Below are 144,179 nucleotides of genomic sequence, written 5' to 3'. Positions count from 1 at the left end.
AACTCCCAAACCGCTGCGCAGAAGTGAACCAAACTTCACCCAATAGTGTATTGTATCACAATCTAGTAGTTACATTTGGAAATTTGGTTCTAGGACATTTGGTTTGAGCGCAATCCTCAAACTGAGTTCAAAAAAGCTGTTCTCCCCTTTTGACAGTGAGCTCTACTCACTTCGGCCGAGAAATGTAATTTGGATGTTAACTCCCAAACCGCTGCGCAGAAGTCAACCAAACTTCACCCAATAGTGTATTGTATCACAATCTAGTAGTTACATTTGGAAATTTGGATCGAGGACATTTGGTTTGAGCGCAGTCCTCAAACCGAGTTCAAAAAAGCCATTTACGCCTTTTGACAGTGAAATCTACTCATTTCGGCCTAGAAATTCAATTTTGATGATAACTCCCAAACCGCTGCGCAGAAGTGAACCAAACCACCCAGTAGTGTATTGTATCATAATCTAGTAGTTACATTTGGAAATTTGGTTCTAGGACATTTAGTCTGAACGCAATCCTTAAACTGAGTTCAAAAAAGCCGTTCTCACCTTTTGACAGTGAGATTTACTCACATCGGCACAGAAATGTAATTTTGATGTTAACTCCCAAACCGCTGCGCAGAAGTTCACCAAACTTCACCCAATAGTGTATTGTATCACAATCTAGTAGTTACATTTGGAAATTTGTTTCTAGGACATTTGGTTTGAGCGCAATCCTCAAACTGAGTTAAAAAAAATCCGTTCTCACCTTTTGACAGTTAGATCTATTCACTTCGGCCGAGAAATGTAATTTTTATGTTAACTCCCAAACCGCTTCGCAGAAGTGAACCAAATTTCACCCAATAGTGTATTGTATCACAATCTAGTAGTTACATTTGGAAATTTGGTTCTAGGACATTTGGTTTGAGCTCAATCTTTTAACTGAGTTCAAAAAAGCCATTCTCACCTTTTGACAGTGAGATCTATTCACTTCGGCCGAGAAAAGTAATCTTGATGTTAACTCCCAAACCGCTGCGCGGAAGTGAACCAAACTTCACCCAATAGTGTATTGTATCACAATCTAGTAGTTACATTTGGAAATTTGGTTCTAGGACATTCGGTTTGAGCGCAATCCTCAAACTGAGTTAAAAAAAAGCCGTTCTCACCTTTTGACAGTGAGATCTATTCACTTCGGCCGAGAAATGTAATTTTGATTATAACTCCCAAACAGCTGTGCAGAAGTGAACCAAACTTCACCCAATGGTGTATTGTATCACAATCTAGTAGTTACATTTGGAAATTTGTTTCTAGGACATTTGGTTTGAGCGCAAACCTCAAACTGAGTTCAAAAAAGCCGTTCTCACCTTTTGACAGTGAGATCTATTCACTTCGGCCGAGAAATATAATTTTTATGTTAACTCCCAAATCGCTGCGCAGAAGTGAACCAAACTTCACCCAATAGCGTATTGTATCACAATCTAGTAGTTACATTTGGAAATTTGGATCGAGGACATTTGGTTTGAGCGCAGTCCTCAAACCGAGTTCAAAAAAGCCATTTACGCCTTTTGACAGTGAAATCTACTCATTTCGGCCTAGAAATTCAATTTTGATGATATCTCCCAAACCGCTTCGCAGAAGTGAACCAAATTTCACCCAATTGTGTATTGTATCACAATCTAGTAGTTACATTTGGAAATTTGGTTCTAGGACATTTGGTTTGAGCGCAATCCTCAAACTGAGTTCAAAAAAGCCGTTCTCACCTTATGACAGTGAGATATATTCACTTCGGCAGAGAAATGTAATTTTGATGATAACTCCCAAGCCGCTGCGCAGAAGTGAACCAAACTTCACACAATAGTGTATTGTATCACAATCTAGTAGCTACATTTGGAAATTTGGTTCTAGGACATTTAGTCTGAGCGCAATCCTTAAACTGAGTTCAAAAAAGCCGTTCTCACCTTTTGACAGTGAGATTTACTCACATCGTTAGAGAAATGTAATTTGGATGTTAACTCCCAAACCGCTGCGCAGAAATTAACCAAACTTCACCCAATAGTGTATTGTATCACAATCTAGTAGTTACATTTGGAAATTTGTTTCTAGGACATTTGGTTTGAGCGCAATCCTCAAACTGAGTTAAAAAAAAGCCGTTCTCACCTTTTGACAGTGAGATCTATTCACTTCGGCCGAGAAATGTAATTTTGATTATAACTCCCAAACAGCTGTGCAGAAGTGAACCAAACTTCACCCAATGGTGTATTGTATCACAATCTAGTAGTTACATTTGGAAATTTGTTTCTAGGACATTTGGTTTGAGCGCAAACCTCAAACTGAGTTCAAAAAAGCCGTTCTCACCTTTTGACAGTGAGATCTATTCACTTCGGCCGAGAAATATAATTTTTATGTTAACTCCCAAATCGCTGCGCAGAAGTGAACCAAACTTCACCCAATAGCGTATTGTATCACAATCTAGTAGTTACATTTGGAAATTTGGTTCTAGGACATTTGGTTTGAGCGCAATCCTCAAACTGAGTTCAAAAAAGCCATTTAAGCCTTTTGACAGTGAGATCTACGCGATTCGGCCGAGAAATGTAATTTTGATGTTAACTCCCAAACCGCTGCGCAGAAGTCAACCAAACTTCACCCAATAGTGTATTGTATCACAATCTAGTAGTTACATTTGGAAATTTGGTTCTAGGACATTTGGTTTGAGCGCAATCCTCAAACTTAGTTAAAAAAAGCCATTTAAGCCTTTTGACAGTGAGATCTACGCGATTCGGCTGAGAAATGTAATTTTGATGTTAACTCCCAAACCGCTGCGCAGAAGTCAACCAAACTTCACCAAAAAGTGTATTGTATCACAATCTAGTAGTTACATTTGGAAATTTGGTTCTAGGACATTTGGTTTGAGCGCTATAATCGAACTTAGTTAAAAAAAGCCATTTAAGCCTTTTGACAGTGAGATCTACGCGACTCGGCTGAGAAATATAATTTTGATGTTAACTCCCAAACCGCTGCGAAGAAGTCAACCAAACTTCACCCAATAGTGTATTGTATCACAATCTAGTAGTTACATTTGGAAATTTGATTCTAGGACATTTGGTTTGAGCGCAATCCTCAAACTTAGTTAAAAAAAGCCATTTAAGCCTTTTGACAGTGAGATCTACGCGATTCGGCCGAGAAATGTAATTTTGATGATAACTCCCAAACCGCTGCGCAGAAGTCAACCAAACTTCACCCAATAGTGTATTGTATCACAATCTAGTAGTTACATTTGGAAATTTGGTTCTAGGACATTTAGTTTGAGCGCAATCCTTAAACTGAGTTCAAAAAAGCCGTTATCACCTTTTGACAGTGAAATCTACTCACATCGGCCGAGAAATGTAATTTTGATGTTAACTCCCAAACCGCTGCGCAGAAGTGAACCAAACTTCACCCAATAGTGTATTGTATAACAATCTAGTAGTTACATTTGGAAATTTTGTTCTAGGACATTTGGTTTGAGCGCAATCCTCAAACTGAGTTCAAAAAGCTGTTCTCCTCTTTTGACAGTGAGCTCTACTCACTTCGGCCGAGAAATGTAATTTGGATGTTAACTCCCAAACCGCTGCGCAGAAGTCAACCAAACTTCACCCAATAGTGTATTGTATCACAATCTAGTAGTTACATTTGGAAATTTGGTTCTAGGACATTTGGTTTGAGCGCAATCCTCAAACTGAGTTCAAAAAAGCTGTTCTCCCCTTTTGACAGTGAGCTCTATTCACTTCGGCCGAGAAATGTAATTTGGATGTTAACTCCCAAACCGCTGCGCAGAAGTCAACCAAACTTCACCCAATAGTGTATTGTATCACAATCTAGTAGTTACATTTGGAAATTTGGATCGAGGACATTTGGTTTGAGCGCAGTCCTCAAACCGAGTTCAAAAAAGCCATTTACGCCTTTTGACAGTGAAATCTACTCATTTCGGCCTAGAAATTCAATTTTGATGATATCTCCCAAACCGCTGCGCAGAAGTGAACCAAACCACCCAGTAGTGTATTGTATCATAATCTAGTAGTTACATTTGGAAATTTGGTTCTAGGACATTTAGTCTGAGCGCAATCCTTAAACTGAGTTCAAAAAAGCCGTTCTCACCTTTTGACAGTGAGATTTACTCACATCGACCGAGAAATGTAATTTTGATGTTAACTCCCAAACCGCTGCGCAGAAGTGAACCAAACTTCACCCAATAGTGTATTGTATAACAATCTAGTAGTTACATTTGGAAATTTTGTTCTAGGACATTTGGTTTGAGCGCAATCCTCAAACTGAGTTCAAAAAGCTGTTCTCCTCTTTTGACAGTGAGCTCTACTCACTTCGGCCGAGAAATGTAATTTGGATGTTAACTCCCAAACCGCTGCGCAGAAGTCAACCAAACTTCACCCAATAGTGTATTGTATCACAATCTAGTAGTTACATTTGGAAATTTGGTTCTAGGACATTTGGTTTGAGCGCAATCCTCAAACTGAGTTCAAAAAAGCTGTTCTCCCCTTTTGACAGTGAGCTCTATTCACTTCGGCCGAGAAATGTAATTTGGATGTTAACTCCCAAACCGCTGCGCAGAAGTCAACCAAACTTCACCCAATAGTGTATTGTATCACAATCTAGTAGTTACATTTGGAAATTTGGATCGAGGACATTTGGTTTGAGCGCAGTCCTCAAACCGAGTTCAAAAAAGCCATTTACGCCTTTTGACAGTGAAATCTACTCATTTCGGCCTAGAAATTCAATTTTGATGATATCTCCCAAACCGCTGCGCAGAAGTGAACCAAACCACCCAGTAGTGTATTGTATCATAATCTAGTAGTTACATTTGGAAATTTGGTTCTAGGACATTTAGTCTGAGCGCAATCCTTAAACTGAGTTCAAAAAAGCCGTTCTCACCTTTTGACAGTGAGATTTACTCACATCGGCCGAGAAATGTAATTTTGATGTTAACTCCCAAACCGCTGCGCAGAAGTGAACCAAACTTCACCCAATAGTGTATTGTATAACAATCTAGTAGTTACATTTGGAAATTTTGTTCTAGGACATTTGGTTTGAGCGCAATCCTCAAACTGAGTTCAAAAAGCTGTTCTCCTCTTTTGACAGTGAGCTCTACTCTCTTCGGCCGAGAAATGTAATTTGGATGTTAACTCCCAAACCGCTGCGCAGAAGTCAACCAAACTTCACCCAATAGTGTATTGTATCACAATCTAGTAGTTACATTTGGAAATTTGGTTCTAGGACATTTGGTTTGAGCGCAATCCTCAAACTGAGTTCAAAAAAGCTGTTCTCCCCTTTTGACAGTGAGCTCTATTCACTTCGGCCGAGAAATGTAATTTGGATGTTAACTCCCAAACCGCTGCGCAGAAGTCAACCAAACTTCACCCAATAGTGTATTGTATCACAATCTAGTAGTTACATTTGGAAATTTGGATCGAGGACATTTGGTTTGAGCGCAGTCCTCAAACCGAGTTCAAAAAAGCCATTTACGCCTTTTGACAGTGAAATCTACTCATTTCGGCCTAGAAATTCAATTTTGATGATATCTCCCAAACCGCTGCGCAGAAGTGAACCAAACCACCCAGTAGTGTATTGTATCATAATCTAGTAGTTACATTTGGAAATTTGGTTCTAGGACATTTAGTCTGAGCGCAATCCTTAAACTGAGTTCAAAAAAGCCGTTCTCACCTTTTGACAGTGAGATTTACTCACATCGGCACAGAAATGTAATTTTGATGTTAACTCCCAAACCGCTGCGCAGAAGTTCACCAAACTTCACCCAATAGTGTATTGTATCACAATCTAGTAGTTACATTTGGAAATTTGGATCGAGGACATTTGGTTTGAGCGCAGTCCTCAAACCGAGTTCAAAAAAGCCATTTACGCCTTTTGACAGTGAAATCTACTCATTTCGGCCTAGAAATTCAATTTTGATGATATCTCCCAAACCGCTTCGCAGAAGTGAACCAAATTTCACCCAATTGTGTATTGTATCACAATCTAGTAGTTACATTTGGAAATTTGGTTCTAGGACATTTGGTTTGAGCTCAATCTTTTAACTGAGTTCAAAAAAGCCATTCTCACCTTTTGACAGTGAGATCTATTCACTTCGGCCGAGAAAAGTAATCTTGATGTTAACTCCCAAACCGCTGCGCGGAAGTGAACCAAACTTCACCCAATAGTGTATTGTATCACAATCTAGTAGTTACATTTGGAAATTTGGTTCTAGGACATTTGGTTTGAGCGCAATCCTCAAACTGAGTTCAAAAAAGCCGTTCTCACCTTATGACAGTGAGATATATTCACTTCGGCCGAGAAATGTAATTTTGATGATAACTCCCAAGCCGCTGCGCAGAAGTGAACCAAACTTCACACAATAGTGTATTGTATCACAATCTAGTAGCTACATTTGGAAATTTGGTTCTAGGACATTTAGTCTGAGCGCAATCCTTAAACTGAGTTCAAAAAAGCCGTTCTCACCTTTTGACAGTGAGATTTACTCACATCGTTAGAGAAATGTAATTTGGATGTTAACTCCCAAACCGCTGCGCAGAAATTAACCAAACTTCACCCAATAGTGTATTGTATCACAATCTAGTAGTTACATTTGGAAATTTGTTTCTAGGACATTTGGTTTGAGCGCAATCCTCAAACTGAGTTAAAAAAAAGCCGTTCTCACCTTTTGACAGTGAGATCTATTCACTTCGGCCGAGAAATGTAATTTTGATTATAACTCCCAAACAGCTGTGCAGAAGTGAACCAAACTTCACCCAATGGTGTATTGTATCACAATCTAGTAGTTACATTTGGAAATTTGTTTCTAGGACATTTGGTTTGAGCGCAAACCTCAAACTGAGTTCAAAAAAGCCGTTCTCACCTTTTGACAGTGAGATCTATTCACTTCGGCCGAGAAATATAATTTTTATGTTAACTCCCAAATCGCTGCGCAGAAGTGAACCAAACTTCACCCAATAGCGTATTGTATCACAATCTAGTAGTTACATTTGGAAATTTGGTTCTAGGACATTTGGTTTGAGCGCAATCCTCAAACTGAGTTCAAAAAAGCCGTTCTCACCTTTTGACAGTGAGCTCTACTCACTTCGGCCGAGAAATGTAATTTGGATGTTAACTCCCAAACCGCTGCGCAGAAGTGAACCAAACTTCACCCAATAGTGTATTGTATCACAATCTAGTAGTTACATTTGGAAATTTGGTTCTAGGACATTTGGTTTGAGCGCAATCCTCAAACTGAGTTCAAAAAAGCCGTTCTCACCTTATGACAGTGAGATATATTCACTTCGGCCGAGAAATGTAATTTTGATGATAACTCCCAAGCCGCTGCGCAGAAGTGAACCAAACTTCACACAATAGTGTATTGTATCACAATCTAGTAGCTACATTTGGAAATTTGGTTCTAGGACATTTAGTCTGAGCGCAATCCTTAAACTGAGTTCAAAAAAGCCGTTCTCACCTTTTGACAGTGAGATTTACTCACATCGTTAGAGAAATGTAATTTGGATGTTAACTCCCAAACCGCTGCGCAGAAATTAACCAAACTTCACCCAATAGTGTATTGTATCACAATCTAGTAGTTACATTTGGAAATTTGTTTCTAGGACATTTGGTTTGAGCGCAATCCTCAAACTGAGTTAAAAAAAAATCCGTTCTCACCTTTTGACAGTGAGATCTATTCACTTCGGCCGAGAAATGTAATTTTTATGTTAACTCCCAAACCGCTTCGCAGAAGTGAACCAAATTTCACCCAATAGTGTATTGTATCACAATCTAGTAGTTACATTTGGAAATTTGGTTCTAGGACATTTGGTTTGAGCGCAATCCTCAAACTGAGTTCAAAAAAGCCGTTCTCACCTTTTGACAGTGAGCTCTACTCACTTCGGCCGAGAAATGTAATTTGGATGTTAACTCCCAAACCGCTGCGCAGAAGTGAACCAAACTTCACCCAATAGTGTATTGTATCACAATCTAGTAGTTACATTTGGAAATTTGGATCTAGGACATTTGGTTTGAGCGCAGTCCTCAAACCGAGTTCAAAAAAGCCTTTTACGCCTTTTGACAGTGAAATCTACTCATTTCGGCCTAGAAATTCAATTTTGATGTTAACTCCCAAACCGCTGCGCGGAAGTGAACCAAACTTCACCCAATAGTGTATTGTATCACAATCTAGTAGTTACATTTGGAAATTTGGTTCTAGGACATTTGGTTTGAGCGCAATCCTCAAACTGAGTTCAAAAAAGCCGTTCTCACCTTATGACAGTGAGATATATTCACTTCGGCCGAGAAATGTAATTTTGATGATAACTCCCAAGCCGCTGCGCAGAAGTGAACCAAACTTCACACAATAGTGTATTGTATCACAATCTAGTAGATACATTTGGAAATTTGGTTCTAGGACATTTAGTCTGAGCGCAATCCTTAAACTGAGTTCAAAAAATCCGTTCTCACCTTTTGACAGTGAGATTTACTCACATCGTTAGAGAAATGTAATTTGGATGTTAACTCCCAAACCGCTGCGCAGAAATTAACCAAACTTCACCCAATAGTGTATTGTATCACAATCTAGTAGTTACATTTGGAAATTTGTTTCTAGGACATTTGGTTTGAGCGCAATCCTCAAACTGAGTTAAAAAAAAGCCGTTCTCACCTTTTGACAGTGAGATCTATTCACTTCGGCCGAGAAATGTAATTTTGATTATAACTCCCAAACAGCTGTGCAGAAGTGAACCAAACTTCACCCAATGGTGTATTGTATCACAATCTAGTAGTTACATTTGAAAATTTGTTTCTAGGACATTTGGTTTGAGCGCAAACCTCAAACTGAGTTCAAAAAAGCCGTTCTCACCTTTTGACAGTGAGATCTATTCACTTCGGCCGAGAAATATAATTTTTATGTTAACTCCCAAATCGCTGCGCAGAAGTGAACCAAACTTCACCCAATAGCGTATTGTATCACAATCTAGTAGTTACATTTGGAAATTTGGTTCTAGGACATTTGGTTTGAGCGCAATCCTCAAACTGAGTTCAAAAAAGCCGTTCTCACCTTTTGACAGTGAGCTCTACTCACTTCGGCCGAGAAATGTAATTTGGATGTTAACTCCCAAACCGCTGCGCAGAAGTCAACCAAACTTCACCCAATAGTGTATTGTATCACAATCTAGTAGTTACATTTGGAAATTTGGTTCTAGGACATTTGGTTTGAGCGCAATCCTCAAACTGAGTTCAAAAAAGCCGTTCTCACCTTATGACAGTGAGATATATTCACTTCGGCCGAGAAATGTAATTTTGATGATAACTCCCAAGCCGCTGCGCAGAAGTGAACCAAACTTCACGCAATAGTGTATTGTATCACAATCTAGTAGCTACATTTGGAAATTTGGTTCTAGGACATTTAGTCTGAGCGCAATCCTTAAACTGAGTTCAAAAAAGCCGTTCTCACCTTTTGACAGTGAGATTTACTCACATCGTTAGAGAAATGTAATTTTTATGTTAACTCCCAAACCGCTTCGCAGAAGTGAACCAAACTTCACCCAATAGTGTATTGTATCACAATCTAGTAGTTACATTTGGAAATTTGTTTCTAGGACTTTTGGTTTGAGCGCAATCCTCAAACTGAGTTAAAAAAAAATCCGTTCTCACCTTTTGACAGTGAGATCTATTCACTTCGGCCGAGAAATGTAATTTTTATGTTAACTCCCAAACCGCTTCGCAGAAGTGAACCAAATTTCACCCAATAGTGTATTGTATCACAATCTAGTAGTTACATTTGGAAATTTGGTTCTAGGACATTTGGTTTGAGCGCAATCCTCAAACTGAGTTCAAAAAAGCCGTTCTCACCTTTTGACAGTGAGCTCTACTCACTTCGGCCGAGAAATGTAATTTGGATGTTAACTCCCAAACCGCTGCGCAGAAGTGAACCAAACTTCACCCAATAGTGTATTGTATCACAATCTAGTAGTTACATTTGGAAATTTGGATCTAGGACATTTGGTTTGAGCGCAGTCCTCAAACCGAGTTCAAAAAAGCCATTTACGCCTTTTGACAGTGAAATCTACTCATTTCGGCCTAGAAATTCAATTTTGATGATAACTCCCAAACCGCTGCGCAGAAGTGAACCAAACCACCCAGTAGTGTATTGTATCATAATCTAGTAGTTACATTTGGAAATTTGGTTCTAGGACATTTAGTCTGAGCGCAATCCTTAAACTGAGTTCAAAAAAGCCGTTCTCACCTTTTGACAGTGAGATTTACTCACATCGGCACAGAAATGTAATTTTGATGTTAACTCCGAAACCGCTGCGCAGAAGTTCACCAAACTTCACCCAATAGTGTATTGTATCACTATCTAGTAGTTACATTTGGAAATTTGTTTCTAGGACATTTGGTTTGAGCGCAATCCTCAAACTGAGTTAAAAAAAATCCGTTCTCACCTTTTGACAGTGAGATCTATTCACTTCGGCCGAGAAATGTAATTTTGATGTTAATTCCCAAACCGCTTCGCAGAAGTGAACCAAATTTCACCCAATAGTGTATTGTATCACAATCTAGTAGTTTCATTTGAAAATTTGGTACTAGGACATTTGGTTTGAGCGCAATCCTCAAACTGAGTTCAAAAAAGCCGTTCTCACCTTTTGACAGTGAGATCTATTCACTTCGGCCGAGAAATGTAATTTTGATTATAACTCCCAAACAGCTGTGCAGAAGTGAACCAAACTTCACCCAATGGTGTATTGTATCACAATCTAGTAGTTACATTTGGAAATTTGTTTCTAGGACATTTGGTTTGAGCGCAAACCTCAAACTGAGTTCAAAAAATCCGTTCTCACCTTTTGACAGTGAGATCTATTCACTTCGGCCGAGAAATGTAATTTTTATGTTAACTCCCAAATCGCTGCGCAGAAGTGAACCAAACTTCACCCAATAGCGTATTGTATCACAATCTAGTAGTTACATTTGGAAATTTGGTTCTAGGACATTTGGTTTGAGCTCAATCTTTTAACTGAGTTCAAAAAAGCCATTCTCACCTTTTGACAGTGAGATCTATTCACTTCGGCCGAGAAATGTAATTTTGATGTTAACTCCCAAACCGCTGCGCAGAAGTCAACCAAACTTCACTCAATAGTGTATTGTATCACAATCTAGTAGTTACATTTGGAAATTTTGTTTTAGGACATTTGGTTTGAGCGCAATCCTCAAACTTAGTTCAAAAATCCATTTAAGCGTTTTGACAGTGAGATCTACTCAATTCGGCCGAGAAATGTAATTTTGATGTTAACTCCCAAACCGCTGCGCAGAAGTTAACCAAACTTCACCCAATAGTGTATTGTATCACAATCTAGTAGGTACATTTAGAATTTTGCTTCTAGGACATTTGGTTTGAGCGCAATCGTCAAACTTAGTTAAAAAAAAGTCATTTAAGCCTTTTGACAGTGAGATCTATTCACTTCGGCCGAGAAATGTAATTTTTATGTTAACTCACAAACTGCTTCGCAGAAGTGAACCAAATTTTACCCAATAGTGTATTGTATCACAATCTAGTAGTTACATTTGGAAATTTGGTTCTAGGACATTTGGTTTGAGCGCAATCCTCAAACTGAGTTCAAAAAAGCCGTTCTCACCTTTTGACAGTGAGCTCTACTCACTTCGGCCGAGAAATGTAATTTGGATGTTAACTCCCAAACCGCTGCGCAGAAGTGAACCAAACTTCACCCAATAGTGTATTGTATCACAATCTAGTAGTTACATTTGGAAATTTGGATCTAGGACATTTGGTTTGAGCGCAGTCCTCAAACCGAGTTCAAAAAAGCCTTTTACGCCTTTTGACAGTGAAATCTACTCATTTCGGCCTAGAAATTCAATTTTGATGATAACTCCCAAACCGCTGCGCAGAAGTGAACCAAACCACCCAGTAGTGTATTGTATCATAATCTAGTACTTACATTTGGAAATTTGGTTCTAGGACATTTAGTCTGAGCGCAATCCTTAAACTGAGTTCAAAAAAGCCGTTCTCACCTTTTGACAGTGAGATTTACTCACATCGGCACAGAAATGTAATTTTGATGTTAACTCCCAAACCGCTGCGCAGAAGTTCACCAAACTTCACCCAATAGTGTATTGTATCACAATCTAGTAGTTACATTTGGAAATTTGTTTCTAGGACATTTGGTTTGAGCGCAATCCTCAAACTGAGTTAAAAAAAATCCGTTCTCACCTTTTGACAGTGAGATCTATTCACTTCGGCCGAGAAATGTAATTTTGATGTTAACTCCCAAACCGCTTCGCAGAAGTGAACCAAATTTCACCCAATAGTGTATTGTATCACAATCTAGTAGTTTCATTTGAAAATTTGGTACTAGGACATTTGGTTTGAGCGCAATCCTCAAACTGAGTTCAAAAAAGCCGTTCTCACCTTTTGACAGTGAGATCTATTCACTTCGGCCGAGAAATGTAATTTTGATTATAACTCCCAAACAGCTGCGGAGAAGTGAACCAAACTTCACCTAATGGTTTATTGTATCACAATCTAGTAGTTACATTTGGAAATTTGTTTCTAGGACATTTGGTTTGAGCGCAAACCTCAAACTGAGTTCAAAAAAGCCGTTCTCACCTTTTGACAGTGAGATCTATTCACTTCGGCCGAGAAATGTAATTTTTATGTTAACTCCCAAATCGCTGCGCAGAAGTGAACCAAACTTCACCCAATAGCGTATTGTATCACAATCTAGTAGTTACATTTGGAAATTTGGTTCTAGGACATTTGGTTTGAGCTCAATCTTTTAACTGAGTTCAAAAAAGCCATTCTCACCTTTTGACAGTGAGATCTATTCACTTCGGCCGAGAAATGTAATTTTGATGTTAACTCCCAAACCGCTGCGCAGAAGTCAACCAAACTTCACTCAATAGTGTATTGTATCACAATCTAGTAGTTACATTTGGAAATTTTGTTTTAGGACATTTGGTTTGAGCGCAATCCTCAAACTTAGTTCAAAAATCCATTTAAGCGTTTTGACAGTGAGATCTACTCAATTCGGCCGAGAAATGTAATTTTGATGTTAACTCCCAAACCGCTGCGCAGAAGTTAACCAAACTTCACCCAATAGTGTATTGTATCACAATCTAGTAGGTACATTTAGAATTTTGCTTCTAGGACATTTGGTTTGAGCGCAATCGTCAAACTTAGTTAAAAAAAGTCATTTAAGCCTTTTGACAGTGAGATCTACGCGATTCGGCTGAGAAATTTAATTTTGATGTTAACTCCCAAACCGCTGCGCAGAAGTCAACCAAACTTCACCAAATAGTGTATTGTATCACAATCTAGTAGTTACATTTGGAAATTTGGTTCTAGGACATTTGGTTTGAGCACTATAATCGAACTTAGTTAAAAAAAGCCATTTAAGCCTTTTGACAGTGAGATCTACGCGACTCGGCTGAGAAAAGTAATTTTGATGTTAACTCCCAAACCGCTGCGAAGAAGTCAACCAAACTTCACCCAATAGTGTATTGTATCACAATCTAGTAGTTACATTTGGAAATTTGGTTCTAGGACATTTGGTTTGAGCGCTATAATCGAACTTAGTTAAAAAAAGCCATTTAAGCCTTTTGACAGTGAGATCTACGCGATTCGGCCGAGAAATGTAATTTTGATGTTAACTCCCAAACCGCTGCGCAGAAGTCAACCAAACTTCACCCAATAGTGTATTGTATCACAATCTAGTAGTTACATTTGGAAATTTGGTTCTAGGACATTTGGTTTGAGCGCAATCCTCAAACTCAGTTAAAAAAAGCCATTTAAGCCTTTTGACAGTGAGATCTACGCGATTCGGCCGAGAAATGTAATTTTGATGTTAACTCCCAAACCGCTGCGCAGAAGTCAACCAAACTTCACCCAATAGTGTATTGTATCACAATCTAGTAGTTACATTTGGAAATTTGGTTCTAGGACATTTGGTTTGAGCGCTATAATCAAACTTAGTTAAAAAAAGCCATTTAAGCCTTTTGACAGTGAGATCTACGCGATTCGGCAGAGAAATGTAATTTTGATGATAACTCCCAAACCGCTGCGCAGAAGTCAACCAAACTTCACCCAATAGTGTATTGTATCACAATCTAGTAGTTACATTTGGAAATTTGGTTCTAGGACATTTAGTTTGAGCGCAATCCTTAAACTGAGTTCAAAAAAGCCGTTATCACCTTTTGACAGTGAAATCTACTCACATCGGCCGAGAAATGTAATTTGGATGTTAACTCCCAAACCGCTGCGCAGAAGTGAACCAAACTTCACCCAATAGTGTATTGTATCACAATCTAGTAGTTACATTTGGAAATTTGGTTCTAGGACATTTGGTTTGAGCGCAATCCTCAAACTGAGTTCAAAAAGCTGTTCTCCCCTTTTGACAGTGAGCTCTACTCAATTCGGCCGAGAAATGTAATTTGGATGTTAACTCCCAAACCGCTGCGCAGAAGTCAACCAAACTTCACCCAATAGTGTATTGTATCACAATCTAGTAGTTACATTTGGAAATTTGGATCTAGGACATTTGGTTTGAGCGCAGTCCTCAAACCGAGTTCAAAAAAGCCATTTACGCCTTTTGACAGTGAAATCTACTCATTTCGGCCTAGAAATTCAATTTTGATGATAACTCCCAAACGCTGCGCAGAAGTGAACCAAACCACCCAGTAGTGTATTGTATCATAATCTAGTAGTTACATTTGGAAATTTGGTTCTAGGACATTTAGTCTGAGCGCAATCCTTAAACTGAGTTCAAAAAAGCCGTTCTCACCTTTTGACAGTGAGATTTACTCACATCGGCACAGAAATGTAATTTTGATGTTAACTCCCAAACCGCTGCGCAGAAGTTCACCAAACTTCACCCAATAGTGTATTGTATCACAATCTAGTAGTTACATTTGGAAATTTGTTTCTAGGACATTTGGTTTGAGCGCAATCCTCAAACTGAGTTAAAAAAAATCCGTTCTCACCTTTTGACAGTGAGATCTATTCACTTCGGCCGAGAAATGTAATTTTGATGTTAACTCCCAAACCGCTTCGCAGAAGTGAACCAAATTTCACCCAATAGTGTATTGTATCACAATCTAGTAGTTTCATTTGAAAATTTGGTACTAGGACATTTGGTTTGAGCGCAATCCTCAAACTGAGTTCAAAAAAGCCGTTCTCACCTTTTGACAGTGAGATCTATTCACTTCGGCCGAGAAATGTAATTTTGATTATAACTCCCAAACAGCTGTGCAGAAGTGAACCAAACTTCACCCAATGGTGTATTGTATCACAATCTAGTAGTTACATTTGGAAATTTGTTTCTAGGACATTTGGTTTGAGCGCAAACCTCAAACTGAGTTCAAAAAATCCGTTCTCACCTTTTGACAGTGAGATCTATTCACTTCGGCCGAGAAATGTAATTTTTATGTTAACTCCCAAATCGCTGCGCAGAAGTGAACCAAACTTCACCCAATAGCGTATTGTATCACAATCTAGTAGTTACATTTGGAAATTTGGTTCTAGGACATTTGGTTTGAGCTCAATCTTTTAACTGAGTTCAAAAAAGCCATTCTCACCTTTTGACAGTGAGATCTATTCACTTCGGCCGAGAAATGTAATTTTGATGTTAACTCCCAAACCGCTGCGCAGAAGTCAACCAAACTTCACTCAATAGTGTATTGTATCACAATCTAGTAGTTACATTTGGAAATTTTGTTTTAGGACATTTGGTTTGAGCGCAATCCTCAAACTTAGTTCAAAAATCCATTTAAGCGTTTTGACAGTGAGATCTACTCAATTCGGCCGAGAAATGTAATTTTGATGTTAACTCCCAAACCGCTGCGCAGAAGTTAACCAAACTTCACCCAATAGTGTATTGTATCACAATCTAGTAGGTACATTTAGAATTTTGCTTCTAGGACATTTGGTTTGAGCGCAATCGTCAAACTTAGTTAAAAAAAGTCATTTAAGCCTTTTGACAGTGAGATCTACGCGATTCGGCTGAGAAATTTAATTTTGATGTTAACTCCCAAACCGCTGCGCAGAAGTCAACCAAACTTCACCAAATAGTGTATTGTATCACAATCTAGTAGTTACATTTGGAAATTTGGTTCTAGGACATTTGGTTTGAGAACTATAATCGAACTTAGTTAAAAAAAGCCATTTAAGCCTTTTGACAGTGAGATCTACGCGACTCGGCTGAGAAAAGTAATTTTGATGTTAACTCCCAAACCGCTGCGAAGAAGTCAACCAAACTTCACCCAATAGTGTATTGTATCACAATCTAGTAGTTACATTTGGAAATTTGGTTCTAGGACATTTGGTTTGAGCGCTATAATCGAACTTAGTTAAAAAAAGCCATTTAAGCCTTTTGACAGTGAGATCTACGCGATTCGGCCGAGAAATGTAATTTTGATGTTAACTCCCAAACCGCTGCGCAGAAGTCAACCAAACTTCACCCAATAGTGTATTGTATCACAATCTAGTAGTTACATTTGGAAATTTGGTTCTAGGACATTTGGTTTGAGCGCAATCCTCAAACTCAGTTAAAAAAAGCCATTTAAGCCTTTTGACAGTGAGATCTACGCGATTCGGCCGAGAAATGTAATTTTGATGTTAACTCCCAAACCGCTGCGCAGAAGTCAACCAAACTTCACCCAATAGTGTATTGTATCACAATCTAGTAGTTACATTTGGAAATTTGGTTCTAGGACATTTGGTTTGAGCGCTATAATCAAACTTAGTTAAAAAAAGCCATTTAAGCCTTTTGACAGTGAGATCTACGCGATTCGGCAGAGAAATGTAATTTTGATGATAACTCCCAAACCGCTGCGCAGAAGTCAACCAAACTTCACCCAATAGTGTATTGTATCACAATCTAGTAGTTACATTTGGAAATTTGGTTCTAGGACATTTAGTTTGAGCGCAATCCTTAAACTGAGTTCAAAAAAGCCGTTATCACCTTTTGACAGTGAAATCTACTCACATCGGCCGAGAAATGTAATTTGGATGTTAACTCCCAAACCGCTGCGCAGAAGTGAACCAAACTTCACCCAATAGTGTATTGTATCACAATCTAGTAGTTACATTTGGAAATTTGGTTCTAGGACATTTGGTTTGAGCGCAATCCTCAAACTGAGTTCAAAAAGCTGTTCTCCCCTTTTGACAGTGAGCTCTACTCAATTCGGCCGAGAAATGTAATTTGGATGTTAACTCCCAAACCGCTGCGCAGAAGTCAACCAAACTTCACCCAATAGTGTATTGTATCACAATCTAGTAGTTACATTTGGAAATTTGGATCTAGGACATTTGGTTTGAGCGCAGTCCTCAAACCGAGTTCAAAAAAGCCATTTACGCCTTTTGACAGTGAAATCTACTCATTTCGGCCTAGAAATTCAATTTTGATGATAACTCCCAAACGCTGCGCAGAAGTGAACCAAACCACCCAGTAGTGTATTGTATCATAATCTAGTAGTTACATTTGGAAATTTGGTTCTAGGACATTTAGTCTGAGCGCAATCCTTAAACTGAGTTAAAAAAAGCCGTTCTCACCTTTTGACAGTGAGATTTACTCACATCGGCACAGAAATGTAATTTTGATGTTAACTCCCAAACCGCTGCGCAGAAGTTCACCAAACTTCACCCAATAGTGTATTGTATCACAATCTAGTAGTTACATTTGGAAATTTGTTTCTAGGACATTTGGTTTGAGCGCAATCCTCAAACTGAGTTGGTACTCCCCAAGGTTTCTCATTTTTCTCCCAATTGACTCTGGAGTTTTTGGAGTTTTTCCTTGCCGGCATGGAGGGTCTTAGGATAGTGGATACCCAGGACTTGAACTGTATCTATTCATCTTTGTTGCTTCATTTCTAATTGTGTATCATATTGCCTCTGTAAAGCCCTTTGAGACCTCTGTTGTGATTGTGGGCTATACAAATAAAATTGAATTGAATTGAATTGAATTGAAAAAAATCCGTTCTCACCTTTTGACAGTGAGATCTATTCACTTCGGCCGAGAAATGTAATTTTTATGTTAACTCCCAAACCGCTTCGCAGAAGTGAACCAAATTTCACCCAATAGTGTATTGTATCACAATCTAGTAGTTACATTTGGAAATTTGGTTCTAGGACATTTGGTTTGAGCTCAATCTTTTAACTGAGTTCAAAAAAGCCATTCTCACCTTTTGACAGTGAGATCTATTCACTTCGGCCGAGAAATGTAATCTTGATGTTAACTCCCAAACCGCTGCGCGGAAGTGAACCAAACTTAACCCAATAGTGTATTGTATCACAATCTAGTAGTTACATTTGGAAATTTGGTTCTAGGACATTTGGTTTGAGCGCAATCCTCAAACTGAGTTCAAAAAAGCCGTTCTCACCTTATGACAGTGAGATATATTCACTTCGGCCGAGAAATGTAATTTTGATGATAACTCCCAAGCCGCTGCGCAGAAGTGAACCAAACTTCACACAATAGTGTATTGTATCACAATCTAGTAGCTACATTTGGAAATTTGGTTCTAGGACATTTAGTCTGAGCGCAATCCTTAAACTGAGTTCAAAAAAGCCGTTCTCACCTTTTGACAGTGAGATTTACTCACATCGTTAGAGAAATGTAATTTGGATGTTAACTCCCAAACCGCTGCGCAGAAATTAACCAAACTTCACCCAATAGTGTATTGTATCACAATCTAGTAGTTACATTTGGAAATTTGGTTCTAGGACATTTGGTTTGAGCGCAATCCTCAAACTGAGTTAAAAAAAAGCCGTTCTCACCTTTTGACAGTGAGATCTATTCACTTCGGCCGAGAAATGTAATTTTGATTATAACTCCCAAACAGCTGTGCAGAAGTGAACCAAACTTCACCCAATGGTGTATTGTATCACAATCTAGTAGTTACATTTGGAAATTTGTTTCTAGGACATTTGGTTTGAGCGCAATCCTCAAACTGAGTTCAAAAAAGCCATTTAAGCCTTTTGACAGTGAGATCTACGCGATTCGGCCGAGAAATGTAATTTTGATGTTAACTCCCAAACCGCTGCGCAGAAGTCAACCAAACTTCACCCAATAGTGTATTGTATCACATTCTAGTAGTTACATTTGGAAATTTGGTTCTAGGACATTTGGTTTGAGCGCAATCCTTAAACTTAGTTAAAAAAAGCCATTTAAGCCTTTTGACAGTGAGATCTATGCGATTCGGCTGAGAAATTTAATTTTGATGTTAACTCCCAAACCGCTGCGCAGAAGTCAACCAAACTTCACCCAATAGTGTATTGTATCACAATCTAGTAGTTACATTTGGAAATTTGGTTCTAGGACATTTGGTTTGAGCGCAATCCTCAAACTTAGTTAAAAAAAGCCATTTAAGCCTTTTGACAGTGAGATCTACGCGATTCGGCTGAGAAATGTAATTTGGATGTTAACTCCCAAACCGCTGTGCAGAAGTCAACCAAACTTCACCCAATAGTGTATTGTATCACAATCTAGTAGTTACATTTAGAATTTTGCTTCTAGGACATTTGGTTTGAGCGCAATCGTCAAACTTAGTTAAAAAAAAGTTATTTAAGCCTTTTGACAGTGAGATCTATGCGATTCGGCTGAGAAATTTAATTTTGATGTTAACTCCCAAACCGCTGCGCAGAAGTCAACCAAACTTCACCAAATAGTGTATTGTATCACAATCTAGTAGTTACATTTGGAAATTTGGTTCTAGGACATTTGGTTTGAGCGCTATAATCGAACTTAGTTAAAAAAAGCCATTTAAGCCTTTTGACAGTGAGATCTACGCGACTCGGCTGAGAAATGTAATTTTGATGTTAACTCCCAAACCGCTGCGAAGAAGTCAACCAAACTTCACCCAATAGTGTATTGTATCACAATCTAGTAGTTACATTTGGAAATTTGATTCTAGGATATTTGGTTTGAGCGCAATCCTCAAACTTAGTTAAAAAAAGCCATTTAAGCCTTTTGACAGTGAGATCTACGCGATTCGGCCGAGAAATGTAATTTTGATGATAACTCCCAAACCGCTGCGCAGAAGTCAACCAAACTTCACCCAATAGTGTATTGTATCACAATCTAGTAGTTACATTTGGAAATTTGGTTCTAGGACATTTGGTTTGAGCGCAATCCTCAAACTGAGTTCAAAAAAGCCGTTCTCACCTTATGACAGTGAGATATATTCACTTCGGCCGAGAAATGTAATTTTGATGATAACTCCCAAGCCGCTGCGCAGAAGTCAACCAAACTTCACCCAATAGTGTATTGTATCACAATCTAGTAGTTACATTTGGAAATTTGGTTCTAGGACATTTGGTTTGAGCGCAATCCTCAAACTTAGTTAAAAAAAGCCATTTAAGCCTTTTGACAGTGAGATCTACGCGATTCGGCCGAGAAATGTAATTTTGATGTTAACTCCCAAACCGCTGCGCAGAAGTCAACCAAACTTCACCCAATAGTGTATTGTATCACAATCTAGTAGTTACATTTGGAAATTTGATTCTAGGACATTTGGTTTGAGCGCAATCCTCAAACTTAGTTAAAAAAAGCCATTTAAGCCTTTTGACAGTGAGATCTACGCGATTCGGCAGAGAAATGTAATTTTGATGATAACTCCCAAACCGCTGCGCAGAAGTCAACCAAACTTCACCCAATAGTGTATTGTATCACAATCTAGTAGTTACATTTGGAAATTTGGTTCTAGGACATTTAGTTTGAGCGCAATCCTTAAACTGAGTTCAAAAAAGCCGTTATCACCTTTTGACAGTGAAATCTACTCACATCGGCCGAGAAATGTAATTTGGATGTTAACTCCCAAACCGCTGCGCAGAAGTGAACCAAACTTCACCCAATAGTGTATTGTATCACAATCTAGTAGTTACATTTGGAAATTTGGTTCTAGGACATTTGGTTTGAGCGCAATCCTCAAACTGAGTTCAAAAAGCTGTTCTCCCCTTTTGACAGTGAGCTCTACTCAATTCGGCCGAGAAATGTAATTTGGATGTTAACTCCCAAACCGCTGCGCAGAAGTCAACCAAACTTCACCCAATAGTGTATTGTATCACAATCTAGTAGTTACATTTGGAAATTTGTTTCTAGGACATTTGGTTTGAGCGCAAACCTCAAACTGAGTTCAAAAAAGCCGTTCTCACCTTTTGACAGTGAGATCTATTCACTTCGGCCGAGAAATATAATTTTTATGTTAACTCCCAAATCGCTGCGCAGAAGTGAACCAAACTTCACCCAATAGCGTATTGTATCACAATCTAGTAGTTACATTTGGAAATTTGGTTCTAGGACATTTGGTTTGAGCGCAATCCTCAAACTGAGTTCAAAAAAGCCATTTAAGCCTTTTGACAGTGAGATCTACGCGATTCGGCCGAGAAATGTAATTTTGATGTTAACTCCCAAACCGCTGCGCAGAAGTCAACCAAACTTCACCCAATAGTGTATTGTATCACATTCTAGTAGTTACATTTGGAAATTTGGTTCTAGGACATTTGGTTTGAGCGCAATCCTCAAACTTAGTTAAAAAAAGCCATTTAAGCCTTTTGACAGTGAGATCTATGCGATTCGGCTGAGAAATTTAATTTTGATGTTAACTCCCAAACCGCTGCGCAGAAGTCAACCAAACTTCACCCAATAGTGTATTGTATCACAATCTAGTAGTTACATTTGGAAATTTGGTTCTAGGACATTTGGTTTGAGCGCAATCCTCAAACTTAGTTAAAAAAAGCCATTTAAGCTTTTTGACAGTGAGATCTACGCGATTCGGCTGAGAAATGTAATTTGGATGTTAACTCCCAAACCGCTGCGCAGAAGTCAACCAAACTTCACCCAATAGTGTATTGTATCACAATCTAGTAGTTACATTTAGAATTTTGCTTCTAGGACATTTGGTTTGAGCGCAATCGTCAAACTTAGTTAAAAAAAGTCATTTAAGCCTTTTGACAGTGAGATCTATGCGATTCGGCTGAGAAATTTAATTTTGATGTTAACTCCCAAACCGCTGCGCAGAAGTCAACCAAACTTCACCAAATAGTGTATTGTATCACAATCTAGTAGTTACATTTGGAAATTTGGTTCTAGGACATTTGGTTTGAGCGCTATAATCGAACTTAGTTAAAAAAAGCCATTTAAGCCTTTTGACAGTGAGATCTACGCGACTCGGCTGAGAAATGTAATTTTGATGTTAACTCCCAAACCGCTGCGAAGAAGTCAACCAAACTTCACCCAATAGTGTATTGTATCACAATCTAGTAGTTACATTTGGAAATTTGATTCTAGGATATTTGGTTTGAGCGCAATCCTCAAACTTAGTTAAAAAAAGCCATTTAAGCCTTTTGACAGTGAGATCTACGCGATTCGGCCGAGAAATGTAATTTTGATGATAACTCCCAAACCGCTGCGCAGAAGTCAACCAAACTTCACCCAATAGTGTATTGTATCACAATCTAGTAGTTACATTTGGAAATTTGGTTCTAGGACATTTGGTTTGAGCGCAATCCTCAAACTGAGTTCAAAAAAGCCGTTCTCACCTTATGACAGTGAGATATATTCACTTCGGCCGAGAAATGTAATTTTGATGATAACTCCCAAGCCGCTGCGCAGAAGTGAACCAAACTTCACACAATAGTGTATTGTATCACAATCTAGTAGCTACATTTGGAAATTTGGTTCTAGGACATTTAGTCTGAGCGCAATCCTTAAACTGAGTTCAAAAAAGCCGTTCTCACCTTTTGACAGTGAGATCTATTCACTTCGGCCGAGAAATATAATTTTTATGTTAACTCCCAAATCGCTGCGCAGAAGTGAACCAAACTTCACCCAATAGCGTATTGTATCACAATCTAGTAGTTACATTTGGAAATTTGGTTCTAGGACATTTGGTTTGAGCGCAATCCTCAAACTGAGTTAAAAAAAGCCATTTAAGCCTTTTGACAGTGAGATCTACGCGATTAGGCCGAGAAATGTAATTATGATGTTAACTCCCAAACCGCTGCGCAGAAGTCAACCAAACATCACCCAATAGTGTATTGTATCACAATCTAGTAGTTACATTTGGAAATTTGATTCTAGGACATTTGGTTTGAACGCAATCATCAAACTTAGTTAAAAAAAGCCATTTAAGCCTTTTTGACAGTGAGATCTACGCGATTCGGCTGAGAAATGTAATTTTGATGTTAACTCCCAAACCGCTGCGCAGAAGTCAACCAAACATCACCCAATAGTGTATTGTATCACAATCTAGTAGTTACATTTGGAAATTTGATTCTAGGACATTTGGTTTGAGCGCAATCCTCAAACTTATTTAAAAAAAAGCCATTTAAGCCTTTTTACACTGAGATCTACGCGATTCGGCCGAGAAATGTAATTTTGATGTTAACTCCCAAACCGCTGCGCAGAAGTAAACCAAACTTCACTCAATAGTGTATTGTATCACAATCTAGTAGTTACTTTTGGAAATTTGGTTTTAGGACATTTGGTTTGAGCGCAATCCTCCAACTTAGTTCAAAAATCCATTTAAGCGTTTTGACAGTGAGATCTACTCAATTCGGCCGTGAAATGTAATTTTGATGTTAACTCCCAAACCGCTGCGCAGAAGTTAACCAAACTTCACCCAATAGTGTATTGTATCACAATCTAGTAGGTACATTTAGAATTTTGCTTCTAGGACATTTGGTTTGAGCGCAATCGTCAAACTTAGTTAAAAAAAGTCATTTAAACCTTTTCACAGTGAGATCTACGCGATTCGGCTGAGAAATTTAATTTTGATGTTAACTCCCAAACCGCTGCGCAGAAGTCAACCAAACTTCACCAAATAGTGTATTGTATCACAATCTAGTAGTTACATTTGGAAATTTGGTTCTATGACATTTGGTTTGAGCCCTATAATCGAACTTAGTTAAAAAAAGCCATTTAAGCCTTTTGACAGTGAGATCTACGCGATTCGGCCGAGAAATGTAATTTTGATGTTAACTCCCAAACCGCTGCGAAGAAGTCAACCAAACTTCACCCAATAGTGTATTGTATCACAATCTAGTAGTTACATTTGGAAATTTGGTTCTAGGACATTTGGTTTGAGCGCTATAATCAAACTTAGTTAAAAAAAAAGTCATTTAAGCCTTTTGACAGTGAGATCTACGCGATTCGGCTGAGAAATGTAATTTTGATGTTAACTCCCAAACCGCTGCGCAGAAGTCAACCAAACTTCACCCAATAGTGTATTGTATCACAATCTAGTAGTTACATTTGGAAATTTGGTTCTAGGACATTTGGTTTGAGCGCAATCCTCAAACTTAGTTGAAAAAAGCCATTTAAGCCTTTTGACAGTGAGATCTACGCGATTCGGCCGAGAAATGTAATTTTGATGTTAACTCCCAAACCGCTGCGCAGAAGTCAACCAAACTTCACCCAATAATTTATTGTATCACATTCTAGTAGTTACATTTGGAAATTTGGTTCTAGGACATTTGGTTTGAGCGCAATCCTCAAACTTAGTTAAAAAAAGCCATTTAAGCTTTTTGACAGTGAGATCTACGCGATTCGGCTGAGAAATGTAATTTGGATGTTAACTCCCAAACCGCTGCGCAGAAGTCAACCAAACTTCACCCAATAGTGTATTGTATCACAATCTAGTAGTTACATTTAGAATTTTGCTTCTAGGACATTTGGTTTGAGCGCAATCGTCAAACTTAGTTAAAAAAAGTCATTTAAGCCTTTTGACAGTGAGATCTATGCTATTCGGCTGAGAAATTTAATTTTTATGTTAACTCCCAAACCGCTGCGCAGAAGTCAACCAAACTTCACCAAATAGTGTATTGTATCACAATCTAGTAGTTACATTTGGAAATTTGGTTCTAGGACATTTGGTTTGAGCGCTATAATCGAACTTAGTTAAAAAAAGCCATTTAAGCCTTTTGACAGTGAGATCTACGCGACTCGGCTGAGAAATGTAATTTTGATGTTAACTCCCAAACCGCTGCGAAGAAGTCAACCAAACTTCACCCAATAGTGTATTGTATCACAATCTAGTAGTTACATTTGGAAATTTGGTTCTAGGACATTTAGTTTGAGCGCAATCCTTAAACTGAGTTCAAAAAAGCCGTTCTCACCTTTTGACAGTGAGGTTTACTCACATCGGCACAGAAATGTAATTTTGATGTTAACTCCCAAACCGCTGCGCAGAAGTCAACCAAACTTCACCCAATGGTGTATTGTATCACAATCTAGTAGTTACATTTGGAAATTTGTTTCTAGGACATTTGGTTTGAGCGCAATCCTCAAACTGAGTTAAAAAAAATCCGTTCTCACCTTTTGACAGTGAGATCTATTCACTTCGGCCGAGAAATGTAATTTTTATGTTAACTCCCAAACCGCTTCGCAGAAGTGAACCAAATTTCACCCAATAGTGTATTGTATCACAATCTAGTAGTTACATTTGGAAATTTGGTTCGAGGACATTTGGTTTGAGCTCAATCTTTTAACTGAGTTCAAAAAAGCCATTCTCACCTTTTGACAGTGAGATCTATTCACTTCGGCCGAGAAATGTAATCTTGATGTTAACTCCCAAACCGCTGCGAAGAAGTCAACCAAACTTCACCCAATAGTGTATTGTATCACAATCTAGTAGTTACATTTGGAAATTTGGTTCTAGGACATTTGGTTTGACCGCTATAATCAAACTTAGTTAAAAAAAGTCATTTAAGCCTTTTGACAGTGAGATCTACGCGATTCGGCTGAGAAATGTAATTTTGATGTTAACTCCCAAACCGCTGCGCAGAAGTCAACCAAACTTCACCCAATAGTGTATTGTATCACAATCTAGTAGTTACATTTGGAAATTTGGTTCTAGGACATTTGGTTTGAGCGCAATCCTCAAACTTAGTTAAAAAAAGCCATTTAAGCCTTTTGACAGTGAGATCTACGCGATTCGGCCGAGAAATGTAATTTTGATGTTAACTCCCAAACCGCTGCGCAGAAGTCAACCAAACTTCACCCAATAGTTTATTGTATCACATTCTAGTAGTTACATTTGGAAATTTGGTTCTAGGACATTTGGTTTGAGCGCAATCCTCAAACTTAGTTAAAAAAAGCCATTTAAGCTTTTTGACAGTGAGATCTACGCGATTCAGCTGAGAAATGTAATTTGGATGTTAACTCCCAAACCGCTGCGCAGAAGTCAACCAAACTTCACCCAATAGTGTATTGTATCACAATCTAGTAGTTACATTTAGAATTTTGCTTCTAGGACATTTGGTTTGAGCGCAATCGTCAAACTTAGTTAAAAAAAGTCATTTAAGCCTTTTGACAGTGAGATCTATGCTATTCGGCTGAGAAATTTAATTTTTATGTTAACTCCCAAACCGCTGCGCAGAAGTCAACCAAACTTCACCAAATAGTGTATTGTATCACAATCTAGTAGTTACATTTGGAAATTTGGTTCTAGGACATTTGGTTTGAGCGCTATAATCGAACTTAGTTAAAAAAAGCCATTTAAGCCTTTTGACAGTGAGATCTACGCGACTCGGCTGAGAAATGTAATTTTGATGTTAACTCCCAAACCGCTGCGAAGAAGTCAACCAAACTTCACCCAATAGTGTATTGTATCACAATCTAGTAGTTACATTTGGAAATTTGGTTCTAGGACATTTAGTTTGAGCGCAATCCTTAAACTGAGTTCAAAAAAGCCGTTCTCACCTTTTGACAGTGAGGTTTACTCACATCGGCACAGAAATGTAATTTTGATGTTAACTCCCAAACCGCTGCGCAGAAGTTCACCAAACTTCACCCAATAGTGTATTGTTTCACAATCTAGTAGTTACATTTGGAAATTTGTTTCTAGGACATTTGGTTTGAGCGCAATCCTCAAACTGAGTTAAAAAAAATCCGTTCTCACCTTTTGACAGTGAGATCTATTGACTTCGGCCGAGAAATGTAATTTTTATGTTAACTCCCAAACCGCTTCGCAGAAGTGAACCAAATTTCACCCAATAGTGTATTGTATCACAATCTAGTAGTTACATTTGGAAATTTGGTTCGAGGACATTTGGTTTGAGCTCAATCTTTTAACTGAGTTCAAAAAAGCCATTCTCACCTTTTGACAGTGAGATCTATTCACTTCGGCCGAGAAATGTAATCTTGATGTTAACTCCCAAACCGCTGCGAAGAAGTCAACCAAACTTCACCCAATAGTGTATTGTATCACAATCTAGTAGTTACATTTGGAAATTTGGTTCTAGGACATTTGGTTTGACCGCTATAATCAAACTTAGTTAAAAAAAAGTCATTTAAGCCTTTTGACAGTGAGATCTACGCGATTCGGCTGAGAAATGTAATTTTGATGTTAACTCCCAAACCGCTGCGCAGAAGTCAACCAAACTTCACCCAATAGTGTATTGTATCACAATCTAGTAGTTACATTTGGAAATTTGGTTCTAGGACATTTGGTTTGAGCGCAATCCTCAAACTTAGTTAAAAAAAGCCATTTAAGCCTTTTGACAGTGAGATCTACGCGATTCGGCCGAGAAATGTAATTTTGATGTTAACTCCCAAACCGCTGCGCAGAAGTCAACCAAACTTCACCCAATAGTTTATTGTATCACATTCTAGTAGTTACATTTGGAAATTTGGTTCTAGGACATTTGGTTTGAGCGCAATCCTCAAACTTAGTTAAAAAAAGCCATTTAAGCTTTTTGACAGTGAGATCTACGCGATTCGGCTGAGAAATGTAATTTGGATGTTAACTCCCAAACCGCTGCGCAGAAGTCAACCAAACTTCACCCAATAGTGTATTGTATCACAATCTAGTAGTTACATTTAGAATTTTGCTTCTAGGACATTTGGTTTGAGCGCAATCGTCAAACTTAGTTAAAAAAAGTCATTTAAGCCTTTTGACAGTGAGATCTATGCGATTCGGCTGAGAAATTTAATTTTGATGTTAACTCCCAAACCGCTGCGCAGAAGTCAACCAAACTTCACCAAATAGTGTATTGTATCACAATCTAGTAGTTACATTTGGAAATTTGGTTCTAGGACATTTGGTTTGAGCGCTATAATCGAACTTAGTTAAAAAAAGCCATTTAAGCCTTTTGACAGTGAGATCTACGCGACTCGGCTGAGAAATGTAATTTTGATGTTAACTCCCAAACCGCTGCGAAGAAGTCAACCAAACTTCACCCAATAGTGTATTGTATCACAATCTAGTAGTTACATTTGGAAATTTGATTCTAGGACATTTGGTTTGAGCGCAATCCTCAAACTTAGTTAAAAAAAGCCATTTAAGCCTTTTGACAGTGAGATCTACGCGATTCGGCCGAGAAATGTAATTTTGATGTTAACTCCCAAACCGCTGCGCAGAAGTCAACCAAACTTCACCCAATAGTGTATTGTATCACAATCTAGTAGTTACATTTGGATATTTGGTTCTAGGACATTTGGTTTGAGCGCTATAATCAAACTTAGTTAAAAAAAGTCATTTAAGCCTTTTGACAGTGAGATCTACGCGATTCGGCTGAGAAATGTAATTTTGATGTTAACTCCCAAACCGCTGCGCAGAAGTCAACCAAACTTCACCCAATAGTGTATTGTATCACAATCTAGTAGTTACATTTGGAAATTTGGTTCTAGGACATTTGGTTTGAGCGCAATCCTCAAACTTAGTTAAAAAAAGCCATTTAAGCCTTTTGACAGTGAGATCTACGCGATTCGGCCGAGAAATGTAATTTTGATGTTAACTCCCAAACCGCTGCGCAGAAGTCAACCAAACTTCACCCAATAGTTTATTGTATCACATTCTAGTAGTTACATTTGGAAATTTGGTTCTAGGACATTTGGTTTGAGCGCAATCCTCAAACTTAGTTAAAAAAAAGCCATTTAAGCTTTTTGACAGTGAGATCTACGCGATTCGGCTGAGAAATGTAATTTGGATGTTAACTCCCAAACCGCTGCGCAGAAGTCAACCAAACTTCACCCAATAGTGTATTGTATCACAATCTAGTAGTTACATTTAGAATTTTGCTTCTAGGACATTTGGTTTGAGCGCAATCGTCAAACTTAGTTAAAAAAAAGTCATTTAAGCCTTTTGACAGTGAGATCTATGCTATTCGGCTGAGAAATTTAATTTTTATGTTAACTCCCAAACCGCTGCGCAGAAGTCAACCAAACTTCACCAAATAGTGTATTGTATCACAATCTAGTAGTTACATTTGGAAATTTGGTTCTAGGACATTTGGTTTGAGCGCTATAATCGAACTTAGTTAAAAAAAGCCATTTAAGCCTTTTGACAGTGAGATCTACGCGACTCGGCTGAGAAATGTAATTTTGATGTTAACTCCCAAACCGCTGCGAAGAAGTCAACCAAACTTCACCCAATAGTGTATTGTATCACAATCTAGTAGTTACATTTGGAAATTTGGTTCTAGGACATTTAGTTTGAGCGCAATCCTTAAACTGAGTTCAAAAAAGCCGTTCTCACCTTTTGACAGTGAGGTTTACTCACATCGGCACAGAAATTTAATTTTGATGTTAACTCCCAAACCGCTGCGCAGAAGTTCACCAAACTTCACCCAATAGTGTATTGTATCACAATCTAGTAGTTACATTTGGAAATTTGTTTCTAGGACATTTGGTTTGAGCGCAATCCTCAAACTGAGTTAAAAAAAATCCGTTCTCACCTTTTGACAGTGAGATCTATTCACTTCGGCCGAGAAATGTAATTTTTATGTTAACTCCCAAACCGCTTCGCAGAAGTGAACCAAATTTCACCCAATAGTGTATTGTATCACAATCTAGTAGTTACATTTGGAAATTTGGTTCTAGGACATTTGGTTTGAGCTCAATCTTTTAACTGAGTTCAAAAAAGCCATTCTCACCTTTTGACAGTGAGATCTATTCACTTCGGCCGAGAAATGTAATCTTGATGTTAACTCCCAAACCGCTGCGCGGAAGTGAACCAAACTTAACCCAATATTGTATTGTATCACAATCTAGTAGTTACATTTGGAAATTTGGTTCTAGGACATTTGGTTTGAGCGCAATCCTCAAACTGAGTTCAAAAAACCCGTTCTCACCTTATGACAATGAGATATATTCACTTCGGCCGAGAAATGTAATTTTGATGATAACTCCCAAGCCGCTGCGCAGAAGTGAACCAAACTTCACACAATAGTGTATTGTATCACAATCTAGTAGCTACATTTGGAAATTTGGTTCTAGGACATTTAGTCTGAGCGCAATCCTTAAACTGAGTTCAAAAAAGCCGTTCTCACCTTTTGACAGTGAGATTTACTCACATCGTTAGAGAAATGTAATTTGGATGTTAACTCCCAAACCGCTGCGCAGAAATTAACCAAACTTCACCCAATAGTGTATTGTATCACAATCTAGTAGTTACATTTGGAAATTTGGTTCTAGGACATTTGGTTTGAGCGCAATCCTCAAACTTAGTTAAAAAAAGCCATTTAAGCCTTTTGACAGTGAGATCTACGCGATTCGGCCGAGAAATGTAATTTTGATGTTTTCTCCCAAACCGCTGCGCAGAAGTCAACCAAACTTCACCCAATAGTTTATTGTATCACATTCTAGTAGTTACATTTGGAAATTTGGTTCTAGGACATTTGGTTTGAGCGCAATCCTCAAACTTAGTTAAAAAAAGCCATTTAAGCTTTTTGACAGTGAGATCTACGCGATTCGGCTGAGAAATGTAATTTGGATGTTAACTCCCAAACCGCTGCGCAGAAGTCAACCAAACTTCACCCAATAGTGTATTGTATCACAATCTAGTAGTTACATTTAGAATTTTGCTTCTAGGACATTTGGTCTAAGCGCAATCGTCAAACTTAGTTAAAAAAAGTCATTTAAGCCTTTTGACAGTGAGATCTATGCTATTCGGCTGAGAAATTTAATTTTTATGTTAACTCCCAAACCGCTGCGCAGAAGTCAACCAAACTTCACCAAATAGTGTATTGTATCACAATCTAGTAGTTACATTTGGAAATTTGGTTCTAGGACATTTAGTTTGAGCGCAATCCTTAAACTGAGTTCAAAAAAGCCGTTCTCACCTTTTGACAGTGAGGTTTACTCACATCGGCACAGAAATGTAATTTTGATGTTAACTCCCAAACCGCTGCGCAGAAGTTCACCAAACTTCACCCAATAGTGTATTGTATCACAATCTAGTAGTTAGATTTGGAAATTTGTTTCTAGGACATTTGGTTTGAGCGCAATCCTCAAACTGAGTTTAAAAAAAATCCGTTCTCACCTTTTGACAGTGAGATCTATTCACTTCGGCCGAGAAATGTAATTTTTATGTTAACTCCCAAACCGCTTCGCAGAAGTGAACCAAATTTCACCCAATAGTGTATTGTATCACAATCTAGTAGTTACATTTGGAAATTTGGTTCTAGGACATTTGGTTTGAGCTCAATCTTTTAACTGAGTTCAAAAAAGCCATTCTCACCTTTTGACAGTGAGATCTATTCACTTCGGCCGAGAAATGTAATCTTGATGTTAACTCCCAAACCGCTGCGCGGAAGTGAACCAAACTTAACCCAATAGTGTATTGTATCACAATCTAGTAGTTACATTTGGAAATTTGGTTCTAGGACATTTGGTTTGAGCGCAATCCTCAAACTGAGTTCAAAAAAGCCGTTCTCACCTTATGACAATGAGATATATTCACTTCGGCCGAGAAATGTAATTTTGATGATAACTCCCAAGCCGCTGCGCAGAAGTGAACCAAACTTCACACAATAGTGCATTGTATCACAATCTAGTAGCTACATTTGGAAATTTGGTTCTAGGACATTTAGTCTGAGCGCAATCCTTAAACTGAGTTCAAAAAAGCCGTTCTCACCTTTTGACAGTGAGATTTACTCACATCGTTAGAGAAATGTAATTTGGATGTTAACTCCCAAACCGCTGCGCAGAAATTAACCAAACTTCACCCAATAGTGTATTGTATCACAATCTAGTAGTTACATTTGGAAATTTGGTTCTAGGACATTTGGTTTGAGCGCAATCCTCAAACTTAGTTAAAAAAAGCCATTTAAGCCTTTTGACAGTGAGATCTACGCGATTCGGCCGAGAAATGTAATTTTGATGTTAACTCCCAAACCGCTGCGCAGAAGTCAACCAAACTTCACCCAATAGTTTATTGTATCACATTCTAGTAGTTACATTTGGAAATTTGGTTCTAGGACATTTGGTTTGAGCGCAATCCTCAAACTTAGTTAAAAAAAGCCATTTAAGCTTTTTGACAGTGAGATCTACGCGATTCGGCTGAGAAATGTAATTTGGATGTTAACTCCCAAACCGCTGCGCAGAAATTAACCAAACTTCACCCAATAGTGTATTGTATCACAATCTAGTAGTTACATTTGGAAATTTGGTTCTAGGACATTTGGTTTGAGCGCAATCCTCAAACTTAGTTAAAAAAAGCCATTTAAGCCTTTTGACAGTGAGATCTACGCGATTCGGCCGAGAAATGTAATTTTGATGTTAACTCCCAAACCGCTGCGCAGAAGTCAACCAAACTTCACCAAATAGTGTATTGTATCACAATCTAGTAGTTACATTTGGAAATTTGGTTCTAGGACATTTGGTTTGAGCGCTATAATCGAACTTAGTTAAAAAAAGCCATTTAAGCCTTTTGACAGTGAGATCTACGCGACTCGGCTGAGAAATGTAATTTTGATGTTAACTCCCAAACCGCTGCGAAGAAGTCAACCAAACTTCACCCAATAGTGTATTGTATCACAATCTAGTAGTTACATTTGGAAATTTGGTTCTAGGACATTTAGTTTGAGCGCAATCCTTAAACTGAGTTCAAAAAAGCCGTTCTCACCTTTTGACAGTGAGGTTTACTCACATCGGCACAGAAATGTAATTTTGATGTTAACTCCCAAACCGCTGCGCAGAAGTTCACCAAACTTCACCCAATAGTGTATTGTATCACAATCTAGTAGTTACATTTGGAAATTTGTTTCTAGGACATTTGGTTTGAGCGCAATCCTCAAACTGAGTTAAAAAAAATCCGTTCTCACCTTTTGACAGTGAGATCTATTCACTTCGGCCGAGAAATGTAATTTTTATGTTAACTCCCAAACCGCTTCGCAGAAGTGAACCAAATTTCACCCAATAGTGTATTGTATCACAATCTAGTAGTTACATTTGGAAATTTGGTTCTAGGACATTTGGTTTGAGCTCAATCTTTTAACTGAGTTCAAAAAAGCCATTCTCACCTTTTGACAGTGAGATCTATTCACTTCGGCCGAGAAATGTAATCTTGATGTTAACTCCCAAACCGCTGCGCGGAAGTGAACCAAACTTAACCCAAAAGTGTATTGTATCACAATCTAGTAGTTACATTTGGAAATTTGGTTCTAGGACATTTGGTTTGAGCGCAATCCTCAAACTGAATTCAAAAAAGCCGTTCTCACCTTATGACAGTGAGATATATTCACTTCGGCCGAGAAATGTAATTTTGATGATAACTCCCAAGCCGCTGCGCAGAAGTGAACCAAACTTCACACAATAGTGTATTGTATCACAATCTAGTAGCTACATTTGGAAATTTGGTTCAAGGACATTTAGTCTGAGCGCAATCCTTAAACTGAGTTCAAAAAAGCCGTTCTCACCTTTTGACAGTGAGATTTACTCACATCGTTAGAGAAATGTAATTTGGATGTTAACTCCCAAACCGCTGCGCAGAAATTAACCAAACTTCACCCAATAGTGTATTGTATCACAATCTAGTAGTTACATTTGGAAATTTGGTTCTAGGACATTTGGTTTGAGCGCAATCCTCAAACTGAGTTAAAAAAAAGCCGTTCTCACCTTTTGACTGTGAGATCTATTCACTTCGGCCGAGAAATGTAATTTTGATTATAACTCCCAAACAGCTGTGCAGAAGTGAACCAAACTTCACCCAATGGTGTATTGTATCACAATCTAGTAGTTACATTTGGACATTTGTTTCTAGGACATTTGGTTTGAGCGCAAACCTCAAACTGAGTTCAAAAAAGCCGTTCTCACCTTTTGACAGTGAGATCTATTCACTTCGGCCGAGAAATATAATTTTTATGTTAACTCCCAAATCGCTGCGCAGAAGTGAACTAAACTTCACCCAATAGCGTATTGTATCACAATCTAGTAGTTACATTTGGAAATTTGGTTCTAGGACATTTGGTTTGAGCGCAATCCTCAAACTTAGTTAAAAAAAGCCATTTAAGCCTTTTGACAGTGAGATCTACGCGATTCGGCCGAGAAATGTAATTTTGATGTTAACTCCCAAACCGCTGCGCAGAAGTCAACCAAACTTCACCCAATAGTGTATTGTATCACAATCTAGTAGTTACATTTGGAAATTTGGTCCTAGGACATTTGGTTTGAGCGCTATAATCAAACTTAGTTAAAAAAAGTCATTTAAGCCTTTTGACAGTGAGATCTACGCGATTCGGCTGAGAAATGTAATTTTGATGTTAACTCCCAAACCGCTGCGCAGAAGTCAACCAAACTTCACCCAATAGTGTATTGTATCACAATCTAGTAGTTACATTTGGAAATTTGGTTCTAGGACATTTGGTTTGAGCGCAATCCTCAAACTTAGTTAAAAAAAAGCCATTTAAGCCTTTTGACAGTGAGATCTACGCGATTCGGCCGAGAAATGTAATTTTGATGTTAACTCCCAAACCGCTGCGCAGAAGTCAACCAAACTTCACCCAATAGTTTATTGTATCACAATCTAGTAGTTACATTTGGAAATTTGGTTCTAGGACATTTGGTTTGAGCGCAATTCTCAAACTTAGTTAAAAAAAGCCATTTAAGCTTTTTGACAGTGAGATCTACGCGATTCGGCTGAGAAATGTAATTTGGATGTTAACTCCCAAACCGCTGCGCAGAAGTCAACCAAACTTCACCCAATAGTGTATTGTATCACAATCTAGTAGTTACATTTAGAATTTTGCTTCTAGGACATTTGGTTTGAGCGCAATCCTCAAACTGAGTTCAAAAAAGCCGTTCTCACCTTATGACAGTGAGATATATTCACTTCGGCCGAGAAATGTAATTTTGATGATAACTCCCAAGCCGCTGCGCAGAAGTGAACCAAACTTCACACAATAGTGTATTGTATCACAATCTAGTAGCTACATTTGGAAATTTGGTTCTAGGACATTTAGTCTGAGCGCAATCCTTAAACTGAGTTCAAAAAAGCCGTTCTCACCTTTTGACAGTGAGATTTACTCACATCGTTAGAGAAATGTAATTTGGATGTTAACTCCCAAACCGCTGCGCAGAAATTAACCAAACTTCACCCAATAGTGTATTGTATCACAATCTAGTAGTTACATTTGGAAATTTGGTTCTAGGACATTTGGTTTGAGCGCAATCCTCAAACTGAGTTAAAAAAAAGCCGTTCTCACCTTTTGACAGTGAGATCTATTCACTTCGGCCGAGAAATGTAATTTTGATTATAACTCCCAAACAGCTGTGCAGAAGTGAACCAAACTTCACCCAATGGTGTATTGTATCACAATCTAGTAGTTACATTTGGAAATTTGTTTCTAGGACATTTGGTTTGAGCGCAAACCTCAAACTGAGTTCAAAAAAGCCGTTCTCACCTTTTGACAGTGAGATCTATTCACTTCGGCCGAGAAATATAATTTTTATGTTAACTCCCAAATCGCTGCGCAGAAGTGAACCAAACTTCACCCAATAGCGTATTGTATCACAATCTAGTAGTTACATTTGGAAATTTGGTTCTAGGACATTTGGTTTGAGCGCAATCCTCAAATTGAGTTCAAAAAAGCCATTTAAGCCTTTTGACAGTGAGATCTACGCGATTCGGCCGAGAAATGTAATTTTGATGTTAACTCCCAAACCGCTGCGCAGAAGTCAACCAAACTTCACCCAATAGTGTATTGTATCACAATCTAGTAGTTACATTTGGAAATTTGGTTCTAGGACATTTGGTTTGAGCGCAATCCTCAAACTTAGTTAAAAAAAAGCCATTTAAGCCTTTTGACAGTGAGATCTACGCGATTCGGCCGAGAAATGTAATTTTGATGTTAACTCCCAAACCGCTGCGCAGAAGTCAACCAAACTTCACCCAATAGTGTATTGTATCACAATCTAGTAGTTACATTTGGAAATTTGGTTCTAGGACATTTGGTTTGAGCGCTATAATCAAACTTAGTTAAAAAAAGTCATTTAAGCCTTTTGACAGTGAGATCTACGCGATTCGGCTGAGAAATGTAATTTTGATGTTAACTCCCAAACCGCTGCGCAGAAGTCAACCAAACTTCACCCAATAGTGTATTGTATCACAATCTAGTAGTTACATTTGGAAATTTGGTTCTAGGACATTTGGTTTGAGCGCAATCCTCAAACTTAGTTAAAAAAAAGCCATTTAAGCCTTTTGACAGTGAGATCTACGCGATTCGGCCGAGAAATGTAATTTTGATGTTAACTCCCAAACCGCTGCGCAGAAGTCAACCAAACTTCACCCAATAGTTTATTGTATCACAATCTAGTAGTTACATTTGGAAATTTGGTTCTAGGACATTTGGTTTGAGCGCAATTCTCAAACTTAGTTAAAAAAAGCCATTTAAGCTTTTTGACAGTGAGATCTACGCGATTCGGCTGAGAAATGTAATTTGGATGTTAACTCCCAAACCGCTGCGCAGAAGTCAACCAAACTTCACCCAATAGTGTATTGTATCACAATCTAGTAGTTACATTTAGAATTTTGCTTCTAGGACATTTGGTTTGAGCGCAATCCTCAAACTGAGTTCAAAAAAGCCGTTCTCACCTTATGACAGTGAGATATATTCACTTCGGCCGAGAAATGTAATTTTGATGATAACTCCCAAGCCGCTGCGCAGAAGTGAACCAAACTTCACACAATAGTGTATTGTATCACAATCTAGTAGCTACATTTGGAAATTTGGTTCTAGGACATTTAGTCTGAGCGCAATCCTTAAACTGAGTTCAAAAAAGCCGTTCTCACCTTTTGACAGTGAGATTTACTCACATCGTTAGAGAAATGTAATTTGGATGTTAACTCCCAAACCGCTGCGCAGAAATTAACCAAACTTCACCCAATAGTGTATTGTATCACAATCTAGTAGTTACATTTGGAAATTTGGTTCTAGGACATTTGGTTTGAGCGCAATCCTCAAACTGAGTTAAAAAAAAGCCGTTCTCACCTTTTGACAGTGAGATCTATTCACTTCGGCCGAGAAATGTAATTTTGATTATAACTCCCAAACAGCTGTGCAGAAGTGAACCAAACTTCACCCAATGGTGTATTGTATCACAATCTAGTAGTTACATTTGGAAATTTGTTTCTAGGACATTTGGTTTGAGCGCAAACCTCAAACTGAGTTCAAAAAAGCCGTTCTCACCTTTTGACAGTGAGATCTATTCACTTCGGCCGAGAAATATAATTTTTATGTTAACTCCCAAATCGCTGCGCAGAAGTGAACCAAACTTCACCCAATAGCGTATTGTATCACAATCTAGTAGTTACATTTGGAAATTTGGTTCTAGGACATTTGGTTTGAGCGCAATCCTCAAATTGAGTTCAAAAAAGCCATTTAAGCCTTTTGACAGTGAGATCTACGCGATTCGGCCGAGAAATGTAATTTTGATGTTAACTCCCAAACCGCTGCGCAGAAGTCAACCAAACTTCACCCAATAGTGTATTGTATCACAATCTAGTAGTTACATTTGGAAATTTGGTTCTAGGACATTTGGTTTGAGCGCAATCCTCAAACTTAGTTAAAAAAAAGCCATTTAAGCCTTTTGACAGTGAGATCTACGCGATTCGGCCGAGAAATGTAATTTTGATGTTAACTCCCAAACCGCTGCGCAGAAGTCAACCAAACTTCACCCAATAGTGTATTGTATCACAATCTAGTAGTTACATTTGGAAATTTGGTTCTAGGACATTTGGTTTGAGCGCTATAATCAAACTTAGTTAAAAAAAGTCATTTAAGCCTTTTGACAGTGAGATCTACGCGATTCGGCTGAGAAATGTAATTTTGATGTTAACTCCCAAACCGCTGCGCAGAAGTCAACCAAACTTCACCCAATAGTGTATTGTATCACAATCTAGTAGTTACATTTGGAAATTTGGTTCTAGGACATTTGGTTTGAGCGCAATCCTAAAACTTAGTTAAAAAAAAGCCATTTAAGCCTTTTGACAGTGAGATCTACGCGATTCGGCCGAGAAATGTAATTTTGATGTTAACTCCCAAACCGCTGCGCAGAAGTCAACCAAACTTCACCCAATAGTTTATTGTATCACAATCTAGTAGTTACATTTGGAAATTTGGTTCTAGGACATTTGGTTTGAGCGCAATTCTCAAACTTAGTTAAAAAAAGCCATTTAAGCTTTTTGACAGTGAGATCTACGCGATTCGGCTGAGAAATGTAATTTGGATGTTAACTCCCAAACCGCTGCGCAGAAGTCAACCAAACTTCACCCAATAGTGTATTGTATCACAATCTAGTAGTTACATTTAGAATTTTGCTTCTAGGACATTTGGTTTGAGCGCAATCCTCAAACTGAGGTCAAAAAAGCCGTTCTCACCTTATGACAGTGAGATATATTCACTTCGGCCGAGAAATGTAATTTTGATGATAACTCCCAAGCCGCTGCGCAGAAGTGAACCAAACTTCACACAATAGTGTATTGTATCACAATCTAGTAGCTACATTTGGAAATTTGGTTCTAGGACATTTAGTCTGAGCGCAATCCTTAAACTGAGTTCAAAAAAGCCGTTCTCACCTTTTGACAGTGAGATTTACTCACATCGTTAGAGAAATGTAATTTGGATGTTAACTCCCAAACCGCTGCGCAGAAATTAACCAAACTTCACCCAATAGTGTATTGTATCACAATCTAGTAGTTACATTTGGAAATTTGGTTCTAGGACATTTGGTTTGAGCGCTATAATCAAACTTAGTTAAAAAAAGTCATTTAAGCCTTTTGACAGTGAGATCTACGCGATTCGGCTGAGAAATGTAATTTTGATGTTAACTCCCAAACCGCTGCGCAGAAGTCAACCAAACTTCACCCAATAGTGTATTGTATCACAATCTAGTAGTTACATTTGGAAATTTGGTTCTAGGACATTTGGTTTGAGCGCAATCCTCAAACTTAGTTAAAAAAAAGCCATTTAAGCCTTTTGACAGTGAGATCTACGCGATTCGGCCGAGAAATGTAATTTTGATGTTAACTCCCAAACCGCTGCGCAGAAGTCAACCAAACTTCACCCAATAGTTTATTGTATCACAATCTAGTAGTTACATTTGGAAATTTGGTTCTAGGACATTTGGTTTGAGCGCAATTCTCAAACTTAGTTAAAAAAGCCATTTAAGCTTTTTGACAGTGAGATCTACGCGATTCGGCTGAGAAATGTAATTTGGATGTTAACTCCCAAACCGCTGCGCAGAAGTCAACCAAACTTCACCCAATAGTGTATTGTATCACAATCTAGTAGTTACATTTAGAATTTTGCTTCTAGGACATTTGGTTTGAGCGCAATCCTCAAACTGAGTTCAAAAAAGCCGTTCTCACCTTATGACAGTGAGATATATTCACTTCGGCCGAGAAATGTAATTTTGATGATAACTCCCAAGCCGCTGCGCAGAAGTGAACCAAACTTCACACAATAGTGTATTGTATCACAATCTAGTAGCTACATTTGGAAATTTGGTTCTAGGACATTTAGTCTGAGCGCAATCCTTAAACTGAGTTCAAAAAAGCCGTTCTCACCTTTTGACAGTGAGATTTACTCACATCGTTAGAGAAATGTAATTTGGATGTTAACTCCCAAACCGCTGCGCAGAAATTAACCAAACTTCACCCAATAGTGTATTGTATCACAATCTAGTAGTTACATTTGGAAATTTGGTTCTAGGACATTTGGTTTGAGCGCAATCCTCAAACTGAGTTAAAAAAAAGCCGTTCTCACCTTTTGACAGTGAGATCTATTCACTTCGGCCGAGAAATGTAATTTTGATTATAACTCCCAAACAGCTGTGCAGAAGTGAACCAAACTTCACCCAATGGTGTATTGTATCACAATCTAGTAGTTACATTTGGAAATTTGTTTCTAGGACATTTGGTTTGAGCGCAAACCTCAAACTGAGTTCAAAAAAGCCGTTCTCACCTTTTGACAGTGAGATCTATTCACTTCGGCCGAGAAATATAATTTTTATGTTAACTCCCAAATCGCTGCGCAGAAGTGAACCAAACTTCACCCAATAGCGTATTGTATCACAATCTAGTAGTTACATTTGGAAATTTGGTTCTAGGACATTTGGTTTGAGCGCAATCCTCAAATTGAGTTCAAAAAAGCCATTTAAGCCTTTTGACAGTGAGATCTACGCGATTCGGCCGAGAAATGTAATTTTGATGTTAACTCCCAAACCGCTGCGCAGAAGTCAACCAAACTTCACCCAATAGTGTATTGTATCACAATCTAGTAGTTACATTTGGAAATTTGGTTCTAGGACATTTGGTTTGAGCGCAATCCTCAAACTTAGTTAAAAAAAAGCCATTTAAGCCTTTTGACAGTGAGATCTACGCGATTCGGCCGAGAAATGTAATTTTGATGTTAACTCCCAAACCGCTGCGCAGAAGTCAACCAAACTTCACCCAATAGTGTATTGTATCACAATCTAGTAGTTACATTTGGAAATTTGGTTCTAGGACATTTGGTTTGAGCGCTATAATCAAACTTAGTTAAAAAAAGTCATTTAAGCCTTTTGACAGTGAGATCTACGCGATTCGGCTGAGAAATGTAATTTTGATGTTAACTCCCAAACCGCTGCGCAGAAGTCAACCAAACTTCACCCAATAGTGTATTGTATCACAATCTAGTAGTTACATTTGGAAATTTGGTTCTAGGACATTTGGTTTGAGCGCAATCCTAAAACTTAGTTAAAAAAAAGCCATTTAAGCCTTTTGACAGTGAGATCTACGCGATTCGGCCGAGAAATGTAATTTTGATGTTAACTCCCAAACCGCTGCGCAGAAGTCAACCAAACTTCACCCAATAGTTTATTGTATCACAATCTAGTAGTTACATTTGGAAATTTGGTTCTAGGACATTTGGTTTGAGCGCAATTCTCAAACTTAGTTAAAAAAAGCCATTTAAGCTTTTTGACAGTGAGATCTACGCGATTCGGCTGAGAAATGTAATTTGGATGTTAACTCCCAAACCGCTGCGCAGAAGTCAACCAAACTTCACCCAATAGTGTATTGTATCACAATCTAGTAGTTACATTTAGAATTTTGCTTCTAGGACATTTGGTTTGAGCGCAATCCTCAAACTGAGGTCAAAAAAGCCGTTCTCACCTTATGACAGTGAGATATATTCACTTCGGCCGAGAAATGTAATTTTGATGATAACTCCCAAGCCGCTGCGCAGAAGTGAACCAAACTTCACACAATAGTGTATTGTATCACAATCTAGTAGCTACATTTGGAAATTTGGTTCTAGGACATTTAGTCTGAGCGCAATCCTTAAACTGAGTTCAAAAAAGCCGTTCTCACCTTTTGACAGTGAGATTTACTCACATCGTTAGAGAAATGTAATTTGGATGTTAACTCCCAAACCGCTGCGCAGAAATTAACCAAACTTCACCCAATAGTGTATTGTATCACAATCTAGTAGTTACATTTGGAAATTTGGTTCTAGGACATTTGGTTTGAGCGCTATAATCAAACTTAGTTAAAAAAAGTCATTTAAGCCTTTTGACAGTGAGATCTACGCGATTCGGCTGAGAAATGTAATTTTGATGTTAACTCCCAAACCGCTGCGCAGAAGTCAACCAAACTTCACCCAATAGTGTATTGTATCACAATCTAGTAGTTACATTTGGAAATTTGGTTCTAGGACATTTGGTTTGAGCGCAATCCTCAAACTTAGTTAAAAAAAAGCCATTTAAGCCTTTTGACAGTGAGATCTACGCGATTCGGCCGAGAAATGTAATTTTGATGTTAACTCCCAAACCGCTGCGCAGAAGTCAACCAAACTTCACCCAATAGTTTATTGTATCACAATCTAGTAGTTACATTTGGAAATTTGGTTCTAGGACATTTGGTTTGAGCGCAATTCTCAAACTTAGTTAAAAAAAGCCATTTAAGCTTTTTGACAGTGAGATCTACGCGATTCGGCTGAGAAATGTAATTTGGATGTTAACTCCCAAACCGCTGCGCAGAAGTCAACCAAACTTCACCCAATAGTGTATTGTATCACAATCTAGTAGTTACATTTAGAATTTTGCTTCTAGGACATTTGGTTTGAGCGCAATCCTCAAACTGAGTTCAAAAAAGCCGTTCTCACCTTATGACAGTGAGATATATTCACTTCGGCCGAGAAATGTAATTTTGATGATAACTCCCAAGCCGCTGCGCAGAAGTGAACCAAACTTCACACAATAGTGTATTGTATCACAATCTAGTAGCTACATTTGGAAATTTGGTTCTAGGACATTTAGTCTGAGCGCAATCCTTAAACTGAGTTCAAAAAAGCCGTTCTCACCTTTTGACAGTGAGATTTACTCACATCGTTAGAGAAATGTAATTTGGATGTTAACTCCCAAACCGCTGCGCAGAAATTAACCAAACTTCACCCAATAGTGTATTGTATCACAATCTAGTAGTTACATTTGGAAATTTGGTTCTAGGACATTTGGTTTGAGCGCAATCCTCAAACTGAGTTAAAAAAAAGCCGTTCTCACCTTTTGACAGTGAGATCTATTCACTTCGGCCGAGAAATGTAATTTTGATTATAACTCCCAAACAGCTGTGCAGAAGTGAACCAAACTTCACCCAATGGTGTATTGTATCACAATCTAGTAGTTACATTTGGAAATTTGTTTCTAGGACATTTGGTTTGAGCGCAAACCTCAAACTGAGTTCAAAAAAGCCGTTCTCACCTTTTGACAGTGAGATCTATTCACTTCGGCCGAGAAATATAATTTTTATGTTAACTCCCAAATCGCTGCGCAGAAGTGAACCAAACTTCACCCAATAGCGTATTGTATCACAATCTAGTAGTTACATTTGGAAATTTGGTTCTAGGACATTTGGTTTGAGCGCAATCCTCAAATTGAGTTCAAAAAAGCCATTTAAGCCTTTTGACAGTGAGATCTACGCGATTCGGCCGAGAAATGTAATTTTGATGTTAACTCCCAAACCGCTGCGCAGAAGTCAACCAAACTTCACCCAATAGTGTATTGTATCACAATCTAGTAGTTACATTTGGAAATTTGGTTCTAGGACATTTGGTTTGAGCGCAATCCTCAAACTTAGTTAAAAAAAAGCCATTTAAGCCTTTTGACAGTGAGATCTACGCGATTCGGCCGAGAAATGTAATTTTGATGTTAACTCCCAAACCGCTGCGCAGAAGTCAACCAAACTTCACCCAATAGTTTATTGTATCACAATCTAGTAGTTACATTTGGAAATTTGGTTCTAGGACATTTGGTTTGAGCGCAATTCTCAAACTTAGTTAAAAAAAGCCATTTAAGCTTTTTGACAGTGAGATCTACGCGATTCGGCTGAGAAATGTAATTTGGATGTTAACTCCCAAACCGCTGCGCAGAAGTCAACCAAACTTCACCCAATAGTGTATTGTATCACAATCTAGTAGTTACATTTAGAATTTTGCTTCTAGGACATTTGGTTTGAGCGCAATCCTCAAACTGAGTTCAAAAAAGCCGTTCTCACCTTATGACAGTGAGATATATTCACTTCGGCCGAGAAATGTAATTTTGATGATAACTCCCAAGCCGCTGCGCAGAAGTGAACCAAACTTCACACAATAGTGTATTGTATCACAATCTAGTAGCTACATTTGGAAATTTGGTTCTAGGACATTTAGTCTGAGCGCAATCCTTAAACTGAGTTCAAAAAAGCCGTTCTCACCTTTTGACAGTGAGATTTACTCACATCGTTAGAGAAATGTAATTTGGATGTTAACTCCCAAACCGCTGCGCAGAAATTAACCAAACTTCACCCAATAGTGTATTGTATCACAATCTAGTAGTTACATTTGGAAATTTGGTTCTAGGACATTTGGTTTGAGCGCAATCCTCAAACTGAGTTAAAAAAAAGCCGTTCTCACCTTTTGACAGTGAGATCTATTCACTTCGGCCGAGAAATGTAATTTTGATTATAACTCCCAAACAGCTGTGCAGAAGTGAACCAAACTTCACCCAATGGTGTATTGTATCACAATCTAGTAGTTACATTTGGAAATTTGTTTCTAGGACATTTGGTTTGAGCGCAAACCTCAAACTGAGTTCAAAAAAGCCGTTCTCACCTTTTGACAGTGAGATCTATTCACTTCGGCCGAGAAATATAATTTTTATGTTAACTCCCAAATCGCTGCGCAGAAGTGAACCAAACTTCACCCAATAGCGTATTGTATCACAATCTAGTAGTTACATTTGGAAATTTGGTTCTAGGACATTTGGTTTGAGCGCAATCCTCAAATTGAGTTCAAAAAAGCCATTTAAGCCTTTTGACAGTGAGATCTACGCGATTCGGCCGAGAAATGTAATTTTGATGTTAACTCCCAAACCGCTGCGCAGAAGTCAACCAAACTTCACCCAATAGTGTATTGTATCACAATCTAGTAGTTACATTTGGAAATTTGGTTCTAGGACATTTGGTTTGAGCGCAATCCTCAAACTTAGTTAAAAAAAAGCCATTTAAGCCTTTTGACAGTGAGATCTACGCGATTCGGCCGAGAAATGTAATTTTGATGTTAACTCCCAAACCGCTGCGCAGAAGTCAACCAAACTTCACCCAATAGTGTATTGTATCACAATCTAGTAGTTACATTTGGAAATTTGGTTCTAGGACATTTGGTTTGAGCGCTATAATCAAACTTAGTTAAAAAAAGTCATTTAAGCCTTTTGACAGTGAGATCTACGCGATTCGGCTGAGAAATGCAATTTTGATGTTAACTCCCAAACCGCTGCGCAGAAGTCAACCAAACTTCACCCAATAGTGTATTGTATCACAATCTAGTAGTTACATTTGGAAATTTGGTTCTAGGACATTTGGTTTGAGCGCAATCCTAAAACTTAGTTAAAAAAAAGCCATTTAAGCCTTTTGACAGTGAGATCTACGCGATTCGGCCGAGAAATGTAATTTTGATGTTAACTCCCAAACCGCTGCGCAGAAGTCAACCAAACTTCACCCAATAGTTTATTGTATCACAATCTAGTAGTTACATTTGGAAATTTGGTTCTAGGACATTTGGTTTGAGCGCAATTCTCAAACTTAGTTAAAAAAAGCCATTTAAGCTTTTTGACAGTGAGATCTACGCGATTCGGCTGAGAAATGTAATTTGGATGTTAACTCCCAAACCGCTGCGCAGAAGTCAACCAAACTTCACCCAATAGTGTATTGTATCACAATCTAGTAGTTACATTTAGAATTTTGCTTCTAGGACATTTGGTTTGAGCGCAATCCTCAAACTGAGGTCAAAAAAGCCGTTCTCACCTTATGACAGTGAGATATATTCACTTCGGCCGAGAAATGTAATTTTGATGATAACTCCCAAGCCGCTGCGCAGAAGTGAACCAAACTTCACACAATAGTGTATTGTATCACAATCTAGTAGCTACATTTGGAAATTTGGTTCTAGGACATTTAGTCTGAGCGCAATCCTTAAACTGAGTTCAAAAAAGCCGTTCTCACCTTTTGACAGTGAGATTTACTCACATCGTTAGAGAAATGTAATTTGGATGTTAACTCCCAAACCGCTGCGCAGAAATTAACCAAACTTCACCCAATAGTGTATTGTATCACAATCTAGTAGTTACATTTGGAAATTTGGTTCTAGGACATTTGGTTTGAGCGCTATAATCAAACTTAGTTAAAAAAAGTCATTTAAGCCTTTTGACAGTGAGATCTACGCGATTCGGCTGAGAAATGTAATTTTGATGTTAACTCCCAAACCGCTGCGCAGAAGTCAACCAAACTTCACCCAATAGTGTATTGTATCACAATCTAGTAGTTACATTTGGAAATTTGGTTCTAGGACATTTGGTTTGAGCGCAATCCTAAAACTTAGTTAAAAAAAAGCCATTTAAGCCTTTTGACAGTGAGATCTACGCGATTCGGCCGAGAAATGTAATTTTGATGTTAACTCCCAAACCGCTGCGCAGAAGTCAACCAAACTTCACCCAATAGTTTATTGTATCACAATCTAGTAGTTACATTTGGAAATTTGGTTCTAGGACATTTGGTTTGAGCGCAATTCTCAAACTTAGTTAAAAAAAGCCATTTAAGCTTTTTGACAGTGAGATCTACGCGATTCGGCTGAGAAATGTAATTTGGATGTTAACTCCCAAACCGCTGCGCAGAAGTCAACCAAACTTCACCCAATAGTGTATTGTATCACAATCTAGTAGTTACATTTAGAATTTTGCTTCTAGGACATTTGGTTTGAGCGCAATCCTCAAACTGAGTTCAAAAAAGCCGTTCTCACCTTATGACAGTGAGATATATTCACTTCGGCCGAGAAATGTAATTTTGATGATAACTCCCAAGCCGCTGCGCAGAAGTGAACCAAACTTCACACAATAGTGTATTGTATCACAATCTAGTAGCTACATTTGGAAATTTGGTTCTAGGACATTTAGTCTGAGCGCAATCCTTAAACTGAGTTCAAAAAAGCCGTTCTCACCTTTTGACAGTGAGATTTACTCACATCGTTAGAGAAATGTAATTTGGATGTTAACTCCCAAACCGCTGCGCAGAAATTAACCAAACTTCACCCAATAGTGTATTGTATCACAATCTAGTAGTTACATTTGGAAATTTGGTTCTAGGACATTTGGTTTGAGCGCAATCCTCAAACTGAGTTAAAAAAAAGCCGTTCTCACCTTTTGACAGTGAGATCTATTCACTTCGGCCGAGAAATGTAATTTTGATTATAACTCCCAAACAGCTGTGCAGAAGTGAACCAAACTTCACCCAATGGTGTATTGTATCACAATCTAGTAGTTACATTTGGAAATTTGTTTCTAGGACATTTGGTTTGAGCGCAAACCTCAAACTGAGTTCAAAAAAGCCGTTCTCACCTTTTGACAGTGAGATCTATTCACTTCGGCCGAGAAATATAATTTTTATGTTAACTCCCAAATCGCTGCGCAGAAGTGAACCAAACTTCACACAATAGTGTATTGTATCACAATCTAGTAGCTACATTTGGAAATTTGGTTCTAGGACATTTAGTCTGAGCGCAATCCTTAAACTGAGTTCAAAAAAGCCGTTCTCACCTTTTGACAGTGAGATTTACTCACATCGTTAGAGAAATGTAATTTGGATGTTAACTCCCAAACCGCTGCGCAGAAATTAACCAAACTTCACCCAATAGTGTATTGTATCACAATCTAGTAGTTACATTTGGAAATTTGGTTCTAGGACATTTGGTTTGAGCGCAATCCTCAAACTGAGTTAAAAAAAAGCCGTTCTCACCTTTTGACAGTGAGATCTATTCACTTCGGCCGAGAAATGTAATTTTGATTATAACTCCCAAACAGCTGTGCAGAAGTGAACCAAACTTCACCCAATGGTGTATTGTATCACAATCTAGTAGTTACATTTGGAAATTTGTTTCTAGGACATTTGGTTTGAGCGCAAACCTCAAACTGAGTTCAAAAAAGCCGTTCTCACCTTTTGACAGTGAGATCTATTCACTTCGGCCGAGAAATATAATTTTTATGTTAACTCCCAAATCGCTGCGCAGAAGTGAACCAAACTTCACCCAATAGCGTATTGTATCACAATCTAGTAGTTACATTTGGAAATTTGGTTCTAGGACATTTGGTTTGAGCGCAATCCTCAAATTGAGTTCAAAAAAGCCATTTAAGCCTTTTGACAGTGAGATCTACGCGATTCGGCCGAGAAATGTAATTTTGATGTTAACTCCCAAACCGCTGCGCAGAAGTCAACCAAACTTCACCCAATAGTGTATTGTATCACAATCTAGTAGTTACATTTGGAAATTTGGTTCTAGGACATTTGGTTTGAGCGCAATCCTCAAACTTAGTTAAAAAAAAGCCATTTAAGCCTTTTGACAGTGACATCTACGCGATTCGGCCGAGAAATGTAATTTTGATGTTAACTCCCAAACCGCTGCGCAGAAGTCAACCAAACTTCACCCAATAGTTTATTGTATCACAATCTAGTAGTTACATTTGGAAATTTGGTTCTAGGACATTTGGTTTGAGCTCAATTCTCAAACTTAGTTAAAAAAAGCCATTTAAGCTTTTTGACAGTGAGATCTACGCGATTCGGCTGAGAAATGTAATTTGGATGTTAACTCCCAAACCGCTGCGAAGAAGTCAACCAAACTTCACCCAATAGTGTATTGTATCACAATCTAGTAGTTACATTTAGAATTTTGCTTCTAGGACATTTGGTTTGAGCGCAATCCTCAAACTGAGTTCAAAAAAGCCGTTCTCACCTTATGACAGTGAGATATATTCACTTCGGCCGAGAAATGTAATTTTGATGATAACTCCCAAGCCGCTGCGCAGAAGTGAACCAAACTTCACACAATAGTGTATTGTATCACAATCTAGTAGCTACATTTGGAAATTTGGTTCTAGGACATTTAGTCTGAGCGCAATCCTTAAACTGAGTTCAAAAAAGCCGTTCTCACCTTTTGACAGTGAGATTTACTCACATCGTTAGAGAAATGTAATTTGGATGTTAACTCCCAAACCGCTGCGCAGAAATTAACCAAACTTCACCCAATAGTGTATTGTATCACAATCTAGTAGTTACATTTGGAAATTTGGTTCTAGGACATTTGGTTTGAGCGCAATCCTCAAACTGAGTTAAAAAAAAAGCCGTTCTCACCTTTTGACAGTGAGATCTATTCACTTCGGCCGAGAAATGTAATTTTGATTATAACTCCCAAACAGCTGTGCAGAAGTGAACCAAACTTCACCCAATGGTGTATTGTATCACAATCTAGTAGTTACATTTGGAAATTTGTTTCTAGGACATTTGGTTTGAGCGCAAACCTCAAACTGAGTTCAAAAAAGCCGTTCTCACCTTTTGACAGTGAGATCTATTCACTTCGGCCGAGAAATATAATTTTTATGTTAACTCCCAAATCGCTGCGCAGAAGTGAACCAAACTTCACCCAATAGCGTATTGTATCACAATCTAGTAGTTACATTTGGAAATTTGGTTCTAGGACATTTGGTTTGAGCGCAATCCTCAAACTGAGTTCAAAAAAGCCATTTAAGCCTTTTGACAGTGAGATCTACGCGATTCGGCCGAGAAATGTAATTTTGATGTTAACTCCCAAACCGCTGCGCAGAAGTCAACCAAACTTCACCCAATAGTGTATTGTATCACAATCTAGTAGTTACATTTGGAAATTTGGTTCTAGGACATTTGGTTTGAGCGCAATCCTCAAACTTAGTTAAAAAAAGTCATTTAAGCCTTTTGACAGTGAGATCTACGCGATTCGGCTGAGAAATGTAATTTTGATGTTAACTCCCAAACCGCTGCGCAGAAGTCAACCAAACTTCACCCAATAGTGTATTGTATCACAATCTAGTAGTTACATTTGGAAATTTGGTTCTAGGACATTTGGTTTGAGCGCAATCCTCAAACTTAGTTAAAAAAAAGCCATTTAAGCCTTTTGACAGTGAGATCTACGCGATTCGGCCGAGAAATGTAATTTTGATGTTAACTCCCAAACCGCTGCGCAGAAGTCAACCAAACTTCACCCAATAGTTTATTGTATCACAATCTAGTAGTTTCATTTGGAAATTTGGTTCTAGGACATTTGGTTTGAGCGCAATCCTCAAACTTAGTTAAAAAAAGCCATTTAAGCCTTTTGACAGTGAGATCTACGCGATTCGGCCGAGAAATGTAATTTTGATGTTAACTCCCAAACCGCTGCGCAGAAGTCAACCAAACTTCACCCAATAGTTTATTGTATCACATTCTAGTAGTTACATTTGGAAATTTGGTTCTAGGACATTTGGTTTGAGCGCAATCCTCAAACTTAGTTAAAAAAAGCCATTTAAGCTTTTTGACAGTGAGATCTACGCGATTCGGCTGAGAAATGTAATTTGGATGTTAACTCCCAAACCGCTGCGCAGAAGTCAACCAAACTTCACCCAATAGTGTATTGTATCACAATCTAGTAGTTACATTTAGAATTTTGCTTCTAGGACATTTGGTTTGAGCGCAATCGTCAAACTTAGTTAAAAAAAGTCATTTAAGCCTTTTGACAGTGAGATCTATGCTATTCGGCTGAGAAATTTAATTTTTATGTTAACTCCCAAACCGCTGCGCAGAAGTCAACCAAACTTCACCAAATAGTGTATTGTATCACAATCTAGTAGTTACATTTGGAAATTTGGTTCTAGGACATTTGGTTTGAGCGCTATAATCGAACTTAGTTAAAAAAAGCCATTTAAGCCTTTTGACAGTGAGATCTACGCGACTCGGCTGAGAAATGTAATTTTGATGTTAACTCCCAAACCGCTGCGAAGAAGTCAACCAAACTTCACCCAATAGTGTATTGTATCACAATCTAGTAGTTACATTTGGAAATTTGGTTCTAGGACATTTAGTTTGAGCGCAATCCTTAAACTGAGTTCAAAAAAGCCGTTCTCACCTTTTGACAGTGAGGTTTACTCACATCGGCACAGAAATGTTATTTTGATGTTAACTCCCAAACCGCTGCGCAGAAGTTCACCAAACTTCACCCAATAGTGTATTGTATCACAATCTAGTAGTTACATTTGGAAATTTGTTTCTAGGACATTTGGTTTGAGCGCAATCCTCAAACTGAGTTAAAAAAAATCCGTTCTCACCTTTTGACAGTGAGATCTATTCACTTCGGCCGAGAAATGTAATTTTTATGTTAACTCCCAAACCGCTTCGCAGAAGTGAACCAAATTTCACCCAATAGTGTATTGTATCACAATCTAGTAGTTACATTTGGAAATTTGGTTCTAGGACATTTGGTTTGAGCTCAATCTTTTAACTGAGTTCAAAAAAGCCATTCTCACCTTTTGACAGTGAGATCTATTCACTTCGGCCGAGAAATGTAATCTTGATGTTAACTCCCAAACCGCTGCGCGGAAGTGAACCAAACTTAACCCAATAGTGTATTGTATCACAATCTAGTAGTTACATTTGGAAATTTGGTTCTAGGACATTTGGTTTGAGCGCAATCCTCAAACTGAATTCAAAAAAGCCGTTCTCACCTTATGACAGTGAGATATATTCACTTCGGCCGAGAAATGTAATTTTGATGATAACTCCCAAGCCGCTGCGCAGAAGTGAACCAAACTTCACACAATAGTGTATTGTATCACAATCTAGTAGCTACATTTGGAAATTTGGTTCAAGGACATTTAGTCTGAGCGCAATCCTTAAACTGAGTTCAAAAAAGCCGTTCTCACCTTTTGACAGTGAGATTTACTCACATCGTTAGAGAAATGTAATTTGGATGTTAACTCCCAAACCGCTGCGCAGAAATTAACCAAACTTCACCCAATAGTGTATTGTATCACAATCTAGTAGTTACATTTGGAAATTTGGTTCTAGGACATTTGGTTTGAGCGCAATCCTCAAACTGAGTTAAAAAAAAGCCGTTCTCACCTTTTGACAGTGAGATCTATTCACTTCGGCCGAGAAATGTAATTTTGATTATAACTCCCAAACAGCTGTGCAGAAGTGAACCAAACTTCACCCAATGGTGTATTGTATCACAATCTAGTAGTTACATTTGGACATTTGTTTCTAGGACATTTGGTTTGAGCGCAAACCTCAAACTGAGTTCAAAAAAGCCGTTCTCACCTTTTGACAGTGAGATCTATTCACTTCGGCCGAGAAATATAATTTTTATGTTAACTCCCAAATCGCTGCGCAGAAGTGAACCAAACTTCACCCAATAGCGTATTGTATCACAATCTAGTAGTTACATTTGGAAATTTGGTTCTAGGACATTTGGTTTGAGCGCAATCCTCAAACTGAGTTCAAAAAAGCCATTTAAGCCTTTTGACAGTGAGATCTACGCGATTCGGCCGAGAAATGTAATTTTGATGTTAACTCCCAAACCGCTGCGCAGAAGGCAACCAAACTTCACCCAATAGTGTATTGTATCACAATCTAGTAGTTACATTTGGAAATTTGGTTCTAGGACATTTGGTTTGAGCGCAATCCTCAAACTTAGTTAAAAAAAGCCATTTAAGCCTTTTGACAGTGAGATCTACGCGATTCGGCCGAGAAATGTAATTTTGATGTTAACTCCCAAACCGCTGCGCAGAAGTCAACCAAACTTCACCCAATAGTGTATTGTATCACAATCTAGTAGTTACATTTGGAAATTTGGTTCTAGGACATTTGGTTTGAGCGCTATAATCAAACTTAGTTAAAAAAAGTCATTTAAGCCTTTTGACAGTGAGATCTACGCGATTCGGCTGAGAAATGTAATTTTGATGTTAACTCCCAAACCGCTGCGCAGAAGTCAACCAAACTTCACCCAATAGTGTATTGTATCACAATCTAGTAGTTACATTTGGAAATTTGGTTCTAGGACATTTGGTTTGAGCGCAATCCTCAAACTTAGTTAAAAAAAAGCCATTTAAGCCTTTTGACAGTGAGATCTACGCGATTCGGCCGAGAAATGTAATTTTGATGTTAACTCCCAAACCGCTGCGCAGAAGTCAACCAAACTTCACCCAATAGTTTATTGTATCACAATCTAGTAGTTACATTTGGAAATTTGGTTCTAGGACATTTGGTTTGAGCGCAATTCTCAAACTTAGTTAAAAAAAAGCCATTTAAGCTTTTTGACAGTGAGATCTACGCGATTCGGCTGAGAAATGTAATTTGGATGTTAACTCCCAAACCGCTGCGCAGAAGTCAACCAAACTTCACCCAATAGTGTATTGTATCACAATCTAGTAGTTACATTTAGAATTTTGCTTCTAGGACATTTGGTTTGAGCGCAATCCTCAAACTGAGTTCAAAAAAGCCGTTCTCACCTTATGACAGTGAGATATATTCACTTCGGCCGAGAAATGTAATTTTGATGATAACTCCCAAGCCGCTGCGCAGAAGTGAACCAAACTTCACACAATAGTGTATTGTATCACAATCTAGTAGCTACATTTGGAAATTTGGTTCTAGGACATTTAGTCTGAGCGCAATCCTTAAACTGAGTTCAAAAAAGCCGTTCTCACCTTTTGACAGTGAGATTTACTCACATCGTTAGAGAAATGTAATTTGGATGTTAACTCCCAAACCGCTGCGCAGAAATTAACCAAACTTCACCCAATAGTGTATTGTATCACAATCTAGTAGTTACATTTGGAAATTTGGTTCTAGGACATTTGGTTTGAGCGCAATCCTCAAACTGAGTTAAAAAAAAAGCCGTTCTCACCTTTTGACAGTGAGATCTATTCACTTCGGCCGAGAAATGTAATTTTGATTATAACTCCCAAACAGCTGTGCAGAAGTGAACCAAACTTCACCCAATGGTGTATTGTATCACAATCTTTTAGTTACATTTGGAAATTTGTTTCTAGGACATTTGGTTTGAGCGCAAACCTCAAACTGAGTTCAAAAAAGCCGTTCTCACCTTTTGACAGTGAGATCTATTCACTTCGGCCGAGAAATATAATTTTTATGTTAACTCCCAAATCGCTGCGCAGAAGTGAACCAAACTTCACCCAATAGCGTATTGTATCACAATCTAGTAGTTACATTTGGAAATTTGGTTCTAGGACATTTGGTTTGAGCGCAATCCTCAAATTGAGTTCAAAAAAGCCATTTAAGCCTTTTGACAGTGAGATCTACGCGATTCGGCCGAGAAATGTAATTTTGATGTTAACTCCCAAACCGCTGCGCAGAAGTCAACCAAACTTCACCCAATAGTGTATTGTATCACAATCTAGTAGTTACATTTGGAAATTTGGTTCTAGGACATTTGGTTTGAGCGCAATCCTCAAACTTAGTTAAAAAAAAGCCATTTAAGCCTTTTGACAGTGAGATCTACGCGATTCGGCCGAGAAATGTAATTTTGATGTTAACTCCCAAACCGCTGCGCAGAAGTCAACCAAACTTCACCCAATAGTGTATTGTATCACAATCTAGTAGTTACATTTGGAAATTTGGTTCTAGGACATTTGGTTTGAGCGCTATAATCAAACTTAGTTAAAAAAAGTCATTTAAGCCTTTTGACAGTGAGATCTACGCGATTCGGCTGAGAAATGTAATTTTGATGTTAACTCCCAAACCGCTGCGCAGAAGTCAACCAAACTTCACCCAATAGTGTATTGTATCACAATCTAGTAGTTACATTTGGAAATTTGGTTCTAGGACATTTGGTTTGAGCGCAATCCTCAAACTTAGTTAAAAAAAAGCCATTTAAGCCTTTTGACAGTGAGATCTACGCGATTCGGCCGAGAAATGTAATTTTGATGTTAACTCCCAAACCGCTGCGCAGAAGTCAACCAAACTTCACCCAATAGTTTATTGTATCACAATCTAGTAGTTACATTTGGAAATTTGGTTCTAGGACATTTGGTTTGAGCGCAATTCTCAAACTTAGTTAAAAAAAGCCATTTAAGCTTTTTGACAGTGAGATCTACGCGATTCGGCTGAGAAATGTAATTTGGATGTTAACTCCCAAACCGCTGCGCAGAAGTCAACCAAACTTCACCCAATAGTGTATTGTATCACAATCTAGTAGTTACATTTAGAATTTTGCTTCTAGGACATTTGGTTTGAGCGCAATCCTCAAACTGAGTTCAAAAAAGCCGTTCTCACCTTATGACAGTGAGATATATTCACTTCGGCCGAGAAATGTAATTTTGATGATAACTCCCAAGCCGCTGCGCAGAAGTGAACCAAACTTCACACAATAGTGTATTGTATCACAATCTAGTAGCTACATTTGGAAATTTGGTTCTAGGACATTTAGTCTGAGCGCAATCCTTAAACTGAGTTCAAAAAAGCCGTTCTCACCTTTTGACAGTGAGATTTACTCACATCGTTAGAGAAATGTAATTTGGATGTTAACTCCCAAACCGCTGCGCAGAAATTAACCAAACTTCACCCAATAGTGTATTGTATCACAATCTAGTAGTTACATTTGGAAATTTGGTTCTAGGACATTTGGTTTGAGCGCAATCCTCAAACTGAGTTAAAAAAAAGCCGTTCTCACCTTTTGACAGTGAGATCTATTCACTTCGGCCGAGAAATGTAATTTTGATTATAACTCCCAAACAGCTGTGCAGAAGTGAACCAAACTTCACCCAATGGTGTATTGTATCACAATCTAGTAGTTACATTTGGAAATTTGTTTCTAGGACATTTGGTTTGAGCGCAAACCTCAAACTGAGTTCAAAAAAGCCGTTCTCACCTTTTGACAGTGAGATCTATTCACTTCGGCCGAGAAATATAATTTTTATGTTAACTCCCAAATCGCTGCGCAGAAGTGAACCAAACTTCACCCAATAGCGTATTGTATCACAATCTAGTAGTTACATTTGGAAATTTGGTTCTAGGACATTTGGTTTGAGCGCAATCCTCAAATTGAGTTCAAAAAAGCCATTTAAGCCTTTTGACAGTGAGATCTACGCGATTCGGCCGAGAAATGTAATTTTGATGTTAACTCCCAAACCGCTGCGCAGAAGTCAACCAAACTTCACCCAATAGTGTATTGTATCACAATCTAGTAGTTACATTTGGAAATTTGGTTCTAGGACATTTGGTTTGAGCGCAATCCTCAAACTTAGTTAAAAAAAAGCCATTTAAGCCTTTTGACAGTGAGATCTACGCGATTCGGCCGAGAAATGTAATTTTGATGTTAACTCCCAAACCGCTGCGCAGAAGTCAACCAAACTTCACCCAATAGTGTATTGTATCACAATCTAGTAGTTACATTTGGAAATTTGGTTCTAGGACATTTGGTTTGAGCGCTATAATCAAACTTAGTTAAAAAAAGTCATTTAAGCCTTTTGACAGTGAGATCTACGCGATTCGGCTGAGAAATGTAATTTTGATGTTAACTCCCAAACCGCTGCGCAGAAGTCAACCAAACTTCACCCAATAGTGTATTGTATCACAATCTAGTAGTTACATTTGGAAATTTGGTTCTAGGACATTTGGTTTGAGCGCAATCCTCAAACTTAGTTAAAAAAAAGCCATTTAAGCCTTTTGACAGTGAGATCTACGCGATTCGGCCGAGAAATGTAATTCTGATGTTAACTCCCAAACCGCTGCGCAGAAGTCAACCAAACTTCACCCAATAGTTTATTGTATCACAATCTAGTAGTTACATTTGGAAATTTGGTTCTAGGACATTTGGTTTGAGCGCAATTCTCAAACTTAGTTAAAAAAAGCCATTTAAGCTTTTTGACAGTGAGATCTACGCGATTCGGCTGAGAAATGTAATTTGGATGTTAACTCCCAAACCGCTGCGCAGAAGTCAACCAAACTTCACCCAATAGTGTATTGTATCACAATCTAGTAGTTACATTTAGAATTTTGCTTCTAGGACATTTGGTTTGAGCGCAATCCTCAAACTGAGGTCAAAAAAGCCGTTCTCACCTTATGACAGTGAGATATATTCACTTCGGCCGAGAAATGTAATTTTGATGATAACTCCCAAGCCGCTGCGCAGAAGTGAACCAAACTTCACACAATAGTGTATTGTATCACAATCTAGTAGCTACATTTGGAAATTTGGTTCTAGGACATTTAGTCTGAGCGCAATCCTTAAACTGAGTTCAAAAAAGCCGTTCTCACCTTTTGACAGTGAGATTTACTCACATCGTTAGAGAAATGTAATTTGGATGTTAACTCCCAAACCGCTGCGCAGAAATTAACCAAACTTCACCCAATAGTGTATTGTATCACAATCTAGTAGTTACATTTGGAAATTTGGTTCTAGGACATTTGGTTTGAGCGCAATCCTCAAACTGAGTTAAAAAAAAGCCGTTCTCACCTTTTGACAGTGAGATCTATTCACTTCGGCCGAGAAATGTAATTTTGATTATAACTCCCAAACAGCTGTGCAGAAGTGAACCAAACTTCACCCAATGGTGTATTGTATCACAATCTAGTAGTTACATTTGGAAATTTGTTTCTAGGACATTTGGTTTGAGCGCAAACCTCAAACTGAGTTCAAAAAAGCCGTTCTCACCTTTTGACAGTGAGATCTATTCACTTCGGCCGAGAAATATAATTTTTATGTTAACTCCCAAATCGCTGCGCAGAAGTGAACCAAACTTCACCCAATAGCGTATTGTATCACAATCTAGTAGTTACATTTGGAAATTTGGTTCTAGGACATTTGGTTTGAGCGCAATCCTCAAATTGAGTTCAAAAAAGCCATTTAAGCCTTTTGACAGTGAGATCTACGCGATTCGGCCGAGAAATGTAATTTTGATGTTAACTCCCAAACCGCTGCGCAGAAGTCAACCAAACTTCACCCAATAGTGTATTGTATCACAATCTAGTAGTTACATTTGGAAATTTGGTTCTAGGACATTTGGTTTGAGCGCAATCCTCAAACTTAGTTAAAAAAAAGCCATTTAAGCCTTTTGACAGTGAGATCTACGCGATTCGGCCGAGAAATGTAATTTTGATGTTAACTCCCAAACCGCTGCGCAGAAGTCAACCAAACTTCACCCAATAGTTTATTGTATCACAATCTAGTAGTTACATTTGGAAATTTGGTTCTAGGACATTTGGTTTGAGCGCAATTCTCAAACTTAGTTAAAAAAAGCCATTTAAGCTTTTTGACAGTGAGATCTACGCGATTCGGCTGAGAAATGTAATTTGGATGTTAACTCCCAAACCGCTGCGAAGAAGTCAACCAAACTTCACCCAATAGTGTATTGTATCACAATCTAGTAGTTACATTTAGAATTTTGCTTCTAGGACATTTGGTTTGAGCGCAATCCTCAAACTGAGTTCAAAAAAGCCGTTCTCACCTTATGACAGTGAGATATATTCACTTCGGCCGAGAAATGTAATTTTGATGATAACTCCCAAGCCGCTGCGCAGAAGTGAACCAAACTTCACACAATAGTGTATTGTATCACAATCTAGTAGCTACATTTGGAAATTTGGTTCTAGGACATTTAGTCTGAGCGCAATCCTTAAACTGAGTTCAAAAAAGCCGTTCTCACCTTTTGACAGTGAGATTTACTCACATCGTTAGAGAAATGTAATTTGGATGTTAACTCCCAAACCGCTGCGCAGAAATTAACCAAACTTCACCCAATAGTGTATTGTATCACAATCTAGTAGTTACATTTGGAAATTTGGTTCTAGGACATTTGGTTTGAGCGCAATCCTCAAACTGAGTTAAAAAAAAGCCGTTCTCACCTTTTGACAGTGAGATCTATTCACTTCGGCCGAGAAATGTAATTTTGATTATAACTCCCAAACAGCTGTGCAGAAGTGAACCAAACTTCACCCAATGGTGTATTGTATCACAATCTAGTAGTTACATTTGGAAATTTGTTTCTAGGACATTTGGTTTGAGCGCAAACCTCAAACTGAGTTCAAAAAAGCCGTTCTCACCTTTTGACAGTGAGATCTATTCACTTCGGCCGAGAAATATAATTTTTATGTTAACTCCCAAATCGCTGCGCAGAAGTGAACCAAACTTCACCCAATAGCGTATTGTATCACAATCTAGTAGTTACATTTGGAAATTTGGTTCTAGGACATTTGGTTTGAGCGCAATCCTCAAACTGAGTTCAAAAAAGCCATTTAAGCCTTTTGACAGTGAGATCTACGCGATTCGGCCGAGAAATGTAATTTTGATGTTAACTCCCAAACCGCTGCGCAGAAGTCAACCAAACTTCACCCAATAGTGTATTGTATCACAATCTAGTAGTTACATTTGGAAATTTGGTTCTAGGACATTTGGTTTGAGTGCAATCCTCAAACTTAGTTAAAAAAAGTCATTTAAGCCTTTTGACAGTGAGATCTACGCGATTCGGCCGAGAAATGTAATTTTGATGTTAACTCCCAAACCGCTGCGCAGAAGTCAACCAAACTTCACCCAATAGTGTATTGTATCACAATCTAGTAGTTACATTTGGAAATTTGGTTCTAGGACATTTGGTTTGAGCGCAATCCTCAAACTTAGTTAAAAAAAAGCCATTTAAGCCTTTTGACAGTGAGATCTACGCGATTCGGCCGAGAAATGTAATTTTGATGTTAACTCCCAAACCGCTGCGCAGAAGTCAACCAAACTTCACCCAATAGTTTATTGTATCACAATCTAGTAGTTTCATTTGGAAATTTGGTTCTAGGACATTTGGTTTGAGCGCAATTCTCAAACTTAGTTAAAAAAAGCCATTTAAGCTTTTCGACAGTGAGATCTACGCGATTCGGCTGAGAAATGTAATTTGGATGTTAACTCCCAAACCGCTGCGCAGAAGTCAACCAAACTTCACCCAATAGTGTATTGTATCACAATCTAGTAGTTACATTTAGAATTTTGCTTCTAGGACATTTGGTTTGAGCGCAATCGTCAAACTTAGTTAAAAAAAAACCATTTAAGCCTTTTGACAGTGAGATCTACGCGATTCGGCCGAGAAATGTAATTTTGATGTTAACTCCCAAATCGCTGCGCAGAAGTGAACCAAACTTCACCCAATAGCGTATTGTATCACAATCTAGTAGTTACATTTGGAAATTTGGTTCTAGGACATTTGGTTTGAGCGCAATCCTCAAACTGAGTTCAAAAAAGCCATTTAAGCCTTTTGACAGTGAGATCTACGCGATTCGGCCGAGAAATGTAATTTTGATGTTAACTCCCAAACCGCTGCGCAGAAGTCAACCAAACTTCACCCAATAGTGTATTGTATCACAATCTAGTAGTTACATTTGGAAATTTGGTTCTAGGACATTTGGTTTGAGTGCAATCCTCAAACTTAGTTAAAAAAAGTCATTTAAGCCTTTTGACAGTGAGATCTACGCGATTCGGCTGAGAAATGTAATTTTGATGTTAACTCCCAAACCGCTGCGCAGAAGTCAACCAAACTTCACCCAATAGTGTATTGTATCACAATCTAGTAGTTACATTTGGAAATTTGGTTCTAGGACATTTGGTTTGAGCGCAATCCTCAAACTTAGTTAAAAAAAAGCCATTTAAGCCTTTTGACAGTGAGATCTACGCGATTCGGCCGAGAAATGTAATTTTGATGTTAACTCCCAAACCGCTGCGCAGAAGTCAACCAAACTTCACCCAATAGTGTATTGTATCACAATCTAGTAGTTACATTTGGAAATTTGATTCTAGGACATTTGGTTTGAGCGCAATCCTCAAACTTAGTTAAAAAAAAACCATTTAAGCCTTTTGACAGTGAGATCTACGCGATTCGGCCGAGAAATGTAATTTTGATGATAACTCCCAAACCGCTGCGCAGAAGTCAACCAAACTTCACCCAATAGTGTATTGTATCACAATCTAGTAGTTACATTTGGAAATTTGGTTCTAGGACATTAAGTTTGAGCGCAATCCTTAAACTGAATTCAAAAAAGCCGTTATCACCTTTTGACAGTGAAATCTACTCACATCGGCCGAGAAATGTAATTTTGATGTTAACTCCCAAACCGCTGCGCAGAAGTGAACCAAACTTCACCCAATAGTGTATTGTATCACAATCTAGTAGTTACATTTGGAAATTTTGTTCTAGGACATTTGGTTTGAGCGCAATCCTCAAACTGAGTTCAAAAAGCTGTTCTCCCCTTTTGACAGTGAGCTCTACTCACTTCGGCCGAGAAATGTAATTTGGATGTTAACTCCCAAACCGCTGCGCAGAAGTCAACCAAACTTCACCCAATAGTGTATTGTATCACAATCTAGTAGTTACATTTGGAAATTTGGTTCTAGGACATTTGGTTTGAGCGCAATCCTCAAACTGAGTTCAAAAAAGCTGTTCTCCCCTTTTGACAGTGAGCTCTACTCACTTCGGCCGAGAAATGTAATTTGGATGTTAACTCCCAAACCGCTGCGCAGAAGTCAACCAAACTTCACCCAATAGTGTATTGTATCACAATCTAGTAGTTACATTTGGAAATTTGGATCTAGGACATTTGGTTTGAGCGCAGTCCTCAAACCGAGTTCAAAAAAGCCATTTACGCCTTTTGACAGTGAAATCTACTCATTTCGGCCTAGAAATTCAATTTTGATGATAACTCCCAAACCGCTGCGCAGAAGTTAACCAAACTTCACCCAATAGTGTATTGTATCACAATCTAGTAGGTACATTTAGAATTTTGCTTCTAGGACATTTGGTTTGAGCGCAATCGTCAAACTTCGTTAAAAAAAGCCATTTAAGCCTTTTGACAGTGAGATCTACGCGATTCGGCTGAGAAATGTAATTTTGATGTTAACTCCCAAACCGCTGCGCAGAAGTCAACCAAACTTCACCAAATAGTGTATTGTATCACAATGTAGTAGTTACATTTGGAAATTTGGTTCTAGGACATTTGGTTTGAGCGCTATAATCAAACTTAGTTAAAAAAAGTCATTTAAGCCTTTTGACAGTGAGATCTACGCGATTCGGCTGAGAAATGTAATTTTGATGTTAACTCCCAAACCGCTGCGCAGAAGTCAACCAAACTTCACCCAATAGTGTATTGTATCACAATCTAGTAGTTACATTTGGAAATTTGGTTCTAGGACATTTGGTTTGAGCGCAATCCTCAAACTTAGTTAAAAAAAGCCATTTAAGCCTTTTGACAGTGAGATCTACGCGATTCGGCCGAGAAATGTAATTTTGATGTTAACTCCCAAACCGCTGTGCAGAAGTCAACCAAACTTCACCCAATAGTTTATTGTATCACATTCTAGTAGTTACATTTGGAAATTTGGTTCTAGGACATTTGGTTTGAGCGCAATCCTCAAACTTAGTTAAAAAAAGCCATTTAAGCTTTTTGACAGTGAGATCTACGCGATTCGGCTGAGAAATGTAATTTGGATGTTAACTCCCAAACCGCTGCGCAGAAGTCAACCAAACTTCACCCAATAGTGTATTGTATCACAATCTAGTAGTTACATTTAGAATTTTGCTTCTAGGACATTTGGTTTGAGCGCAATCGTCAAACTTAGTTAAAAAAAGTCATTTAAGCCTTTTGACAGTGAGATCTATGCGATTCGGCTTAGAAATTTAATTTTTATGTTAACTCCCAAACCGCTGCGCAGAAGTCAACCAAACTTCACCAAATAGTGTATTGTATCACAATCTAGTAGTTACATTTGGAAATTTGGTTCTAGGACATTTGGTTTGAGCGCTATAATCGAACTTAGTTAAAAAAAGCCATTTAAGCCTTTTGACAGTGAGATCTACGCGACTCGGCTGAGAAATGTAATTTTGATGTTAACTCCCAAACCGCTGCGAAGAAGTCAACCAAACTTCACCCAATAGTGTATTGTATCACAATCTAGTAGTTACATTTGAAAATTTGGTTCTAGGACATTTGGTTTGAGCGCAATCCTCAAACTTAGTTAAAAAAAGCCATTTAAGCCTTTTTACAGTGAGATCTACGCGATTCGGCCGAGAAATGTAATTTTGATGTTAACTCCCAAAACGCTGCGCAGAAGTCAACCAAACTTCACCCAATAGTTTATTGTATCACATTCGAGTAGTTACATTTGGAAATTTTGTTCTAGGACATTTGGTTTGAGCGCAATCCTCAAACTTAGTTAAAAAAAGCCATTTAAGCTTTTTGACAGTGAGATCTACGCGACTCGGCTGAGAAATGTAATTTGGATGTTAACTCCCAAACCGCTGCGCAGAAGTCAACCAAACTTCACCCAATAGTGTATTGTATCACAATCTAGTAGTTACATTTGGAAATTTGGTTCTAGGACATTTGGTTTGAGCGCAATCCTCAAACTTAGTTAAAAAAAGCCATTTAAGCTTTTTGACAGTGAGATCTACGCGATTCGGCTGAGAAATGTAATTTGGATGTTAACTCCCAAACCGCTGCGCAGAAGTCAACCAAACTTCACCCAATAGTGTATTGTATCACAATCTAGTAGTTACATTTAGAATTTTGCTTCTAGGACATTTGGTTTGAGCGCAATCGTCAAACTTAGTTAAAAAAAAGTCATTTAAGCCTTTTGACAGTGAGATCTATGCGATTCGGCTTAGAAATTTAATTTTTATGTTAACTCCCAAACCGCTGCGCAGAAGTCAACCAAACTTCACCAAATAGTGTATTGTATCACAATCTAGTAGTTACATTTGGAAATTTGGTTCTAGGACATTTGAATTGAGCGCTATAATCGAACTTAGTTAAAAAAAGCCATTTAAGCCTTTTGACAGTGAGATCTACGCGACTCGGCTGAGAAATGTAATTTTGATGTTAACTCCCAAACCGCTGCGAAGAAGTCAACCAAACTTCACCCAATAGTGTATTGTATCACAATCTAGTAGTTACATTTGGAAATTTTGTTCTAGGACATTTGGTTTGAGCGCAATCCTCAAACTGAGTTCAAAAAGCTGTTCTCCCCTTTTGACAGTGAGCTCTACTCACTTCGGCCGAGAAATGTAATTTGGATGTTAACTCCCAAACCGCTGCGCAGAAGTGAACCAAACTTCACCCAATAGTGTATTTTATCACAATCTATTGGTTACATTTGGAAATTTGGTTCTAGGACATTTGGCTTGAGCGCAATCCTCAAACTGAGTTCAAAAAAGCTGTTCTCCCCTTTTGACAGTGAACTCTACTCACTTCGGCCGAGAAATGTAATTTGGATGTTAACTCCCAAACCGCTGCGCAGAAGTCAACCAAACTTCACCCAATAGTGTATTGTATCACAATCTAGTAGTTACATTTGGAAATTTGGATCTAGGACATTTGGTTTGAGCGCAGTCCTCAAACCGAGTTCAAAAAAGCCATTTACGCCTTTTGACAGTGAAATCTACTCATTTCGGCCTAGAAATTCAATTTTGATGATAACTCCCAAACCGCTGTGCAGAAGTGAACCAAACCACCCAGTAGTGTATTGTATCATAATCTAGTAGTTACATTTGGAAATTTGGTTCTAGGACATTTAGTCTGAGCGCAATCCTTAAACTGAGTTCAAAAAAGCCGTTCTCACCTTTTGACAGTGAGATTTACTCACATCGGCACAGAAATGTAATTTTGATGTTAACTCCCAAACCGCTGCGCAGAAGTTCACCAAACTTCACCCAATAGTGTATTGTATCACAATCTAGTAGTTACATTTGGAAATTTGTTTCTAGGACATTTGGTTTGAGCGCAATCCTCAAACTGAGTTAAAAAAAAATCCGTTCTCACCTTTTGACAGTGAGATCTATTCACTTCGGCCGAGAAATGTAATTTTTATGTTAACTCCCAAACCGCTTCGCAGAAGTGAACCAAATTTCACCCAATAGTGTATTGTATCACAATCTAGTAGTTACATTTGGAAATTTGGTTCTAGGACATTTGGTTTGAGCTCAATCTTTTAACTGAGTTCAAAAAAGCCATTCTCACCTTTTGACGGTGAGATCTATTCACTTCGGCCGAGAAATGTAATCTTGATTATAACTCCCAAACAGCTGCGCAGAAGTAAACCAAACTTCACCCAATAGCGTATTGTATCACAATCTAGTAGTTACATTTGGAAATTTGGTTCTAGGACATTTGGTTTGAGCTCAATCTTTTAACTGAGTTCAAAAAAGCCATTCTCACCTTTTGACAGTGATATCTATTCACTTCGGCCGAGAAATGTAATTTTGATGTTAACTCCCAAACCGCTGCGCAGAAGTCAACCAAACTTCACCAAATAGTGTATTGTATCACAATCTAGTAGTTACATTTGGAAATTTGGTTCTAGGACATTTGGTTTGAGCTCAATCTTTTAACTGAGTTCAAAAAAGCCATTCTCACCTTTTGACGGTGAGATCTATTCACTTCGGCCGAGAAATGTAATCTTGATGTTAACTCCCAAACCGCTGCGCGGAAGTGAACCAAACTTAACCCAATAGTGTATTGTATCACAATCTAGTAGTTACATTTGGAAATTTGGTTCTAGGACATTTGGTTTGAGTGCAATCCTCAAACTGAGTTCAAAAAAGCCGTTCTCACCTTATGACAGTGAGATATATTCACTTCGGCCGAGAAATGTAATTTTGATGATAACTCCCAAGCCGCTGCGCAGAAGTGAACCAAACTTCACACAATAGTGTATTGTATCACAATCTAGTAGCTACATTTGGAAATTTGGTTCTAGGACATTTAGTCTGAGCGCAATCCTTAAACTGAGTTAAAAAAAGCCGTTCTCACCTTTTGACAGTGAGATTTACTCACATCGTTAGAGAAATGTAATTTGGATGTTAACTCCCAAACCGCTGCGCAGAAATTAACCAAACTTCACCCAATAGTGTATTGTATCACAATCTAGTAGTTACATTTGGAAATTTGGTTCTAGGACATTTGGTTTGAGCGCAATCCTCAAACTGAGTTAAAAAAAAGCCGTTCTCACCTTTTGACAGTGAGATCTATTCACTTCGGCCGAGAAATATAATTTTTATGTTAACTCCCAAATCGCTGCGCAGAAGTTAACCAAACTTCACCCAATAGCGTATTGTATCACAATCTAGTAGTTACATTTGGAAATTTGGTTCTAGGACATTTGGTTTGAGCGCAATCCTCAAACTGAGTTCAAAAAAGCCGTTCTCACCTTTTGACAGTGAGATCTATTCACTTCGGCCGAGAAATATAATCTTGATGTTAACTCCCAAACCGCTGCGCGGAAGTGAACCAAACTTAACCCAATAGTGTATTGTATCACAATCTAGTAGTTTCATTTGGAAATTTGGTACTAGGACATTTGGTTTGAGCGCAATCCTCAAACTGAGTTCAAAAAAGCCGTTCTCACCTTTTGACAGTGAGATCTATTCACTTCGGCCGAGAAATGTAATTTTGATTATAACTCCCAAACAGCTGCGCAGAAGTAAACCAAACTTCACCCAATAGCGTATTGTATCACAATCTAGTAGTTACATTTGGAAATTTGGTTCTAGGACATTTGGTTTGAGCTCAATCTTTTAACTGAGTTCAAAAAAGCCATTCTCACCTTTTGACAGTGATATCTATTCACTTCGGCCGAGAAATGTAATTTTGATGTTAACTCCCAAACCGCTGCGCAGAAGTCAACCAAACTTCACTCAATAGTGTATTGTATCACAATCTAGTAGTTACTTTTGGAAATTTTGCTTTAGGACATTTGGTTTGAGCGCAATCCTCAAACTTAGTTCAAAAATCCATTTAAGCGTTTTGACAGTGAGATCTACTCAATTCGGCCGAGAAATGTAATTTTGATGTTAACTCCCAAACCGCTGCGCAGAAGTTAACCAAACTTCACCCAATAGTGTATTGTATCACAATCTAGTAGGTACATTTAGAATTTTGCTTCTAGGACATTTGGTTTGAGCGCAATCGTCAAACTTAGTTTAAAAAAGTCATTTAAGCCTTTTGACAGTGAGATCTACGCGATTCGGCTGAGAAATTTAATTTTGATGTTAACTCCCAAACCGCTGCGCAGAAGTCAACCAAACTTCACCAAATAGTGTATTGTATCACAATCTAGTAGTTACATTTGGAAATTTGGTTCTAGGACATTTGGTTTGAGCACTATAATCGAACTTAGTTAAAAAAAAGCCATTTAAGCCTTTTGACAGTGAGATCTACGCGACTCGGCTGAGAAAAGTAATTTTGATGTTAACTCCCAAACCGCTGCGAAAAGGTCAACCAAACTACACCCAATAGTGTATTGTATCACAATCTAGTAGTTACATTTGGAAATTTGGTTCTAGGACATTTGGTTTGAGCTCAATCTTTTAACTGAGTTCAAAAAAGCCATTCTCACCTTTTGACAGTGAGATCTATTCACTTCGGCCGAGAAATGTAATCTTGATGTTAACTCCCAAACCGCTGCGCGGAAGTGAACCAAACTTAACCCAATAGTGTATTGTATCACAATCTAGTAGTTACATTTGGAAATTTGGTTCTAGGACATTTGGTTTGAGCGCAATCCTCAAACTGAGTTCAAAAAAGCCGTTCTCACCTTATGACAGTGAGATATATCCACTTCGGCCGAGAAATGTAATTTTGATGATAACTCCCAAGCCGCTGCGCAGAAGTGAACCAAACTTCACACAATAGTGTATTGTATCACAATCTTGTAGCTACATTTGGAAATTTGGTTCTAGGACATTTAGTCTGAGCGCAATCCTTAAACTGAGTTCAAAAAAGCCGTTCTCACCTTTTGACAGTGAGATTTACTCACATCGTTAGAGAAATGTAATTTGGATGTTAACTCCCAAACCGCTGCGCAGAAATTAACCAAACTTCACCCAATAGTGTATTGTATCACAATCTAGTAGTTACATTTGGAAATTTGGTTCTAGGACATTTGGTTTGAGCGCAATCCTCAAACTGAGTTAAAAAAAAGCCGTTCTCACCTTTTGACAGTGAGATCTATTCACTTCGGCCGAGAAATGTAATTTTGATTATAACTCCCAAACAGCTGTGCAGAAGTGAACCAAACTTCACCCAATGGTGTATTGTATCACAATCTAGTAGTTACATTTGGAAATTTGTTTCTAGGACATTTGGTTTGAGCGCAAACCTCAAACTGAGTTCAAAAAAGCCGTTCTCACCTTTTGACAGTGAGATCTATTCACTTCGGCCGAGAACTATAATTTTTATGTTAACTCCCAAATCGCTGCGCAGAAGTGAACCAAACTTCACCCAATAGCGTATTGTATCACAATCTAGTAGTTACATTTGGAAATTTGGTTCTAGGACATTTGGTTTGAGCGCAATCCTCAAACTGAGTTCAAAAAAGCCATTTAAGCCTTTTGACAGTGAGATCTACGCGATTCGGCCGAGAAATGTAATTTTGATGTTAACTCCCAAACCGCTGCGCAGAAGTCAACCAAACTTCACCCAATAGTGTATTGTATCACAATCTAGTAGTTACATTTGGAAATTTGGTTCTAGGACATTTGGTTTGAGCGCAATCCTCAAACTTAGTTAAAAAAAGCCATTTAAGCCTTTTGACAGTGAGATCTATGCGATTCGGCTGAGAAATTTAATTTTGATGTTAACTCCCAAACCGCTGCGCAGAAGTCAACCAAACTTCACCAAATAGTGTATTGTATCACAATCTAGTAGTTACATTTGGAAATTTGGTTCTAGGACATTTGGTTTGGGCGCTATAATTGAACTTAGTTAAAAAAAGCCATTTAAGCCTTTTGACAGTGAGATCTACACGACTCGGCTGAGAAATGTAATTTTGATGTTAACTCCCAAACCGCTGCGAAGAAGTCAACCAAACTTCACCCAATAGTGTATTGTATCACAATCTAGTAGTTACATTTGGAAATTTTGTTTTAGGACATTTGGTTTGAGCGCAATCCTCAAACTTAGTTCAAAAATCCATTTAAGCGTTTTGACAGTGAGATCTACTCAATTCGGCCGAGAAATGTAATTTTGATGTTAACTCCCAAACCGCTGCGCAGAAGTTAACCAAACTTCACCCAATAGTGTATTGTATCACAATCTAGTAGGTACATTTAGAATTTTGCTTCTAGGACATTTGGTTTGAGCGCAATCGTCAAACTTAGTTTAAAAAAGTCATTTAAGCCTTTTGACAGTGAGATCTACGCGATTCGGCTGAGAAATTTAATTTTGATGTTAACTCCCAAACCGCTGCGCAGAAGTCAACCAAACTTCACCAAATAGTGTATTGTATCACAATCTAGTAGTTACATTTGGAAATTTGGTTCTAGGACATTTGGTTTGAGCACTATAATCGAACTTAGTTAAAAAAAGCCATTTAAGCCTTTTGACAGTGAGATCTACGCGACTCGGCTGAGAAAAGTAATTTTGATGTTAACTCCCAAACCGCTGCGAAGAAGTCAACCAAACTTCACCCAATAGTGTATTGTATCACAATCTAGTAGTTACATTTGGAAATTTGATTCTAGGACATTTGGTTTGAGCGCAATCCTCAAACTTAGTTAAAAAAAGCCATTTAAGCCTTTTGACAGTGAGATTTACGCGATTCGGCCGAGAAATGTAATTTTGATGTTAACTCCCAAACCGCTGCGAAGAAGTCAACCAAACTTCACCCAATAGTGTATTGTATCACAATCTAGTAGTTACATTTGGAAATTTGGTTCTAGGACATTTGGTTTGAGCGCAATCCTCAAACTGAGTTAAAAAAAAGCCGTTCTCACCTTTTGACAGTGAGATCTATTCACTTCGGCCGAGAAATGTAATTTTGATTATAACTCCCAAACAGCTGCGCAGAAGTCAACCAAACTTCACCCAATAGTGTATTGTATCACAATCTAGTAGTTACATTTGGAAATTTTGTTCTAGGACATTTGGTTTGAGCGCAATCCTCAAACTGAGTTCAAAAAGCTGTTCTCCCCTTTTGACAGTGAGCTCTACTCACTTCGGCCGAGAAATGTAATTTGGATGTTAACTCCCAAACCGCTGCGCAGAAGTCAACCAAACTTCACCCAATAGTGTATTGTATCACAATCTAGTAGTTACATTTGGAAATTTGGTTCTAGGACATTTGGTTTGAGCGCAATCCTCAAACTGAGTTCAAAAAAGCTGTTCTCCCCTTTTGACAGTGAGCTCTACTCACTTCGGCCGAGAAATGTAATTTGGATGTTAACTCCCAAACCGCTGCGCAGAAGTCAACCAAACTTCACCCAATAGTGTATTGTATCACAATCTAGTAGTTACATTTGGAAATTTGGATCGAGGACATTTGGTTTGAGCGCAGTCCTCAAACCGAGTTCAAAAAAGCCATTTACGCCTTTTGACAGTGAAATCTACTCATTTCGGCCTAGAAATTCAATTTTGATGATATCTCCCAAACCGCTGCGCAGAAGTGAACCAAACCACCCAGTAGTGTATTGTATCATAATCTAGTAGTTACATTTGGAAATTTGGTTCTAGGACATTTAGTCTGAGCGCAATCCTTAAACTGAGTTCAAAAAAGCCGTTCTCACCTTTTGACAGTGAGATTTACTCACATCGGCACAGAAATGTAATTTTGATGTTAACTCCCAAACCGCTGCGCAGAAGTTCACCAAACTTCACCCAATAGTGTATTGTATCACAATCTAGTAGTTACATTTGGAAATTTGGATCGAGGACATTTGGTTTGAGCGCAGTCCTCAAACCGAGTTAAAAAAAGCCATTTACGCCTTTTGACAGTGAAATCTACTCATTTCGGCCTAGAAATTCAATTTTGATGATATCTCCCAAACCGCTTCGCAGAAGTGAACCAAATTTCACCCAATAGTGTATTGTATCACAATCTAGTAGTTACATTTGGAAATTTGGTTCTAGGACATTTGGTTTGAGCTCAATCTTTTAACTGAGTTCAAAAAAGCCATTCTCACCTTTTGACAGTGAGATCTATTCACTTCGGCCGAGAAATGTAATCTTGATGTTAACTCCCAAACCGCTGCGTGGAAGTGAACCAAACTTAACCCAATAGTGTATTGTATCACAATCTAGTAGTTACATTTGGAAATTTGGTTCTAGGACATTTGGTTTGAGCGCAATCCTCAAACTGAGTTCAAAAAAGCCGTTCTCACCTTATGACAGTGAGATATATTCACTTCGGCCGAGAAATGTAATTTTGATGATAACTCCCAAGCCGCTGCGCAGAAGTGAACCAAACTTCACACAATAGTGTATTGTATCACAATCTAGTAGCTACATTTGGAAATTTGGTTCTCGGACATTTAGTCTGAGCGCAATCCTTAAACTGAGTTCAAAAAAGCCGTTCTCACCTTTTGACAGTGAGATTTACTCACATCGTTAGAGAAATGTAATTTGGATGTTAACTCCCAAACCGCTGCGCAGAAATTAACCAAACTTCACCCAATAGTGTATTGTATCACAATCTAGTAGTTACATTTGGAAATTTGTTTCTAGGACATTTGGTTTGAGCGCAATCCTCAAACTGAGTTAAAAAAAATCCGTTCTCACCTTTTGACAGTGAGATCTATTCACTTCGGCCGAGAAATGTAATTTTTATGTTAACTCCCAAACCGCTTCGCAGAAGTGAACCAAATTTCACCCAATAGTGTATTGTATCACAATCTAGTAGTTACATTTGGAAATTTGGTTCTAGGACATTTGGTTTGAGCTCAATCTTTTAACTGAGTTCAAAAAAGCCATTCTCACCTTTTGACAGTGAGATCTATTCACTTCGGCCGAGAAATGTAATCTTGATGTTAACTCCCAAACCGCTGCGCGGAAGTGAACCACACTTAACCCAATAGTGTATTGTATCACAATCTAGTAGTTACATTTGGAAATTTGGTTCTAGGACATTTGGTTTGAGCGCAATCCTCAAACTGAGTTCAAAAAAGCCGTTCTCACCTTATGACAGTGAGATATATTCACTTCGGCCGAGAAATGTAATTTTGATGATAACTCCCAAGCCGCTGCGCAGAAGTGAACCAAACTTCACACAATAGTGTATTGTATCACAATCTAGTAGCTACATTTGGAAATTTGGTTCTAGGACATTTAGTCTGAGCGCAATCCTTAAACTGAGTTCAAATAAGCCGTTCTCACCTTTTGACAGTGAGATTTACTCACATCGTTAGAGAAACGTAATTTGGATGTTAACTCCCAAACCGCTGCGCAGAAATTAACCAAACTTCACCCAATAGTGTATTGTATCACAATCTAGTAGTTACATTTGGAAATTTGGTTCTAGGACATTTGGTTTGAGCGCAATCCTCAAACTGAGTTAAAAAAAAGCCGTTCTCACCTTTTGACAGTGAGATCTATTCACTTCGGCCGAGAAATGTAATTTTGATTATAACTCCCAAACAGCTGTGCAGAAGTGAACCAAACTTCACCCAATGGTGTATTGTATCACAATCTAGTAGTTACATTTGGAAATTTGTTTCTAGGACATTTGGTTTGAGCGCAAACCTCAAACTGAGTTCAAAAAAGCCGTTCTCACCTTTTGACAGTGAGATCTATTCACTTCGGCCGAGAAATATAATTTTTATGTTAACTCCCAAATCGCTGCGCAGAAGTGAACCAAACTTCACCCAATAGCGTATTGTATCACAATCTAGTAGTTACATTTGGAAATTTGGTTCTAGGACATTTGGTTTGAGCGCAATCCTCAAACTGAGTTCAAAAAAGCCGTTCTCACCTTTTGACAGTGAGCTCTACTCACTTCGGCCGAGAAATGTAATTTGGATGTTAACTCCCAAACCGCTGCGCAGAAGTGAACCAAACTTCACCCAATAGTGTATTGTATCACAATCTAGTAGTTACATTTGGAAATTTGTTTCTAGGACATTTGGTTTGAGCGCAATCCTCAAACTGAGTTAAAAAAAAATCCGTTCTCACCTTTTGACAGTGAGATCTATTCACTTCGGCCGAGAAATGTAATTTTTATGTTAACTCCCAAACCGCTTCGCAGAAGTGAACCAAATTTCACCCAATAGTGTATTGTATCACAATCTAGTAGTTACATTTGGAAATTTGGTTCTAGGACATTTGGTTTAAGCTCAATCTTTTAACTGAGTTCAAAAAAGCCATTCTCACCTTTTGACAGTGAGATCTATTCACTTCGGCCGAGAAATGTAATCTTGATGTTAACTCCCAAACCGCTGCGCGGAAGTGAACCAAACTTAACCCAATAGTGTATTGTATCACAATCTAGTAGTTACATTTGGAAATTTGGTTCTAGGACATTTGGTTTGAGCGCAATCCTCAAACTGAGTTCAAAAAAGCCGTTCTCACCTTATGACAGTGAGATATATTCACTTCGGCCGAGAAATGTAATTTTGATGATAACTCCCAAGCCGCTGCGCAGAAGTGAACCAAACTTCACACAATAGTGTATTGTATCACAATCTAGTAGCTACATTTGGAAATTTGGTTCTAGGACATTTAGTCTGAGCGCAATCCTTAAACTGAGTTCAAAAAAGCCGTTCTCACCTTTTGACAGTGAGATTTACTCACATCGTTAGAGAAATGTAATTTGGATGTTAACTCCCAAACCGCTGCGCAGAAATTAACCAAACTTCACCCAATAGTGTATTGTATCACAATCTAGTAGTTACATTTGGAAATTTGGTTCTAGGACATTTGGTTTGAGCGCAATCCTCAAACTGAGATAAAAAAAAGCCGTTCTCACCTTTTGACAGTGAGATCTATTCACTTCGGCCGAGAAATGTAATTTTGATTATAACTCCCAAACAGCTGTGCAGAAGTGAACCAAACTTCACCCAATGGTGTATTGTATCACAATCTAGTAGTTACATTTGGAAATTTGTTTCTAGGACATTTGGTTTGAGCGCAAACCTCAAACTGAGTTCAAAAAAGCCGTTCTCACCTTTTGACAGTGAGATCTATTCACTTCGGCCGAGAAATATAATTTTTATGTTAACTCCCAAATCGCTGCGCAGAAGTGAACCAAACTTCACCCAATAGCGTATTGTATCACAATCTAGTAGTTACATTTGGAAATTTGGTTCTAGGACATTTGGTTTGAGCGCAATCCTCAAACTGAGTTCAAAAAAGCCGTTCTCACCTTTTGACAGTGAGCTCTACTCACTTCGGCCGAGAAATGTAATTTGGATGTTAACTCCCAAACCGCTGCGCAGAAGTGAACCAAACTTCACCCAATAGTGTATTGTATCACAATCTAGTAGTTACATTTGGAAATTTGGATCTAGGACATTTGGTTTGAGCGCAGTCCTCAAACCGAGTTCAAAAAAGCCTTTTACGCCTTTTGACAGTGAAATCTACTCATTTCGGCCTAGAAATTCAATTTTGATGATAACTCCCAAACCGCTGCGCAGAAGTGAACCAAACCACCCAGTAGTGTATTGTATCATAATCTAGTAGTTACATTTGGAAATTTGGTTCTAGGACATTTAGTCTGAGCGCAATCCTTAAACTGAGTTCAAAAAAGCCGTTCTCACCTTTTGACAGTGAGATTTACTCACATCGGCACAGAAATGTAATTTTGATGTTAACTCCCAAACCGCTGCGCAGAAGTTCACCAAACTTCACCCAATAGTGTATTGTATCACAATCTAGTAGTTACATTTGGAAATTTGTTTCTAGGACATTTGGTTTGAGCGCAATCCTCAAACTGAGTTAAAAAAAATCCGTTCTCACCTTTTGACAGTGAGATCTATTCACTTCGGCCGAGAAATGTAATTTTGATGTTAACTCCCAAACCGCTTCGCAGAAGTGAACCAAATTTCACCCAATAGTGTATTGTATCACAATCTAGTAGTTTCATTTGAAAATTTGGTACTAGGACATTTGGTTTGAGCGCAATCCTCAAACTGAGTTCAAAAAAGCCGTTCTCACCTTTTGACAGTGAGATCTATTCACTTCGGCCGAGAAATGTAATTTTGATTATAACTCCCAAACAGCTGCGGAGAAGTGAACCAAACTTCACCCAATGGTTTATTGTATCACAATCTAGTAGTTACATTTGGAAATTTGTTTCTAGGACATTTGGTTTGAGCGCAAACCTCAAACTGAGTTCAAAAAAGCCGTTCTCACCTTTTGACAGTGAGATCTATTCACTTCGGCCGAGAAATGTAATTTTTATGTTAACTCCCAAATCGCTGCGCAGAAGTGAACAAAACTTCACCCAATAGCGTATTGTATCACAATCTAGTAGTTACATTTGGAAATTTGGTTCTAGGACATTTGGTTTGAGCTCAAATCTTTTAACTGAGTTCAAAAAAGCCATTCTCACCTTTTGACAGTGAGATCTATTCACTTCGGCCGAGAAATGTAATTTTGATGTTAACTCCCAAACCGCTGCGCAGAAGTCAACCAAACTTCACTCAATAGTGTATTGTATCACAATCTAGTAGTTACATTTGGAAATTTTGTTTTAGGACATTTGGTTTGAGCGCAATCCTCAAACTTAGTTCAAAAATCCATTTAAGCGTTTTGACAGTGAGATCTACTCAATTCGGCCGAGAAATGTAATTTTGATGTTAACTCCCAAACCGCTGCGCAGAAGTTAACCAAACTTCACCCAATAGTGTATTGTATCACAATCTAGTAGGTACATTTAGAATTTTGCTTCTAGGACATTTGGTTTGAGCGCAATCGTCAAACTTAGTTAAAAAAAGTCATTTAAGCCTTTTGACAGTGAGATCTACGCGATTCGGCTGAGAAATTTAATTTTGATGTTAACTCCCAAACCGCTGCGCAGAAGTCAACCAAACTTCACCAAATAGTGTATTGTATCACAATCTAGTAGTTACATTTGGAAATTTGGTTCTAGGACATTTGGTTTGAGCACTATAATCGAACTTAGTTAAAAAAAGCCATTTAAGCCTTTTGACAGTGAGATCTACGCGACTCGGCTGAGAAAAGTAATTTTGATGTTAACTCCCAAACCGCTGCGAAGAAGTCAACCAAACTTCACCCAATAGTGTATTGTATCACAATCTAGTAGTTACATTTGGAAATTTGATTCTAGGACATTTGGTTTGAGCGCAATCCTCAAACTTAGTTAAAAAAAGCCATTTAAGCCTTTTGACAGTGAGATTCACGCGATTCGGCCGAGAAATGTAATTTTGATGTTAACTCCCAAACCGCTGCGAAGAAGTCAACCAAACTTCACCCAATAGTGTATTGTATCACAATCTAGTAGTTACATTTGGAAATTTGGTTCTAGGACATTTGGTTTGAGCGCTATAATCGAACTTAGTTAAAAAAAGCCATTTAAGCCTTTTGACAGTGAGATCTACGCGATTCGGCCGAGAAATGTAATTTTGATGTTAACTCCCAAACCGCTGCGCAGAAGTCAACCAAACTTCACCCAATAGTGTATTGTATCACAATCTAGTAGTTACATTTGGAAATTTGGTTCTAGGACATTTGGTTTGAGCGCTATAATTGAACTTAGTTAAAAAAAGCCATTTAAGCCTTTTGACAGTGAGATCTATTCACTTCGGCCGAGAAATGTAATTTTGATTATAACTCCCAAACAGCTGTGCAGAAGTGAACCAAACTTCACCCAATGGTGTATTGTATCACAATCTAGTAGTTACATTTGGAAATTTGTTTCTAGGACATTTGGTTTGAGCGCAAACCTCAAACTGAGTTCAAAAAAGCCGTTCTCACCTTTTGACAGTGAGATCTATTCACTTCGGCCGAGAAATATAATTTTTATGTTAACTCCCAAATCGCTGCGCAGAAGTGAACCAAACTTCACCCAATAGCGTATTGTATCACAATCTAGTAGTTACATTTGGAAATTTGGTTCTAGGACATTTGGTTTGAGCGCAATCCTCAAACTGAGTTCAAAAAAGCCATTTAAGCCTTTTGACAGTGAGATCTACGCGATTCGGCCGAGAAATGTAATTTTGATGTTAACTCCCAAACCGCTGCGCAGAAGTCAACCAAACTTCACCCAATAGTGTATTGTATCACAATCTAGTAGTTACATTTGGAAATTTGGTTCTAGGACATTTGGTTTGAGCGCAATCCTCAAACTTAGTTAAAAAAAGTCATTTAAGCCTTTTGACAGTGAGATCTACGCGATTCGGCTGAGAAATGTAATTTTGATGTTAACTCCCAAACCGCTGCGCAGAAGTCAACCAAACTTCACCCAATAGTGTATTGTATCACAATCTAGTAGTTACATTTGGAAATTTGGTTCTAGGACATTTGGTTTGAGCGCTATAATCGAACTTAGTTAAAAAAAGCCATTTAAGCCTTTTGACAGTGAGATCTACGCGACTCGGCTGAGAAATGTAATTTTGATGTTAACTCCCAAACCGCTGCGAAGAAGTCAACCAAACTTCACCCAATAGTGTATTGTATCACAATCTAGTAGTTACATTTGGAAATTTGATTCTAGGACATTTGGTTTGAGCGCAATCCTCAAACTTAGTTAAAAAAAGCCATTTAAGCCTTTTGACAGTGAGATCTACGCGATTCGGCCGAGAAATGTAATTTTGATGATAACTCCCAAACCGCTGCGCAGAAGTCAACCAAACTTCACCCAATAGTGTATTGTATCACAATCTAGTAGTTACATTTGGAAATTTGGTTCTAGGACATTTAGTTTAAGCGCAATCCTTAAACTGAGTTCAAAAAAGCCGTTATCACCTTTTGACAGTGAAATCTACTCACTTCGGCCGAGAAATATAATTTTTATGTTAACTCCCAAATCGCTGCGCAGAAGTGAACCAAACTTCACCCAATAGCGTATTGTATCACAATCTAGTAGTTACATTTGGAAATTTGGTTCTAGGACATTTGGTTTGAGCGCAATCCTCAAACTGAGTTCAAAAAAGCCATTTAAGCCTTTTGACAGTGAGATCTACGCGATTCGGCCGAGAAATGTAATTTTGATGTTAACTCCCAAACCGCTGCGCAGAAGTCAACCAAACTTCACCCAATAGTGTATTATATCACAATCTAGTAGTTACATTTGGTAATTTGGTTCTAGGACATTTGGTTTGAGCGCTATAATCAAACTTAGTTAAAAAAAGTCATTTAAGCCTTTTGACAGTGAGATCTACGCGATTCGGCTGAGAAATGTAATTTTGATGTTAACTCCCAAACCGCTGCGCAGAAGTCAACCAAACTTCACCCAATAGTGTATTGTATCACAATCTAGTAGTTACATTTGGAAATTTGGTTCTAGGACATTTGGTTTGAGCGCTATAATCGAACTTAGTTAAAAAAAGCCATTTAAGCCTTTTGACAGTGAGATCTACGCGACTCGGCTGAGAAATGTAATTTTGATGTTAACTCCCAAACCGCTGCGAAGAAGTCAACCAAACTTCACCCAATAGTGTATTGTATCACAATCTAGTAGTTACATTTGGAAATTTGATTCTAGGACATTTGGTTTGAGCGCAATCCTCAAACTTAGTTAAAAAAAGCCATTTAAGCCTTTTGACAGTGAGATCTACGCGATTCGGCCGAGAAATGTAATTTTGATGATAACTCCCAAACCGCTGCGCAGAAGTCAACCAAACTTCACCCAATAGTGTATTGTATCACAATCTAGTAGTTACATTTGGAAATTTGGTTCTAGGACATTTAGTTTGAGCGCAATCCTTAAACTGAGTTCAAAAAAGCCGTTATCACCTTTTGACAGTGAAATCTACTCACATCGGCCGAGAAATGTAATTTGGATGTTAACTCCCAAACCGCTGCGCAGAAGTGAACCAAACTTCACCCAATAGTGTATTGTATCACAATCTAGTAGTTACATTTGGAAATTTGGTTCTAGGACATTTGGTTTGAGCGCAATCCTCAAACTGAGTTCAAAAAAGCTGTTCTCCCCTTTTGACAGTGAGATCTATTCACTTCGGCCGAGAAATGTAATCTTGATGTTAACTCCCAAACCGCTGCGCGGAAGTGAACCAAACTTAACCCAATAGTGTATTGTATCACAATCTAGTAGTTACATTTGGAAATTTGGTTCTAGGACATTTGGTTTGAGCGCAATCCTCAAACTGAGTTCAAAAAAGCCGTTCTCACCTTATGACAGTGAGATATATTCACTTCGGCCGAGAAATGTAATTTTGATGATAACTCCCAAGCCGCTGCGCAGAAGTGAACCAAACTTCACACAATAGTGTATTGTATCACAATCTAGTAGCTACATTTGGAAATTTGGTTCTAGGACATTTAGTCTGAGCGCAATCCTTAAACTGAGTTCAAAAAAGCCGTTCTCACCTTTTGACAGTGAGATTTACTCACATCGTTAGAGAAATGTAATTTGGATGTTAACTCCCAAACCGCTGCGCAGAAATTAACCAAACTTCACCCAATAGTGTATTGTATCACAATCTAGTAGTTACATTTGGAAATTTGGTTCTAGGACATTTGGTTTGAGCGCAATCCTCAAACTGAGTTAAAAAAAAGCCGTTCTCACCTTTTGACAGTGAGATCTATTCACTTCGGCCGAGAAATGTAATTTTGATTATAACTCCCAAACAGCTGTGCAGAAGTGAACCAAACTTCACCCAATGGTGTATTGTATCACAATCTAGTAGTTACATTTGGAAATTTGTTTCTAGGACATTTGGTTTGAGCGCAAACCTCAAACTGAGTTCAAAAAAGCCGTTCTCACCTTTTGACAGTGAGATCTATTCACTTCGGCCGAGAAATATAATTTTTATGTAAACTCCCAAATCGCTGCGCAGAAGTGAACCAAACTTCACCCAATAGCGTATTGTATCACAATCTAGTAGTTACATTTGGAAATTTGGATCTAGGACATTTGGTTTGAGCGCAGTCCTCAAACCGAGTTCAAAAAAGCCTTTTACGCCTTTTGACAGTGAAATCTACTCATTTCGGCCTAGAAATTCAATTTTGATGATAACTCCCAAACCGCTGCGCAGAAGTGAACCAAACCACCCAGTAGTGTATTGTATCATAATCTAGTAGTTACATTTGGAAATTTGGTTCTAGGACATTTAGTCTGAGCGCAATCCTTAAACTGAGTTCAAAAAAGCCGTTCTCACCTTTTGACAGTGAGATTTACTCACATCGGCACAGAAATGTAATTTTGATGTTAACTCCCAAACCGCTGCGCAGAAGTTCACCAAACTTCACCCAATAGTGTATTGTATCACAATCTAGTAGTTACATTTGGAAATTTGTTTCTAGGACATTTGGTTTGAGCGCAATCCTCAAACTGAGTTAAAAAAAATCCGTTCTCACCTTTTGACAGTGAGATCTATTCACTTCGGCCGAGAAATGTAATTTTGATGTTAACTCCCAAACCGCTTCGCAGAAGTGAACCAAATTTCACCCAATAGTGTATTGTATCACAATCTAGTAGTTTCATTTGAAAATTTGGTACTAGGACATTTGGTTTGAGCGCAATCCTCAAACTGAGTTCAAAAAAGCCGTTCTCACCTTTTGACAGTGAGATCTATTCACTTCGGCCGAGAAATGTAATTTTGATTATAACTCCCAAACAGCTGCGGAGAAGTGAACCAAACTTCACCCAATGGTTTATTGTATCACAATCTAGTAGTTACATTTGGAAATTTGGTTCTAGGACATTTGGTTTGAGCTCAATCTTTTAACTGAGTTCAAAAAAGCCATTCTCACCTTTTGACAGTGAGATCTATTCACTTCGGCCGAGAAATGTAATTTTGATGTTAACTCCCAAACCGCTGCGCAGAAGTCAACCAAACTTCACTCAATAGTGTATTGTATCACAATCTAGTAGTTACATTTGGAAATTTTGTTTTAGGACATTTGGTTTGAGCGCAATCCTCAAACTTAGTTCAAAAATCCATTTAAGCGTTTTGACAGTGAGATCTACTCAATTCGGCCGAGAAATGTAATTTTGATGTTAACTCCCAAACCGCTGCGCAGAAGTTAACCAAACTTCACCCAATAGTGTATTGTATCACAATCTAGTAGGTACATTTAGAATTTTGCTTCTAGGACATTTGGTTTGAGCGCAATCGTCAAACTTAGTTAAAAAAAGTCATTTAAGCCTTTTGACAGTGAGATCTACGCGATTCGGCTGAGAAATTTAATTTTGATGTTAACTCCCAAACCGCTGCGCAGAAGTCAACCAAACTTCACCAAATAGTGTATTGTATCACAATCTAGTAGTTACATTTGGAAATTTGGTTCTAGGACATTTGGTTTGAGCACTATAATCGAACTTAGTTAAAAAAAGCCATTTAAGCCTTTTGACAGTGAGATCTACGCGACTCGGCTGAGAAAAGTAATTTTGATGTTAACTCCCAAACCGCTGCGAAGAAGTCAACCAAACTTCACCCAATAGTGTATTGTATCACAATCTAGTAGTTACATTTGGAAATTTGATTCTAGGACATTTGGTTTGAGCGCCATCCTCAAACTTAGTTAAAAAAAGCCATTTAAGCCTTTTGACAGTGAGATTCACGCGATTCGGCCGAGAAATGTAATTTTGATGTTAACTCCCAAACCGCTGCGAAGAAGTCAACCAAACTTCACCCAATAGTGTATTGTATCACAATCTAGTAGTTACATTTGGAAATTTGGTTCTAGGACATTTGGTTTGAGCGCTATAATCGAACTTAGTTAAAAAAAGCCATTTAAGCCTTTTGACAGTGAGATCTACGCGATTCGGCCGAGAAATGTAATTTTGATGTTAACTCCCAAACCGCTGCGCAGAAGTCAACCAAACTTCACCCAATAGTGTATTGTATCACAATCTAGTAGTTACATTTGGAAATTTGGTTCTAGGACATTTGGTTTGAGCGCTATAATTGAACTTAGTTAAAAAAAGCCATTTAAGCCTTTTGACAGTGAGATCTACACGACTCGGCTGAGAAATGTAATTTAATGTTAACTCCCAAACCGCTGCGAAGAAGTCAACCAAACTTCACCCAATAGTGTATTGTATCACAATCTAGTAGTTACATTTGGAAATTTTGTTTTAGGACATTTGGTTTGAGCGCAATCCTCAAACTTAGTTCAAAAATCCATTTAAGCGTTTTGACAGTGAGATCTACTCAATTCGGCCGAGAAATGTAATTTTGATGTTAACTCCCAAACCGCTGCGCAGAAGTTAACCAAACTTCACCCAATAGTGTATTGTATCACAATCTAGTAGGTACATTTAGAATTTTGCTTCTAGGACATTTGGTTTGAGCGCAATCGTCAAACTTAGTTTAAAAAAGTCATTTAAGCCTTTTGACAGTGAGATCTACGCGATTCGGCTGAGAAATTTAATTTTGATGTTAACTCCCAAACCGCTGCGCAGAAGTCAACCAAACTTCACCAAATAGTGTATTGTATCACAATCTAGTAGTTACATTTGGAAATTTGGTTCTAGGACATTTGGTTTGAGCACTATAATCGAACTTAGTTAAAAAAAGCCATTTAAGCCTTTTGACAGTGAGATCTACGCGACTCGGCTGAGAAAAGTAATTTTGATGTTAACTCCCAAACCGCTGCGAAGAAGTCAACCAAACTTCACCCAATAGTGTATTGTATCACAATCTAGTAGTTACATTTGGAAATTTGATTCTAGGACATTTGGTTTGAGCGCAATCCTCAAACTTAGTTAAAAAAAGCCATTTAAGCCTTTTGACAGTGAGATTTACGCGATTCGGCCGAGAAATGTAATTTTGATGTTAACTCCCCAACCGCTGCGAAGAAGTCAACCAAACTTCACCCAATAGTGTATTGTATCACAATCTAGTAGTTACATTTGGAAATTTGGTTCTAGGACATTTGGTTTGAGCGCAATCCTCAAACTGAGTTAAAAAAAAGCCGTTCTCACCTTTTGACAGTGAGATCTATTCACTTCGGCCGAGAAATGTAATTTTGATTATAACTCCCAAACAGCTGTGCAGAAGTTAACCAAACTTCACCCAATGGTGTATTGTATCACAATCTAGTAGTTACATTTGGAAATTTGTTTCTAGGACATTTGGTTTGAGCGCAAACCTCAAACTGAGTTCAAAAAAGCCGTTCTCACCTTTTGACAGTGAGATCTATTCACTTCGGCCGAGAAATATAATTTTTATGTTAACTCCCAAATCGCTGCGCAGAAGTGAACCAAACTTCACCCAATAGCGTATTGTATCACAATCTAGTAGTTACATTTGGAAATTTGGTTCTAGGACATTTGGTTTGAGCGCAATCCTCAAACTGAGTTCAAAAAAGCCATTTAAGCCTTTTGACAGTGAGATCTACGCGATTCGGCCGAGAAATGTAATTTTGATGTTAACTCCCAAACCGCTGCGCAGAAGTCAACCAAACTTCACCCAATAGTGTATTGTATCACAATCTAGTAGTTACATTTGGAAATTTGGTTCTAGGACATTTGGTTTGAGCGCAATCCTCAAACTTAGTTAAAAAAAGTCATTTAAGCCTTTTGACAGTGAGATCTACGCGATTCGGCTGAGAAATGTAATTTTGATGTTAACTCCCAAACCGCTGCGCAGAAGTCAACCAAACTTCACCCAATAGTGTATTGTATCACAATCTAGTAGTTACATTTGGAAATTTGGTTCTAGGACATTTGGTTTGAGCGCTATAATCGAACTTAGTTAAAAAAAGCCATTTAAGCCTTTTGACAGTGAGATCTACGCGACTCGGCTGAGAAATGTAATTTTGATGTTAACTCCCAAACCGCTGCGAAGAAGTCAACCAAACTTCACCCAATAGTGTATTGTATCACAATCTAGTAGTTACATTTGGAAATTTGATTCTAGGACATTTGGTTTGAGCGCAATCCTCAAACTTAGTTAAAAAAAGCCATTTAAGCCTTTTGACAGTGAGATCTACGCGATTCGGCCGAGAAATGTAATTTTGATGATAACTCCCAAACCGCTGCGCAGAAGTCAACCAAACTTCACCCAATAGTGTATTGTATCACAATCTAGTAGTTACATTTGGAAATTTGGTTCTAGGACATTTAGTTTGAGCGCAATCCTTAAACTGAGTTCAAAAAAGCCGTTATCACCTTTTGACAGTGAAATCTACTCACTTCGGCCGAGAAATATAATTTTTATGTTAACTCCCAAATCGCTGCGCAGAAGTGAACCAAACTTCACCCAATAGCGTATTGTATCACAATCTAGTAGTTACATTTGGAAATTTGGTTCTAGGACATTTGGTTTGAGCGCAATCCTCAAACTGAGTTCAAAAAAGCCATTTAAGCCTTTTGACAGTGAGATCTACGCGATTCGGCCGAGAAATGTAATTTTGATGTTAACTCCCAAACCGCTGCGCAGAAGTCAACCAAACTTCACCCAATAGTGTATTATATCACAATCTAGTAGTTACATTTGGAAATTTGGTTCTAGGACATTTGGTTTGAGCGCTATAATCAAACTTAGTTAAAAAAAGTCATTTAAGCCTTTTGACAGTGAGATCTACGCGATTCGGCTGAGAAATGTAATTTTGATGTTAACTCCCAAACCGCTGCGCAGAAGTCAACCAAACTTCACCCAATAGTGTATTGTATCACAATCTAGTAGTTACATTTGGAAATTTGGTTCTAGGACATTTGGTTTGAGCGCTATAATCGAACTTAGTTAAAAAAAGCCATTTAAGCCTTTTGACAGTGAGATCTACGCGACTCGGCTGAGAAATGTAATTTTGATGTAACTCCCAAACCGCTGCGAAGAAGTCAACCAAACTTCACCCAATAGTGTATTGTATCACAATCTAGTAGTTACATTTGGAAATTTGATTCTAGGACATTTGGTTTGAGCGCAATCCTCAAACTTAGTTAAAAAAAGCCATTTAAGCCTTTTGACAGTGAGATCTACGCGATTCGGCCGAGAAATGTAATTTTGATGATAACTCCCAAACCGCTGCGCAGAAGTCAACCAAACTTCACCCAATAGTGTATTGTATCACAATCTAGTAGTTACATTTGGAAATTTGGTTCTAGGACATTTAGTTTGAGCGCAATCCTTAAACTGAGTTCAAAAAAGCCGTTATCACCTTTTGACAGTGAAATCTACTCACATCGGCCGAGAAATGTAATTTGGATGTTAACTCCCAAACCGCTGCGCAGAAGTGAACCAAACTTCACCCAATAGTGTATTGTATGACAATCTAGTAGTTACATTTGGAAATTTGGTTCTAGGACATTTGGTTTGAGCGCAATCCTCAAACTGAGTTCAAAAAAGCTGTTCTCCCCTTTTGACAGTGAGCTCTACTCACTTCGGCCGAGAAATGTAATTTGGATGTTAACTCCCAAACCGCTGCGCAGAAGTCAACCAAACTTCACCCAATAGTGTATTGTATCACAATCTAGTAGTTACATTTGGAAATTTGGATCTAGGACATTTGGTTTGAGCGCAGTCCTCAAACCGAGTTCAAAAAAGCCATTTACGCCTTTTGACAGTGAAATCTACTCATTTCGGCCTAGAAATTCAATTTTGATGATAACTCCCAAACCGCTGCGCAGAAGTGAACCAAACCACCCAGTAGTGTATTGTATCATAATCTAGTAGTTACATTTGGAAATTTGGTTCTAGGACATTTAGTCTGAGCGCAATCCTTAAACTGAGTTCAAAAAAGCCGTTCTCACCTTTTGACAGTGAGATTTACTCACATCGGCACAGAAATGTAATTTTGATGTTAACTCCCAAACCGCTGCGCAGAAGTTCACCAAACTTCACCCAATAGTGTATTGTATCACAATCTAGTAGTTACATTTGGAAATTTGGTTCTAGGACATTTTGTTTGAGCGCAATCCTCAAACTGAGTTCAAAAAAGCCGTTCTCACCTTATGACAGTGAGATATATTCACTTCGGCCGAGAAATGTAATTTTGATGATAACTCCCAAGCCGCTGCGCAGAAGTGAACCAAACTTCACACAATAGTGTATTGTATCACAATCTAGTATTTACATTTGGAAATTTGGTTCTAGGACATTTAGTCTGAGCGCAATCCTTAAACTGAGTTCAAAAAAGCCGTTCTCACCTTTTGACAGTGAGATTTACTCACATCGTTAGAGAAATGTAATTTGGATGTTAACTCCCAAACCGCTGCGCAGAAATTAACCAAACTTCACCCAATAGTGTATTGTATCACAATCTAGTAGTTACATTTGGAAATTTGGTTCTAGGACATTTGGTTTGAGCGCAATCCTCAAACTGAGTTAAAAAAAAGCCGTTCTCACCTTTTGACAGTGAGATCTATTCACTTCGGCCGAGAAATGTAATTTTGATTATAACTCCCAAACAGCTGTGCAGAAGTGAACCAAACTTCACCCAATGGTGTATTGTATCACAATCTAGTAGTTACATTTGGAAATTTGTTTCTAGGACATTTGGTTTGAGCGCAAACCTCAAACTGAGTTCAAAAAAGCCGTTCTCACCTTTTGACAGTGAGATCTATTCACTTCGGCCGAGAAATATAATTTTTATGTTAACTCCCAAATCGCTGCGCAGAAGTGAACCAAACTTCACCCAATAGCGTATTGTATCACAATCTAGTAGTTACATTTGGAAATTTGGTTCTAGGACATTTGGTTTGAGCGCAATCCTCAAACTGAGTTCAAAAAAGCCATTTAAGCCTTTTGACAGTGAGATCTACGCGATTCGGCCGAGAAATGTAATTTTGATGTTAACTCCCAAACCGCTGCGCAGAAGTCAACCAAACTTCACCCAATAGTGTATTGTATCACAATCTAGTAGTTACATTTGGAAATTTGGTTCTAGGACATTTGGTTTGAGCGCAATCCTCAAACTTAGTTAAAAAAAGCCATTTAAGCCTTTTGACAGTGAGATCTATGCGATTCGGCTGAGAAATTTAATTTTGATGTTAACTCCCAAACCGCTGCGCAGAAGTCAACCAAACTTCACCAAATAGTGTATTGTATCACAATCTAGTAGTTACATTTGGAAATTTGTTTCTAGGACATTTGGTTTGAGCGCAAACCTCAAACTGAGTTCAAAAAAGCCGTTCTCACCTTTTGACAGTGAGATCTATTCACTTCGGCCGAGAAATATAATTTTTATGTTAACTCCCAAATCGCTGCGCAGAAGTGAACCAAACTTCACCCAATAGCGTATTGTATCACAATCTAGTAGTTATATTTGGAAATTTGGTTCTAGGACATTTGGTTTGAGCGCAATCCTCAAACTGAGTTCAAAAAAGCCATTTAAGCCTTTTGACAGTGAGATCTACGCGATTCGGCCGAGAAATGTAATTTTGATGTTAACTCCCAAACCGCTGCGCAGAAGTCAACCAAACTTCACCCAATAGTGTATTGTATCACAATCTAGTAGTTACATTTGGAAATTTGGTTCTAGGACATTTGGTTTGAGCGCAATCCTCAAACTTAGTTAAAAAAAGCCATTTAAGCCTTTTGACAGTGAGATCTATGCGATTCGGCTGAGAAATTTAATTTTGATGTTAACTCCCAAACCGCTGCGCAGAAGTCAACCAAACTTCACCAAATAGTGTATTGTATCACAATCTAGTAGTTACATTTGGAAATTTGGTTCTAGGACATTTGGTTTGGGCGCTATAATCGAACTTAGTTAAAAAAAAGCCATTTAAGCCTTTTGACAGTGAGATCTACGCGACTCGGCTGAGAAATGTAATTTTGATGTTAACTCCCAAACCGCTGCGAAGAAGTCAACCAAACTTCACCCAATAGTGTATTGTATCACAATCTAGTAGTTACATTTGGAAATTTGATTCTAGGACATTTGGTTTGAGCGCAATCCTCAAACTTAGTTAAAAAAAGCCATTTAAGCCTTTTGACAGTGAGATCTACGCGATTCGGCCGAGAAATGTAATTTTGTTGTTAACTCCCAAACCGCTGCGCAGAAGTGAACCAAACTTCACCCAATAGTGTATTGTATCACAATCTAGTAGTTACATTTGGAAATTTTGTTCTAGGACATTTGGTTTGAGCGCAATCCTCAAACTAAGTTCAAAAAGCTGTTCTCCCCTTTTGACAGTGAGCTCTACTCACTTCGGCCGAGAAATGTAATTTGGATGTTAACTCCCAAACCGCTGCGCAGAAGTCAACCAAACTTCACCCAATAGTGTATTGTATCACAATCTAGTAGTTACATTTGGAAATTTGGTTCTAGGACATTTGGTTTGAGCGCAATCCTCAAACTGAGTTCAAAAAAGCTGTTCTCCCCTTTTGACAGTGAGCTCTACTCACTTCGGCCTAGAAATGTAATTTGGATGTTAACTCCCAAACCGCTGCGCAGAAGTCAACCAAACTTCACCCAATAGTGTATTGTATAACAATCTAGTAGTTACATTTGGAAATTTGGATCGAGGACATTTGGTTTGAGCGCAGTCCTCAAACCGAGTTCAAAAAAGCCATTTACGCCTTTTGACAGTGAAATCTACTCATTTCGGCCTAGAAATTCAATTTTGATGATATCTCCCAAACCGCTGCGCAGAAGTGAACCAAACCACCCAGTAGTGTATTGTATCATAATCTAGTAGTTACATTTGGAAATTTGGTTCTAGGACATTTAGTCTGAGCGCAATCCTTAAACTGAGTTCAAAAAAGCCGTTCTCACCTTTTGACAGTGAGATTTACTCACATCGGCACAGAAATGTAATTTTGATGTTAACTCCCAAACCGCTGCGCAGAAGTTCACCAAACTTCACCCAATAGTGTATTGTATCACAATCTAGTAGTTACATTTGGAAATTTGGATCGAGGACATTTGGTTTGAGCGCAGTCCTCAAACCGAGTTAAAAAAAGCCATTTACGCCTTTTGACAGTGAAATCTACTCATTTCGGCCTAGAAATTCAATTTTGATGATATCTCCCAAACCGCTTCGCAGAAGTGAACCAAATTTCACCCAATAGTGTATTGTATCACAATCTAGTAGTTACATTTGGAAATTTGGTTCTAGGACATTTGGTTTGAGCTCAATCTTTTAACTGAGTTCAAAAAAGCCATTCTCACCTTTTGACAGTGAGATCTATTCACTTCGGCCGAGAAATGTAATCTTGATGTTAACTCCCAAACCGCTGCGTGGAAGTGAACCAAACTTAACCCAATAGTGTATTGTATCACAATCTAGTAGTTACATTTGGAAATTTGGTTCTAGGACATTTGGTTTGAGCGCAATCCTCAAACTGAGTTCAAAAAAGCCGTTCTCACCTTATGACAGTGAGATATATTCACTTCGGCCGAGAAATGTAATTTTGATGATCACTCCCAAGCCGCTGCGCAGAAGTGAACCAAACTTCACACAATAGTGTATTGTATCACAATCTAGTAGCTACATTTGGAAATTTGGTTCTAGGACATTTAGTCTGAGCGCAATCCTTAAACTGAGTTCAAAAAAGCCGTTCTCACCTTTTGACAGTGAGATTTACTCACATCGTTAGAGAAATGTAATTTGGATGTTAACTCCCAAACCGCTGCGCAGAAATTAACCAAACTTCACCCAATAGTGTATTGTATCACCATCTAGTAGTTACATTTGGAAATTTGTTTCTAGGACATTTGGTTTGAGCGCAATCCTCAAACTGAGTTAAAAAAAATCCGTTCTCACCTTTTGACAGTGAGATCTATTCACTTCGGCCGAGAAATGTAATTTTTATGTTAACTCCCAAACCGCTTCGCAGAAGTGAACCAAATTTCACCCAATAGTGTATTGTATCACAATCTAGTAGTTACATTTGGAAATTTGGTTCTAGGACATTTGGTTTGAGCTCAATCTTTTAACTGAGTTCAAAAAAGCCATTCTCACCTTTTGACAGTGAGATCTATTCACTTCGGCCGAGAAATGTAATCTTGATGTTAACTCCCAAACCGCTGCGCGGAAGTGAACCACACTTAACCCAATAGTGTATTGTATCACAATCTAGTAGTTACATTTGGAAATTTGGTTCTAGGACATTTGGTTTGAGCGCAATCCTCAAACTGAGTTCAAAAAAGCCGTTCTCACCTTATGACAGTGAGATATATTCACTTCGGCCGAGAAATGTAATTTTGATGATAACTCCCAAGCCGCTGCGCAGAAGTGAACCAAACTTCACACAATAGTGTATTGTATCACAATCTAGTAGCTACATTTGGAAATTTGGTTCTAGGACATTTAGTCTGAGCGCAATCCTTAAACTGAGTTCAAATAAGCCGTTCTCACCTTTTGACAGTGAGATTTACTCACATCGTTAGAGAAATGTAATTTGGATGTTAACTCCCAAACCGCTGCGCAGAAATTAACCAAACTTCACCCAATAGTGTATTGTATCACAATCTAGTAGTTACATTTGGAAATTTGTTTCTAGGACATTTGGTTTGAGCGCAATCCTCAAACTGAGTTAAAAAAAAGCCGTTCTCACCTTTTGACAGTGAGATCTATTCACTTCGGCCGAGAAATGTAATTTTGATTATAACTCCCAAACAGCTGTGCAGAAGTGAACCAAACTTCACCCAATGGTGTATTGTATCACAATCTAGTAGTTACATTTGGAAATTTGTTTCTAGGACATTTGGTTTGAGCGCAAACCTCAAACTGAGTTCAAAAAAGCCGTTCTCACCTTTTGACAGTGAGATCTATTCACTTCGGCCGAGAAATATAATTTTTATGTTAACTCCCAAATCGCTGCGCAGAAGTGAACCAAACTTCACCCAATAGCGTATTGTATCACAATCTAGTAGTTACATTTGGAAATTTGGTTCTAGGACATTTGGTTTGAGCGCAATCCTCAAACTGAGTTCAAAAAAGCCGTTCTCACCTTTTGACAGTGAGCTCTACTCACTTCGGCCGAGAAATGTAATTTGGATGTTAACTCCCAAACCGCTGCGAAGAAGTGAACCTAACTTCACCCAATAGTGTATTGTATCACAATCTAGTAGTTACATTTGGAAATTTGGTTCTAGGACATTTGGTTTGAGCGCAATCCTCAAACTGAGTTCAAAAAAGCCGTTCTCACCTTATGACAGTGAGATATATTCACTTCGGCCGAGAAATGTAATTTTGATGATAACTCCCAAGCCGCTGCGCAGAAGTGAACCAAACTTCACACAATAGTGTATTGTATCACAATCTAGTAGCTACATTTGGAAATTTGGTTCTAGGACATTTAGTCTGAGCGCAATCCTTAAACTGAGTTCAAAAAAGCCGTTCTCACCTTTTGACAGTGAGATTTACTCACATCGTTAGAGAAATGTAATTTGGATGTTAACTCCCAAACCGCTGCGCAGAAATTAACCAAACTTCACCCAATAGTGTATTGTATCACAATCTAGTAGTTACATTTGGAAATTTGTTTCTAGGACATTTGGTTTGAGCGCAATCCTCAAACTGAGTTAAAAAAAAATCCGTTCTCACCTTTTGACAGTGAGATCTATTCACTTCGGCCGAGAAATGTAATTTTTATGTTAACTCCCAAACCGCTTCGCAGAAGTGAACCAAATTTCACCCAATAGTGTATTGTATCACAATCTAGTAGTTACATTTGGAAATTTGGTTCTAGGACATTTGGTTTAAGCTCAATCTTTTAACTGAGTTCAAAAAAGCCATTCTCACCTTTTGACAGTGAGATCTATTCACTTCGGCCGAGAAATGTAATCTTGATGTTAACTCCCAAACCGCTGCGCGGAAGTGAACCAAACTTAACCCAATAGTGTATTGTATCACAATCTAGTAGTTACATTTGGAAATTTGGTTCTAGGACATTTGGTTTGAGCGCAATCCTCAAACTGAGTTCAAAAAAGCCGTTCTCACCTTATGACAGTGAGATATATTCACTTCGGCCGAGAAATGTAATTTTGATGATAACTCCCAAGCCGCTGCGCAGAAGTGAACCAAACTTCACACAATAGTGTATTGTATCACAATGTAGTAGCTACATTTGGAAATTTGGTTCTAGGACATTTAGTCTGAGCGCAATCCTTAAACTGAGTTCAAAAAAGCCGTTCTCACCTTTTGACAGTGAGATTTACTCACATCGTTAGAGAAATGTAATTTGGATGTTAACTCCCAAACCGCTGCGCAGAAATTAACCAAACTTCACCCAATAGTGTATTGTATCACAATCTAGTAGTTACATTTGGAAATTTTGTTTTAGGACATTTGGTTTGAGCGCAATCCTCAAACTTAGTTAAAAAAAGCCATTTAAGCCTTTTGACAGTGAGATCTACGCGATTCGGCCGAGAAATGTAATTTTGATGTTAACTCCCAAACCGCTGCGCAGAAGTGAACCAAACTTCACCCAATAGTGTATTGTATCACAATCTAGTAGTTACATTTGGAAATTTTGTTCTAGGACATTTGGTTTGAGCGCAATCCTCAAACTGAGTTCAAAAAGCTGTTCTCCCCTTTTGACAGTGAGCTCTACTCACTTCGGCCGAGAAATGTAATTTGGATGTTAACTCCCAAACCGCTGCGCAGAAGTCAACCAAACTTCACCCAATAGTGTATTGTATCACAATCTAGTAGTTACATTTGGAAATTTGGTTCTAGGACATTTGGTTTGAGCGCAATCCTCAAACTGAGTTCAAAAAAGCTGTTCTCCCCTTTTGACAGTGAGCTCTACTCACTTCGGCCGAGAAATGTAATTTGGATGTTAACTCCCAAACCGCTGCGCAGAAGTCAACCAAACTTCACCCAATAGTGTATTGTATCACAATCTAGTAGTTACATTTGGAAATTTGGATCGAGGACATTTGATTTGAGCGCAGTCCTCAAACCGAGTTCAAAAAAGCCATTTACGCCTTTTGACAGTGAAATCTACTCATTTCGGCCTAGAAATTCAATTTTGATGATATCTCCCAAACCGCTGCGCAGAAGTGAACCAAACCACCCAGTAGTGTATTGTATCATAATCTAGTAGTTACATTTGGAAATTTGGTTCTAGGACATTTAGTCTGAGCGCAATCCTTAAACTGAGTTCAAAAAAGCCGTTCTCACCTTTTGACAGTGAGATTTACTCACATCGGCACAGAAATGTAATTTTGATGTTAACTCCCAAACCGCTGCGCAGAAGTTCACCAAACTTCACCCAATAGTGTATTGTATCACAATCTAGTAGTTACATTTGGAAATTTGGATCGAGGACATTTGGTTTGAGCGCAGTCCTCAAACCGAGTTAAAAAAAGCCATTTACGCCTTTTGACAGTGAAATCTACTCATTTCGGCCTAGAAATTCAATTTTGATGATATCTCCCAAACCGCTTCGCAGAAGTGAACCAAATTTCACCCAATAGTGTATTGTATCACAATCTAGTAGTTACATTTGGAAATTTGGTTCTAGGACATTTGGTTTGAGCTCAATCTTTTAACTGAGTTCAAAAAAGCCATTCTCACCTTTTGACAGTGAGATCTATTCACTTCGGCCGAGAAATGTAATCTTGATGTTAACTCCCAAACCGCTGCGTGGAAGTGAACCAAACTTAACCCAATAGTGTATTGTATCACAATCTAGTAGTTACATTTGGAAATTTGGTTCTAGGACATTTGGTTTGAGCGCAATCCTCAAACTGAGTTCAAAAAAGCCGTTCTCACCTTATGACAGTGAGATATATTCACTTCGGCCGAGAAATGTAATTTTGATGATAACTCCCAAGCCGCTGCGCAGAAGTGAACCAAACTTCACACAATAGTGTATTGTATCACAATCTAGTAGCTACATTTGGAAATTTGGTTCTAGGACATTTAGTCTGAGCGCAATCCTTAAACTGAGTTCAAAAAAGCCGTTCTCACCTTTTGACAGTGAGATTTACTCACATCGTTAGAGAAATGTAATTTGGATGTTAACTCCCAAACCGCTGCGCAGAAATTAACCAAACTTCACCCAATAGTGTATTGTATCACAATCTAGTAGTTACATTTGGAAATTTGTTTCTAGGACATTTTGTTTGAGCGCAATCCTCAAACTGAGTTAAAAAAAATCCGTTCTCACCTTTTGACAGTGAGATCTATTCACTTCGGCCGAGAAATGTAATTTTTATGTTAACTCCCAAACCGCTTCGCAGAAGTGAACCAAATTTCACCCAATAGTGTATTGTATCACAATCTAGTAGTTACATTTGGAAATTTGGTTCTAGGACATTTGGTTTGAGCTCAATCTTTTAACTGAGTTCAAAAAAGCCATTCTCACCTTTTGACAGTGAGATCTATTCACTTCGGCCGAGAAATGTAATCTTGATGTTAACTCCCAAACCGCTGCGCGGAAGTGAACCACACTTAACCCAATAGTGTATTGTATCACAATCTAGTAGTTACATTTGGAAATTTGGTTCTAGGACATTTGGTTTGAGCGCAATCCTCAAACTGAGTTCAAAAAAGCCGTTCTCACCTTATGACAGTGAGATATATTCACTTCGGCCGAGAAATGTAATTTTGATGATAACTCCCAAGCCGCTGCGCAGAAGTGTACCAAACTTCACACAATAGTGTATTGTATCACAATCTAGTAGCTACATTTGGAAATTTGGTTCTAGGACATTTAGTCTGAGCGCAATCCTTAAACTGAGTTCAAATAAGCCGTTCTCACCTTTTGACAGTGAGATTTACTCACATCGTTAGAGAAATGTAATTTGGATGTTAACTCCCAAACCGCTGCGCAGAAATTAACCAAACTTCACCCAATAGTGTATTGTATCACAATCTAGTAGTTACATTTGGAAATTTGGTTCTAGGACATTTGGTTTGAGCGCAATCCTCAAACTGAGTTAAAAAAAAGCCGTTCTCACCTTTTGACAGTGAGATCTATTCACTTCGGCCGAGAAATGTAATTTTGATTATAACTCCCAAACAGCTGTGCAGAAGTGAACCAAACTTCACCCAATGGTGTATTGTATCACAATCTAGTAGTTACATTTGGAAATTTGTTTCTAGGACATTTGGTTTGAGCGCAAACCTCAAACTGAGTTCAAAAAAGCCGTTCTCACCTTTTGACAGTGAGATCTATTCACTTCGGCCGAGAAATATAATTTTTATGTTAACTCCCAAATCGCTGCGCAGAAGTGAACCAAACTTCACCCAATAGCGTATTGTATCACAATCTAGTAGTTACATTTGGAAATTTGGTTCTAGGACATTTGGTTTGAGCGCAATCCTCAAACTGAGTTCAAAAAAGCCGTTCTCACCTTTTGACAGTGAGCTCTACTCACTTCGGCCGAGAAATGTAATTTGGATGTTAACTCCCAAACCGCTGCGCAGAAGTGAACCAAACTTCACCCAATAGTGTATTGTATCACAATCTAGTAGTTACATTTGGAAATTTGGTTCTAGGACATTTGGTTTGAGCGCAATCCTCAAACTGAGTTCAAAAAAGCCGTTCTCACCTTATGACAGTGAGATATATTCACTTCGGCCGAGAAATGTAATTTTGATGATAACTCCCAAGCCGCTGCGCAGAAGTGAACCAAACTTCACACAATAGTGTATTGTATCACAATCTAGTAGCTACATTTGGAAATTTGGTTCTAGGACATTTAGTCTGAGCGCAATCCTTAAACTGAGTTCAAAAAAGCCGTTCTCACCTTTTGACAGTGAGATTTACTCACATCGTTAGAGAAATGTAATTTGGATGTTAACTCCCAAACCGCTGCGCAGAAATTAACCAAACTTCACCCAATAGTGTATTGTATCACAATCTAGTAGTTACATTTGGAAATTTGTTTCTAGGACATTTGGTTTGAGCGCAATCCTCAAACTGAGTTAAAAAAAAATCCGTTCTCACCTTTTGACAGTGAGATATATTCACTTCGGCCGAGAAATGTAATTTTTATGTTAACTCCCAAACCGCTGCGCAGAAGTGAACCAAACTTCACCCAATAGTGTATTGTATCACAATCTAGTAGTTACATTTGGAAATTTGGTTCTAGGACATTTGGTTTAAGCTCAATCTTTTAACTGAGTTCAAAAAAGCCATTCTCACCTTTTGACAGTGAGATCTATTCACTTCGGCCGAGAAATGTAATCTTGATGTTAACTCCCAAACCGCTGCGCGGAAGTGAACCAAACTTAACCCAATAGTGTATTGTATCACAATCTAGTAGTTACATTTGGAAATTTGGTTCTAGGACATTTGGTTTGAGCGCAATCCTCAAACTGAGTTCAAAAAAGCCGTTCTCACCTTATGACAGTGAGATATATTCACTTCGGCCGAGAAATGTAATTTTGATGATAACTCCCAAGCCGCTGCGCAGAAGTGAACCAAACTTCACACAATAGTGTATTGTATCACAATCTAGTAGCTACATTTGGAAATTTGGTTCTAGGACGTTTAGTCTGAGCGCAATCCTTAAACTGAGTTCAAAAAAGCCGTTCTCACCTTTTGACAGTGAGATTTACTCACATCGTTAGAGAAATGTAATTTGGATGTTAACTCCCAAACCGCTGCGCAGAAATTAACCAAACTTCACCCAATAGTGTATTGTATCACAATCTAGTAGTTACATTTGGAAATTTTGTTTTAGGACATTTGGTTTGAGCGCAATCCTCAAACTTAGTTAAAAAAAGCCATTTAAGCCTTTTGACAGTGAGATCTACGCGATTCGGCCGAGAAATGTAATTTTGATGTTAACTCCCAAACCGCTGCGCAGAAGTGAACCAAACTTCACCCAATAGTGTATTGTATCACAATCTAGTAGTTACATTTGGAAATTTTGTTCTAGGACATTTGGTTTGAGCGCAATCCTCAAACTGAGTTCAAAAAGCTGTTCTCCCCTTTTGACAGTGAGCTCTACTCACTTCGGCCGAGAAATGTAATTTGGATGTTAACTCCCAAACCGCTGCGCAGAAGTCAACCAAACTTCACCCAATAGTGTATTGTATCACAATCTAGTAGTTACATTTGGAAATTTGGTTCTAGGACATTTGGTTTGAGCGCAATCCTCAAACTGAGTTCAAAAAAGCTGTTCTCCCCTTTTGACAGTGAGCTCTACTCACTTCGGCCGAGAAATGTAATTTGGATGTTAACTCCCAAACCGCTGCGCAGAAGTCAACCAAACTTCACCCAATAGTGTATTGTATCACAATCTAGTAGTTACATTTGGAAATTTGGATCGAGGACATTTGGTTTGAGCGCAGTCCTCAAACCGAGTTCAAAAAAGCCATTTACGCCTTTTGACAGTGAAATCTACTCATTTCGGCCTAGAAATTCAATTTTGATGATATCTCCCAAACCGCTGCGCAGAAGTGAACCAAACCACCCAGTAGTGTATTGTATCATAATCTAGTAGTTACATTTGGAAATTTGGTTCTAGGACATTTAGTCTGAGCGCAATCCTTAAACTGAGTTCAAAAAAGCCGTTCTCACCTTTTGACAGTGAGATTTACTCACATCGGCACAGAAATGTAATTTTGATGTTAACTCCCAAATCGCTGCGCAGAAGTTCACCAAACTTCACCCAATAGTGTATTGTATCACAATCTAGTAGTTACATTTGGAAATTTGGATCGAGGACATTTGGTTTGAGCGCAGTCCTCAAACCGAGTTAAAAAAAGCCATTTACGCCTTTTGACAGTGAAATCTACTCATTTCGGCCTAGAAATTCAATTTTGATGATATCTCCCAAACCGCTTCGCAGAAGTGAACCAAATTTCACCCAATAGTGTATTGTATCACAATCTAGTAGTTACATTTGGAAATTTGGTTCTAGGACATTTGGTTTGAGCTCAATCTTTTAACTGAGTTCAAAAAAGCCATTCTCACCTTTTGACAGTGAGATCTATTCACTTCGGCCGAGAAATGTAATCTTGATGTTAACTCCCAAACCGCTGCGTGGAAGTGAACCAAACTTAACCCAATAGTGTATTGTATCACAATCTAGTAGTTACATTTGGAAATTTGGTTCTAGGACATTTGGTTTGAGCGCAATCCTCAAACTGAGTTCAAAAAAGCCGTTCTCACCTTATGACAGTGAGATATATTCACTTCGGCCGAGAAATGTAATTTTGATGATCACTCCCAAGCCGCTGCGCAGAAGTGAACCAAACTTCACACAATAGTGTATTGTATCACAATCTAGTAGCTACATTTGGAAATTTGGTTCTAGGACATTTAGTCTGAGCGCAATCCTTAAACTGAGTTCAAAAAAGCCGTTCTCACCTTTTGACAGTGAGATTTACTCACATCGTTAGAGAAATGTAATTTGGATGTTAACTCCCAAACCGCTGCGCAGAAATTAACCAAACTTCACCCAATAGTGTATTGTATCACAATCTAGTAGTTACATTTGGAAATTTGTTTCTAGGACATTTTGTTTGAGCGCAATCCTCAAACTGAGTTAAAAAAAATCCGTTCTCACCTTTTGACAGTGAGATCTATTCACTTCGGCCGAGAAATGTAATTTTTATGTTAACTCCCAAACCGCTTCGCAGAAGTGAACCAAATTTCACCCAATAGTGTATTGTATCACAATCTAGTAGTTACATTTGGAAATTTGGTTCTAGGACATTTGGTTTGAGCTCAATCTTTTAACTGAGTTCAAAAAAGCCATTCTCACCTTTTGACAGTGAGATCTATTCACTTCGGCCGAGAAATGTAATCTTGATGTTAACTCCCAAACCGCTGCGCGGAAGTGAACCACACTTAACCCAATAGTGTATTGTATCACAATCTAGTAGTTACATTTGGAAATTTGGTTCTAGGACATTTGGTTTGAGCGCAATCCTCAAACTGAGTTCAAAAAAGCCGTTCTCACCTTATGACAGTGAGATATATTCACTTCGGCCGAGAAATGTAATTTTGATGATAACTCCCAAGCCGCTGCGCAGAAGTGTACCAAACTTCACACAATAGTGTATTGTATCACAATCTAGTAGCTACATTTGGAAATTTGGTTCTAGGACATTTAGTCTGAGCGCAATCCTTAAACTGAGTTCAAATAAGCCGTTCTCACCTTTTGACAGTGAGATTTACTCACATCGTTAGAGAAATGTAATTTGGATGTTAACTCCCAAACCGCTGCGCAGAAATTAACCAAACTTCACCCAATAGTGTATTGTATCACAATCTAGTAGTTACATTTGGAAATTTGGTTCTAGGACATTTGGTTTGAGCGCAATCCTCAAACTGAGTTAAAAAAAAGCCGTTCTCACCTTTTGACAGTGAGATCTATTCACTTCGGCCGAGAAATGTAATTTTGATTATAACTCCCAAACAGCTGTGCAGAAGTGAACCAAACTTCACCCAATGGTGTATTGTATCACAATCTAGTAGTTACATTTGGAAATTTGTTTCTAGGACATTTGGTTTGAGCGCAAACCTCAAACTGAGTTCAAAAAAGCCGTTCTCACCTTTTGACAGTGAGATCTATTCACTTCGGCCGAGAAATATAATTTTTATGTTAACTCCCAAATCGCTGCGCAGAAGTGAACCAAACTTCACCCAATAGCGTATTGTATCACAATCTAGTAGTTACATTTGGAAATTTGGTTCTAGGACATTTGGTTTGAGCGCAATCCTCAAACTGAGTTCAAAAAAGCCGTTCTCACCTTTTGACAGTGAGCTCTACTCACTTCGGCCGAGAAATGTAATTTGGATGTTAACTCCCAAACCGCTGCGCAGAAGTGAACCAAACTTCACCCAATAGTGTATTGTATCACAATCTAGTAGTTACATTTGGAAATTTGGTTCTAGGACATTTGGTTTGAGCGCAATCCTCAAACTGAGTTCAAAAAAGCCGTTCTCACCTTATGACAGTGAGATATATTCACTTCGGCCGAGAAATGTAATTTTGATGATAACTCCCAAGCCGCTGCGCAGAAGTGAACCAAACTTCACACAATAGTGTATTGTATCACAATCTAGTAGCTACATTTGGAAATTTGGTTCTAGGACATTTAGTCTGAGCGCAATCCTTAAACTGAGTTCAAAAAAGCCGTTCTCACCTTTTGACAGTGAGATTTACTCACATCGTTAGAGAAATGTAATTTGGATGTTAACTCCCAAACCGCTGCGCAGAAATTAACCAAACTTCACCCAATAGTGTATTGTATCACAATCTAGTAGTTACATTTGGAAATTTGTTTCTAGGACATTTGGTTTGAGCGCAATCCTCAAACTGAGTTAAAAAAAAATCCGTTCTCACCTTTTGACAGTGAGATATATTCACTTCGGCCGAGAAATGTAATTTTTATGTTAACTCCCAAACCGCTGCGCAGAAGTGAACCAAACTTCACCCAATAGTGTATTGTATCACAATCTAGTAGTTACATTTGGAAATTTGGTTCTAGGACATTTGGTTTAAGCTCAATCTTTTAACTGAGTTCAAAAAAGCCATTCTCACCTTTTGACAGTGAGATCTATTCACTTCGGCCGAGAAATGTAATCTTGATGTTAACTCCCAAACCGCTGCGCGGAAGTGAACCAAACTTAACCCAATAGTGTATTGTATCACAATCTAGTAGTTACATTTGGAAATTTGGTTCTAGGACATTTGGTTTGAGCGCAATCCTCAAACTGAGTTCAAAAAAGCCGTTCTCACCTTATGACAGTGAGATATATTCACTTCGGCCGAGAAATGTAATTTTGATGATAACTCCCAAGCCGCTGCGCAGAAGTGAACCAAACTTCACACAATAGTGTATTGTATCACAATCTAGTAGCTACATTTGGAAATTTGGTTCTAGGACGTTTAGTCTGAGCGCAATCCTTAAACTGAGTTCAAAAAAGCCGTTCTCACCTTTTGACAGTGAGATTTACTCACATCGTTAGAGAAATGTAATTTGGATGTTAACTCCCAAACCGCTGCGCAGAAATTAACCAAACTTCACCCAATAGTGTATTGTATCACAATCTAGTAGTTACATTTGGAAATTTTGTTTTAGGACATTTGGTTTGAGCGCAATCCTCAAACTTAGTTAAAAAAAGCCATTTAAGCCTTTTGACAGTGAGATCTACGCGATTCGGCCGAGAAATGTAATTTTGATGTTAACTCCCAAACCGCTGCGCAGAAGTGAACCAAACTTCACCCAATAGTGTATTGTATCACAATCTAGTAGTTACATTTGGAAATTTTGTTCTAGGACATTTGGTTTGAGCGCAATCCTCAAACTGAGTTCAAAAAGCTGTTCTCCCCTTTTGACAGTGAGCTCTACTCACTTCGGCCGAGAAATGTAATTTGGATGTTAACTCCCAAACCGCTGCGCAGAAGTCAACCAAACTTCACCCAATAGTGTATTGTATCACAATCTAGTAGTTACATTTGGAAATTTGGTTCTAGGACATTTGGTTTGAGCGCAATCCTCAAACTGAGTTCAAAAAAGCTGTTCTCCCCTTTTGACAGTGAGCTCTACTCACTTCGGCCGAGAAATGTAATTTGGATGTTAACTCCCAAACCGCTGCGCAGAAGTCAACCAAACTTCACCCAATAGTGTATTGTATCACAATCTAGTAGTTACATTTGGAAATTTGGATCGAGGACATTTGGTTTGAGCGCAGTCCTCAAACCGAGTTCAAAAAAGCCATTTACGCCTTTTGACAGTGAAATCTACTCATTTCGGCCTAGAAATTCAATTTTGATGATATCTCCCAAACCGCTGCGCAGAAGTGAACCAAACCACCCAGTAGTGTATTGTATCATAATCTAGTAGTTACATTTGGAAATTTGGTTCTAGGACATTTAGTCTGAGCGCAATCCTTAAACTGAGTTCAAAAAAGCCGTTCTCACCTTTTGACAGTGAGATTTACTCACATCGGCACAGAAATGTAATTTTGATGTTAACTCCCAAATCGCTGCGCAGAAGTTCACCAAACTTCACCCAATAGTGTATTGTATCACAATCTAGTAGTTACATTTGGAAATTTGGATCGAGGACATTTGGTTTGAGCGCAGTCCTCAAACCGAGTTAAAAAAAGCCATTTACGCCTTTTGACAGTGAAATCTACTCATTTCGGCCTAGAAATTCAATTTTGATGATATCTCCCAAACCGCTTCGCAGAAGTGAACCAAATTTCACCCAATAGTGTATTGTATCACAATCTAGTAGTTACATTTGGAAATTTGGTTCTAGGACATTTGGTTTGAGCTCAATCTTTTAACTGAGTTCAAAAAAGCCATTCTCACCTTTTGACAGTGAGATCTATTCACTTCGGCCGAGAAATGTAATCTTGATGTTAACTCCCAAACCGCTGCGTGGAAGTGAACCAAACTTAACCCAATAGTGTATTGTATCACAATCTAGTAGTTACATTTGGAAATTTGGTTCTAGGACATTTGGTTTGAGCGCAATCCTCAAACTGAGTTCAAAAAAGCCGTTCTCACCTTATGACAGTGAGATATATTCACTTCGGCCGAGAAATGTAATTTTGATGATCACTCCCAAGCCGCTGCGCAGAAGTGAACCAAACTTCACACAATAGTGTATTGTATCACAATCTAGTAGCTACATTTGGAAATTTGGTTCTAGGACATTTAGTCTGAGCGCAATCCTTAAACTGAGTTCAAAAAAGCCGTTCTCACCTTTTGACAGTGAGATTTACTCACATCGTTAGAGAAATGTAATTTGGATGTTAACTCCCAAACCGCTGCGCAGAAATTAACCAAACTTCACCCAATAGTGTATTGTATCACAATCTAGTAGTTACATTTGGAAATTTGTTTCTAGGACATTTTGTTTGAGCGCAATCCTCAAACTGAGTTAAAAAAAATCCGTTCTCACCTTTTGACAGTGAGATCTATTCACTTCGGCCGAGAAATGTAATTTTTATGTTAACTCCCAAACCGCTTCGCAGAAGTGAACCAAATTTCACCCAATAGTGTATTGTATCACAATCTAGTAGTTACATTTGGAAATTTGGTTCTAGGACATTTGGTTTGAGCTCAATCTTTTAACTGAGTTCAAAAAAGCCATTCTCACCTTTTGACAGTGAGATCTATTCACTTCGGCCGAGAAATGTAATCTTGATGTTAACTCCCAAACCGCTGCGCGGAAGTGAACCACACTTAACCCAATAGTGTATTGTATCACAATCTAGTAGTTACATTTGGAAATTTGGTTCTAGGACATTTGGTTTGAGCGCAATCCTCAAACTGAGTTCAAAAAAGCCGTTCTCACCTTATGACAGTGAGATATATTCACTTCGGCCGAGAAATGTAATTTTGATGATAACTCCCAAGCCGCTGCGCAGAAGTGTACCAAACTTCACACAATAGTGTATTGTATCACAATCTAGTAGCTACATTTGGAAATTTGGTTCTAGGACATTTAGTCTGAGCGCAATCCTTAAACTGAGTTCAAATAAGCCGTTCTCACCTTTTGACAGTGAGATTTACTCACATCGTTAGAGAAATGTAATTTGGATGTTAACTCCCAAACCGCTGCGCAGAAATTAACCAAACTTCACCCAATAGTGTATTGTATCACAATCTAGTAGTTACATTTGGAAATTTGGTTCTAGGACATTTGGTTTGAGCGCAATCCTCAAACTGAGTTAAAAAAAAGCCGTTCTCACCTTTTGACAGTGAGATCTATTCACTTCGGCCGAGAAATGTAATTTTGATTATAACTCCCAAACAGCTGTGCAGAAGTGAACCAAACTTCACCCAATGGTGTATTGTATCACAATCTAGTAGTTACATTTGGAAATTTGTTTCTAGGACATTTGGTTTGAGCGCAAACCTCAAACTGAGTTCAAAAAAGCCGTTCTCACCTTTTGACAGTGAGATCTATTCACTTCGGCCGAGAAATATAATTTTTATGTTAACTCCCAAATCGCTGCGCAGAAGTGAACCAAACTTCACCCAATAGCGTATTGTATCACAATCTAGTAGTTACATTTGGAAATTTGGTTCTAGGACATTTGGTTTGAGCGCAATCCTCAAACTGAGTTCAAAAAAGCCGTTCTCACCTTTTGACAGTGAGCTCTACTCACTTCGGCCGAGAAATGTAATTTGGATGTTAACTCCCAAACCGCTGCGCAGAAGTGAACCAAACTTCACCCAATAGTGTATTGTATCACAATCTAGTAGTTACATTTGGAAATTTGGTTCTAGGACATTTGGTTTGAGCGCAATCCTCAAACTGAGTTCAAAAAAGCCGTTCTCACCTTATGACAGTGAGATATATTCACTTCGGCCGAGAAATGTAATTTTGATGATAACTCCCAAGCCGCTGCGCAGAAGTGAACCAAACTTCACACAATAGTGTATTGTATCACAATCTAGTAGCTACATTTGGAAATTTGGTTCTAGGACATTTAGTCTGAGCGCAATCCTTAAACTGAGTTCAAAAAAGCCGTTCTCACCTTTTGACAGTGAGATTTACTCACATCGTTAGAGAAATGTAATTTGGATGTTAACTCCCAAACCGCTGCGCAGAAATTAACCAAACTTCACCCAATAGTGTATTGTATCACAATCTAGTAGTTACATTTGGAAATTTGGTTCTAGGACATTTGGTTTGAGCACTATAATCGAACTTAGTTAAAAAAAGCCATTTAAGCCTTTTGACAGTGAGATCTACGCGACTCGGCTGAGAAAAGTAATTTTGATGTTAACTCCCAAACCGCTGCGAAGAAGTCAACCAAACTTCACCCAATAGTGTATTGTATCACAATCTAGTAGTTACATTTGGAAATTTGATTCTAGGACATTTGGTTTGAGCGCAATCCTCAAACTTAGTTAAAAAAAGCCATTTAAGCCTTTTGACAGTGAGATTCACGCGATTCGGCCGAGAAATGTAATTTTGATGTTAACTCCCAAACCGCTGCGAAGAAGTCAACCAAACTTCACCCAATAGTGTATTGTATCACAATCTAGTAGTTACATTTGGAAATTTGGTTCTAGGACATTTGGTTTGAGCGCTATAATCGAACTTAGTTAAAAAAAGCCATTTAAGCCTTTTGACAGTGAGATCTACGCGATTCGGCCGAGAAATGTAATTTTGATGTTAACTCCCAAACCGCTGCGCAGAAGTCAACCAAACTTCACCCAATAGTGTATTGTATCACAATCTAGTAGTTACATTTGGAAATTTGGTTCTAGGACATTTGGTTTGAGCGCAATCCTCAAACTCAGTTAAAAAAAGCCATTTAAGCCTTTTGACAGTGAGATCTACGCGATTCGGCCGAGAAATGTAATTTTGATGATAACTCCCAAACCGCTGCGCAGAAGTCAACCAAACTTCACCCAATAGTGTATTGTATCACAATCTAGTAGTTACATTTGGAAATTTGGTTCTAGGACATTTAGTTTGAGCGCAATCCTTAAACTGAGTTCAAAAAAGCCGTTATCACCTTTTGACAGTGAAATCTACTCACATCGGCCGAGAAATGTAATTTGGATGTTAACTCCCAAACCGCTGCGCAGAAGTGAACCAAACTTCACCCAATAGTGTATTGTATCACAATCTAGTAGTTACATTTGGAAATTTGGTTCTAGGACATTTGGTTTGAGCGCAATCCTCAAACTGAGTTCAAAAAAGCCGTTCTCACCTTATGACAGTGAGATCTATTCACTTCGGCCGAGAAATGTAATTTTGATGTTAACTCCCAAACCGCTGCGCAGAAGTCAACCAAACTTCACTCAATAGTGTATTGTATCACAATCTAGTAGTTACATTTGGAAATTTTGTTTTAGGACATTTGGTTTGAGCGCAATCCTCAAACTTAGTTCAAAAATCCATTTAAGCGTTTTGACAGTGAGATCTACTCAATTCGGCCGAGAAATGTAATTTTGATGTTAACTCCCAAACCGCTGCGCAGAAGTTAACCAAACTTCACCCAATAGTGTATTGTATCACAATCTAGTAGGTACATTTAGAATTTTGCTTCTAGGACATTTGGTTTGAGCGCAATCGTCAAACTTAGTTAAAAAAAAGTCATTTAAGCCTTTTGACAGTGAGATCTACGCGATTCGGCTGAGAAATTTAATTTTGATGTTAACTCCCAAACCGCTGCGCAGAAGTCAACCAAACTTCACCAAATAGTGTATTGTATCACAATCTAGTAGTTACATTTGGAAATTTGGTTCTAGGACATTTGGTTTGAGCACTATAATCGAACTTAGTTAAAAAAAGCCATTTAAGCCTTTTGACAGTGAGATCTACGCGACTCGGCTGAGAAAAGTAATTTTGATGTTAACTCCCAAACCGCTGCGAAGAAGTCAACCAAACTTCACCCAATAGTGTATTGTATCACAATCTAGTAGTTACATTTGGAAATTTGATTCTAGGACATTTGGTTTGAGCGCTATAATCGAACTTAGTTAAAAAAAGCCATTTAAGCCTTTTGACAGTGAGATCTACGCGATTCGGCCGAGAAATGTAATTTTGATGTTAACTCCCAAACCGCTGCGCAGAAGTCAACCAAACTTCACCCAATAGTGTATTGTATCACAATCTAGTAGTTACATTTGGAAATTTGGTTCTAGGACATTTAGTTTGAGCGCAATCCTTAAACTGAGTTCAAAAAAGCCGTTATCACCTTTTGACAGTGAAATCTACTCATTTCGGCCTAGAAATTCAATTTTGATGATAACTCCCAAACCGCTGCGCAGAAGTCAACCAAACTTCACCCAATAGTGTATTGTATCACAATCTAGTAGTTACATTTGGAAATTTGGTTCTAGGACATTTGGTTTGAGCGCAATCCTCAAACTTAGTTAAAAAAAGCCATTTAAGCCTTTTGACAGTGAGATCTATGCGATTCGGCTGAGAAATATAATTTTGATGTTAACTCCCAAACCGCTGCGCAGAAGTCAACCAAACTTCACCAAATAGTGTATTGTATCACAATCTAGTAGTTACATTTGGAAATTTGGTTCTAGGACATGTGGTTTGGGCGCTATAATCGAACTTAGTTAAAAAAAAGCCATTTAAGCCTTTTGACAGTGAGATCTACGCGACTCGGCTGAGAAATGTAATTTTGATGTTAACTCCCAAACCGCTGCGAAGAAGTCAACCAAACTTCACCCAATAGTGTATTGTATCACAATCTAGTAGTTACATTTGGAAATTTGATTCTAGGACATTTGGTTTGAGCGCAATCCTCAAACTTAGTTAAAAAAAGCCATTTAAGCCTTTTGACAGTGAGATCTACGCGATTCGGCCGAGAAATGTAATTTTGTTGTTAACTCCCAAACCGCTGCGCAGAAGTGAACCAAACTTCACCCAATAGTGTATTGTATCACAATCTAGTAGTTACATTTGGAAATTTTGTTCTAGGACATTTGGTTTGAGCGCAATCCTCAAACTAAGTTCAAAAAGCTGTTCTCCCCTTTTGACAGTGAGCTCTACTCACTTCGGCCGAGAAATGTAATTTGGATGTTAACTCCCAAACCGCTGCGCAGAAGTCAACCAAACTTCACCCAATAGTGTATTGTATCACAATCTAGTAGTTACATTTGGAAATTTGGTTCTAGGACATTTGGTTTGAGCGCAATCCTCAAACTGAGTTCAAAAAAGCTGTTCTCCCCTTTTGACAGTGAGCTCTACTCACTTCGGCCTAGAAATGTAATTTGGATGTTAACTCCCAAACCGCTGCGCAGAAGTCAACCAAACTTCACCCAATAGTGTATTGTATCACAATCTAGTAGTTACATTTGGAAATTTGGATCGAGGACATTTGGTTTGAGCGCAGTCCTCAAACCGAGTTAAAAAAAGCCATTTACGCCTTTTGACAGTGAAATCTACTCATTTCGGCCTAGAAATTCAATTTTGATGATATCTCCCAAACCGCTGCGCAGAAGTGAACCAAATTTCACCCAATAGTGTATTGTATCACAATCTAGTAGTTACATTTGGAAATTTGGTTCTAGGACATTTGGTTTGAGCTCAATCTTTTAACTGAGTTCAAAAAAGCCATTCTCACCTTTTGACAGTGAGATCTATTCACTTCGGCCGAGAAATGTAATCTTGATGTTAACTCCCAAACCGCTGCGTGGAAGTGAACCAAACTTAACCCAATAGTGTATTGTATCACAATCTAGTAGTTACATTTGGAAATTTGGTTCTAGGACATTTGGTTTGAGCGCAATCCTCAAACTGAGTTCAAAAAAGCCGTTCTCACCTTATGACAGTGAGATATATTCACTTCGGCCGAGAAATGTAATTTTGATGATCACTCCCAAGCCGCTGCGCAGAAGTGAACCAAACTTCACACAATAGTGTATTGTATCACAATCTAGTAGCTACATTTGGAAATTTGGTTCTAGGACATTTAGTCTGAGCGCAATCCTTAAACTGAGTTCAAAAAAGCCGTTCTCACCTTTTGACAGTGAGATTTACTCACATCGTTAGAGAAATGTAATTTGGATGTTAACTCCCAAACCGCTGCGCAGAAATTAACCAAACTTCACCCAATAGTGTATTGTATCACCATCTAGTAGTTACATTTGGAAATTTGTTTCTAGGACATTTGGTTTGAGCGCAATCCTCAAACTGAGTTAAAAAAAATCCGTTCTCACCTTTTGACAGTGAGATCTATTCACTTCGGCCGAGAAATGTAATTTTTATGTTAACTCCCAAACCGCTTCGCAGAAGTGAACCAAATTTCACCCAATAGTGTATTGTATCACAATCTAGTAGTTACATTTGGAAATTTGGTTCTAGGACATTTGGTTTGAGCTCAATCTTTTAACTGAGTTCAAAAAAGCCATTCTCACCTTTTGACAGTGAGATCTATTCACTTCGGCCGAGAAATGTAATCTTGATGTTAACTCCCAAACCGCTGCGCGGAAGTGAACCACACTTAACCCAATAGTGTATTGTATCACAATCAAGTAGTTACATTTGGAAATTTGGTTCTAGGACATTTGGTTTGAGCGCAATCCTCAAACTGAGTTCAAAAAAGCCGTTCTCACCTTATGACAGTGAGATATATTCACTTCGGCCGAGAAATGTAATTTTGATGATAACTCCCAAGCCGCTGCGCAGAAGTGAACCAAACTTCACACAATAGTGTATTGTATCACAATCTAGTAGCTACATTTGGAAATTTGGTTCTAGGACATTTAGTCTGAGCGCAATCCTTAAACTGAGTTCAAATAAGCCGTTCTCACCTTTTGACAGTGAGATTTACTCACATCGTTAGAGAAATGTAATTTGGATGTTAACTCCCAAACCGCTGCGCAGAAATTAACCAAACTTCACCCAATAGTGTATTGTATCACAATCTAGTAGTTACATTTGGAAATTTGTTTCTAGGACATTTGGTTTGAGCGCAATCCTCAAACTGAGTTAAAAAAAAGCCGTTCTCACCTTTTGACAGTGAGATCTATTCACTTCGGCCGAGAAATGTAATTTTGATTATAACTCCCAAACAGCTGTGCAGAAGTGAACCAAACTTCACCCAATGGTGTATTGTATCACAATCTAGTAGTTACATTTGGAAATTTGTTTCTAGGACATTTGGTTTGAGCGCAAACCTCAAACTGAGTTCAAAAAAGCCGTTCTCACCTTTTGACAGTGAGATCTATTCACTTCGGCCGAGAAATATAATTTTTATGTTAACTCCCAAATCGCTGCGCAGAAGTGAACCAAACTTCACCCAATAGCGTATTGTATCACAATCTAGTAGTTACATTTGGAAATTTGGTTCTAGGACATTTGGTTTGAGCGCAATCCTCAAACTGAGTTCAAAAAAGCCGTTCTCACCTTTTGACAGTGAGCTCTACTCACTTCGGCCGAGAAATGTAATTTGGATGTTAACTCCCAAACCGCTGCGAAGAAGTGAACCTAACTTCACCCAATAGTGTATTGTATCACAATCTAGTAGTTACATTTGGAAATTTGGTTCTAGGACATTTGGTTTGAGCGCAATCCTCAAACTGAGTTCAAAAAAGCCGTTCTCACCTTATGACAGTGAGATATATTCACTTCGGCCGAGAAATGTAATTTTGATGATAACTCCCAAGCCGCTGCGCAGAAGTGAACCAAACTTCACACAATAGTGTATTGTATCACAATCTAGTAGCTACATTTGGAAATTTGGTTCTAGGACATTTAGTCTGAGCGCAATCCTTAAACTGAGTTCAAAAAAGCCGTTCTCACCTTTTGACAGTGAGATTTACTCACATCGTTAGAGAAATGTAATTTGGATGTTAACTCCCAAACCGCTGCGCAGAAATTAACCAAACTTCACCCAATATTGTATTGTATCACAATCTAGTAGTTACATTTGGAAATTTGTTTCTAGGACATTTGGTTTGAGCGCAATCCTCAAACTGAGTTAAAAAAAAATCCGTTCTCACCTTTTGACAGTGAGATCTATTCACTTCGGCCGAGAAATGTAATTTTTATGTTAACTCCCAAACCGCTTCGCAGAAGTGAACCAAATTTCACCCAATAGTGTATTGTATCACAATCTAGTAGTTACATTTGGAAATTTGGTTCTAGGACATTTGGTTTAAGCTCAATCTTTTAACTGAGTTCAAAAAAGCCATTCTCACCTTTTGACAGTGAGATCTATTCACTTCGGCCGAGAAATGTAATCTTGATGTTAACTCCCAAACCGCTGCGCGGAAGTGAACCAAACTTAACCCAATAGTGTATTGTATCACAATCTAGTAGTTACATTTGGAAATTTGGTTCTAGGACATTTGGTTTGAGCGCAATCCTCAAACTGAGTTCAAAAAAGCCGTTCTCACCTTATGACAGTGAGATATATTCACTTCGGCCGAGAAATGTAATTTTGATGATAACTCCCAAGCCGCTGCGCAGAAGTGAACCAAACTTCACACAATAGTGTATTGTATCACAATCTAGTAGCTACATTTGGAAATTTGGTTCTAGGACATTTAGTCTGAGCGCAATCCTTAAACTGAGTTCAAAAAAGCCGTTCTCACCTTTTGACAGTGAGATTTACTCACATCGTTAGAGAAATGTAATTTGGATGTTAACTCCCAAACCGCTGCGCAGAAATTAACCAAACTTCACCCAATAGTGTATTGTATCACAATCTAGTAGTTACATTTGGAAATTTTGTTTTAGGACATTTGGTTTGAGCGCAATCCTCAAACTTAGTTAAAAAAAGCCATTTAAGCCTTTTGACAGTGAGATCTACGCGATTCGGCCGAGAAATGTAATTTTGATGTTAACTCCCAAACCGCTGCGCAGAAGTGAACCAAACTTCACCCAATAGTGTATTGTATCACAATCTAGTAGTTACATTTGGAAATTTTGTTCTTGGACATTTGGTTTGAGCGCAATCCTCAAACTGAGTTCAAAAAGCTGTTCTCCCCTTTTGACAGTGAGCTCTACTCACTTCGGCCGAGAAATGTAATTTGGATGTTAACTCCCAAACCGCTGCGCAGAAGTCAACCAAACTTCACCCAATAGTGTATTGTATCACAATCTAGTAGTTACATTTGGAAATTTGGTTCTAGGACATTTGGTTTGAGCGCAATCCTCAAACTGAGTTCAAAAAAGCTGTTCTCCCCTTTTGACAGTGAGCTCTACTCACTTCGGCCGAGAAATGTAATTTGGATGTTAACTCCCAAACCGCTACGCAGAAGTCAACCAAACTTCACCCAATAGTGTATTGTATCACAATCTAGTAGTTACATTTGGAAATTTGGATCGAGGACATTTGGTTTGAGCGCAGTCCTCAAACCGAGTTCAAAAAAGCCATTTACGCCTTTTGACAGTGAAATCTACTCATTTCGGCCTAGAAATTCAATTTTGATGATATCTCCCAAACCGCTGCGCAGAAGTGAACCAAACCACCCAGTAGTGTATTGTATCATAATCTAGTAGTTACATTTGGAAATTTGGTTCTAGGACATTTAGTCTGAGCGCAATCCTTAAACTGAGTTCAAAAAAGCCGTTCTCACCTTTTGACAGTGAGATTTACTCACATCGGCACAGAAATGTAATTTTGATGTTAACTCCCAAACCGCTGCGCAGAAGTTCACCAAACTTCACCCAATAGTGTATTGTATCACAATCTAGTAGTTACATTTGGAAATTTGGATCGAGGACATTTGGTTTGAGCGCAGTCCTCAAACCGAGTTAAAAAAAGCCATTTACGCCTTTTGACAGTGAAATCTACTCATTTCGGCCTAGAAATTCAATTTTGATGATATCTCCCAAACCGCTTCGCAGAAGTGAACCAAATTTCACCCAATAGTGTATTGTATCACAATCTAGTAGTTACATTTGGAAATTTGGTTCTAGGACATTTGGTTTGAGCTCAATCTTTTAACTGAGTTCAAAAAAGCCATTCTCACCTTTTGACAGTGAGATCTATTCACTTCGGCCGAGAAATGTAATCTTGATGTTAACTCCCAAACCGCTGCGTGGAAGTGAACCAAACTTAACCCAATAGTGTATTGTATCACAATCTAGTAGTTACATTTGGAAATTTGGTTCTAGGACATTTGGTTTGAGCGCAATCCTCAAACTGAGTTCAAAAAAGCCGTTCTCACCTTATGACAGTGAGATATATTCACTTCGGCCGAGAAATGTAATTTTGATGATAACTCCCAAGCCGCTGCGCAGAAGTGAACCAAACTTCACACAATAGTGTATTGTATCACAATCTAGTAGCTACATTTGGAAATTTGGTTCTAGGACATTTAGTCTGAGCGCAATCCTTAAACTGAGTTCAAAAAAGCCGTTCTCACCTTTTGACAGTGAGATTTACTCACATCGTTAGAGAAATGTAATTTGGATGTTAACTCCCAAACCGCTGCGCAGAAATTAACCAAACTTCACCCAATAGTGTATTGTATCACAATCTAGTAGTTACATTTGGAAATTTGTTTCTAGGACATTTTGTTTGAGCGCAATCCTCAAACTGAGTTAAAAAAAATCCGTTCTCACCTTTTGACAGTGAGATCTATTCACTTCGGCCGAGAAATGTAATTTTAATGTTAACTCCCAAACCGCTTCGCAGAAGTGAACCAAATTTCACCCAATAGTGTATTGTATCACAATCTAGTAGTTACATTTGGAAATTTGGTTCTAGGACATTTGGTTTGAGCTCAATCTTTTAACTGAGTTCAAAAAAGCCATTCTCACCTTTTGACAGTGAGATCTATTCACTTCGGCCGAGAAATGTAATCTTGATGTTAACTCCCAAACCGCTGCGCGGAAGTGAACCACACTTAACCCAATAGTGTATTGTATCACAATCTAGTAGTTACATTTGGAAATTTGGTTCTAGGACATTTGGTTTGAGCGCAATCCTCAAACTGAGTTCAAAAAAGCCGTTCTCACCTTATGACAGTGAGATATATTCACTTCGGCCGAGAAATGTAATTTTGATGATAACTCCCAAGCCGCTGCGCAGAAGTGTACCAAACTTCACACAATAGTGTATTGTATCACAATCTAGTAGCTACATTTGGAAATTTGGTTCTAGGACATTTAGTCTGAGCGCAATCCTTAAACTGAGTTCAAATAAGCCGTTCTCACCTTTTGACAGTGAGATTTACTCACATCGTTAGAGAAATGTAATTTGGATGTTAACTCCCAAACCGCTGCGCAGAAATTAACCAAACTTCACCCAATAGTGTATTGTATCACAATCTAGTAGTTACATTTGGAAATTTGGTTCTAGGACATTTGGTTTGAGCGCAATCCTCAAACTGAGTTAAAAAAAAAGCCGTTCTCACCTTTTGACAGTGAGATCTATTCACTTCGGCCGAGAAATGTAATTTTGATTATAACTCCCAAACAGCTGTGCAGAAGTGAACCAAACTTCACCCAATGGTGTATTGTATCACAATCTAGTAGTTACATTTGGAAATTTGTTTCTAGGACATTTGGTTTGAGCGCAAACCTCAAACTGAGTTCAAAAAAGCCGTTCTCACCTTTTGACAGTGAGATCTATTCACTTCGGCCGAGAAATATAATTTTTATGTTAACTCCCAAATCGCTGCGCAGAAGTGAACCAAACTTCACCCAATAGCGTATTGTATCACAATCTAGTAGTTACATTTGGAAATTTGGTTCTAGGACATTTGGTTTGAGCGCAATCCTCAAACTGAGTTCAAAAAAGCCGTTCTCACCTTTTGACAGTGAGCTCTACTCACTTCGGCCGAGAAATGTAATTTGGATGTTAACTCCCAAACCGCTGCGCAGAAGTGAACCAAACTTCACCCAATAGTGTATTGTATCACAATCTAGTAGTTACATTTGGAAATTTGGTTCTAGGACATTTGGTTTGAGCGCAATCCTCAAACTGAGTTCAAAAAAGCCGTTCTCACCTTATGACAGTGAGATATATTCACTTCGGCCGAGAAATGTAATTTTGATGATAACTCCCAAGCCGCTGCGCAGAAGTGAACCAAACTTCACACAATAGTGTATTGTATCACAATCTAGTAGCTACATTTGGAAATTTGGTTCTAGGACATTTAGTCTGAGCGCAATCCTTAAACTGAGTTCAAAAAAGCCGTTCTCACCTTTTGACAGTGAGATTTACTCACATCGTTAGAGAAATGTAATTTGGATGTTAACTCCCAAACCGCTGCGCAGAAATTAACCAAACTTCACCCAATAGTGTATTGTATCACAATCTAGTAGTTACATTTGGAAATTTGTTTCTAGGACATTTGGTTTGAGCGCAATCCTCAAACTGAGTTAAAAAAAAATCCGTTCTCACCTTTTGACAGTGAGATCTATTCACTTCGGCCGAGAAATGTAATTTTTATGTTAACTCCCAAACCGCTTCGCAGAAGTGAACCAAATTTCACCCAATAGTGTATTGTATCACAATCTAGTAGTTACATTTGGAAATTTGGTTCTAGGACATTTGGTTTAAGCTCAATCTTTTAACTGAGTTCAAAAAAGCCATTCTCACCTTTTGACAGTGAGATCTATTCACTTCGGCCGAGAAATGTAATCTTGATGTTAACTCCCAAACCGCTGCGCGGAAGTGAACCAAACTTAACCCAATAGTGTATTGTATCACAATCTAGTAGTTACATTTGGAAATTTGGTTCTAGGACATTTGGTTTGAGCGCAATCCTCAAACTGAGTTCAAAAAAGCCGTTCTCACCTTATGACAGTGAGATATATTCACTTCGGCCGAGAAATGTAATTTTGATGATAACTCCCAAGCCGCTGCGCAGAAGTGAACCAAACTTCACACAATAGTGTATTGTATCACAATCTAGTAGCTACATTTGGAAATTTGGTTCTAGGACGTTTAGTCTGAGCGCAATCCTTAAACTGAGTTCAAAAAAGCCGTTCTCACCTTTTGACAGTGAGATTTACTCACATCGTTAGAGAAATGTAATTTGGATGTTAACTCCCAAACCGCTGCGCAGAAGTCAACCAAACTTCACCAAATAGTGTATTGTATCACAATCTAGTAGTTACATTTGGAAATTTGGTTCTAGGACATTTGGTTTGAGCACTATAATCGAACTTAGTTAAAAAAAGCCATTTAAGCCTTTTGACAGTGAGATCTACGCGACTCGGCTGAGAAAAGTAATTTTGATGTTAACTCCCAAACCGCTGCGAAGAAGTCAACCAAACTTCACCCAATAGTGTATTGTATCACAATCTAGTAGTTACATTTGGAAATTTGATTCTAGGACATTTGGTTTGAGCGCAATCCTCAAACTTAGTTAAAAAAAGCCATTTAAGCCTTTTGACAGTGAGATTCACGCGATTCGGCCGAGAAATGTAATTTTGATGTTAACTCCCAAACCGCTGCGAAGAAGTCAACCAAACTTCACCCAATAGTGTATTGTATCACAATCTAGTAGTTACATTTGGAAATTTGGTTCTAGGACATTTGGTTTGAGCGCTATAATCGAACTTAGTTAAAAAAAGCCATTTAAGCCTTTTGACAGTGAGATCTACGCGATTCGGCCGAGAAATGTAATTTTGATGTTAACTCCCAAACCGCTGCGCAGAAGTCAACCAAACTTCACCCAATAGTGTATTGTATCACAATCTAGTAGTTACATTTGGAAATTTGGTTCTAGGACATTTGGTTTGAGCGCAATCCTCAAACTCAGTTAAAAAAAGCCATTTAAGCCTTTTGACAGTGAGATCTACGCGATTCGGCCGAGAAATGTAATTTTGATGATAACTCCCAAACCGCTGCGCAGAAGTCAACCAAACTTCACCCAATAGTGTATTGTATCACAATCTAGTAGTTACATTTGGAAATTTGGTTCTAGGACATTTAGTTTGAGCGCAATCCTTAAACTGAGTTCAAAAAAGCCGTTATCACCTTTTGACAGTGAAATCTACTCACATCGGCCAAGAAATGTAATTTGGATGTTAACTCCCAAACCGCTGCGCAGAAGTGAACCAAACTTCACCCAATAGTGTATTGTATCACAATCTAGTAGTTACATTTGGAAATTTGGTTCTAGGACATTTGGTTTGAGCGCAATCCTCAAACTGAGTTCAAAAAAGCCGTTCTCACCTTATGACAGTGAGATCTATTCACTTCGGCCGAGAAATGTAATTTTGATGTTAACTCCCAAACCGCTGCGCAGAAGTCAACCAAACTTCACTCAATAGTGTATTGTATCACAATCTAGTAGTTACATTTGGAAATTTTGTTTTAGGACATTTGGTTTGAGCGCAATCCTCAAACTTAGTTCAAAAATCCATTTAAGCGTTTTGACAGTGAGATCTACTCAATTCGGCCGAGAAATGTAATTTTGATGTTAACTCCCAAACCGCTGCGCAGAAGTTAACCAAACTTCACCCAATAGTGTATTGTATCACAATCTAGTAGGTACATTTAGAATTTTGCTTCTAGGACATTTGGTTTGAGCGCAATCGTCAAACTTAGTTAAAAAAAAGTCATTTAAGCCTTTTGACAGTGAGATCTACGCGATTCGGCTGAGAAATTTAATTTTGATGTTAACTCCCAAACCGCTGCGCAGAAGTCAACCAAACTTCACCAAATAGTGTATTGTATCACAATCTAGTAGTTACATTTGGAAATTTGGTTCTAGGACATTTGGTTTGAGCACTATAATCGAACTTAGTTAAAAAAAGCCATTTAAGCCTTTTGACAGTGAGATCTACGCGACTCGGCTGAGAAAAGTAATTTTGATGTTAACTCCCAAACCGCTGCGAAGAAGTCAACCAAACTTCACCCAATAGTGTATTGTATCACAATCTAGTAGTTACATTTGGAAATTTGATTCTAGGACATTTGGTTTGAGCGCTATAATCGAACTTAGTTAAAAAAAGCCATTTAAGCCTTTTGACAGTGAGATCTACGCGATTCGGCCGAGAAATGTAATTTTGATGTTAACTCCCAAACCGCTGCGCAGAAGTCAACCAAACTTCACCCAATAGTGTATTGTATCACAATCTAGTAGTTACATTTGGAAATTTGGTTCTAGGACATTTAGTTTGAGCGCAATCCTTAAACTGAGTTCAAAAAAGCCGTTATCACCTTTTGACAGTGAAATCTACTCATTTCGGCCTAGAAATTCAATTTTGATGATAACTCCCAAACCGCTGCGCAGAAGTGAACCAAACCACCCAGTAGTGTATTGTATCATAATCTAGTAGTTACATTTGGAAATTTGGTTCTAGGACATTTGGTTTAAGCTCAATCTTTTAACTGAGTTCAAAAAAGCCATTCTCACCTTTTGACAGTGAGATCTATTCACTTCGGCCGAGAAATGTAATCTTGATGTTAACTCCCAAACCGCTGCGCGGAAGTGAACCAAACTTAACCCAATAGTGTATTGTATCACAATCTAGTAGTTACATTTGGAAATTTGGTTCTAGGACATTTGGTTTGAGCGCAATCCTCAAACTGAGTTCAAAAAAGCCGTTCTCACCTTATGACAGTGAGATATATTCACTTCGGCCGAGAAATGTAATTTTGATGATAACTCCCAAGCCGCTGCGCAGAAGTGAACCAAACTTCACACAATAGTGTATTGTATCACAATCTAGTAGCTACATTTGGAAATTTGGTTCTAGGACATTTAGTCTGAGCGCAATCCTTAAACTGAGTTCAAAAAAGCCGTTCTCACCTTTTGACAGTGAGATTTACTCACATCGTTAGAGAAATGTAATTTGGATGTTAACTCCCAAACCGCTGCGCAGAAGTCAACCAAACTTCACCAAATAGTGTATTGTATCACAATCTAGTAGTTACATTTGGAAATTTGGTTCTAGGACATTTGGTTTGAGCACTATAATCGAACTTAGTTAAAAAAAGCCATTTAAGCCTTTTGACAGTGAGATCTACGCGACTCGGCTGAGAAAAGTAATTTTGATGTTAACTCCCAAACCGCTGCGAAGAAGTCAACCAAACTTCACCCAATAGTGTATTGTATCACAATCTAGTAGTTACATTTGGAAATTTGATTCTAGGACATTTGGTTTGAGCGCAATCCTCAAACTTAGTTAAAAAAAGCCATTTAAGCCTTTTGACAGTGAGATTCACGCGATTCGGCCGAGAAATGTAATTTTGATGTTAACTCCCAAACCGCTGCGAAGAAGTCAACCAAACTTCACCCAATAGTGTATTGTATCACAATCTAGTAGTTACATTTGGAAATTTGGTTCTAGGACATTTGGTTTGAGCGCTATAATCGAACTTAGTTAAAAAAAGCCATTTAAGCCTTTTGACAGTGAGATCTACGCGATTCGGCCGAGAAATGTAATTTTGATGTTAACTCCCAAACCGCTGCGCAGAAGTCAACCAAACTTCACCCAATAGTGTATTGTATCACAATCTAGTAGTTACATTTGGAAATTTGGTTCTAGGACATTTGGTTTGAGCGCAATCCTCAAACTCAGTTAAAAAAAGCCATTTAAGCCTTTTGACAGTGAGATCTACGCGATTCGGCCGAGAAATGTAATTTTGATGATAACTCCCAAACCGCTGCGCAGAAGTCAACCAAACTTCACCCAATAGTGTATTGTATCACAATCTAGTAGTTACATTTGGAAATTTGGTTCTAGGACATTTAGTTTGAGCGCAATCCTTAAACTGAGTTCAAAAAAGCCGTTATCACCTTTTGACAGTGAAATCTACTCACATCGGCCAAGAAATGTAATTTGGATGTTAACTCCCAAACCGCTGCGCAGAAGTGAACCAAACTTCACCCAATAGTGTATTGTATCACAATCTAGTAGTTACATTTGGAAATTTGGTTCTAGGACATTTGGTTTGAGCGCAATCCTCAAACTGAGTTCAAAAAAGCCGTTCTCACCTTATGACAGTGAGATCTATTCACTTCGGCCGAGAAATGTAATTTTGATGTTAACTCCCAAACCGCTGCGCAGAAGTCAACCAAACTTCACTCAATAGTGTATTGTATCACAATCTAGTAGTTACATTTGGAAATTTTGTTTTAGGACATTTGGTTTGAGCGCAATCCTCAAACTTAGTTCAAAAATCCATTTAAGCGTTTTGACAGTGAGATCTACTCAATTCGGCCGAGAAATGTAATTTTGATGTTAACTCCCAAACCGCTGCGCAGAAGTTAACCAAACTTCACCCAATAGTGTATTGTATCACAATCTAGTAGGTACATTTAGAATTTTGCTTCTAGGACATTTGGTTTGAGCGCAATCGTCAAACTTAGTTAAAAAAAAGTCATTTAAGCCTTTTGACAGTGAGATCTACGCGATTCGGCTGAGAAATTTAATTTTGATGTTAACTCCCAAACCGCTGCGCAGAAGTCAACCAAACTTCACCAAATAGTGTATTGTATCACAATCTAGTAGTTACATTTGGAAATTTGGTTCTAGGACATTTGGTTTGAGCACTATAATCGAACTTAGTTAAAAAAAGCCATTTAAGCCTTTTGACAGTGAGATCTACGCGACTCGGCTGAGAAAAGTAATTTTGATGTTAACTCCCAAACCGCTGCGAAGAAGTCAACCAAACTTCACCCAATAGTGTATTGTATCACAATCTAGTAGTTACATTTGGAAATTTGATTCTAGGACATTTGGTTTGAGCGCTATAATCGAACTTAGTTAAAAAAAGCCATTTAAGCCTTTTGACAGTGAGATCTACGCGATTCGGCCGAGAAATGTAATTTTGATGTTAACTCCCAAACCGCTGCGCAGAAGTCAACCAAACTTCACCCAATAGTGTATTGTATCACAATCTAGTAGTTACATTTGGAAATTTGGTTCTAGGACATTTAGTTTGAGCGCAATCCTTAAACTGAGTTCAAAAAAGCCGTTATCACCTTTTGACAGTGAAATCTACTCATTTCGGCCTAGAAATTCAATTTTGATGATAACTCCCAAACCGCTGCGCAGAAGTGAACCAAACCACCCAGTAGTGTATTGTATCATAATCTAGTAGTTACATTTGGAAATTTGGTTCTAGGACATTTAGTCTGAGCGCAATCCTTAAACTGAGTTCAAAAAAGCCGTTCTCACCTTTTGACAGTGAGATTTACTCACATCGGCACAGAAATGTAATTTTGATGTTAACTCCCAAACCGCTGCGCAGAAGTTCACCAAACTTCACCCAATAGTGTATTGTATCACAATCTAGTAGTTACATTTGGAAATTTGTTTCTAGGACATTTGGTTTGAGCGCAATCCTCAAACTGAGTTAAAAAAAATCCGTTCTCACCTTTTGACAGGGAGATCTATTCACTTCGGCCGAGAAATGTAATTTTTATGTTAACTCCCAAACCGCTTCGCAGAAGTGAACCAAATTTCACCCAATAGTGTATTGTATCACAATCTAGTAGTTACATTTGGAAATTTGGTTCTAGGACATTTGGTTTGAGCTCAATCTTTTAACTGAGTTCAAAAAAGCCATTCTCACCTTTTGACAGTGAGATCTATTCACTTCGGCCGAGAAATGTAATCTTGATGTTAACTCCCAAACCGCTGCGCGGAAGTGAACCAAACTTAACCCAATAGTGTATTGTATCACAATCTAGTAGTTACATTTGGAAATTTGGTTCTAGGACATTTGGTTTGAGCGCAATCCTCAAACTGAGTTCAAAAAAGCCGTTCTCACCTTATGACAGTGAGATATATTCACTTCGGCCGAGAAATGTAATTTTGATGATAACTCCCAAGCCGCTGCGCAGAAGTGAACCAAACTTCACACAATAGTGTATTGTATCACAATCTAGTAGCTACATTTGGAAATTTGGTTCTAGGACATTTAGTCTGAGCGCAATCCTTAAACTGAGTTCAAAAAAGCCGTTCTCACCTTTTGACAGTGAGATTTACTCACATCGTTAGAGAAATGTAATTTGGATGTTAACTCCCAAACCGCTGCGCAGAAATTAACCAAACTTCACCCAATAGTGTATTGTATCACAATCTAGTAGTTACATTTGGAAATTTGGTTCTAGGACATTTGGTTTGAGCGCAATCCTCAAACTGAGTTAAAAAAAAGCCATTCTCACCTTTTGACAGTGAGATCTATTCACTTCGGCCGAGAAATATAATTTTTATGTTAACTCCCAAATCGCTGCGCAGAAGTGAACCAAACTTCACCCAATAGCGTATTGTATCACAATCTAGTAGTTACATTTGGAAATTTGGTTCTAGGACATTTGGTTTGAGCGCAATCCTCAAACTGAGTTCAAAAAAGCCATTTAAGCCTTTTGACAGTGAGATCTACGCGATTCGGCCGAGAAATGTAATTTTGATGTTAACTCCCAAACCGCTGCGCAGAAGTCAACCAAACTTCACCCAATAGTGTATTGTATCACAATCTAGTAGTTACATTTGGAAATTTGGTTCTAGGACATTTGGTTTGAGCGCAATCCTCAAACTTAGTTAAAAAAAGCCATTTAAGCCTTTTGACAGTGAGATCTATGCGATTCGGCTGAGAAATTTAATTTTGATGTTAACTCCCAAACCGCTGCGCAGAAGTCAACCAAACTTCACCAAATAGTGTATTGTATCACAATCTAGTAGTTACATTTGGAAATTTGGTTCTAGGACATTTGGTTTGAGCGCTATAATCGAACTTAGTTAAAAAAAGCCATTTAAGCCTTTTGACAGTGAGATCTACGCGACTCGGCTGAGAAATGTAATTTTGATGTTAACTCCCAAACCGCTGCGAAGAAGTCAACCAAACTTCACCCAAGAGTGTATTGTATCACAATCTAGTAGTTACATTTGGAAATTTGATTCTAGGACATTTGGTTTGAGCGCAATCCTCAAACTTAGTTAAAAAAAGCCATTTAAGCCTTTTGACAGTGAGATCTACGCGATTCGGCCGAGAAATGTAATTTTGATGATAACTCCCAAACCGCTGCGCAGAAGTCAACCAAACTTCACCCAATAGTGTATTGTATCACAATCTAGTAGTTACATTTGGAAATTTGGTTCTAGGACATTTAGTTTGAGCGCAATCCTTAAACTGAGTTCAAAAAAGCCGTTATCACCTTTTGACAGTGAAATCTACTCACATCGGCCGAGAAATGTAATTTTGATGTTAACTCCCAAACCGCTGCGCAGAAGTGAACCAAACTTCACCCAATAGTGTATTGTATCACAATCTAGTAGTTACATTTGGAAATTTTGTTCTAGGACATTTGGTTTGAGCGCAATCCTAAAACTGAGTTCAAAAAGCTGTTCTCCCCTTTTGACAGTGAGCTCTACTCACTTCGGCCGAGAAATGTAATTTGGATGTTAACTCCCAAACCGCTGCGCAGAAGTCAACCAAACTTCACCCAATAGTGTATTGTATCACAATCTAGTAGTTACATTTGGAAATTTGGTTCTAGGACATTTGGTTTGAGCGCAATCCTCAAACTGAGTTCAAAAAAGCTGTTCTCCCCTTTTGACAGTGAGCTCTTCTCACTTCGGCCGAGAAATGTAATTTGGATGTTAACTCCCAAACCGCTGCGCAGAAGTCAACCAAACTTCACCCAATAGTGTATTGTATCACAATCTAGTAGTTACATTTGGAAATTTGGATCTAGGACATTTGGTTTGAGCGCAGTCCTCAAACCGAGTTCAAAAAAGCCATTTACGCCTTTTGACAGTGAAATCTACTCATTTCGGCCGAGAAATTCAATTTTGATGATAACTCCCAAGCCGCTGCGCAGAAGTGAACCAAACTTCACACAATAGTGTATTGTATCACAATCTAGTAGCTACATTTGGAAATTTGGTTCTAGGACATTTAGTCTGAGCGCAATCCTTAAACTGAGTTCAAAAAAGCCGTTCTCACCTTTTGACAGTGAGATTTACTCACATCGTTAGAGAAATGTAATTTGGATGTTAACTCCCAAACCGCTGCGCAGAAATTAACCAAACTTCACCCAATAGTGTATTGTATCACAATCTAGTAGTTACATTTGGAAATTTGTTTTTAGGACATTTGGTTTGAGCGCAATCCTCAAACTGAGTTAAAAAAAATCCGTTCTCACCTTTTGACAGTGAGATCTATTCACTTCGGCCGAGAAATGTAATTTTTATGTTAACTCCCAAACCGCTTCGCAGAAGTGAACCAAATTTCACCCAATAGTGTATTGTATCACAATCTAGTAGTTACATTTGGAAATTTGGTTCTAGGACATTTGGTTTGAGCTCAATCTTTTAACTGAGTTCAAAAAAGCCATTCTCACCTTTTGACAGTGAGATCTATTCACTTCGGCCGAGAAATGTAATCTTGATGTTAACTCCCAAACCGCTGCGCGGAAGTGAACCAAACTTAACCCAATAGTGTATTGTATCACAATCTAGTAGTTACATTTGGAAATTTGGTTCTAGGACATTTAGTCTGAGCGCAATCCTTAAACTGAGTTCAAAAAAGCCGTTCTCACCTTTTGACAGTGAGATTTACTCACATCGTTAGAGAAATGTAATTTGGATGTTAACTCCCAAACCGCTGCGCAGAAATTAACCAAACTTCACCCAATAGTGTATTGTATCACAATCTAGTAGTTACATTTGGAAATTTGGTTCTAGGACATTTGGTTTGAGCGCAATCCTCAAACTGAGTTAAAAAAAAGCCGTTCTCACCTTTTGACAGTGAGATCTATTCACTTCGGCCGAGAAATGTAATTTTGATTATAACTCCCAAACAGCTGTGCAGAAGTGAACCAAACTTCACCCAATGGTGTATTATATCACAATCTAGTAGTTACATTTGGAAATTTGTTTCTAGGACATTTGGTTTGAGCGCAAACCTCAAACTGAGTTCAAAAAAGCCGTTCTCACCTTTTGACAGTGAGATCTATTCACTTCGGCCGAGAAATATAATTTTTATGTTAACTCCCAAATTGCTGCGCAGAAGTGAACCAAACTTCACCCAATAGCGTATTGTATCACAATCTAGTAGTTACATTTGGAAATTTGGTTCTAGGACATTTGGTTTGAGCGCAATCCTCAAACTGAGTTCAAAAAAGCCGTTCTCACCTTTTGACAGTGAGCTCTACTCACTTCGGCCTAGAAATTCAATTTTGATGATAACTCCCAAACCGCTGCGCAGAAGTGAACCAAACCACCCAGTAGTGTATTGTATCATAATCTAGTAGTTACATTTGGAAATTTGTTTCTAGGACATTTGGTTTGAGCGCAATCCTCAAACTGAGTTAAAAAAAATCCGTTCTCACCTTTTGACAGGGAGATCTATTCACTTCGGCCGAGAAATGTAATTTTTATGTTAACTCCCAAACCGCTTCGCAGAAGTGAACCAAATTTCACCCAATAGTGTATTGTATCACAATCTAGTAGTTACATTTGGAAATTTGGTTCTAGGACATTTGGTTTGAGCTCAATCTTTTAACTGAGTTCAAAAAAGCCATTCTCACCTTTTGACAGTGAGATCTATTCACTTCGGCCGAGAAATGTAATCTTGATGTTAACTCCCAAACCGCTGCGCGGAAGTGAACCAAACTTAACCCAATAGTGTATTGTATCACAATCTAGTAGTTACATTTGGAAATTTGGTTCTAGGACATTTGGTTTGAGCGCAATCCTCAAACTGAGTTCAAAAAAGCCGTTCTCACCTTATGACAGTGAGATATATTCACTTCGGCCGAGAAATGTAATTTTGATGATAACTCCCAAGCCGCTGCGCAGAAGTGAACCAAACTTCACACAATAGTGTATTGTATCACAATCTAGTAGCTACATTTGGAAATTTGGTTCTAGGACATTTAGTCTGAGCGCAATCCTTAAACTGAGTTCAAAAAAGCCGTTCTCACCTTTTGACAGTGAGATTTACTCACATCGTTAGAGAAATGTAATTTGGATGTTAACTCCCAAACCGCTGCGCAGAAATTAACCAAACTTCACCCAATAGTGTATTGTATCACAATCTAGTAGTTACATTTGGAAATTTGGTTCTAGGACATTTGGTTTGAGCGCAATCCTCAAACTGAGTTAAAAAAAAGCCATTCTCACCTTTTGACAGTGAGATCTATTCACTTCGGCCGAGAAATATAATTTTTATGTTAACTCCCAAATCGCTGCGCAGAAGTGAACCAAACTTCACCCAATAGCGTATTGTATCACAATCTAGTAGTTACATTTGGAAATTTGGTTCTAGGACATTTGGTTTGAGCGCAATCCTCAAACTGAGTTCAAAAAAGCCATTTAAGCCTTTTGACAGTGAGATCTACGCGATTCGGCTGAGAAATGTAATTTTGATGTTAACTCCCAAACCGCTGCGCAGAAGTCAACCAAACTTCACCCAATAGTGTATTGTATCACAATCTAGTAGTTACATTTGGAAATTTGGTTCTAGGACATTTGGTTTGAGCGCAATCCTCAAACTTAGTTAAAAAAAGCCATTAAAGCCTTTTGACAGTGAGATCTATGCGATTCGGCTGAGAAATTTAATTTTGATGTTAACTCCCAAACCGCTGCGCAGAAGTCAACCAAACTTCACCAAATAGTGTATTGTATCACAATCTAGTAGTTACATTTGGAAATTTGGTTCTAGGACATTTGGTTTGAGCGCTATAATCGAACTTAGTTAAAAAAAGCCATTTAAGCCTTTTGACAGTGAGATCTACGCGACTCGGCTGAGAAATGTAATTTTGATGTTAACTCCCAAACCGCTGCGAAGAAGTCAACCAAACTTCACCCAAGAGTGTATTGTATCACAATCTAGTAGTTACATTTGGAAATTTGATTCTAGGACATTTGGTTTGAGCGCAATCCTCAAACTTAGTTAAAAAAAGCCATTTAAGCCTTTTGACAGTGAGATCTACGCGATTCGGCCGAGAAATGTAATTTTGATGATAACTCCCAAACCGCTGCGCAGAAGTCAACCAAACTTCACCCAATAGTGTATTGTATCACAATCTAGTAGTTACATTTGGAAATTTGGTTCTAGGACATTTAGTTTGAGCGCAATCCTTAAACTGAGTTCAAAAAAGCCGTTATCACCTTTTGACAGTGAAATCTACTCACATCGGCCGAGAAATGTAATTTTGATGTTAACTCCCAAACCGCTGCGCAGAAGTGAACCAAACTTCACCCAATAGTGTATTGTATCACAATCTAGTAGTTACATTTGGAAATTTTGTTCTAGGACATTTGGTTTGAGCGCAATCCTAAAACTGAGTTCAAAAAGCTGTTCTCCCCTTTTGACAGTGAGCTCTACTCACTTCGGCCGAGAAATGTAATTTGGATGTTAACTCCCAAACCGCTGCGCAGAAGTCAACCAAACTTCACCCAATAGTGTATTGTATCACAATCTAGTAGTTACATTTGGAAATTTGGTTCTAGGACATTTGGTTTGAGCGCAATCCTCAAACTGAGTTCAAAAAAGCTGTTCTCCTCTTTTGACAGTGAGCTCTTCTCACTTCGGCCGAGAAATGTAATTTGGATGTTAACTCCCAAACCGCTGCGCAGAAGTCAACCAAACTTCACCCAATAGTGTATTGTATCACAATCTAGTAGTTACATTTGGAAATTTGGATCTAGGACATTTGGTTTGAGCGCAGTCCTCAAACCGAGTTCAAAAAAGCCATTTACGCCTTTTGACAGTGAAATCTACTCATTTCGGCCGAGAAATTCAATTTTGATGATATCTCCCAAACCGCTGCGCAGAAGTGAACCAAACCAACCAGTAGTGTATTGTATCATAATCTAGTAGTTACATTTGGAAATTTGGTTCTAGGACATTTAGTCTGAGCGCAATCCTTAAACTGAGTTCAAAAAAGCCGTTCTCACCTTTTGACAGTGAGATTTACTCACATCGGCACAGAAATGTAATTTTGATGTTAACTCCCAAACCGCTGCGCAGAAGTTCACCAAACTTCACCCAATAGTGTATTGTATCACAATCTAGTAGTTACATTTGGAAATTTGTTTCTAGGACACTTGGTTTGAGCGCAATCCTCAAACTGAGTTAAAAAAAATCCGTTCTCACCTTTTGACAGTGAGATCTATTCACTTCGGCCGAGAAATGTAATTTTTATGTTAACTCCCAAACCGCTTCGCAGAAGTGAACCAAATTTCACCCAATAGTGTATTGTATCACAATCTAGTAGTTACATTTGGAAATTATGTTCTAGGACATTTGGTTTGAGCTCAATCTTTTAACTGAGTTCAAAAAAGCCATTCTCACCTTTTGACAGTGAGATCTATTCACTTCGGCCGAGAAATGTAATCTTGATGTTAACTCCCAAACCGCTGCGCAGAAGTGAACCAAACTTAACCCAATAGTGTATTGTATCACAATCTAGTAGTTACATTTGGAAATTTGGTTCTAGGACATTTGGTTTGAGCGCAATCCTCAAACTGAGTTCAAAAAAGCCGTTCTCACCTTATGACAGTGAGATATATTCACTTCGGCCGAGAAATGTAATTTTGATGATAACTCCCAAGCCGCTGCGCAGAAGTGAACCAAACTTCACACAATAGTGTATTGTATCACAATCTAGTAGCTACATTTGGAAATTTGGTTCTAGGACATTTAGTCTGAGCGCAATCCTTAAACTGAGTTCAAAAAAGCCGTTCTCACCTTTTGACAGTGAGATTTACTCACATCGTTAGAGAAATGTAATTTGGATGTTAACTCCCAAACCGCTGCGCAGAAATTAACTAAACTTCACCCAATAGTGTATTGTATCACAATCTAGTAGTTACATTTGGAAATTTGTTTTTAGGACATTTGGTTTGAGCGCAATCCTCAAACTGAGTTAAAAAAAATCCGTTCTCACCTTTTGACAGTGAGATCTATTCACTTCGGCCGAGAAATGTAATTTTTATGTTAACTCCCAAACCGCTTCGCAGAAGTGAACCAAATTTCACCCAATAGTGTATTGTATCACAATCTAGTAGTTACATTTGGAAATTTGGTTCTAGGACATTTGGTTTGAGCTCAATCTTTTAACTGAGTTCAAAAAAGCCATTCTCACCTTTTGACAGTGAGATCTATTCACTTCGGCCGAGAAATGTAATCTTGATGTTAACTCCCAAACCGCTGCGCGGAAGTGAACCAAACTTAACCCATTAGTGTATTGTATCACAATCTAGTAGTTACATTTGGAAATTTGGTTCTAGGACATTTAGTCTGAGCGCAATCCTTAAACTGAGTTCAAAAAAGCCGTTCTCACCTTTTGACAGTGAGATTTACTCACATCGTTAGAGAAATGTAATTTGGATGTTAACTCCCAAACCGCTGCGCAGAAATTAACCAAACTTCACCCAATAGTGTATTGTATCACAATCTAGTAGTTACATTTGGAAATTTGGTTCTAGGACATTTGGTTTGAGCGCAATCCTCAAACTGAGTTAAAAAAAAGCCGTTCTCACCTTTTGACAGTGAGATCTATTCACTTCGGCCGAGAAATGTAATTTTGATTATAACTCCCAAACAGCTGTGCAGAAGTGAACCAAACTTCACCCAATGGTGTATTATATCACAATCTAGTAGTTACATTTGGAAATTTGTTTCTAGGACATTTGGTTTGAGCGCAAACCTCAAACTGAGTTCAAAAAAGCCGTTCTCACCTTTTGACAGTGAGATCTATTCACTTCGGCCGAGAAATATAATTTTTATGTTAACTCCCAAATTGCTGCGCAGAAGTGAACCAAACTTCACCCAATAGCGTATTGTATCACAATCTAGTAGTTACATTTGGAAATTTGGTTCTAGGACATTTGGTTTGAGCGCAATCCTCAAACTGAGTTCAAAAAAGCCGTTCTCACCTTTTGACAGTGAGCTCTACTCACTTCGGCCGAGAAATGTAATTTGGATGTTAACTCCCAAACCGCTGCGCAGAAGTGAACCAAACTTCACCCAATAGTGACATTTGGTTTGAGCGCAATCCTCAAACTGAGTTCAAAAAAGCCGTTCTCACCTTATGACAGTGAGATATATTCACTTCGGCCGAGAAATGTAATTTTGATGATAACTCCCAAGCCGCTGCGCAGAAGTGAACCAAACTTCACACAATAGTGTATTGCATCACAATCTAGTAGCTACATTTGGAAATTTGGTTCTAGGACATTTAGTCTGAGCGCAATCCTTAAACTGAGTTCAAAAAAGCCGTTCTCACCTTTTGACAGTGAGATTTACTCACATCGTTAGAGAAATGTAATTTGGATGTTAACTCCCAAACCGCTGCGCAGAAATTAACCAAACTTCACCCAATAGTGTATTGTATCACAATCTAGTAGTTACATTTGGAAATTTGTTTCTAGGACATTTGGTTTGAGCGCAATCCTCAAACTGAGTTAAAAAAAATCCGTTCTCACCTTTTGACAGTGAGATCTATTCACTTCGGCCGAGAAATGTAATTTTTATGTTAACTCCCAAACTGCTTCGCAGAAGTGAACCAAATTTCACCCAATAGTGTATTGTATCACAATCTAGTAGTTACATTTGGAAATTTGGTTCTAGGACATTTGGTTTGAGCTCAATCTTTTAACTGAGTTCAAAAAAGCCATTCTCACCTTTTGACAGTGAGATCTATTCACTTCGGCCGAGAAATGTAATCTTGATGTTAACTCCCAAACCGCTGCGCGGAAGTGAACCAAACTTAACCCAATAGTGTATTGTATCACAATCTAGTAGTTACATTTGGAAATTTGGTTCTAGGACATTTGGTTTGAGCGCAATCCTCAAACTGAGTTCAAAAAAGCCGTTCTCACCTTATGACAGTGAGATATATTCACTTCGGCCGAGAAATGTAATTTTGATGATAACTCCCAAGCCGCTGCGCAGAAGTGAACCAAACTTCACACAATAGTGTATTGTATCACAATCTAGTAGCTACATTTGGAAATTTGGTTCTAGGACATTTAGTCTGAGCGCAATCCTTAAACTGAGTTCAAAAAAGCCGTTCTCACCTTTTGACAGTGAGATTTACTCACATCGTTAGAGAAATGTAATTTGGATGTTAACTCCCAAACCGCTGCGCAGAAATTAACCAAACTTCACCCAATAGTGTATTGTATCACAATCTAGTAGTTACATTTGGAAATTTGTTTCTAGGACATTTGGTTTGAGCGCAATCCTCAAACTGAGTTAAAAAAAATCCGTTCTCACCTTTTGACAGTGAGATCTATTCACTTCGGCCGAGAAATGTAATTTTTATGTTAACTCCCAAACCGCTTCGCAGAAGTGAACCAAATTTCACCCAATAGTGTATTGTATCACAATCTAGTAGTTACATTTGGAAATTTGGTTCTAGGACATTTGGTTTGAGCTCAATCTTTTAACTGAGTTCAAAAAAGCCATTCTCACCTTTTGACAGTGAGATCTATTCACTTCGGCCGAGAAATGTAATCTTGATGTTAACTCCCAAACCGCTGCGCGGAAGTGAACCAAACTTAACCCAATAGTGTATTGTATCACAATCTAGTAGTTACATTTGGAAATTTGGTTCTAGGACATTTGGTTTGAGCGCAATCCTCAAACTGAGTTCAAAAAAGCCGTTCTCACCTTATGACAGTGAGATATATTCACTTCGGCCGAGAAATGTAATTTTGATGATAACTCCCAAGCCGCTGCGCAGAAGTGAACCAAACTTCACACAATAGTGTATTGTATCACAATCTAGTAGCTACATTTGGAAATTTGGTTCTAGGACATTTAGTCTGAGCGCAATCCTTAAACTGAGTTCAAAAAAGCCGTTCTCACCTTTTGACAGTGAGATTTACTCACATCGTTAGAGAAATGTAATTTGGATGTTAACTCCCAAACCGCTGCGCAGAAATTAACCAAACTTCACCCAATAGTGTATTGTATCACAATCTAGTAGTTACATTTGGAAATTTGTTTCTAGGACATTTGGTTTGAGCGCAATCCTAAAACTGAGTTAAAAAAAATCCGTTCTCACCTTTTGACAGTGAGATCTATTCACTTCGGCCGAGAAATGTAATTTTTATGTTAAGTCCCAAACCGCTTCGCAGAAGTGAACCAAATTTCACCCAATAGTGTATTGTATCACAATCTAGTAGTTACATTTGGAAATTTGGTTCTAGGACATTTAGTCTGAGCGCAATCCTTAAACTGAGTTCAAAAAAGCCGTTCTCACCTTTTGACAGTGAGATTTACTCACATCGTTAGAGAAATGTAATTTGGATGTTAACTCCCAAACCGCTGCGCAGAAATTAACCAAACTTCACCCAATAGTGTATTGTATCACAATCTAGTAGTTACATTTGGAAATTTGTTTCTAGGACATTTGGTTTGAGCGCAATCCTCAAACTGAGTTAAAAAAAATCCGTTCTCACCTTTTGACAGTGAGATCTATTCACTTCGGCCGAGAAATGTAATTTTGATGTTAACTCCCAAACCGCTTCGCAGAAGTGAACCAAATTTCACCCAATAGTGTATTGTATCACAATCTAGTAGTTTCATTTGAAAATTTGGTACTAGGACATTTGGTTTGAGCGCAATCCTCAAACTGAGTTCAAAAAAGCCGTTCTCACCTTTTGACAGTGAGATCTATTCACTTCGGCCGAGAAATGTAATTTTGATTATAACTCCCAAACAGCTGCGGAGAAGTGAACCAAACTTCACCCAATGGTTTATTGTATCACAATCTAGTAGTTACATTTGGAAATTTGTTTCTAGGACATTTGGTTTGAGCGCAAACCTCAAACTGAGTTCAAAAAAGCCGTTCTCACCTTTTGACAGTGAGATCTATTCACTTCGGCCGAGAAATGTAATTTTTATGTTAACTCCCAAATCGCTGCGCAGAAGTGAACCAAACTTCACCCAATAGCGTATTGTATCACAATCTAGTAGTTACATTTGGAAATTTGGTTCTAGGACATTTGGTTTGAGCTCAATCTTTTAACTGAGTTCAAAAAAGCCATTCTCACCTTTTGACAGTGAGATCTATTCACTTCGGCCGAGAAATGTAATTTTGATGTTAACTCCCAAACCGCTGCGCAGAAGTCAACCAAACTTCACTCAATAGTGTATTGTATCACAATCTAGTAGTTACATTTGGAAATTTTGTTTTAGGACATTTGGTTTGAGCGCAATCCTCAAACTTAGTTCAAAAATCCATTTAAGCGTTTTGACAGTGAGATCTACTCAATTCGGCCGAGAAATGTAATTTTGATGTTAACTCCCAAACCGCTGCGCAGAAGTTAACCAAACTTCACCCAATAGTGTATTGTATCACAATCTAGTAGGTACATTTAGAATTTTGCTTCTAGGACATTTGGTTTGAGCGCAATCGTCAAACTTAGTTTAAAAAAGTCATTTAAGCCTTTTGACAGTGAGATCTACGCGATTCGGCTGAGAAATTTAATTTTGATGTTAACTCCCAAACCGCTGCGCAGAAGTCAACCAAACTTCACCAAATAGCGTATTGTATCACAATCTAGTAGTTACATTTGGAAATTTGGTTCTAGGACATTTGGTTTGAGCGCAATCCTCAAACTTAGATAAAAAAAGCCATTTAAGCTTTTTGACAGTGAGATCTACGCGATTCGGCTGAGAAATGTAATTTGGATGTTAACTCCCAAACCGCTGCGCAGAAGTCAACCAAACTTCACCCAGTAGTGTATTGTATCACAATCTAGTAGTTACATTTGGAAATTTGGTTCTAGGACATTTAGTCTGAGCGCAATCCTTAAACTGTGTTCAAAAAAGCCGTTCTCACCTTTTGACAGTGAGATTTACTCACATCGGCACAGAAATGTAATTTTGATGTTAACTCCCAAACCGCTGCGCAGAAGTTCACCAAACTTCACCCAATAGTGTATTGTATCACAATCTAGTAGTTACATTTGGAAATTTGGATCGAGGACATTTGGTTTGAGCGCAGTCCTCAAACCGAGTTAAAAAAAGCCATTTACGCCTTTTGACAGTGAAATCTACTCATTTCGGCCTAGAAATTCAATTTTGATGATATCTCCCAAACCGCTTCGCAGAAGTGAACCAAATTTCACCCAATAGTGTATTGTATCACAATCTAGTAGTTACATTTGGAAATTTGGTTCTAGGACATTTGGTTTGAGCTCAATCTTTTAACTGAGTTCAAAAAAGCCATTCTCACCTTTTGACAGTGAGATCTATTCACTTCGGCCGAGAAATGTAATCTTGATGTTAACTCCCAAACCGCTGCGTGGAAGTGAACCAAACTTAACCCAATAGTGTATTGTATCACAATCTAGTAGTTACATTTGGAAATTTGGTTCTAGGACATTTGGTTTGAGCGCAATCCTCAAACTGAGTTCAAAAAAGCCGTTCTCACCTTATGACAGTGAGATATATTCACTTCGGCCGAGAAATGTAATTTTGATGATAACTCCCAAGCCGCTGCGCAGAAGTGAACCAAACTTCACACAATAGTGTATTGTATCACAATCTAGTAGCTACATTTGGAAATTTGGTTCTAGGACATTTAGTCTGAGCGCAATCCTTAAACTGAGTTCAAAAAAGCCGTTCTCACCTTTTGACAGTGAGATTTACTCACATCGTTAGAGAAATGTAATTTGGATGTTAACTCCCAAACCGCTGCGCAGAAATTAACCAAACTTCACCCAATAGTGTATTGTATCACAATCTAGTAGTTACATTTGGAAATTTGTTTCTAGGACATTTTGTTTGAGCGCAATCCTCAAACTGAGTTAAAAAAAATCCGTTCTCACCTTTTGACAGTGAGATCTATTCACTTCGGCCGAGAAATGTAATTTTTATGTTAACTCCCAAACCGCTTCGCAGAAGTGAACCAAATTTCACCCAATAGTGTATTGTATCACAATCTAGTAGTTACATTTGGAAATTTGGTTCTAGGACATTTGGTTTGAGCTCAATCTTTTAACTGAGTTCAAAAAAGCCATTCTCACCTTTTGACAGTGAGATCTATTCACTTCGGCCGAGAAATGTAATCTTGATGTTAACTCCCAAACCGCTGCGCGGAAGTGAACCACACTTAACCCAATAGTGTATTGTATCACAATCTAGTAGTTACATTTGGAAATTTGGTTCTAGGACATTTGGTTTGAGCGCAATCCTCAAACTGAGTTCAAAAAAGCCGTTCTCACCTTATGACAGTGAGATATATTCACTTCGGCCGAGAAATGTAATTTTGATGATAACTCCCAAGCCGCTGCGCAGAAGTGAACCAAACTTCACACAATAGTGTATTGTATCACAATCTAGTAGCTACATTTGGAAATTTGGTTCTAGGACATTTAGTCTGAGCGCAATCCTTAAACTGAGTTCAAATAAGCCGTTCTCACCTTTTGACAGTGAGATTTACTCACATCGTTAGAGAAATGTAATTTGGATGTTAACTCCCAAACCGCTGCGCAGAAATTAACCAAACTTCACCCAATAGTGTATTGTATCACAATCTAGTAGTTACATTTGGAAATTTGGTTCTAGGACATTTGGTTTGAGCGCAATCCTCAAACTGAGTTAAAAAAAAGCCGTTCTCACCTTTTGACAGTGAGATCTATTCACTTCGGCCGAGAAATGTAATTTTGATTATAACTCCCAAACAGCTGTGCAGAAGTGAACCAAACTTCACCCAATGGTGTATTGTATCACAATCTAGTAGTTACATTTGGAAATTTGTTTCTAGGACATTTGGTTTGAGCGCAAACCTCAAACTGAGTTCAAAAAAGCCGTTCTCACCTTTTGACAGTGAGATCTATTCACTTCGGCCGAGAAATATAATTTTTATGTTAACTCCCAAATCGCTGCGCAGAAGTGAACCAAACTTCACCCAATAGCGTATTGTATCACAATCTAGTAGTTACATTTGGAAATTTGGTTCTAGGACATTTGGTTTGAGCGCAATCCTCAAACTGAGTTCAAAAAAGCCGTTCTCACCTTTTGACAGTGAGCTCTACTCACTTCGGCCGAGAAATGTAATTTGGATGTTAACTCCCAAACCGCTGCGCAGAAGTGAACCAAACTTCACCCAATAGTGTATTGTATCACAATCTAGTAGTTACATTTGGAAATTTGGTTCTAGGACATTTGGTTTGAGCGCAATCCTCAAACTGAGTTCAAAAAAGCCGTTCTCACCTTATGACAGTGAGATATATTCACTTCGGCCGAGAAATGTAATTTGGATGTTAACTCCCAAACCGCTGCGAAGAAGTGAACCTAACTTCACCCAATAGTGTATTGTATCACAATCTAGTAGTTACATTTGGAAATTTGGTTCTAGGACATTTGGTTTGAGCGCAATCCTCAAACTGAGTTAAAAAAAAAGCCGTTCTCACCTTTTGACAGTGAGATCTATTCACTTCGGCCGAGAAATGTAATTTTTATGTTAACTCCCAAACCGCTTCGCAGAAGTGAACCAAATTTCACCCAATAGTGTATTGTATCACAATCTAGTAGTTACATTTGGAAATTTGGTTCTAGGACATTTGGTTTAAGCTCAATCTTTTAACTGAGTTCAAAAAAGCCATTCTCACCTTTTGACAGTGAGATCTATTCACTTCGGCCGAGAAATGTAATCTTGATGTTAACTCCCAAACCGCTGCGCGGAAGTGAACCAAACTTAACCCAATAGTGTATTGTATCACAATCTAGTAGTTACATTTGGAAATTTGGTTCTAGGACATTTGGTTTGAGCGCAATCCTCAAACTGAGTTCAAAAAAGCCGTTCTCACCTTATGACAGTGAGATATATTCACTTCGGCCGAGAAATGTAATTTTGATGATAACTCCCAAGCCGCTGCGCAGAAGTGAACCAAACTTCACACAATAGTGTATTGTATCACAATCTATTAGCTACATTTGGAAATTTGGTTCTAGGACATTTAGTCTGAGCGCAATCCTTAAACTGAGTTCAAAAAAGCCGTTCTCACCTTTTGACAGTGAGATTTACTCACATCGTTAGAGAAATGTAATTTGGATGTTAACTCCCAAACCGCTGCGCAGAAGTCAACCAAACTTCACCAAATAGTGTATTGTATCACAATCTAGTAGTTTCATTTGGAAATTTGGTTCTAGGACATTTGGTTTGAGCACTATAATCGAACTTAGTTAAAAAAAGCCATTTAAGCCTTTTGACAGTGAGATCTACGCGACTCGGCTGAGAAAAGTAATTTTGATGTTAACTCCCAAACCGCTGCGAAGAAGTCAACCAAACTTCACCCAATAGTGTATTGTATCACAATATAGTAGTTACATTTGGAAATTTGATTCTAGGACATTTGGTTTGAGCGCAATCCTCAAACTTAGTTAAAAAAAGCCATTTAAGCCTTTTGACAGTGAGATTCACGCGATTCGGCCGAGAAATGTAATTTTGATGTTAACTCCCAAACCGCTGCGCAGAAGTCAACCAAACTTCACCCAATAGTGTATTGTATCACAATCTAGTAGTTACATTTGGAAATTTGGTTCTAGGACATTTGGTTATAGCGCAATCCTCAAACTCAGTTAAAAAAAGCCATTTAAGCCTTTTGACAGTGAGATCTACGCGATTCGGCCGAGAAATGTAATTTTGATGATAACTCCCAAACCGCTGCGCAGAAGTCAACCAAACTTCACCCAATAGTGTATTGTATCACAATCTAGTAGTTACATTTGGAAATTTGGTTCTAGGACATTTAGTTTGAGCGCAATCCTTAAACTGAGTTCAAAAAAGCCGTTATCACCTTTTGACAGTGAAATCTACTCACATCGGCCGAGAAATGTAATTTGGATGTTAACTCCCAAACCGCTGCGCAGAAGTGAACCAAACTTCACCCAATAGTGTATTGTATCACAATCTAGTAGTTACATTTGGAAATTTGGTTCTAGGACATTTGGTTTGAGCGCAATCCTCAAACTGAGTTCAAAAAAGCCGTTCTCACCTTATGACAGTGAGATCTATTCACTTCGGCCGAGAAATGTAATTTTGATGTTAACTCCCAAACCGCTGCGCAGAAGTCAACCAAACTTCACTCAATAGTGTATTGTATCACAATCTAGTAGTTACATTTGGAAATTTTGTTTTAGGACATTTGGTTTGAGCGCAATCCTCAAACTTAGTTCAAAAATCCATTTAAGCGTTTTGACAGTGAGATCTACTCAATTCGGCCGAGAAATGTAATTTTGATGTTAACTCCCAAACCGCTGCGCAGAAGTTAACCAAACTTCACCCAATAGTGTATTGTATCACAATCTAGTAGGTACATTTAGAATTTTGCTTCTAGGACATTTGGTTTGAGCGCAATCGTCAAACTTAGTTAAAAAAAAGTCATTTAAGCCTTTTGACAGTGAGATCTACGCGATTCGGCTGAGAAATTTAATTTTGATGTTAACTCCCAAACCGCTGCGCACAAGTCAACCAAACTTCACCAAATAGTGTATTGTATCACAATCTAGTAGTTACATTTGGAAATTTGGTTCTAGGACATTTGGTTTGAGCACTATAATCGAACTTAGTTAAAAAAAGCCATTTAAGCCTTTTGACAGTGAGATCTACGCGACTCGGCTGAGAAAAGTAATTTTGATGTTAACTCCCAAACCGCTGCGAAGAAGTCAACTAAACTTCACCCAATAGTGTATTGTATCACAATCTAGTAGTTACATTTGGAAATTTGATTCTAGGACATTTGGTTTGAGCGCTATAATCGAACTTAGTTAAAAAAAGCCATTTAAGCCTTTTGACAGTGAGATCTACGCGATTCGGCCGAGAAATGTAATTTTGATGTTAACTCCCAAACCGCTGCGCAGAAGTCAACCAAACTTCACCCAATAGTGTATTGTATCACAATCTAGTAGTTACATTTGGAAATTTGGTTCTAGGACATTTAGTTTGAGCGCAATCCTTAAACTGAGTTCAAAAAAGCCGTTATCACCTTTTGACAGTGAAATCTACTCATTTCGGCCTAGAAATTAAATTTTGATGATAACTCCCAAACCGCTGCGCAGAAGTGAACCAAACCACCCAGTAGTGTATTGTATCATAATCTAGTAGTTACATTTGGAAATTTGGTTCTAGGACATTTAGTCTGAGCGCAATCCTTAAACTGAGTTCAAAAAAGCCGTTCTCACCTTTTGACAGTGAGATTTACTCACATCGGCACAGAAATGTAATTTTGATGTTAACTCCCAAACCGCTGCGCAGAAGTTCACCAAACTTCACCCAATAGTGTATTGTATCACAATCTAGTAGTTACATTTGGAAATTTGTTTCTAGGACATTTGGTTTGAGCGCAATCCTCAAACTGAGTTAAAAAAAATCCGTTCTCACCTTTTGACAGGGAGATCTATTCACTTCGGCCGAGAAATGTAGTTTTTATGTTAACTCCCAAACCGCTTCGCAGAAGTGAACCAAATTTCACCCAATAGTGTATTGTATCACAATCTAGTAGTTACATTTGGAAATTTGGTTCTAGGACATTTGGTTTGAGCTCAATCTTTTAACTGAGTTCAAAAAAGCCATTCTCACCTTTTGACAGTGAGATCTATTCACTTCGGCCGAGAAATGTAATCTTGATGTTAACTCCCAAACCGCTGCGCGGAAGTGAACCAAACTTAACCCAATAGTGTATTGTATCACAATCTAGTAGTTACATTTGGAAATTTGGTTCTAGGACATTTGGTTTGAGCGCAATCCTCAAACTGAGTTCAAAAAAGCCGTTCTCACCTTATGAAAGTGAGATATATTCACTTCGGCCGAGAAATGTAATTTTGATGATAACTCCCAAGCCGCTGCGCAGAAGTGAACCAAACTTCACACAATAGTGTATTGTATCACAATCTAGTAGCTACATTTGGAAATTTGGTTCTAGGACATTTAGTCTGAGCGCAATCCTTAAACTGAGTTCAAAAAAGCCGTTCTCACCTTTTGACAGTGAGATTTACTCACATCGTTAGAGAAATGTAATTTGGATGTTAACTCCCAAACCGCTGCGCAGAAATTAACCAAACTTCACCCAATAGTGTATTGTATCACAATCTAGTAGTTACATTTGGAAATTTGGTTCTAGGACATTTGGTTTGAGCGCAATCCTCAAACTGAGTTAAAAAAAAAGCCATTCTCACCTTTTGACAGTGAGATCTATTCACTTCGGCCGAGAAATATAATTTTTATGTTAACTCCCAAATCGCTGCGCAGAAGTGAACCAAACTTCACCCAATAGCGTATTGTATCACAATCTAGTAGTTACATTTGGAAATTTGGTTCTAGGACATTTGGTTTGAGCGCAATCCTCAAACTGAGTTCAAAAAAGCCATTTAAGCCTTTTGACAGTGTGATCTACGCGATTCGGCCGAGAAATGTAATTTTGATGTTAACTCCCAAACCGCTGCGCAGAAGTCAACCAAACTTCACCCAATAGTGTATTGTATCACAATCTAGTAGTTACATTTGGAAATTTGGTTCTAGGACATTTGGTTTGAGCGCAATCCTCAAACTTAGTTAAAAAAAGCCATTTAAGCCTTTTGACAGTGAGATCTATGCGATTCGGCTGAGAAATTTAATTTTGATGTTAACTCCCAAACCGCTGCGCAGAAGTCAACCAAACTTCACCAAATAGTGTATTGTATCACAATCTAGTAGTTACATTTGGAAATTTGGTTCTAGGACATTTGGTTTGAGCGCTATAATCGAACTTAGTTAAAAAAAGCCATTTAAGCCTTTTGACAGTGAGATCTACGCGACTCGGCTGAGAAATGTAATTTTGATGTTAACTCCCAAACCGCTGCGAAGAAGTCAACCAAACTTCACCCAAGAGTGTATTGTATCACAATCTAGTAGTTACATTTGGAAATTTGATTCTAGGACATTTGGTTTGAGCGCAATCCTCAAACTTAGTTAAAAAAAGCCATTTAAGCCTTTTGACAGTGAGATCTACGCGATTCGGCCGAGAAATGTAATTTTGATGATAACTCCCAAACCGCTGCGCAGAAGTCAATCAAACTTCACCCAATAGTGTATTGTATCACAATCTAGTAGTTACATTTGGAAATTTGGTTCTAGGACATTTAGTTTGAGCGCAATCCTTAAACTGAGTTCAAAAAAGCCGTTATCACCTTTTGACAGTGAAATCTACTCACATCGGCCGAGAAATGTAATTTTGATGTTAACTCCCAAACCGCTGCGCAGAAGTGAACCAAACTTCACCCAATAGTGTATTGTATCACAATCTAGTAGTTACATTTGGAAATTTTGTTCTAGGACATTTGGTTTGAGCGCAATCCTAAAACTGAGTTCAAAAAGCTGTTCTCCCCTTTTGACAGTGAGCTCTACTCACTTCGGCCGAGAAATGTAATTTGGATGTTAACTCCCAAACCGCTGCGCAGAAGTCAACCAAACCAACCAGTAGTGTATTGTATCATAATCTAGTAGTTACATTTGGAAATTTGGTTCTAGGACATTTAGTCTGAGCGCAATCCTTAAACTGAGTTCAAAAAAGCCGTTCTCACCTTTTGACAGTGAGATTTACTCACATCGGCACAGAAATGTAATTCTGATGTTAACTCCCAAACCGCTGCGCAGAAGTTCACCAAACTTCACCCAATTGTGTATTGTATCACAATCTAGTAGTTACATTTGGAAATTTGTTTCTAGGACACTTGGTTTGAGCGCAATCCTCAAACTGAGTTAAAAAAAATCCGTTCTCACCTTTTGACAGTGAGATCTATTCACTTCGGCCGAGAAATGTAATTTTTATGTTAACTCCCAAACCGCTTCGCAGAAGTGAACCAAATTTCACCCAATAGTGTATTGTATCACAATCTAGTAGTTACATTTGGAAATTATGTTCTAGGACATTTGGTTTGAGCTCAATCTTTTAACTGAGTTCAAAAAAGCCATTCTCACCTTTTGACAGTGAGATCTATTCACTTCGGCCGAGAAATGTAATCTTGATGTTAACTCCCAAACCGCTGCGCAGAAGTGAACCAAACTTAACCCAATAGTGTATTGTATCACAATCTAGTAGTTACATTTGGAAATTTGGTTCTAGGACATTTGGTTTGAGCGCAATCCTCAAACTGAGTTCAAAAAAGCCGTTCTCACCTTATGACAGTGAGATATATTCACTTCGGCCGAGAAATGTAATTTTGATGATAACTCCCAAGCCGCTGCGCAGAAGTGAACCAAACTTCACACAATAGTGTATTGTATCACAATCTAGTAGCTACATTTGGAAATTTGGTTCTAGGACATTTAGTCTGAGCGCAATCCTTAAACTGAGTTCAAAAAAGCCGTTCTCACCTTTTGACAGTGAGATTTACTCACATCGTTAGAGAAATGTAATTTGGATGTTAACTCCCAAACCGCTGCGCAGAAATTAACCAAACTTCACCCAATAGTGTATTGTATCACAATCTATTAGTTACATTTGGAAATTTGGTTCTAGGACATTTGGTTTGAGCGCAATCCTCAAACTGAGTTAAAAAAAAGCCATTCTCACCTTTTGACAGTGAGATCTATTCACTTCGGCCGAGAAATATAATTTTTATGTTAACTCCCAAATCGCTGCGCAGAAGTGAACCAAACTTCACCCAATAGCGTATTGTATCACAATCTAGTAGTTACATTTGGAAATTTGGTTCTAGGACATTTGGTTTGAGCGCAATCCTCAAACTGAGTTCAAAAAAGCCATTTAAGCCTTTTGACAGTGTGATCTACGCGATTCGGCCGAGAAATGTAATTTTGATGTTAACTCCCAAACCGCTGCGCAGAAGTCAACCAAACTTCACCCAATAGTGTATTGTATCACAATCTAGTAGTTACATTTGGAAATTTGGTTCTAGGACATTTGGTTTGAGCGCAATCCTCAAACTTAGTTAAAAAAAGCCATTTAAGCCTTTTGACAGTGAGATCTATGCGATTCGGCTGAGAAATTTAATTTTGATGTTAACTCCCAAACCGCTGCGCAGAAGTCAACCAAACTTCACCAAATAGTGTATTGTATCACAATCTAGTAGTTACATTTGGAAATTTGGTTCTAGGACATTTGTTTTGAGCGCTATAATCGAACTTAGTTAAAAAAAGCCATTTAAGCCTTTTGACAGTGAGATCTACGCGACTCGGCTGAGAAATGTAATTTTGATGTTAACTCCCAAACCGCTGCGAAGAAGTCAACCAAACTTCACCCAAGAGTGTATTGTATCACAATCTAGTAGTTACATTTGGAAATTTGATTCTAGGACATTTGGTTTGAGCGCAATCCTCAAACTTAGTTAAAAAAAGCCATTTAAGCCTTTTGACAGTGAGATCTACGCGATTTGGCCGAGAAATGTAATTTTGATGATAACTCCCAAACCGCTGCGCAGAAGTCAACCAAACTTCACCCAATAGTGTATTGTATCACAATCTAGTAGTTACATTTGGAAATTTGGTTCTAGGACATTTAGTTTGAGCGCAATCCTTAAACTGAGTTCAAAAAAGCCGTTATCACCTTTTGACAGTGAAATCTACTCACATCGGCCGAGAAATGTAATTTTGATGTTAACTCCCAAACCGCTGCGCAGAAGTGAACCAAACTTCACCCAATAGTGTATTGTATCACAATCTAGTAGTTACATTTGGAAATTTTGTTCTAGGACATTTGGTTTGAGCGCAATCCTAAAACTGAGTTCAAAAAGCTGTTCTCCCCTTTTGACAGTGAGCTCTACTCACTTCGGCCGAGAAATGTAATTTGGATGTTAACTCCCAAACCGCTGCGCAGAAGTCAACCAAACCAACCAGTAGTGTATTGTATCATAATCTAGTAGTTACATTTGGAAATTTGGTTCTAGGACATTTAGTCTGAGCGCAATCCTTAAACTGAGTTCAAAAAAGCCGTTCTCACCTTTTGACAGTGAGATTTACTCACATCGGCACAGAAATGTAATTCTGATGTTAACTCCCAAACCGCTGCGCAGAAGTTCACCAAACTTCACCCAATAGTGTATTGTATCACAATCTAGTAGTTACATTTGGAAATTTGTTTCTAGGACACTTGGTTTGAGCGCAATCCTCAAACTGAGTTAAAAAAAATCCGTTCTCACCTTTTGACAGTGAGATCTATTCACTTCGGCCGAGAAATGTAATTTTTATGTTAACTCCCAAACCGCTTCGCAGAAGTGAACCAAATTTCACCCAATAGTGTATTGTATCACAATCTAGTAGTTACATTTGGAAATTATGTTCTAGGACATTTGGTTTGAGCTCAATCTTTTAACTGAGTTCAAAAAAGCCATTCTCACCTTTTGACAGTGAGATCTATTCACTTCGGCCGAGAAATGTAATCTTGATGTTAACTCCCAAACCGCTGCGCAGAAGTGAACCAAACTTAACCCAATAGTGTATTGTATCACAATCTAGTAGTTACATTTGGAAATTTGGTTCTAGGACATTTGGTTTGAGCGCAATCCTCAAACTGAGTTCAAAAAAGCCGTTCTCACCTTATGACAGTGAGATATATTCACTTCGGCCGAGAAATGTAATTTTGATGATAACTCCCAAGCCGCTGCGCAGAAGTGAACCAAACTTCACACAATAGTGTATTGTATCACAATCTAGTAGCTACATTTGGAAATTTGGTTCTAGGACATTTAGTCTGAGCGCAATCCTTAAACTGAGTTCAAAAAAGCCGTTCTCACCTTTTGACAGTGAGATTTACTCACATCGTTAGAGAAATGTAATTTGGATGTTAACTCCCAAACCGCTGCGCAGAAATTAACCAAACTTCACCCAATAGTGTATTGTATCACAATCTAGTAGTTACATTTGGAAATTTGTTTTTAGGACATTTGGTTTGAGCGCAATCCTCAAACTGAGTTAAAAAAAATCCGTTCTCACCTTTTGACAGTGAGATCTATTCACTTCGGCCGAGAAATGTAATTTTTATGTTAACTCCCAAACCGCTTCGCAGAAGTGAACCAAATTTCACCCAATAGTGTATTGTATCACAATCTAGTAGTTACATTTGGAAATTTGGTTCTAGGACATTTGGTTTGAGCTCAATCTTTTAACTGAGTTCAAAAAAGCCATTCTCACCTTTTGACAGTGAGATCTATTCACTTCGGCCGAGAAATGTAATCTTGATGTTAACTCCCAAACCGCTGCGCGGAAGTGAACCAAACTTAACCCAATAGTGTATTGTATCACAATCTAGTAGTTACATTTGGAAATTTGGTTCTAGGACATTTAGTCTGAGCGCAATCCTTAAACTGAGTTCAAAAAAGCCGTTCTCACCTTTTGACAGTGAGATTTACTCACATCGTTAGAGAAATGTAATTTGGATGTTAACTCCCAAACCGCTGCGCAGAAATTAACCAAACTTCACCCAATAGTGTATTGTATCACAATCTAGTAGTTACATTTGGAAATTTGGTTCTAGGACATTTGGTTTGAGCGCAATCCTCAAACTGAGTTAAAAAAAAGCCGTTCTCACCTTTTGACAGTGAGATCTATTCACTTCGGCCGAGAAATGTAAT

The sequence above is a fragment of the Corythoichthys intestinalis genome, chromosome 4, assembly GCF_030265065.1.
Source record: "Corythoichthys intestinalis isolate RoL2023-P3 chromosome 4, ASM3026506v1, whole genome shotgun sequence".
Lineage (NCBI taxonomy): Eukaryota > Metazoa > Chordata > Actinopteri > Syngnathiformes > Syngnathidae > Corythoichthys > Corythoichthys intestinalis.
The sequence above is the reverse complement of the archived record's forward strand: the minus strand, read 5'-3'. Positions refer to the sequence as shown.